Source organism: Lissotriton helveticus, chromosome 2_1 (genome assembly GCF_964261635.1).
Source record: "Lissotriton helveticus chromosome 2_1, aLisHel1.1, whole genome shotgun sequence".
Classification (NCBI taxonomy): Eukaryota; Metazoa; Chordata; class Amphibia; order Caudata; family Salamandridae; genus Lissotriton; species Lissotriton helveticus.
The window spans coordinates 1,540,648,937-1,540,793,115 of record NC_136059.1 but is presented as its reverse complement, the minus strand read 5'-3'; positions in this window follow the sequence as shown (position 1 = coordinate 1,540,793,115).

Genomic DNA, 144,179 nt, shown 5'->3' with positions numbered 1-144,179 from the left:
AGGGAGGGAATGACTGGATGGGTGATGGGTGGGAGGAGTGGAGATGTGTGGCTTGTGCGATTGTGAAGCGTTGGATTCTGAAGTTTCCTCATGCTTCTTAGTATTGGCACATGGAACGTGAAAGGCCTCAACTCCCCACAGAAACGCCAAAAGCTATGGAAATATTTGTTAGACCATCATCTGGATGTGGTGGGTCTCCAGGAGACCCATCTTGCACGCAAGGATGAGCTCCGGCTCCGACACAGGCAATTTCCCCTCATCTATCGATCTTCTGCCTCTACCAAGCACAGGGGGGTGGCTCTTCTTTTCCAGGCATCCCTCCAATTCCAGCCTTTGGGAGTGAGCTGTGATAAAGGCCGCAGGTGGCTGATGGTCAAAGGGATGTTGTATGGCCGTCTGTGTACGTTTGTGGTGGTGTATGTACCCAATGCCCAACAGAATAGCTTTCTTCAGGGTTTGTTGGACAAGGTGGGAGGCTTTGTGGAGGGCCATCTGTTTGCCATGGGGGATTTCAATATGGTATGGGACAAAATTTTAGACAGCTCCCGTGCCCAGAGGACGGACTCTGGTGTCTTTTCCTCTGCAACGAAAGACCAAGTGGGGGATCTGGGACTGGTGGATGGATGGCGCGCCGTGCACACTCAGACCAGGGACTATACATTTTTTTCCCACGTGCACCACACTTATTCACGTATAGATCATATTTTTTTAAGCCAGGCGCTCAGAGGAGATGTCCGCGATTCTAGGATCTTTCCGCTCTCTATTTCAGATCATAGCCTGTTGGTACTCATGCTACAGTGGTCAGTGAAGGGGGATGGCTTTCGGAAGTGGTACTTCCCGGCGGCGCTTGTAAGAGATGATGCCTCTTGTAAGGAACTAAGGAAGGCCATCGGGGAGTTCTTGACTCTCAACCCGGCCTCGGACACGTCAGTGTTCCACACTTGGGACGCCTGTAAGGCCTCCCTGAGGGGCACTTGCATTAGCCTCAATGCGGCCCTTAATCGATTGAGGAGGGAAGAACGGGAGAAGTTGGAGGTTGAACTCGAGGGCCTGGAACGGGCGCACAAACTAAACCCTTCCCGCGTGACACTCCGACCGCTGACGGCTGTCAGAGGGAAGTTGAAAGCCCATTACAACAATCGTGCCGAGTTCACCCTCCTGAGACTGCGACGTGTGTCGTATGCGCAAGGGAATAAGGTGGGTCGACATTTGACCCGTCAACTTCGGGAGAAAAGAGAGAAAGAATATATAGGGGGGATTCAGGACTCGGGGGGCTTCGTGCGACATAGGGATGGAGATAAGGCTGACATCTTTGGCCGGTTCTATGAGGCACTCTATAAGGGAGATTCCCTAGACCAGCATGCGCAAGCCGCATATCTGTCGGACCTTCCCTTCCCGCAGGTCTCTGATGAACGGAACGAACAGCTGACGGCCCCCTTTACCGGGGAGGAGGTGCTCGAGGCGATTAAGGCCTTGAAACCTAACAAAGCTACCGGCCCGGACGGCTATACTGCTTATTTCTACCAGTCGTTTGCATCTGAACTGGTTGACTACTTGGTCTCCCTCTTCAATGAGATGGCGACCACTGGGGAGTCCTCTGGCACCATGCCCGAGGCCCTGATCACCGTGATCCCCAAACAGGGGAAGGACCCCTCCAGATGCGCTTCATACCGCCCGATAGCCCTCTTGAATGTGGACGCTAAATTATATTCCTCTATCATCGCCCGCCGGCTACAAGATCTGATGCCGGCCATTATACATCCGGACCAGTCCGGATTCATTAAGGGGCGGCAAACTCATGACAACTTACGGAGAGTGCTGCATTTAATAGAGAAGGCTACCAGATTCCGCATTCCGGCAGTACTAGCGGGGCTGGATGCGGAGAAGGCGTTTGATCGCGTCGACTGGGGGTTTTTGTTCCGCACCCTAACCGCCTTTGGCTTTTCACGCCAATTCCTCTCGATGGTCCGTGCAAATTATAATAGCCCTACCTCGAGAGTGCTGATTAACGGTCACCGGTCTGCCTGTTTCCCTCACTCCCGGGGAACGAGGCAGGGATGCCCCCTCTCCCCTCTCCTCTTGGCCTTGAGTATCGAACCCCTGGCACTAGCGATCCGGGAAAGGGCCTTCCCTTTACAGGGGAGCAGCACAAAATATCCCTTTTTGCGGACGATGTACTGTTATCCTTGGGGGACCCGGTTCAGTCCTTGCCGCATGTCCGCGAGGAGCTCTCTCGTTTCGAAGCGGTGGGGGGATTCAGGGTCAACTTCGACAAGTCGCACATTCTGAACCTCACTCTGTCCCAGGCGGAAGTGGAGCGGGTGCGCTTACTCACGGCCCTGCCATGGGCTCCTGCCTCCTTATTATATCTGGGGGTGCATCTGACACCTACTATTGGGTCCCTATTTGCGGCTAACTTTACCCCTATGCTGGCCACTATACGGAATGAACTGGACCGGTGGAAACCGAAATTCCTCTCGTGGCTTGGCAGGATCCATGCCCTTAAAATGGTACTCCTACCCAAATTTCTTTATCTTTTCCAAGCCCCTCCCTATCCCTATCGACATGGACTTCTTCCGCCGATTACGGACATTGATGCTGAAGTTTGTCTGGCAGGGCGGACGAGCCCGGATCCCCTTCACAACGCTGCGCAAGCCGAGGAAGGAGGGGGGTGCTGGGTTCCCTGACATGCTCCTATACTACAAGGCTGCGCAACTCCGAGTGATTGTTGAATGGTCCCAGCAGCTCTCGGAGAAACACTGGCTGCATATGGACAGAAGCGTAGCGGGGAGGTCGATTTGGGACTTGATCTGGAAACCCAAAGCGGATCGACCTAAAAATGCTTACATTAGCACTCCCACTAGCACGGTTCTGAAGGTGTGTGTTAGAAACGGGACCCTGGCCGGCCAAGACTCGCGTCGAGGTCAGTCAGGGATCATCATTTCTAAGGTCAGGGCAAGGGAGTCACACACCAAGATAACCCCCGCTCACCCTCTAGGTAACGTGGCGCGAGCAGCAAGGCTAATCTCAGAGGCGATGTGTAAAGCGTTTGCGCGCGCACCCCAGCGACAACAACCAAAGGCCCACCACAAAGGAAACTCCACACAAGGTTATATCAAAAATAGCCTTTGTATTATAATAATAAGAACACATTAGATAACACACACACTTTACAATGTGCCAACAGGCACGGGCAAGATTTACAAGGGATTATGTACAGGACAGGGCCACCTGGACCACTGTCAGGGGTATGCACTTGTTAGAAATAATACTTGTAGGTATAACACTTTAGAACATAAACATACAATGACTGTAACACAGAAATAGTAACTGTAGCATACAACCAGTAACTACTGGTAAAGAGAAAATACCTCCTACGCCACCCTAGTCTCTGTAGGGAAATCACGCAGGGAGCTAGGACCTATGGAAGGAAAACCTATCACCTACTACGCCACCCTAGTCTCTGTAGGGAAATCACGCAGGGAGCTAGGACCTTATCATCAGGACCTATGGAAGGAAAACCTATCACCTCCTACGCCACCCTAGTCTCTGTAGGGAAATCACGCAGGGGGAAGGAAACCTAAAATAATCACCTAGGCAAGTAACATTTAGCAAAGGCAATCAAACATCAACATTCCTCTAAGCAGGTTACTTTTAGCAAAGGGGAATAAAAGAACAAGGCATTACCTAAGCAGGTCACTTTTAGCAAAGGTAATGACACCAACAATCCTCTAAGCAGGTCACTTTTAGCAAAGGGGATAAACACATAAAGAATTACCTAAGCAGGTCACTTTTAGCAAAGATAATAATAAACAAGAATTGCACATGTAACATTAAAACACATTCAGAGGTGCAGGTTAGAACTTTTGCGCAAGAATCATATAGCAAAGAAATCGCAATGCGCAGGGTGCATGTAGCACAACACTCAAAATGTCCCTCAGGCCAACTGGCCTCGAAAGGGGCGGAATGCCCTGAGTCTCAGTGTCAGGGAGGTCTGCGCAGGCAGCACAGAACACAAAAGCCTAAACGTAGCAACTGTCCACTAAGTGCTGGACAGTTGTAAATATGAAGTAGGCAAACGTTGGAGCCAGGTGGGCTCAAGAACACAGGTGGGGAGACACAGCGTGGGAGCCTCGGGGCTACAACCAACTAACTGCCTGTGTCCCCCTAGAGCCTCTCAGGGCTCGCTAAGCAAGTAGGGCGCCTTAGAGCTTCAGCGCTCTTAAAATCATAAAAATGCCCCCAGAGCCTCTCTGGCTCGCAATCAATGAGGGCGATGAGCCTCGCTGGGCTCGAAGAACCACTGTGCCAATGAGCCTCGCTGGGCTCTCAATGAACAAATGTGGCCAAGGAGCCTCTCAGGGCTCAAGGACAATCAGGCCGGTCGTTGGAGCCTCGCTGGGCTCAGCACACCACTTGCCCCCAGGAGCCTCTCAGGGCCCCACCAAGAAATGCAGCAGCGTTGGAGCGGCCCGCTGCCAATCGGGGCCGCTCGAAGAACAAAGGACCCTGTCCCCGCACTCACCGGTACTTCGTTGGTGCTGCGGGGGCAGACACTGCCGGCTCCTCTCGCGCTGCTCTTCTCTTTCTCCCGGGGCTCCTCTCTCCACTCGGGGAGCCTCGGGGACAGGCGATGGCCGCTTCCTGCTTTCCGGCGATCTCCGCCTCCCCCGCGATGACGCGGAAGGGGCTCGGCCGGCTGGGCCAATCCCAGCGCGGCCTGGGCCTGAAGGCGGGTGCTGCTTCCTCCGGGCTGCGGCGGTGATTCCCCGGGCAAATGCGGCGTGGGCAGCCGCTAAAATTCAATGAAACGGGGCAATGCCGGGTGGGCACCGGCCTCAAATAAAAATAGAAAGCGAGGTAGGCACTCGCTCGGCCTGGCAAAGCGCTCCAAAGCGCTAGAATCAAAATAAAAGCGCACCCAGCGCTTAGGGGGAAAATAAAGCGCTCATCAGCGCTAAAAGCAAAACGAAGCGCTCCCAGCGCTGGGGACAGGGGAGAGCGCTCCCCCAGCACAGCAAAGCTTCCAGCAAGGTCTGGAGGCAGACAGGGGGGGCAAGGCAGGGCCAGAGCCAGCACACTGGGTCTCCAGGCAGGGAGACAAGCCAAGTGGCGGTCCTCCTGGCCCCAGCAGCAGCAACAGCCCCCTCTGGCAAGGATCCACAAGTAGAACCATTTCTGTGGGGACACAGCCCCATTTTTATACAGCGAATTCCTTTGTTAGGAGGTGCAGGGTGGGGGGAAACCAGTTGCAGCTGGCTTGGGAGTACCCTTGATGGCCCAACCACCCCTTTCATTCACTGGGGAGGCTAGGGTCATTAGACAAACCACAGGGGGGCGGAGCCAGCATTGTGTGGGGAAAAACCCAGCCCATCCAGGACACAGATCTACTCCTCCCACACATCACTCATGCTGATCTCACACTCACCACCGGGCAGACCCATCCAGACTTCCTGGAGCCTGGCATGCCAGCCAGCTCCAGCCAATCACGCCCCAGTATCCTCACTGCACACATACATCAATGTCCAGAAGTAGCACTTCCCTTCTAGACACATACAAGCCGCACATACCATTGCGCAGCATTCATTCTCACGAGTTCATACATACTAAACTCGAGCCTGCACTCCCCACACATCAGGAACTACCAGGGCACACACATTCCCCATGCATTCCTATGGGAGGGCAGGCCAGCCATACTACACGCACGCACTTTCACTCTGGGACACAGGGAAAAAGTGCGCCAAGACCCAAAAATCACTACACAGGGTCACAAATAAAGGCAAAAAGATTAGGGGTGAACCTGCCCTAAGGCCCAAGTCTAACACGACCCCCTTCCAGCCAAAACGCAGGGCAGACCGATCACCACCGTGATGGGCTTCCCTGCTTGGGGCGATAAAACAAGGACGCGGGCCCACAACTGCAGGGACACCCTCCTGTTTTACGCCACGGTGAACCCCTAGGGTTCCTTCTAAAACTACTGTAGGGACTAACTGGGGTACCCCACTGATACTCTCCAGCTGCCCTCGGCCAGGACCAGGCCCTAGGCCACCCAGGTACCACTGGATCCTGTATACTCACAAAGTGGGGGGTAGTAACCCCTGGCACATAATAGCCATGCTCCACTCTTCCTGTCTGTAAGACAGGGCTAGACTGCCACTGGTTCTCCAGCCTAGGGTCTACAACCTTAGGTGGACCAGGAGTCTCAGGGAAGGCTCTCCTCCCCTTACCTCTTCTCCTAGGGTTCCTCCTCCTCCTGCGAGGGGTCCCCTCTAAACAACATTCTCCCAACCTAGGGTTTAACCCCTCAGGTGGTAACGGGGTCAGAGGTGGGCTTTCCCACCCTCTGCACCCCCTTCCAGAGTCCTGCTCCCTCCCAACCGGGGCGGTACCTCTGGAGAAAGAACTGGTTAGGACACTGTTTACAGTATTCCCACCCTTCAGGTCAGGCGAATCCTGAACCTGGACCTCCAACCTCCGGTCTAGAACCTTTGGTGGAATCACTGCCTGGCACTCCAGGACTTCTGGGGATTCACACACCATCCCCCTGAGGCTAGCAAATGACACATATGTTGTGTGACTGTCTGCCTGGCGCAGATCTCCCTCAAGTGAACTAACAGGCAAGTCTAGGTTCCCTTCCTGGTGTTCCCTAAAGGAACCATCCAGGCTCTGTGACAAGGCTTCGGGCGTCTGGGGACTCTCGGTCACACACTCACTCCCGCTCCACTGAGACAGGCAGTCAGCCCCTACACCCTCCTCACTAACCAAGGACCTAGCTGGGCTACTCTCACCCTCCTCCACCACACTGGGCTGGAAGACACCTGACCCACTATTGTTGGAATCACTCACTAGTGACTCAGAAGAACCTCTCGCACTGTCCCATCGCTCTGCTTCCGCTGCCAGCTCACATGCGCCAGACAATCCACACCCCAACAGGTGTGTGCGCAACCCTGGTGAACAACAACTGAGCAGGTGCTCTTTGACAATCAAATCAAAAAAGATGTCAAAATCATCTTCCGTGTGAACCTTTACCCAATCAAACAGTGTCCCACAACATTCGTCCTCAAAATCTTCCCAAGACTGGTGAGGCAGTTTTCTAAGATTCCTGAATCTCAACCTTAACTCCTCTTCTGGGAAAACAGGCACCATACTCGGGGAACTGAGAGTGGGACTGTCTACACTTATATTTAAAAAGCTGCCACCACTGGACTCCACCCTCTCTGGGGAATCCAGACAATTACAACTGTGCGCAGGGGAGAGTCTATCCTCTAGGGCTGCTCTCTCACGGATGATGGCCCTTCTCTCCACCTCTATCCTCTCCTGCGCTAAGAGTCTCTCGATCTCTAGCTGCGCCATAGCCTGGGCATGCTCTAACATGAGCTGTTCCATCGCTAACTGGTGCTCCCTTTCTTTCTCCCTATCTTCCCACTCTTCTGGGGACAGGACAAGGGATGGGGCGCTGGTACTGACACTGGGCCCAGCAAGGGACTCCCTACCTATGGGGTCCTCACTATCTGCTGGGGCCCAACCACTGTCATCATCCAACTCACATTCTTCATCAGAATCTTCAGGGCTCCCCACAGACTCACCACCCTCATGGCATGTGGCCTGGTCCCTTTCCTCGCTGCGCTCAAGATCCCTTTGATCCTTATACCATTGGATCAGGTGGTTCCTAAGTTGGTTCTCAGTATCTGACTCATCCACCCCTATGTCTCTCTCTCTACAGAACCTTTCCAACTCCTGCATACTGTACCAAACTAGATCACTGAGATCAAAAACAGGCTCCATTTTGGCAGACGTTCCAGAGACGAGATCACACAGGGAACCTGGGGGTCTGAGCAAACAGGAGTACACAATTAACACAATTCAGCAAGATTCCTATCTCAGAACTTGCACTCCACTGTCCAGTGTAACACAACACTCATTCACACACAACCCTCCCCTCGGACTGGTAAGGCAGTTTCTACCACCCCTGATTATCTCAACCTGACCACTAGCGACACAGGTACCAAACTCTGGGAGCAGGGCGGGGAACAAGGTACTGGACAAAATACAAATGACACCTTTCAGGAGAAGCAAAACTGAACTTCCCTAAAAACAATAATCCCAAAAATGTGGTTATCTAAAATTGCAGAGTTTTGAAGTGTGGCCTGTCGCCACTGTGGTACAACGCAAACGCAAGTCCAATCCGCACCGCTAGCCACCAATGTTAGAAACGGGACCCTGGCCGGCCAAGACTCGCGTCGAGGTCAGTCAGGGATCATCATTTCTAAGGTCAGGGCAAGGGAGTCACACACCAAGATAACCCCCGCTCACCCTCTAGGTAACGTGGCGCGAGCAGCAAGGCTAATCTCAGAGGCGATGTGTAAAGCGTTTGCGCGCGCACCCCAGCGACAACAACCAAAGGCCCACCACAAAGGAAACTCCACACAAGGTTATATCAAAAATAGCCTTTGTATTATAATAATAAGAACACATTAGATAACACACACACTTTACAATGTGCCAACAGGCACGGGCAAGATTTACAAGGGATTATGTACAGGACAGGGCCACCTGGACCACTGTCAGGGGTATGCACTTGTTAGAAATAATACTTGTAGGTATAACACTTTAGCACATAAACATACAATGACTGTAACACAGAAATAGTAACTGTAGCATACAACCAGTAACTACTGGTAAAGAGAAAATACCTCCTACGCCACCCTAGTCTCTGTAGGGAAATCACGCAGGGAGCTAGGACCTATGGAAGGAAAACCTATCACCTACTACGCCACCCTAGTCTCTGTAGGGAAATCACGCAGGGAGCTAGGACCTTATCATCAGGACCTATGGAAGGAAAACCTATCACCTCCTACGCCACCCTAGTCTCTGTAGGGAAATCACGCAGGGGGAAGGAAACCTAAAATAATCACCTAGGCAAGTAACATTTAGCAAAGGCAATCAAACATCAACATTCCTCTAAGCAGGTTACTTTTAGCAAAGGGGAATAAAAGAACAAGGCATTACCTAAGCAGGTCACTTTTAGCAAAGGTAATGACACCAACAATCCTCTAAGCAGGTCACTTTTAGCAAAGGGGATAAACACATAAAGAATTACCTAAGCAGGTCACTTTTAGCAAAGATAATAATAAACAAGAATTGCACATGTAACATTAAAACACATTCAGAGGTGCAGGTTAGAACTTTTGCGCAAGAATCATATAGCAAAGAAATCGCAATGCGCAGGGTGCATGTAGCACAACACTCAAAATGTCCCTCAGGCCAACTGGCCTCGAAAGGGGCGGAATGCCCTGAGTCTCAGTGTCAGGGAGGTCTGCGCAGGCAGCACAGAACACAAAAGCCTAAACGTAGCAACTGTCCACTAAGTGCTGGACAGTTGTAAATATGAAGTAGGCAAACGTTGGAGCCAGGTGGGCTCAAGAACACAGGTGGGGAGACACAGCGTGGGAGCCTCGGGGCTACAACCAACTAACTGCCTGTGTCCCCCTAGAGCCTCTCAGGGCTCGCTAAGCAAGTAGGGCGCCTTAGAGCTTCAGCGCTCTTAAAATCATAAAAATGCCCCCAGAGCCTCTCTGGCTCGCAATCAATGAGGGCGATGAGCCTCGCTGGGCTCGAAGAACCACTGTGCCAATGAGCCTCGCTGGGCTCTCAATGAACAAATGTGGCCAAGGAGCCTCTCAGGGCTCAAGGACAATCAGGCCGGTCGTTGGAGCCTCGCTGGGCTCAGCACACCACTTGCCCCCAGGAGCCTCTCAGGGCCCCACCAAGAAATGCAGCAGCGTTGGAGCGGCCCGCTGCCAATCGGGGCCGCTCGAAGAACAAAGGACCCTGTCCCCGCACTCACCGGTACTTCGTTGGTGCTGCGGGGGCAGACACTGCCGGCTCCTCTCGCGCTGCTCTTCTCTTTCTCCCGGGGCTCCTCTCTCCACTCGGGGAGCCTCGGGGACAGGCGATGGCCGCTTCCTGCTTTCCGGCGATCTCCGCCTCCCCCGCGATGACGCGGAAGGGGCTCGGCCGGCTGGGCCAATCCCAGCGCGGCCTGGGCCTGAAGGCGGGTGCTGCTTCCTCCGGGCTGCGGCGGTGATTCCCCGGGCAAATGCGGCGTGGGCAGCCGCTAAAATTCAATGAAACGGGGCAATGCCGGGTGGGCACCGGCCTCAAATAAAAATAGAAAGCGAGGTAGGCACTCGCTCGGCCTGGCAAAGCGCTCCAAAGCGCTAGAATCAAAATAAAAGCGCACCCAGCGCTTAGGGGGAAAATAAAGCGCTCATCAGCGCTAAAAGCAAAACGAAGCGCTCCCAGCGCTGGGGACAGGGGAGAGCGCTCCCCCAGCACAGCAAAGCTTCCAGCAAGGTCTGGAGGCAGACAGGGGGGGCAAGGCAGGGCCAGAGCCAGCACACTGGGTCTCCAGGCAGGGAGACAAGCCAAGTGGCGGTCCTCCTGGCCCCAGCAGCAGCAACAGCCCCCTCTGGCAAGGATCCACAAGTAGAACCATTTCTGTGGGGACACAGCCCCATTTTTATACAGCGAATTCCTTTGTTAGGAGGTGCAGGGTGGGGGGAAACCAGTTGCAGCTGGCTTGGGAGTACCCTTGATGGCCCAACCACCCCTTTCATTCACTGGGGAGGCTAGGGTCATTAGACAAACCACAGGGGGGCGGAGCCAGCATTGTGTGGGGAAAAACCCAGCCCATCCAGGACACAGATCTACTCCTCCCACACATCACTCATGCTGATCTCACACTCACCACCGGGCAGACCCATCCAGACTTCCTGGAGCCTGGCATGCCAGCCAGCTCCAGCCAATCACGCCCCAGTATCCTCACTGCACACATACATCAATGTCCAGAAGTAGCACTTCCCTTCTAGACACATACAAGCCGCACATACCATTGCGCAGCATTCATTCTCACGAGTTCATACATACTAAACTCGAGCCTGCACTCCCCACACATCAGGAACTACCAGGGCACACACATTCCCCATGCATTCCTATGGGAGGGCAGGCCAGCCATACTACACGCACGCACTTTCACTCTGGGACACAGGGAAAAAGTGCGCCAAGACCCAAAAATCACTACACAGGGTCACAAATAAAGGCAAAAAGATTAGGGGTGAACCTGCCCTAAGGCCCAAGTCTAACAGTGTGGAACACGGTCTCTGGCAACGACCAATGGACCACGTTTCCCTCTCCCTTTACCCCCATTCATTTCAACCCGGCCTTTCCTCCGGATTTGCAGGAGGGGCCTTTTAGGCTGTGGCGAGAGGGGGGATGTAGGGCGCTTACGCATTTATTTCACGGGAGGGATCCACTCACGTTTCATAACTGCATGCGCGACTATGGGATACCAGTCACTGAGCGCTTTCGCCATGCCCAGCTTCTCCACTGGGCTACATCAGCGGAGGTCAGTGAGGCTGCTACCCGACCGCCTTCCCCGTTCGAGTCCTTTCTGCTCCGCACTTCCACGATGCGGGGGACGATCTCCTTCTTGTATGGGCAGCTTCTGGCCACTACAGTCTCCCCGCGCCCCCGCTATATGGAACAGTGGGAGGTCCTGGTGGGTCGAGACATCTCTGACGATGAATGGAAACACCTCTGGAGGGACGTAGTGGCGCACAACCACTCGGTGAACCTCAGGGAAGCCCACTTGAAAACCATGCAAGACTGGTATCTCTACCCTGCCAAGCTTCACCGTTTATTCCCAACTTCTTCGGATAGATGCTGGAGGGGTTGTGGACTGCTGGGGGACTTCCACCACATCTGGTGGGATTGCCCAGTCATTCGCCCTTTCTGGGCTGAGATACTTTCCCACATCAAGGAGATCCTGGGATATCCGATCTCGGACTCTATAGCTTATATCCTGCTAGGCCTCCGAGATCCGTTGTTGGAGCATCAAACTAAGGCGGATAAACGCATTCTATGGCTTTGCTTAGGGGCAGCTAAGCTTACGTTAGCGGCAGCATGGAAGAAACCACATGCCCCAGCTATATCATTGTGGCATGCGCGTCTTTGGGGACTACTGAGTATGGAGAGAATGGCGGACATCTTCCTGGACAATTTTAAAAACTTTCTGTTTCGGTGGGGGCCACTGGTCCGCTTCTTGTCAAGTGGGCTCCCGTCGGCGGTGTGCCCGCCTACGCTCTGTGCACTACACCTGTTCCAAATTTAACTGGATCGCATGCCTTCGAAGTCTAGTACGATACGAGAGTGTCTGTGTTGTCACCATCGGGGGGGGTGGGGAGGGGGGGAAACTAGTTGGGTGTGGGGTTTTGTTAACTGTTGCGACGTCGCTTAGCTCTTGGGGATTCAGGGCTACTGTATTATTCTCCCACTTGCCGGCCCTCGGACTGAGTTCGGAATTGGACATGAGAACTCCCAAGCTGACGCTCGGCTTACTTCTGAACTCCCATTGCTATCCATGAGTAATTATTGCAGTTTCCCCTGTGCGGGATTTGTGGCGGGATTGTCGCCTGTATGATTTTTCTTTCTCTTTCCTTTTTCCTCCTTCCCTTCCCCCTTTCCACAAATTTTGAATAAAAAAACACGTTTTACAAAGATGCAATCCCGGTGGGCTGGGCCAAAAGGAGAGAGGCTGGTAACCAGGAGGGACTAAAACCCCTCCTGGACAATCAGAACACCCGGTTTTGCATAATTGGTGACGCAAAATGACGTGCACCAATGCAAAACACGGGCAGAGCGGAAAGCGAGCTTCTGAATTGTATCGATTCCGAGAAACCCTCGTATGACGAGAGCAGTGCATGTGCTGCTTTCGTCAGGCCGAGACCTAAAAACATGACTTCATCTAACTGTGTAGTTTACCATCAGGGAGATACCTGAATATCGCTGCAGTGCTTTGCCTGTGCCAGCGCACGTGTTCTCTTCTGCATTCTGAGAGTGAGGCAAAGAGCAAGATAGAGTGACCAAGCAGATATTGTGGTTTATGAATCGGTGGTAGCAGTATGCCCGACATAGAAAATGGCCGAGTGTGCTTTGGCCACGATATAGGGGCAGTTGACAAAATTGTAGGTGCAGAAATTATGAGTGCTAATAAATATGCAACATGTCATCCTGCCCTAGGGAGAACGCCCACAAAAGCAGCACATGTGTACAAATGTAATCCGAGGAAAATCTCCTGTACATGCAATTACAGTATAATCCTATTCAAGAAAAGAAACATATGTAACAGGTTTCTTCAGAACAGAAAACGATTGTAAAACGACTTCCACTGTTGACAAAATGTGTATAGTGTGGTACCGTACAGTTTGCCACTCATTTCCATACACATGCCAACCTTTTCACCCACATTTACTTTCTAAGAAAAGTAGCCGATGTTCACATTTTATTGAACAGGCGGCACATGGAGTGAGTGGCTCCTTCGGTGTGCGCCACGCTATGCACTGAAAAGCCCTACCTGCAGATAGCCCAGGTGGGCGGTGGCAAGGGCCAATTAATCGCCCGCACTTTCAGTTACACTGCAGTGTGGGGGAGCAAGGCCACAGAAGTTAGAATCAGAGAACAATTAACAAGATTAGCCACAAAATCATTGAAACAAAGCCCCCAGAAATTTGCAACAACCCCAGCTGCCAGTGTGAATTTTGCAAATATCTAACACGATATCACTATGCTTCACCCAGCTGTGAATAATGCTGAATTACCACGTGCATAAACGTTTACCACAGTTGCCAGTTCATCAGGCTCAGAAAGAAAAAAATGGAATGCAGCAAGTTACTGATTGTAGCGTGCTTTGTGAAATAAACCCTGGCCTGGAATGAAGGGTTTATGTGGTATGAAAACACTGGTGGGTCTCTCAAAGGGGCAAGGCAGATATAAATAAGCACTTGGCTTAAAAACACATAAGCTAAAAATATGTGCTTTTGCATTGTGATTCACCCCTCTGATATTTTGGTGCTTCTGTCATTGCATCCAGATATATAATACAGCAAGTAACATTACATATACAACAAGCCAGGGCTGTCGGCTTTGTCAATGGTATCTATTTCTGTTGGTTATATCTGAAGGTAAACATGCTCGGTGCTTTTCAAATAATTTGTTTCCTTTTAAGTCTTTTCCCTCTCAAAAGGTGGATTTGCAAAGGTTATTTTAAATAGGCCATCTTCTGTTTTTTCCTGTGTTTAAAGAAGGATATTCAGGTAAAGCTCTTTCCTTTCTCTCATAACAATTTCTTCAGCAACATTGGCATTTAACAAAATACATGTTCCAATACCTCGATTATTATTATTTTGAATTAGTAAGGCGCACAGCTATCCCAAGAGGTTTCCCGGCACGATTACACACTCAAGAATTTCTTACTGCAAAACAATTGCCATGTAAAAACGTATGGTTTACATGTAAAGTGATTTAGTGCCCTCGGACAAAGTACGCTCTATATAAACTGACAGATTAAAAAAATGAGAACAGCATAACATGGCCTTGGAGTGCCCTGGCTGGGGAATATGTCCTTTTGTGTAAAAACAGCAAGTAAGTATCATAGTTGCCTTGACTGTAAAAGTATACAAACGTATCAAAGGTAGAAACCTTCTCTAGTAGAGGACAATGAAAGTTAATGTCATTTGTGGTGAACACTGTAATGATGTACTCTACATTATATTAGAACTTGTCTTGCTGTTCTGCACAGTGTGCTGCACTGGAAAAAGAGCCACGCTTCTCAGCAGCAATGAACATTTGTTCTTCAAGCAGTGGGATCAGAGCATACATTCCAGGGAAAACAGGAGTCAGTCAAAACTGAGGTTTCTGCCCAGAGGGTGTGGGCAAATAAAGAGCCTGATAGAGAGCCGTCCCCGTACATGCTTTTTAGAACAGCTGGTGCACTGGCAAGACCCAGCCCACTTAAAGCCCTGGGCCTAAGTGATATTTAGTTGTGCCTGGGTTATTCATTTATTAAAAATAGTATCGTCAAGACGTGGCAACGCTATTAAACGACAAAAATACAGCTACAAGACCTATACATGAAAACATAATTTATTATTATTACGGGGTTCACGCTGTTAAACTTGAACATGTGCACAAAGTCAAAGGAGGAGACCAGAAATAAAGTACACGAGTAAACTGAGTGTTTCTACTGGGTGAGGACAAAACCTGCAGAGAAGAATGCAGCCCTCTGCAGCTTATACCCCATGTTTTCCTGTCTTGCTTGCAGCCCCTCTTAGACCCATCTATGATCTCATTGCCGGGTCTTATAGGCAGGTTTGCTTCCAATGAGATCTGACTGAGCGCTCCAATTTGATTTTAATAACTTGGAAGCAGTATTTTAGCCAACATAGCATTGGGCGCTATCAGAAGTATGCTCCAAGCCCCTATAATGCAATCACACTGCCATACGCTGCCATTTGTACGGGGGGGGGTTGTTCACGTTAACCTCATGAAGGCCCCTCCACCTTGCCAAAATAGAGATAGAGGACAGGTAATCCTGAAACACAACACACCAGGGTCAGTACAAGTTGCCTCCTGGCCAGGGACAGTCACTATTTAAGCAGCAGTTTTGAACACAGTAAGCTGTGTGCTATGGAATATATCCTCATCTCCGTCCTTTCCTCAAAGTAGCTGTATTCTGTTTTCTGGGGATGCAGAGTCCAGCCTTTACCCATGCCTGACGTTTGATCCTGAGCACCGCCACCCTTGAGTCCAGTGCCTGGTCTTAGACCCGGTCTTGTATTGAACACCCACATTCCAAAATATGAGTTGTCTTGGAAAGCGGCCTTTCCGTCTGTGCTCTATCACTTCTGAAGTCATGAGTAATCAAAGGAGGAAGTGAAAGTTTAATTACTTGTCATTTATGTTGAATTTAAGAAGTTGTTGCATTTGGTATCATAAGTACCTTCAAAATAAATTTTCTAAACAAATATCAATATTTTTTCAACAAATGTTATATACACAGGCACGGGAGGCTGCACTGGCCATCTATTTGATACATTTTTGTTTTCGGTACTGTAGACCGCATAAGTCTTTAGACATATTTTTGCTTTTTTTTCTTGTAAAGTTTTACCTAATTGTAAAATAAACTTTTGCAAATGTAAGCCGCTGCTGTTAACGAAAGTTCAAAATATGACACAGAAAGAGATGCATGGTTCTTACCAGCTCAGTAGCTAAGAGGGAACCCTGGAACTCTTCAAGTACTTGACGGCATTCGAATTCATGAACTCTGGCACATATTTGAAAGCCGATTACTATATCCTGCAAAGAGTGAAAGACAACTCACAGCCTCAGGGAGACATTACCAAACACAGATATTTAGGACAAGAGATTCCATATAAGAAAGAAAAGCTAAAGATGGGGTTCTTGATTGGACCTTCAGTGTTTACAACTGGCATTGGCGAATGATTCTCCACTACTAAAGCAAATATATTCAGTGCCCAGAAAGCATGATTTAAGGATACTATTATACACCTATGCTGGGGTGTTCGTACCATGGAACTGAAAAAGCATCTTTGGATAATAAGATGAGAGTTCAGTCATTATCTGTGCTCCGTCGCTAGGTTCTCTCTCTAGAGTTTCACATAAAGGCAATGCAAGGAAAGTTCAGTTCACGAGCCTTCTTTGTGATGAAGGAGTGAGATTTCTTTAGCAGGAGGGCTTATCCTTTCTTCCTCAAGTCTACTATACAGGGATTACACCAGATTCTGTTTTGCCCTTCAATCTTTGAGAACCCCTCCTTGACAACAGGTAGAAACAGACAGCTCTGTTGTCTTTTTAGTAGGTCTCTCTGAGAGAATCATTTTAAAGCTTTTACATAGCTTTAGACCTTCTTCCGCTTTATCTGCTACATTGATTAAACGTGATTAATCTTATTCAATCACTTGCATCTATCAGGAGAGATCACCTAAAGAGGCGCCTAACTATCCCTGATGGAATGCAGCAGTGGTCACCTGAACAAAGGAACTATTCGTCTACTTTCTGCTAACTTAGTCCTCATCTACTCTGTGGAGGGTTTTCAGTCTGACATGATTTTGCTATCCATGGAGTAGATATCACACTTTTGGACGAGAGGAAGTACTGAGTGAGGAAGGTTTCACAGGTCATCATTAATTTACCGTCAAGCTCCTTTAATGAAGTTACAAACCTGAACAATGTACACCCAGATGCTCCTCAGTCATTCCAGGATTCCAGATGTCCCCCCCAACCACCGCAGCCCTTCTTCCAACACCCCTTTCCCCAACTTTTTTTGAGTGGGAGCAGAGGAAGAAGAAGAGGAGGCAACACACAAGTGCACTAGAAACAGCAAGAAACCAAGCTGCAGACCAGGAGTCAGTCGGCCAAGGAACACTAATCATTAACCTCTCAAAGAGGGCTCTGACTGAAGACGAGACTGCAAAGGCCTTCTATTCGTGCCCACCTCTTTGGAAGAGCAATTCCGTCTCATAAGCAAAAGTCACCAGTTCTTCCACAAGTTCGCCTTCAGGCTTTTTTTCAGGACAGGAAAACCCCTGACAGTTAGGACTCAGGACTACGGATTCTATCTGAGTTGACACCTACTTCAGCCATGATACCCATTGAGGTCCTCACCTTTGAAAAAGCCATACTGAAGAAGACTGCACAGATAAGAGCTCCTAGGTTCTTCAACAATTTGTCCTCCAGAACAACGCAGCTGAGTTAAAGCCTTGACTGAGGATCCTTTGAAAGTGATCAAATCAGCAGACAAGGGCAGAGCGATTGTGATGGACATCACCGATTACAACCAAGAAGGCCTACACCAGATAGTGAATGGGAGATACTACTGCTCCATGAGCTCAGATCCAACTGAGACCTTGATTAAACAAATTCAATTCATGGTCATGATGGCGGAGCCACAAGATTGAATCTCTAAAAGATGAAGCAGTGTTCCTGGTGAATACCTGGCCAAGGATCCTCTACTTTTACATATTGCTCACAATACACAAGGAAAACAGCCACCCTACAGGAAGGCCAATTGTCTGCAGCATTGGATCTCTATTGGAACCTTTGAGTAAATTCTGCGACCACTACCTTATACCACTGGTCTCTAGGACCCCCTTGTTCCTCAAAGACACAAGGGACATGCTGAACCTGATTGCTGACACCAATGATCAACAGGAAATCAACCTCCTTTTGACACTAATACTTGGAGGCCTTGTACACCAAAATCCCTCAAGACGTCACCATAGAGGTAATTGAGGCCTGTCTCAGAGCACAAACTTACTTGGACAGCAGCAGCGCCGATCGACTTTATCATCGAATGTGCCACGATAGCGTAGAATAATAACTTTTTTAAATTCAAGACCTGGATATATTGTCAGATGCAAGGGACATCAATGGGCAGCACATTTGCCCCGAGCCTGGTCTGTCTATACATGGCCCATTTTGAAGAACAACACATCTTTATGCACATGAATCCCTTCAATACCAACATTTGACGACGATACATAGATAATATTCTGGTCTTCTGGAAAGGGGATAACACCACATGACAGGAATTTGGATGCTGGATCAGTACTCTTAACCCGTACCCGAGATTCACCCAGGCAGATACAACTCCAGGATTTACTAATCTCCATTAAGGAAGGGCAACTATGCACAAAGACATATAAAAATACCACTGATTGTAACAGTCTTCTCTTATTTGAGAGCCACCGTCCAAAAGCCTTATCGGAGAACTTGCTAAATGGGCTGTTTCTCAGTTTATGGAGAAATTGCAGCTTTTTGAAAGATTATGGCGCTCAAGCCAAAACACTTAGTAGGAATCTGTCCTCCTGGTACTACGCATCCAGAGTTACCAAACGAGCTGAGGAAAGTACACAAAACAATTAATGGGAATCTCTTTTGGAGACCAACACAAGTCCTCTGAAAATGTCCTTACTTGTGTCCCTATCTTCACCCCCAACTCCAATCGGATCAAACGCACCGTCATGAACCATTGGGGTATTTTATGCACTGGGTCACTTGAGATTCCACGGCCACGATTTGCTTTTAAGTGTACCCAGAACCTGAAGGACTTCTTGGAACGTACCAGGCCCCGCATTCAACAGTCTTATATTTAGAACACCTTGTGGGTCTTACCACCTGTGACAAGACACTATCCCTGCGAGTACTATGGGAAATGTCCCCTCTTATAAACATTCCACAGAGGTCAAGTTGGGTCCCCAGTTCACCTGGATACAGAAAAATCACACTAACTGCAATACACAAAACTGCATCTACCTGATCATTTGCCCGTGTGGCCTTCATTACATAGGAATGACCCCAAGCGCCATCAAACCAAGAATAATGGAGCACTGGAGCAACATCCACTGCAGACACAGCACTACAAAAATGTCCAATAACTTTTGCGACTCAAATTACTCTTACGATGACCTCCGGTGGACAATTTTGAAGCAACTAACTCATGGGGCCCTGTTAACCTTTTCAGAAAAGAGCAACAGTGGATTTTCTGCCTCTATACCAACAGCAAATGTCTGAACAATTATAACCCCTGGTGTGAGGTGTAATTCTCCAGTCAGTCCCCTGCAAAATCAGATACTCCCTTACCATGGATGCACTGATATTCTCTTCATACATGCGAACTGATCTACCATATCACCACTGGCACCATGTCACATATGAAATGCCCTGTTATAGAATGTCTCACGCCACACTAAGCAATGCTTATGATAAGTATTTTACGACTTGGCATGGGTCTCTTCTTCATTAACATGAATGTTTCTTTTGATACCAATGAGGCAGTACTCTCCAATAAGAATTTTTTTTACTGTGTGTCAGCTGTTTTAGACTGTCCCTTACTAATACCATTGATGACTTTGTGCCGTCCTGCATCTGACCGCTACACACTCCAAGATTGCTGCCACTGAGGGATGATACTTCTGATACACCAGCACGCGAGGGGCTTGCTCCTATTGGCTCCAGCATACCCCTTCTCTTCTCTCTTCTCTTCATTAGCCGTTAGCCCAATAGCGCTCTCCAATCACTCTAATCCATTGGAAATAGACCACTTGGCCACTTATGTTACTTATTACAATGAGGAGGACCATATTTCCAACATGAACACAGGCACCATTATGCCTAGATTCCACCATGAGGGATGGCTAGCAGTTATGTGCACCTTACATGCTCTCTGTCACTATATATTCTAGAGCACTTAGGTGCACCAAGCTTTTCTCTTACCGTCATTCTCCATTAAGACAATATTTAACTGTCCCATTTTACTGCTTAGACGCGCCATTTAAAAAACCATGGTTGTCTTTGGGCTGGCCAGCATTTGACCACTATACACTCTGAGACGGTCGCCACTGAGGGATGATGCTTCTGTTGCACCAGCATACGAGGGGGCTAGCTCCTATTGGCTCAAGCTCGCCCCTTCTCTCCTCATTGGCCATTTGGTCATCCCTCCTTCCCGGGGCTGTACACACCACACCTGAGAACAATCACTCCAATTACACATTCCACGTATGTCCACTTGCCTGTTCTGTTATATTGTATGCACTAGTGTGGTTTTTTTCACATCTTTCAGGTTGTGGAGACTGATCAGCTCCAACAATAGCATGTACATGTCTACCTTTGGAGACACTATGATACAGTAAGCTGGAATAGCGATACTGGTGGCGTATATGACCATACATACAAAACATTTGTTTACTGTGTGTTTTCTTTATTCTCATCATTTATTGTCTAGGTTGGAAAATCAATTTTAAATATTTTCAAACAGGTATTTTCTTCTGAGGGAATACCTACATTGCATATCACGTCTTAGGTGTAGGGAAGGGTTTTCCCCATTTATTTGGGTCCTGAAGAAGTGTTGTGGATCTTTTTCAGGCTGTTTGGGGCCAAAGATGTCAACCTGGCCACACTCACAGATTTAGGCTACTTGGGTACATCACACCACCGTAGTAGCCCCTATCAAATTATGTTTTTTAACTCCTTCCAAGGGAACCATTACATTAAAGTCACGTTCGGTATCTCTGAGACAGTTTTAGTCTCCCTTCACTTCACTGCACACATTCACTCCACACTCACATTCAAAACGCCCTCACGCAGGCACTTTGTGCGTCCCATGGGGCATTGCAGCGCTGACCCTATGAAGACCACGTGCACTATGATGTATGACATCCTCATGAATGTGTGATGTCACCAGGAAATATTCCTTAGGATTCCCCCTTCTTTGTCTGCCTTTCTTTCTTCTTTGCTTTTTGATAGGAACAATACCTAAACTGATTTTTGCATGAATATGACCTCAGATCCACTGAATGGAGAGTGGCTCTAACATGAAGAGTACCTTTTAGCTGAAGGAGATCCGTTGGGGCAATGAGTATAACGCTGACATGTGGTGGTTCCTAACGAGCCAGGTGGAGAAGAATTACCTTATGGAGTTCATCTCCATCTGATTCTACAGGGAGTGGGAGAATCATACCTTATTTTTCCGACTGGTCAATTGCAGTCCTGTGTACTCATAGTATAAAAATGAACTTTACCAATCACAGTGCTATTGGAATACACAGTTCTATCCTTCTCTGCCTTTGTGTTAAATTGACTTCCCCAGTGGTTCAATGCTGACCCTTGAGAGCACTAACCTCCTCATTCTCATGGTGGACAAAACTGGGAATCTGAAAGCTGAACTCCTCCATTAATGAGATGTGCCATTCTCTGTATGGGACGTGCTTCAGGATAGACCCCAGGAACTGCAAAGAAAACAGAGAGAAACTTTAATGCAGTAATATATACTTAAATGCAGTATCTACAGCTGACGTCTGGGTGCATTGACTTTGAGAAGATAAGAGTGAACAAACTACGGCTAACAACAACCTCAGTAATGACGAAATATTATGATGGCAGAAGAACCAGAGAACACATATAGCAACGCTTAACTAGTGTGGTGTGAAATCAGTGGTCAGAAGAAACAAGGAGACCTTTACAGTGTCTATGATTTACAAAGAAACACACGCAACAAAAGCATGCTGCCAACAAATTACTGTGAAAAGAGCAACAGTGCAGCAATCCACGCTGATGGGGACTGTGAAACAATATCACAAGCTTAGAAGCAGAATGCAAACATATAGACTCTTCGATCACCAGCGTGGGGGCCAAATGTAAATTTAGTGTTAACAAGGGTGAAGACGGAACACAAGGAAAAGAAAATTGTATCTCAGGAGTGTGAGAAGTTGGTCTGGCGTATGCTGTCCACTAGTTACAGTGGGAACCTTGCACCAGTCCAAACAACCCTTATTGATGATAGGTTAAGACAACCTTTATTGAAAGCTATCCTAGTGGTAGCTATGGAGAGCAGGCTTCAGGCTAAGTCTTGAAGGAGTGTAAAGCAGCTGGGTTTGCCAGAATGTCTAAATGAAAGGAAAACCACACAAATTATATATATATATAAAATATATGTATTTATTACTAAACGCGCTAGTAATCTCTATATGAGATTATAGGGGAAACAACAGTTACAACGCAACTTTTACAACGGACTACTTTTACAACGCTACTATTACAACGCAGGATCTTTTACAACCACTGCCTTTACAACGCATGGCATTACATAGCAGATGCTATTACAACGCATGCCATTACAACGTAAGTATAGGTAAGTATATCTTTTTTTAATCATTTATTTAATTTGGGTTTAGGGGTATAGGGGTATTTTAAGGGTTCCGGGCTAGGTTTGGGTTTTGGGGTACAGGGGTATTTTTAGGTTTCAGGGCTAGGTTTGGGTTTTGGGGTACAGGGGTATTTTTAGGTTTCCGGGCTAGGTTTGGGTTTTGGGGTACAGGGGTATTTTTAGGTTTCAGGGCTAGGTTTGGGTTTTGGGGTACAGGGGTATTTTTAGGTTTCAGGGCTAGGTTTGGGTTTTGGGGTACAGGGGTATTTTTAGGTTTCAGGGCTAGGTTTGGGTTTTGGGGTACAGGGGTATTTTTAGGTTTCAGGGCTAGGTTTGGGTTTTGGGGTACAGGGGTATTTTTAGGTTTCAGGGCTAGGTTTGGGTTTTGGGGTACAGGGGTATTTTTAGGTTTCAGGGCTAGGTATGGGTTTTGGGGTACAGGGGTATTTTTAGGTTTCAGGGCTAGGTATGGGTTTTGGGGTACAGGGGTATTTTTAGGTTTCAGGGCTAGGTTTGGGTTTTGGGGTACAGGGGTATTTTTAGGTTTCAGGGCTAGGTTTGGGTTTTGGGGTACAGGGGTATTTTTAGGTTTCAGGGCTAGGTTTGGGTTTTGGGGTACAGGGGTATTTTTAGGTTTCAGGGCTAGGTATGGGTTTTGGGGTACAGGGGTATTTTTAGGTTTCAGGGCTAGGTTTGGGTTTTGGGGTACAGGGGTATTTTTAGGTTTCAGGGCTAGGTATGGGTTTTGGGGTACAGGGGTATTTTTAGGTTTCAGGGCTAGGTTTGGGTTTTGGGGTACAGGGGTATTTTAAGGGTTCAGGGCTAGGTTTGGGTTTTGGGGTACGGGGTATTTTAAGGGTTAATTAAAAAAAAATAACTTAAAAAAAATTACTTAAATTAATAAAATTAAATAAAGAAATTAAATTATTATTACTTATATATTTAAAAATGATATACTTACCTATACTTACGTTGTAATTGCATGCGTTGTAATTGCATCTGCTATGTAATGACATGCGTTGTAAAGGTAGTCGTTGTAAATGATCCTGCGTTGTAAAATTCACGTTGTAATGGTATGCGATGTAAAAGTTCCCGTTGTAACGTCATACATCCGATTATAGAGCCAGGTACACAACATAAACATGATAGAACTTAGGTAAATAGCACAACGTACAATGGGCCCCACAGGGAGACCAAACCATATTTTAAGAAAGTGGTATAAGAACCAGAACTTGACTAGACACATGGCCTAGAGCCTGTAGAATCGCCGGGACCCCAAGGAACCACCCAAGGTAGTGACACAGGGGACCCACGGGGGACGTGTGCAGTGTGAGAACACAGCCACGAGCTCCGTTAGCTTCTATAAGGGAAAGTCACGGTTGGAATTTTAAAGTTTAAGGACACTTAGGAGAGGACTTTGAGAAAACCCCATTCGACTTAAGGAGTTCTAGGGCCAACACCCATGAGAGCATCGGAGTACTCGAGTTTCCTCACCCATGGAAGCCAGGAGCATAGGTGTCAAATGGTGTCAGGAATTTTCGTCGTTTCAATGGCGACCTGCTGCAAAGTGCTGCTGCCGTGAAGAAAGAAAGTGTCCAGTGTGATCCAAGACTGGATCGAAGATGTGAAGAACCTGAAAGCAGAGGGGACAGAGTCTGGGTCACTTGCCAGTGACCAGGGCCACGATAGACGAATGCCCACGGGTGATTCAGGTGCGAAGAGATGAAGTTTGACTCTGCAGCCACGAGGACCAGGAGGTGTCGACAATGACCAGGAGCTGGATTTGAGCTGTCCCATTAAGGATGTTGAGTGCTGCAGCATCAGTGCATGGATTGAACACAACAAGCCTCAGCAACAGCAACCCATGCAGAAGGAGAAAAGATGCTTTGGTGTGGACCAGCAAGGTCCAGGGGACTCACCAAGTGATGGAGTGTCAGGGATCGTCTAGAGCAGTGTTTCCCAAACACTGGTCCGCGGACCCCCAGGGGTCCGTGACACATTCCCAGGGGGTCCGTAGGCAACAGTTTTAAAAGCACAGAAATGTTCCTTGTATAATTAGCAGCCTGCCAGCAACAATAAAAGTGTCAAGAGAATGCCAGTGATTAATGTACCTGCTGGAGCTGAGGAGAGATTTGTTCAGTGGCAACTTTGATTGAACTAATGTAGCACAGAGGGTTAATGTGCCTACTGCAAAGAACGTGTATCATGCATCTTAAAAAGCAGTATTTTATGTGCATAGGTTCGTGGTTACTGCTTTTGTCACAGAAATTCTTTTGTTACTGTGCACTTCATAAGTGACAATCATAATCTAGCAGAGGGACCTATAAACTGTCATCAAAGAGCTTCTTGCAAACTGCATGGTACCAGTTATTAACTTATATATTTTTTCCAGTTATTCATTATCCTGATGCTGCTAAAAAGATTTATTTGGGTGGAAATGCCTTTTTAATGTTAAAGTCAGTGCTAGCCACTGTGTTATGTTCTGAATCCTGAGTTTGTGCTTTTCCAGACCGAGCACTCTTTAAACATTTTATATACACACTGATTTACATATATGATTTAATGTCTCTATATGTGTGTGATGTAAAGTGCTCTGACATCCTACAATGGTATGAGAGATTCTATAAAACAAATGAAATACATGTGACAGAGGGGCTATTACTTCAATATAAAATACTAAGTGCCAGATGTACGATCTGTGTTTATATGCGCGAACGGGTTCGCAAACCCGTTTATGCATGCAAAAACCTATTGAGCCATGTACATAGCCTATTTCGCAAGTCTGTTTGCGACTCGCTAAATAGGTTTTGCAACTTGCTATTTGGAAGGGGCATTCCCTTCCAAATAGCGAGTCTCAAAACCATGTACAAATGTTTTACGGTCGCAAAACAGTCACGATTACCACCTACTTCAAGTAGTTGGTAATGCATTTGCAAATGGGAAGAGGTCCCCAGGGGACCTCACCCCCTTTGCAAATGCATGCAAGATTATTTTTTACGGGCAGGCAGTGGTCCCAGGGACCTCTGCCTGCCCTTAGAAAATGAAACTAAAACGTTTCATTTTATTTTTTATTTTAAATGCATGGTAAACAGGCTGAATTTTTTGTTTTTTAAACTGCTTTATTTAAAAGCAGTCCGAGACATGGTGGCCTGCAGAGCCCAGCAGGCCACCATCCCTGGGAGGGCTGGCATTCCCAATGGGCTCGCAAATTGTGAGAGGCTCATTAATATTAAAGAACCTCGCAATTTGTGACCCCATTGGGAATCCCAAACAGTGTTAAACACACTGTTGTACATTTCATTTAGCGACTCGCAATTTGCCACTCGCAATGTGTTGCCAATTGCGAGGCACTAAATGAAATGGTCGTACATCTGGCACCAAAAGCCTTAGTACTTTGAGTATTTGTTTTGTGTGCACACGTGTGTATTTTTTTCGAATTACTGTTTTCATTTTGAAATTTAACTCATACACATTGTTTGGGGGTCCCCGGCTTCCAGTGGTGACTCAATGGGGGTCCTCAGGAGTCAAAAGTTTGGGAATCACTGGTCTAGAGCAACCAGGGATGCCCAAGGAAAGTTGAAGTTGCCTTCTCAGGGACCCACAGGTCAACGGACCAAGGATAGCGAAAGTACCTCGCGAGAAAACACAAAGGGTCGGCTAACGGAACACTTGTGGAGTGTAGGCCAACAATATTCGGTGGAAATGCTGCTCGGGTCTGGGCTACAAGTAACCCAAAACACAGCCTCAAGATCGCCAAGAAGCATATGCACTTGCAAATGTGCACGTGTCCAGGGGTTCCGGTTCCATTGTCCTCACGAGGGCTAAGGGTCTCAGCTTTGCTGGGAGCTTGGGTTAGCCTCTGGGAAGTCTAGGAACCAACTTCCTGTGTTGCAAATTCTTCGGAATCCAGCGGGAGCTTCGGAGATGCAAACCGGTCAGATGCGTCTTTGGTGCCTGCCACGCAGGGGAGTAACTCCTTTACTCCAAGGGAGATTCTTCAGTCATCTAGCGTCGTGTAGATCATAGAAGTTCCAGGATTCAGTATCAGAGTTTCGTCCAGGTAAATCTAAAGTCCTGTAGTCAGGGGTTCCTACTTTATACCCAAGGAAGGGGTGGGACAAACTCTGGGGACCCACCTATGGGAGGGTTTGAAATGAGGGGTGGCTACATCCATTTCCTTTGTTCAATTTTGCACCAGAGCAGGGGCTGCCAGCCCCTCAAACGGGTTTGAAATGGGCTCTGCACAAGGACACCAAATGTGCCCCCACTTTGAAGCACTCTTGGAGTGCACTCGCCCAGCCCCAATACACTAAAGCCTGTCTGGGAGGTAGTTACACCTCCCTGTGACAGGAAACCTATAGTCCAGGTCTCCCCTGCCGGTGTTTCATCCAGCAGCAGGAGGCCATAATCGTGTCTGTGGCTGCAGCATCCATTCTGTGATGCCAGGGTTAAGGAAAGCTGGTACCGGGTAGCCCAGTGCTCCACACTAGTGGTTCTACTATGGAGGAATCATACCTCCCACACCAGTTACTGGTGTGGAGGTATGATTCCAAGGTGTTTGACACCAAACAGGACACTGTCCTGTGCAGCTGTTTCAAAGTTAGCATTTACCGCGAGGTTATACTGCACTTAAGAATATATGGTCTAGGCTGCATCACTAACAACCCCAGAAGATAGATTCGGAAGGCTGCAGGGGGCTCTGCTCAAGCATGGGCACCCTCTTACACAAAGCCCAGCACCCTGCCTTCAGGATTGAAAAGGCCTGCCATAGGGGTGACTGGTAGGTTAATATGTGTAGTGATAAGGTAGATATAGGAAACCTATATATGAGCAAAGGGATGCATAAACCACCTTACACAGGCTGCTGTAGCAGACCTGTTGTGTCATTTTGGAAGGCTTCCCAGGGGTGGCATAATACATGCTGCAGCCCCTGGGAGGCCGCTGGGGTACCTATGCCCTGGGTACATGGTATGCCAAATACTAGGGGCTTATAAGCAGGGTTCCCGCTAACCTGCGCGGCTGCGGGCCCGCGCACCTTTAAGGCACCGAGCGTGCAGTGTCCTGTGCAAAGCGCGCACACATTCTCGCCGCCGCCCGCTTTTAAAATGCGAGCAGCAAAAAACGGCAATTTACCTGTTGCCTGAGGTCTTTGGGAAAGTATTCCCGTTAATCACAGCGCTCGTTATGCGCTGCAATTAACAGGAATATTTTCACATTGGCCCACAATCAGCACCCAGCAGCGCTGTATTTAGAAAAGAAATGAAGCAAGTTTGAAAGCAGGACGTGTAAAGCACACGTCGAGCTTTCAGACTTGCTGCATTTCTTTTCTAAATACAGCGCGACTGGGTGCTGATTGTGGGCCTTTGTGAAAGTATTCCCGTTAATTACAGCGCCCGTCATGCGCTGCAATTAACAGGAACATTTTCACAATTGCCCACAATCAGCACCCAGCAGCGCTGTATTTAGAAAAGAAATAAAGCAAGTTTGAAAGCACGACGTGTAAAGCACACGTGCTTTCACACTTGCTTCATTTGCACAACAAATAATTTGATCTCCACTGCACAATGTCAGTGTCTCTGGTGGGTGGTAAAATGGGCTTGTGACAGTGAGTCTTTGGTTTGGCGTTCCAAATGGTAGCAACCATTCAGGTTATTTGCAAGAGGAGCGTTGAATCTCATTCGTGGCATCTCGTCCCTGGGAGCTCCGTGTACTGTGAGTAGATGCCTCGTTTCAGTTATTCCTAGTTGTGCTACGTTATAGGTGGTCTTGTGTTGTATAGGCATATTCAATCTGCTCCGGGAGGGAAGAGAAGGGCTGTAAAAGTTATTTTTTTTCTTTTGTCTTCACTCTCCTCCAGGTTGAGTAACACGTTTACTTTTGGTCCATTGTGGCAAAGCATGCTTCCTGCACCGTTTGAGTGATTACCTATTAACTACCGGTGTCCTGGAAGAAATTAACTTTTCCTAGGTTTTACCCCCAAAAAGTGGCTAATCTTTGCTCAAAAGCATGTTCTCTCTAGTAGCAAGGTTAGCTGGTTACTAGAAGTTTATGCCCCTTTTAGGGGGAATTTTTTAGACCTGTAGGTACAGATCTGAAGAATGGAAGCAATCAAGTACTTGTAGGTCCACACAATTATTCCAGTGTGTAAACTTTATATTGGCAATTTATTTTCTTTCAGTTGTGCAGTTTTCGAATGTACCATCAATACTTTATATTAGTTTGTGTGTGTGTGTATACAGAATTGTACAAATGTACTTGAAGGAAAACAACTGTTTGCTTTTGTGGCAACTTAGCTTAGTTTCTCGTAATAAATGTGTCTTTCCCAATGCCACTTTAACAATAGGCATGTTCCCCGATGTGTCTTGTAAGGTTTGCTCTTTCGGGGGGGAGGTATTAAACATGTCTGTGCTTTACAGATCGAAGAATGGAAGCAATTAAGTGCTTGGAGGTCCAGACATTTGGGTCTGAGCGTAAAGGCTCTGAATGTAAACTGTAACTGGTAGTTGGTCCCATTTCTTTTATTATAATTGTGTAGTTGTCTACTGTTTCATACCTTTTAGAAATTGAATTGTACAAAAGTCTCTAAGAAAATGTTTGCACCTGTGGCAGCCTGGTCTAGTTTGTCGTTGTGAATTCTGCTCTTGGACACAACATGAATAAGCATATTCTGGGTCGTGGATGGTTGCTTGGACCTAACGCTGTAGCACTTGGTAAGTTCTTGATTAGTGGGGCTTATTGAGATCCGGGCCATCAGTAGTTAGTGCAGGTTGTTACACAAACTCTGCTAGGTGGCTCATCGGCCAGTGTTGAAGCAGAGGCAGATTGTGCACCCTAACGGAAATATTGGAATCAATCTAGGGGGTCCGGGTTTGCTGATGTGGGCAGCATTAGGGGGGTGGAGGGGGGGGGGGGGGTATGGGCTTGAGGGAGTAAATATTGTGCACTCTTGCAGATAGTCCTAAATCGGGAGCAAGGACTACTGGAGCTGAGTGGGAAGCTACAGTATGTATGGTGGAGCAGAATGGCACCCACTTCACTGATAGCTGCATCGGCGACTCTAAGGCTGAGGCTGCGGGAATAGAGGCTCTCAGTCCCAGTAAAAAAAAAGGTCGATTTTGAAGAAACATATGCACATCATTTTCGTGAACATCCCAGTCACTCTACAAAATAAAGATAAATAGGCTTCCACCCTCTCTACTCTAAGCATCTGGGCTAATTTTCAACTGAATGGCCAGTACCCAGCTTTCCTGTGTGCATCGCAAAAACTATTACAGATTCTGCATGGGGGTTGTCACAGGGGCTAACCCCTTTAAACAACAGGGTGGTAGAGCAACAGCAGATCTTCCCTTTCATAGCGCAGCAAGGGTGTGTTCTTGGGAACATTGATTTACAGCTTGACGGGACCTTTAGAATAATATTAACACGGCTTTTTAGTCTCTTAATTTGGGCCTTTGAAACTGAATGACTCCTCATGGGTACGTTTTGAGCCTGAATTTGTTTTGAAAATTGCAGGCATATTTGACTCACTTAGAGGGTGTGCTGGAGAGGAACATTCTCACTCACCGTGTCACCTTCTATGGCATTACTTAAAAATCTCTAATGTAGCTTCCGTGATACCTGAGTTTTACCAGATCATCACGATCATTTATCCATGTGTTATACAGCATCCCTAGCGTGCAGTATAGCAGCAGGTAACTGTCTTTATTTAACCCTTAGTTGAGTTTGTTCTTTCAGAGTGTCTTGTAGAGTTGGCATTAATTGGCTAATGAGTCCCATAGTACACAATTGTAGAGGGAGTGTATTAAATTATTATTATCTGATTGGCTCCAACTTTATTCTAGGGGTTTTTGCTATTTTTTAAATTTTTGCTGTTTTCTTTTGCACAGGCATGGCCCAGGGGCATAAGAGCACTTTCCAAGAGAACCAGATATTCCACATTATTTTTTAGGCACCAGGAGATTAAGTGATTTTGCCCAGAATCACAGGATGGTGAGCCAAAGTTGGGATTCAAACCTGTTTCCCCGGTGCTAAAGTCAGCAGCTTTAGCCCTTAGGCCACATCCCTAGCCAGGCCTTTCCAGGTCTTGCCTATAGACTGCCTTTAGCTGTTGTCAAAGACGTATTGTGGGCAAATAGCAAACTAAACCCCCTCTCCCCCCAAATTCGACCGGTACCTCAAATTCCTACAGGAGAGTGAAGCTAGTAAGGTCTGTCCTCCCTAAAAGAGGTCCTTTCATACCTCCTATCTATTAATCACTCCACCCTTTAAGCCTTTCATCCAGCGTCCATTTCATCTGTCTATTCATGCTCCCATTCGTCTGTCTTTTGATCTAATCATCCATCCTTCCTTTACCATTGCATCCATCCATTCATCCATCCATTCATCCACCCACCCACCCATCCATCCATCCAGCCATCCATCATTTCAACCACCTTATCAACCACCCATCCTTTCACCCTTCTATCCAGGTTTCCATCCATCTATCCAAACATTCATCCTTCAATCAATTCTTACATGCACCCACCCTTGCAAATATAACTTTATTCTTCCATCTCTCAAACCTTTCACCTTTGTATCCATCCTTTTATTGACCTCTCCTTGTTGCAGTTTCTCCTTCTTTTCATATTTCCTATATTTCATTCTTCCTTTCTGCCTTCCCTTTCTCTTTCCCTCCATTTTACTCATTCTTTCTCCATCTGTTATGGTTTCTACCCCACATTTAGAAAAGAAATGCAGCAAGTTTTTATATAGTGCAAACTCAATCCAAAAGTTTTGAAGCATTTTACATGATTATTATTATATATTTTTTGTATGCATGGGGAGATTAATTGATTTGCCCAGAATCACAGGATGTTAGGCTGACCCGAGACTAAAAACCCATCTCCTAAATCAACAGCTCGAGTATTAAGCCACAACCCCAACCACAAGAGCGGAAGCATTTTCAATATTATGTACAACTTGATGCATGTAACAATCATTGATGAAGCCAATAGTCTTGGCATCTTGTAGGTGTAATGTTACTTGTATTATATATCTGGATGCAATGAGAGAAGCAGCAAAATATCAGTAGGGTGGCACACTATGCGATGCACATATTTTTATGTTAATTGCTTTTAAGCCACACCCTTAATTGCATCGGTTACGCCCCTTTGAAAGATCCCCCAGTATTTTCATCCCACTCAAAGCCCTGGTCTACACGCGCGGTCAGGTTCTAGGCGCACATAGCCTTGGCTGCAGCGCACAGAGACCTTCCTCTGCCGCACACAGAGGAAAATAATTAGAGGGAACATTGCTTATAAGTGTACCCCAGAATCCAATCCGGAGTGTATCTAAAGTACATGGAATCAATTTATAAGAGAAAGCAGACAGGCTGGGGACCTGAAAAGCAGGTTCCCAGACACACTAAGTCAAAAACCATCAAAACACCAGGAAATAAGTGGGGGCAACCATGTAGTCAGATTCCACCTTCCTACAAGGAGCACAATATTAGCACAGTGGAGTGTGATTACCTGGTCAAAAATACAGTTAATGGGAATTAAAAAGGTACCAAGTAGTAATGGGATAAGCAAGGGATGAATAGAGAAAGCTATAATATGGCCATTAAAAGTTGGAACTGGAACAGTGACAGAGTGATAATTATGATGAAGATAGGGAGCACTGAACATGTGCCAAGTCGACTGCATAATATGAACATACTGATAATTCGAAAAGCAGTAGGCAGAGCAGGACGAAATATTGTGACAATCCATGCAAAAAAAGAACTTTGTGCTAGTGTGACTATCCTGGGGACAAAAAAGACAGAGTACCCGATTACCAGTATGGGGCTACATTTTTAGCCCTGTGCAACAACAATCAAATTGATGAGTAATGAATTAATCACTGCAGAGCCTGTAATTTACCTGAGTAAAACATGGGGGTAAACTCTGAAACATGAAGGACTAGGTGCAGTAATTAGGTAATTTTCAATTTTCTGAGTATCAACTTGTGCCAAAGAGGTTATTACTGCTGCTAGTAAATATTGAATGCTAGGAAAACGTTGTGTACCCAGTACGCCCCCCCCCTCTGTGCCCAATCATAATCAAGGTCATAGAAAGGATCATAATCGAGATAAACAATATGAATATGGTGAAAATATTGCAACCAAGTAGCAGAACAGAACTATGAAGGGGTGAATTTAATATCTGCATATGTTCACTCTGAATGAGTGGTTGTGGAAAACAATGAGTCAAGAGTCATGTGTGACATTCATTAGCAAATAATCCTTACTGAAACAAGGATGCATTTCCACTGTGCCAAGTCAAAAGTTCTTTCCGTTGAAGCTGAAATAGCAGTTGGAAAAAAAGATATATATGTAAGTAAAGGTAAACGTCAAGACTCATTCTGTATTGAAGCCACCTGGGGTCTTTTTTCAAGCTCAATAATTTCGAAGAAGTGGTGATACTGCATTGTTAAAATAAGTCACAATTGAAATAAAAGACCTGTTGCGGATCTGAGAAGTGTAATAATCATGATGGCCTTGGATATATTGAAGAAGTATTTTTTCTATGTTCATTGAATGCTTGAGCAAATGTGCACTTTAAAACACGGATTCAAGATACTGCTTCTTTGTGTGATCAAGCTAGCGTCTGACAGCTGAAGCACTTCATTGCAGAAGCTTTGTAACTAACTGATTTTCAGCAAACCAATGCTGTCAACGGCCTATCTTTAACATGAGGAAGGAACCCAGAACTTGCATGAAGCTTCTGTCGATGCAGTTTGAAGTATGGCAGCAGCCAGCTACAAAAAATGACTGTGTGTATTTCTTTCTTTTTTTTTTGCTTACTTATACAGGCTTTTAGTCAGACCTCCTCATCCGCGGATCTATTGTGTCATATCAAAAACATTCTATTCTGTCCTCCACAGCATTCACAATGGGCAATCAGCCCTAGGCTAACTTCACTGTGAGTGATGACATTCTACTTTTACACAAGGAGTACATTCACACACAAAGTATTTTTCTTTAGTTCCAGGGACTACTATAGGAATGTGGGCTTTTCAAGACCAAAACAATGTTTTATGATTGAGACAATACGTTTTTTATCTTGGTGAGTACCTGGCGTCTCCTCCCACAAAAAAAGGTTTACAAAAACCGTTAAAAAATACAAGCGTGGACAAAGCCTAAAAGCTAGCAGCGAACACCAGAATTATTGGCTTTGTCAATGCTTGTTTAAATGCCATTAATGCTTGTTTAAATTGTGTGCTCACTGGCTGAGGCTTTGGGGTCTTACCTTCTAAATATCCTATCAGCGGGGGATCTTCATTTTGACGAGTCCAACTAGAAATGGGTAGTTTGCAGGAATCAGGTGCTCGAGAAGAGCCAAGACCGAGGTTCCCCTTTCGACATCCCAGTGGGGATAAGAAGAAATGACCTGAAAATCCACAACAAAGTATTCAGAAAGTGATCATTTCATCAGGTCTTACTCTCTGGCCTTTAAAGTATCTGTAAATGCTACCTTGTTTTCTATACAATCCACATTTTGGCTGTTTATTTGCAATGTAAGTAGTATGTTGTACTGATAACCAATTGCCTGGAAATAAAACCATCAAATTCATATGGATAAAAGCTGAGTTGAATTCAAGATCTTCATGGGCAAATTGTATAGAAATGCCAACAAAGAACTTGGGAAAATTGATCTGGTGGAATATGGTGGGGGTGGAATGTGATACTCACTAATAGTCTGATGAACAGGCTGCGCATTGGAAGACCTTTAGCTGTTCAGATGCAAAAGAAAGAAGCTGTGTCACACTCAGTTCATATAATACTGAGTAACACTTGCTATAGGAAGATATATGGCTTATATACACACTTATGACACATAGTTGTACCTGCAAAGAAGAGGGTGGGGTCATGGGTTACATTTTATTAATGTTCTAGAGGTCATGAGGATACTTTGAGATCACTGCAGATACTGGCAAAGGTCCCCTACCACTAAGGTTGCTGCTAGAGTTGTAAGGTGCCTCGATGTCCTGTGTTGCAATGCTCCCCCTCCCACCCCCAGCGGTTGCTGTCAAGCAATGACAGCTGCAGGAGGAGCTACCTAAGCTGTCATGCCCAGATCCCCCCTGCAGCTGTCATTGCGGGGTAAAAGTCTTCAGTGAGCTAAGAGAGGATGCCGCAGGAGCCGTGGACGTGCTTTACATCCTGAATGGACCATGTCATTCTGTGACAGCGGATACCCATAAGAAAATAGGACTCCAGAACATGTTCTTGCATATCCATTTTCTAATAATGTTAATGACCTCCGAGGAAGGCAATATAGGGGCACATATTGCCTGTTCTCTTCTGATCACGACCCACTAACACAGGTGACAAAGAAATAGACTATGATACCATCTGCCCAGGGTACTTGCACTTTAGCAACACAGCCAATGGAAAACTGAGTGAGGAGAGTTAATTGGAACCCTGGCAACGCAGTCTGCAATTACAGATACTCACCCACAGATGCAAATCTTCCTCCTAACCGTGGAGTGAGTCAAAATAATTATTTTCATTTACCCTCATTGAGCAGGCATCCTTGTGTACCAGGTCCATAAGTCAAGTGAGGGCCAATTACTAACATTTTAGTCTAGATCTGAAGTCCAAAATGTTGAACCAGAAACATTGCAGAGAAAAATATAATAACTAAAAGTAACTCCATGGAGGAATAAAATACACCCGTGTTACTGTCAACAACATTAAACATGTATAAATAGGGACCATACCCAGAAGGGTCTGATCAGCATACCAGACAGAAGTAATTCCATGGAGAGCAAAAACACTCCAAGGTATGAAGAGGAGCATTAGCGGCCTGAGTAGCCTCACGGAGTCGGGAAACCTGGGACAGTTGGCAGGGGTTGAGAGTATTAACCAGACGAAGAGATGAAACCAACGGGAAAGTAACTTTATGGATGGCAAACTCCAAGAAGTATGTAGAGAGCTGCAACATTGGCACAGATACATATATCTCTAAAAGGAGAACAAAAACTGTTATTTGAAAGAAGAACACCCACATGCTATAATAAATAAACCAAAACCCCTGAGCGAATGGACTGGTTTTTTCACCTCATGCCATATCATGGCTATGTAAGAGGTGATCTGGGGAGCTGAGGAAGAAGCATTAACCACCTTCAGTGATCGATCCCACAGTATCAATGAGTAGATGCATAAGACTCACCACATTTCTGAAAGCTGATGCTTACTCTTTTATCCACCACAAGTAGCATCTGGCACAGAGCTGGCACAGATGAAGTATAGTCCTCTTCCAGCATGTAGCTCAAATTTCTCTTTCCAAAATTCCTCCAAGAAAGACCGGCAAATGCGTTATTTGTATCATTAGCAATTAATAAGGTTTAATTTCCACAGATATACAGTCATTCCCTGTGAGACGGGTTTTGGCACCTAAGGTCATTTGTCATTTTGTAAGTCCACCTCTCCTGGAGATGGGGCTCGATTTGATTCTTCCCCTTCCTTATACCATATTCCTTGCTCATGGTGTCCAAGGCAGACACCAATCCCGTCTAATGCTACAATCTGTGGCTCTGTATCCAAGGAGAATGAACACATGATTTGCATAACATGTGTGCAACATTTACTCTCCCAAAAAACTTCAAGTGAGCTGAACTTTGCAAATGATCTCATTATCTGCTGTTATCTTCATAGAATTATCTTTATCAATGTGCCAGAGTATGCAAAGCCATTGCTGGGAATGCAAGACCCTGTTGATGTGAAATATTGGTGCCTGATGTATCATGGGGCACATAGTAAATATTATACGTAAATTGAGTGGCAATGTTTTGCAATATCACTCAAGTACCATTCGGTCTCATTTCAAACTGGCTATTTAGAAGAAGATGCAAAATCTCCTGCCTCATTAAAATGAATGAGGTAGGATTTGATTAGCAATCTTCCCCGAATGCTGCAAACACTGGGAATGAGGACTGCATGGGACAGCAGACCTCCAACCCAGCAGCAGAGGAAACAACCTTTACATCGCGTCTTGAACCACGCTGTGCTTCAGTTCAGTTCAGTTCTTTTATTTGTTTCGAAGGTAAAAAACCATCATAAAAATACATAATAGTACATGATCACATAAAACATACTGAACAACATAACGATTTTTAAAAAAAAAACAGAGCGGGAAGTTAAAAAGGGATTTTTGTGAATAATAAAAACAGAGTGCAAATATGACACAAGGCTCCATATGACTTTTAGTTTCCTTTCTGTCCCACCAACTTTATCAACCTCTTGTGTTTCTTAGTTTAAAGGCAATTTTCAGAAAACTCATGGTAGCAAACAGGGTACGCATTTCAGTGGCTCTTTGCAAAAACAATAAAGCAGATTTAGCATGGATAATGTTTGAGTCTTTTAAAACATCCACTAAAAATCTTTGACGCGGTGTTTTATAAAAGGAACATAATAATACAAAATGAAGGGTGTCCTGCGGAGACCTATTGTCGCAGCCGCTGTGCTTAAAAATGTGGTCCAAACCACAAATGCATGTTTACAACGCATAAAAGTCATTACAACAAGTGCTTTAAGGAAAGCTTTGTTGGCCTAATGTTGGACTTTAAATGCAACACTTTCCCTTCTTTTGCGCAGGCTGGAGTTGGAATTGTGAATTGAAACTATTCTGAAATCCAGTACTTCATTGTAACAACTTGTGTGGTAAACGAATGCATTTTAAACAGGCATTCGTGGTTCAGACCACATTGTTTATGCAGGCGTGAGACATGCCTGAATGGTTCCCACATACAACCCTGCAGTAGAAGGAGCTTTACTAAAACATGCTTTTATGTGAGGTGGAGGATAATTAAGATCACCTGGGAAATCAGGACTCTTTGGACATGCTGCAATTTATATTTTCTACACTCCTAGTTAAATGTCCCACCTTGTTTCACATCATTCTCACTTACTTCATCAGTATTACTATGGCGTAATGCAATTTTATTGAGGAGCCGAGAGATTTGGATGCGGATGGTCTCTTCCTCAACATCAGATTCATGATCCATGTGACTAGTGCACTGTGAAAATGTGGAAAGCAAGAGAAGTAAAGTAACATGTATTTTCACATCATATTCACTATGTTTTCCCACCTCATGGAGGGACAAGAGATGTGAGAGTCAAAACACTTCCTAATCCAAGTTGTAAACACAAAGAGAATCTCTTGGCTTAAATTCAAATGTGAAAGCAAAAACAATCACCTCAAACATGTAAATAAAAATGTATAAATGAGGTTATGCTCTCATGCTCCGCTCTGTAGAGAATACATTATTCAGTAATTTGGCAGGGAAGGGCATAGCATTCATATACTGTAAAAATATTGGTGGACTCACTTATAATATGTAAGCGTCTGATACATAGGACACTACACCTGAGATATTGCACCTCTGGCACCCCAAGGTAGTCTCTCATCCTTACCACACGGATTGGGCTGCTCATGCACCCTGCCCCCACTGCTTGATGGGGAAGTATGTGCTATATTATGGGACTTTTTACTCTCAAAAAGGACAAAGGAATTCCAGGAACTACATTTTTGGGAGACAGTGTTGATATGAAATACTGATTTGAAGTACATTTGTGCTGCTGTTTGCAGGATTTGGTAGTTTTCCCTGTCAGGCATTGGAACGGTAAAGATGGGTATGTAACAGGATAATGCACTGTCAGTGAAAAACACATCATTTCAGTGCAGTAGCGGAATGCCCTTGTGCCTTGCCCAATCACCCTAGAAGCTCTGGTAAAGTCTAATGGCCAGTTGCCTCTCATAGGCTGGATTGTGTGGTAGGCCTCTGCAGTGCCTGTGAGCACTGCTGTGGATCCAGTGCCATTCCCACAGTGTCTGAGCATTTTATTTCAGGTGCAAATGTAAGCAGATAGATGGAGCAAGGGAGACCTTTAAAGCAAGAGAGGGAGACAGACACACTGGAGTGGTAGTGGGGGAACATTAGGCTCAAATGGAGAACATGGAATGTCAAGGCGGGCCTATGGGAACTAAAAAGAGGGACACAAGGTCTATATTCCACCACCCGGTGCAAATATGGAACACTGCAGATCTATATTATATGGCATAGGAGCTACATTTGGTCACAAAGGGGCCAAAAGGTCCCCTTATTTCTTTTGGACTGACTACGATTGCTATTCCCTAACACATTCACTTAAACAAATATGTACATCTGCCACTTACTTGCTCTTTGGTGAGGAGATTGTACTTTTTGAGCACATATTCAATCACAGATCTTCCATTCATATCAAATTCAAATTTCAAATCTTTATTTCGATCATAAAAGATCATAAAAGATATACACAAAATACAATAATCATTAAAATACCAATAAAAAACCAGATAAGAACAGTAAATGAATGTACTAATACAATACAAGTCTAAAATGGATGAGCACAAATGCAAGGGAGGAAAAAGAGGTGTTCACAATGTTGTGGTGCCCTTGATTATTCGAGTGCGTGCCAGCCACATTGCAGTCAGGAATTTTGCCATAGCAAACACTGTTGGCGGAGATAAATCCGACTTTAATACTCTATAGGCCGGAGCATATGTTCTAAAGCCCAAGTTTTTTAGATGAGGGACCAACCAATGTCTCCTAATTCTGGCATAGGCTCCACAGAACAGGACCACATGTAAGTCATTCTCCAATTTATAAGCACATGCCGGACATGCCCCTGTTTCCGATCCACCTACCCAGGCCTTTGTGAAGGACCTTAGAGGGAGAGACCCATACCTCCATTGCAGGAAGAGCTTCCTTGAAAGCACCGGAGTCATGCCATCCAGGACACATTCATGGCTATACGAGTCTTTGATTTTAATGAAGAGATCTGTTAAGGACCCATCCCGAGTGGTATCCAGTGTTTTTTGAAGCATGTAATTATAAAACAGACTGGACAGTGCTTTTCTGGGCATCCTCGTGCATGCGCTTTCGGGATCCGACCATAGGTCAGGCACTCCAAGAGTCTCACACATTCTCCTTATATACTTTAGCCAAGGAATTTTGGTGGCATTAGGTAGCTTGAGAAATTCCTGCAACTCCGATCTGTAGATAATGAGATCCTGGCTGCTCCCGGCTATCTCATTGTCGCCATCATACGTGAGAGATACAGGCGACATCATTAAAAAAGTAGAAAATTTGCCATTCAATGAGGGCAGAGATCTACTTGTGACCCTAGACATAGAGTCATTGTATAGCAATATACCTCAGAAAGAAGCCATTGAAGCTACCTCATGGTTTATTGACTTACATCAGATCCCTTGCTGCAAAACATTCATTAAAGAATGTCTAACTATGGTTTTAAAAGAAAATTTCTTTGAATTCGGCAGTGATCTATTCTTGCAAATCAAGGGCGTAAGCATGGGTGCTTCAATGGCGCCCTCGATAGCTAATATCTACATGATTTTTTTTGAAAGCAAATTCATCTACAATGAAATGGCACCGTTCTTCGAGTCTGTTTCCCATTGGTACCGATACATAGACGACATCTTCTTTGTGTGGACCGATGGGGAACAGACTCTGAAGGAATTCCTCCTCTGGTTGAACCTCACTGATAATAACCTGCATTTTACCGCACATATAGATGAGTCAAAAGTTGAATTTTTGGACATCTATATACAAAACAATGAGGGCTCCCTTGAGGTGGACCTGTACTCTAAGCCTACTGCCCGGAACACACTCCTACACTTTAGCAGTTACCATCCGCGGTGTCAGAAAGATAGTATACCGTTCTCTCAATTCTTGAGAGTCAGACGGAACTGCACAAACATCAAAGATTTTGATGCCCAAGCAGTAAAAATGAAAGAAAAATGCATCCAGAGAGGCTATCCGCACCGTTTAGTAAGAACAGCCTACAAAAGAGCTCGTTTCTATGATCGAGACACTTTGTTGAATTCCCAAAAACAAAAAACTGATCCCAAATTAGTGTGCATAACAAAACACTCAACGATGGATTCGACAATAAGACAGATAATCAACTCCAATTGGCATCTGTTAAATTCCTCAGATGACCAAGAAAAAATACAGAAACCTATGTACGCACATAGACGCAACAGGAATCTAAAGGATCAGATAGTTCATTCTCGACACAAATTCAAGACACAGAATACCACATTTATCCAGAAATCGATTACTGGAACAAACGCAGTGAGAGGTACCTCACGGTGTGGGTCTTGCCACTCATGTGATAGCATTATAACTGGCGACAGTATGCAATTCAATAAGACAACCATTCGGGCTAAGGAGCTATGGAACTGCAACACGAAAAACGTGGTATATTTGATCATATGCCCCTGCAATTTGGGCTATGTCGGGGAGACATCGCGCATGATCAAAACAAGACTTACCGAACACAGGTCAGCAGTTAAAACAAAACGATTGACAGCCCCACTTGTGAATCACTTTTTGGAGTATAAACATAAACCGGAGGACATAAGATGGCGCATCTTAGAGAAAATTCATATGCAAGAAAACCAAGGTGGCAATGAAATACGAAAGAAACGTGAGGTCTTTTGGATCTTCACCCTTGGGACGTTTGACCAGGGCCTGAATCAAGATCTACCCTGGGAGAACGCAATAATATAAATACATAGTTAATCATTATTAAGCGCATTCCCCATGACCTGATTCTGAATATTTGAATATCTGAATATTTAATTATTGGTCGCATAATTGGGTTATATGCGTTTAAATTTTAGACCCGCCCCCCCCTTTTCTTGGGGATTAGCCTACACTGTGAATCAGGCAATATCCTTTTAAATCCTAAGCCCGCCTCCTCCTTTAGAAGTATATATAGAGTAGTGGAAGAAGGACTTCTCGTGATCTTCCATTTGTTCACTTGAAGCCCTGACGGAAGGAGACGCGCCGAATCTTGCAATCCTGAATACGGTAAGAGCCAACCAAACTCTGCGCTATACCTGACTCGCTGCAGACTACCCTGTCGTATTTGGACTGGAAGCCGCTTCAGTGAGGCTCCAGCATGGGAACTAAATAACCAGTAACCGTAAATTAGTCACTAAGGACAGTATATTCTTTTTTTATATCTCCCCCAGATTTTTGGGCCAATACTGCACCGTAACGGGCACTCTGCATAACGCAATTGACATCTCCGCGGGGATACCGTACGGCAATAGGACCCTGGAAAGCGAACAGACATAAAAACGCCTCCGTCTCCGGTCCTTGAATCGGATTGAATCCGACAGGTAAACAAAACACTAAGGGACTAGGGCGAAAGGATTCTAATAAACCGAACTGACCATCGACCAAACCTAAGGGATAAACAACAAATGATTGTCACTCTTTCTCTCTTTTTTCAGAATGTTTCTGGGAGAATAAAATAACTAGTAGTTCTAAGTTTGACTAAAATTAACCGTAAGACGCTGGGAACGGCGAAGTTGAACCACGCCCCTGAAGACCGCAGCTCCTGACAGATACCGAGTCTTCAACACGCACTGTCTGGTTTAGAACAACTGTATCTAACAGATAAGGTAAATTATGAAAAAGTAGAGACCAATAACAGTGAACACTACCTAAGATGATTAAATAGCAATAGTAACAGAACAGATAGATTTGAGTCTATTCATATTGTATTTGCACAGGAATTTTCCCGCTAATAACGATTAAGTGGACTGTTCCTTTGCCTACGGCTACAGAAATCGACGCGTGGCCTTATTTAATGCTGAAGATTAACGAGGAGTATACGGAGGTGGGAGTGGGAAGTTTGCAGTGAACACTGCTTTCTCAGGTAAAACCTCCAATGAGTAAAAAATAGAGGTCAAAGTTGGTAATTCGTTTTGCCCTCAATAATAAATGTGCAGTAAGAACCTAAAATACCAATATGGTTTGTCTTTTTATTAAACAGATATCACATACCGCCCACATCTAGTATAAAGAAGGTGCCTCACTCCCAACCCCTGTCTTCCGAATAGCTGCAACAAAACATGGTGAATATATACTGCGGTTTGTTTGGTTACTTGATAATGTAATATAATAAAGATTAGGATGATAATTCTCTCAATGACTTTTAAACTTGTCTAAGAAAAATAAGCCCCTAATTGTTAGATAACCTATGTAGATAAGAATTTAAAAGACCCCCGCCACACCACAAACCCGTCTTCCCTTTGTTTCACCTACCATCTTGAGATAATGGTCACATATCTGGTTCCGCTAGAACTTAGATATAGAGGAATGTTATTATTAGTAAAATGAGTGCGCTCTGTGGTTTCTACGATTCTGTATTATCACGTATATGCAAACACAAGCCTGGCTAAGAAAATGAATCTATTTTTGACTTTTTTAGAGCGAATGCATAATATCTTTATTTGTCAATGGACTGTTATGAAATGTTTTAATTTGTTGGTCACCCTCGGTTATTCAAAATAATAGTTGCTGACTGTAACCTAGAAAGTGTTGGCCAGATATTTATCTAAAAATTTGTTTTATTCTGTTTAGAAAAAAAGTGGCTGTATATTCTAAAGTCCTGATGAAGACAAAAGATTTGTCGAAACGCGTTGACACAGCCCAAGTCTAACAAAAATTTGGAGAAATAACTCTGAAACTGACTTTTAATTGTTTTCTTTTCTGTTTTGGTTTTATCAATATATCATGGAATTGCCATTCATAATTAATGTATCAAATTCGTAATTATATACACCATATATATTCAGTGATATTTACTAACCCTTCTTTTTATAATGTTTTAAAAGAAATTGAAATTAAAAATATATTTTTGATATCATAACAGTCTGTTGTACTAATTGTTTTTTTGTGTATTTATCATAATGTGTTCACACAAATGTGTTGCGATTTAGCCAGTTCCTTGTAGCCAAAGTCTGCCTGGGTGTGTGCTTTTTCAAAAAATTGCTCCAGAGACGGCGCCAGTAGATCAGAGGTTTGAGGCCCAGTTCTTCCGTAATAGGTCTCAAACCCGGGTCTAGTCTCAATGGGAGAAGTGGAGTACTTGGGGGGAGAGCCACCAACTGTCTGATGAATTTATTTTCTATGCTTTGAATGGTGTGTGTCGAAGTGTGGCCCCACAGCTCAGCTCCGTAGGTAATTCCCCCCCGAGCCTGGGCTTTATAAATCTGAATGGCAGGTGCCAACGGGCGGAGTGGGGATTTACTAGCAATTCTCATGATACCTCCCGCCCTCTGCGATAGTTTCATACTAGCTTTTGTTATGTGGGTCGACCATGTTAAATTTTGATTTAGAGTTATCCCAAGATATTCTATTGTGTGTACCCTTTCCAAGCATGCTGAGCCCAGGCAGGGGTTTGGGCGATTACTGGCCTTTGGGTTAAGAATCATAAATGTAGTCTTTACAGAATTGATTTCAAGTCCCCTTTCTGTGCAAAAACCTAGAAATCCATCCAGCACTCGCTGTAGCCCCATTGATGATTTGGACAGCAGCAGGGTGTCATCCGCAAACATGATAGCCGGCACCCTGCTGCCGTTCAATTTTGGTGCATCGATGTTACTAATCCTCCTCAGGTGTTCTATCACCCCGTTCACAAAGAGGCAAAACAGGGTCGGGGCTAGCACACAACCCTGCCTCACCCCTCTGCGAACGGGGAACCTGTCAGTCAGCTTACCACCTTTCCCGCACCTGACTCGTGCATAGTTATCTTTGTGGAGTCTGGTTAGGATTTCAAGGATGTCTCCCGGGACGCCCAACTCGGCCATTACCTCCCACAGTTTTGCCCTTGGAACCAGATCGAAAGCGGCACGTAGGTCCACAAAGACCGCATACAAAGTGCCGCCCTCGATCAGTGCTGTCTTCCAATAGATGATATTTAGTCGAAATAGTTGATCGACTGTGGAAACTCCTCTTCTACATCCTGCTTGGAGTGGACTCAGGGTATCTGTCTCATCCAACCAGGTCTGTAGCCTATTGAGTATTAACCTGCCAAATAACTTCTGTGATACATCAATGAGGCTTATTGGGCGATAGTTGGCCGGAAGCAGGGGAGATCCCTTTTTGAATATCGGGACCACCTCCGCCCCCAGCCAAGTATCAGGTAATTCCATCCCCTCAAGGACTGCATTGAATATCAACAGAAGGTAGGGGGCCCAGATACCTGGTTCCTGTTTAAATAAATCTCCTGGGACCCCGTCCAGCCCCGGGGCCTTACCGGAGGATAACCCTGCAATCGCCGCCCTTACCTCTTTTTCAGTAAAGGGCTCCGGAGCCTGGTTACTTTGTGGGATTTGGAGTGGGGATTCCAAGGATGCAGCCTCCGGGGCGTAAAGGGACTGACAGTGGTTTTGCCATACACTCGGGGCAATATTTGGTTCAATTGCCGACGGAAGGTTTTCGGAAGCGTGGTTGACCACACGCCAACATTTGCGGGAATCCCTGGTTGCTAGTGACTCAGAGAGCTTCTCCCAGTATTGGAGATCCCATTCCACCTTGGCATTTGCCACGAGTGTCTTATACGCCTGCCTTCTGGCGCGAATCTCCTCCCGAGTTCCCCCGCTTTAATTGTAAGCACAAGGTCACGTTTGGAATTGCGGCATGTAGTATTGAACCAGGTATCTTTATGTATTCCCCCGGTCCTAGAAGTTCCACTGCTAAACAGATCCACCTCTAGGGTTTTAATTAAGTGTTCATGTATACTCCAGAGCTGGTCTCTGTCTCCCGGGGTACTCGATGGCCCCCGCGAGGCAAATGCCCCTTCCAAAATCGGTGTAATCCTAGCATAGAGGATCGCTAACTTGTCGTCCCTGGCGGACAACTTCTCCCATCTTATTCTCCTTCTATTGTTTTCTAGGAGATGTCCTGGCATGGCCCTCTGATCGTCCTGTACCCTGTCCTCGGTACGTGGGATGACATATTCCAATTCCAGGGCGTTGTGGTCGCTGTCTTCTCTGTCTATCACTCTAAAGTCTATAACCCGTTTCCAGGCAGATAGCTGTACAAGGAGATAGTCTAGTCTTGATTCTCTCCCTGTTTTATTATATGTGCATTTGCTCGGGATGTCAGATTTGACGCGGCCATTGCAAGCCCTGAGGCCATGGGTAAGGGTAAGTGTATTTATCTGCACGGCTAGTGGTGTCCATGCTCTCGGTGGGGGGGCCTCTGACGGAGGAACCTGCCAACTTGAATCCTCCTCTAGGGAGGGTCCATCAAGTATGCCCGGTAATGGCTCGAAGTGTGAATTAAAATCCCCCCCCACCACATAGGGCGTACCCCCAGGAACAGCATCCAGGAAAGACGACAGTTCTTCTATGGCCTTTGAAACATTAGATATAGGGACTGGTCTAGAATAAATATTTATTATAAGTAGTTTGTGCGATCTGGGCCATTCCAAAAGGACGGCCAGTATGTCTTCTGAGTCCACAGCTTGACGTGTGCCTAGACAACCCAAGTGGGATGCCACCCATATTTGCGAGTCCTCCCGATGGGCGACCCCTGCCTCCCCATTTTGCTGGTATTGCAAATACCTCAAAGCCCCGAAAGGTGTGCTCCTCCCTTGCCCAGGTCTCTTGAAACAGGCATACACTTTTGGAATCAGTTAGGGCAGCCCACGATTGGGAGTCTATTTTGTTAGCCAATCCGGTTACATTCCATGACAACAAATTTAGAGTGTGATACTCTTTTAATTGGGTGTCATGCTGGGTGGTCTCGGGTGTACCTGGATTTATCAGTGAGTTATTATGGTGTTTTGGGGATACCCCCTGTGTGGGCCCTTGGCCAGTATGGTCATCAGGTGGTTCGGGTGCCGTTACTACTCTATATTGGGGATCTCCTAGCTTTGTACGGGCGACATGCACTTTCCCTTGGTTAGTGTTACGTAATATAGCGGGCAACTTGTCCCCACCGCCCTCTGTAATATTTGGAGTAGCTTGCCCATGGGAATGTGCCCTGCCTTTGGACTCGGACTGTCAATCCACCATTTCAAGGCAATCATATCGATTGAAAGTTGGGAAATAAGGGGGCTGGTAATATCTAGGGGGCCAGGGTGCTTCTCGCTCTTGTCCACCCCTTCCCACCCCCCTCCTGATGGCCGTTTCCCAGCCCTCAGCCTCGCCATGTATCATAGCGTGCCCCGGTGCCATTCGTCTCTGGTGGTATGGGTCCCTCCTCCCTCCTTGATTGTACTCCCAATTCCCCAATGATTCCTGGGGGCGGCCCCATCTCTGGTCGTTGGCTATATGCGTGTTTGATGGATAAAAAAATGAGAGAGGGAGCGGCTGGATGTTATTCCCCTCGTCACCCGGAATCCAACCACAGATATAGGAAACTGTTCCTGGTTCTTTAAAACTGACCAGTATGCAGTCGCCACTGATTGTTTTGGGCCTCTTCCCCACCCAAGAGACTCTTCTCGCCATAAGAATGTCGCTAGTCATGCCTCTAGGGAGCGGCCTGTGTATAGATAGCCAGTTTATAACCTTGTTTTTTAACGATGCCCCTGTTTCAATGGCTGCTGGTTTTAGTTCAGGTACCCCAGCCAGAATTACAGTGTATGTACCTGCCTCTGGTGGTAAATTGACTGTTACAGTTTTTTGTGGTTTCTGTAATGTGGTGTTTGGGTGTTGGGAGTTGATTTGTAAAGGGTTAGGAAGTGGAGTGGCTGTTGGCTGTGAGTATACTACATCAGTGGGTATTGCTAATGACTGTGGGCGTGAAGGGGGATTACTTGTTTTTGCACTAGCCGCCTGCTGGGTAATAGGTTTTTGGTTGGGATTGGGGTTCAAGAGTTTGGCGGTTTCTATCCCCTTTTTCTTGATCGGGGTCTGAGGCTCGAGACCCTTTTTAGGGGTCGATTCCGATCCGGTAAAATCCCCGTCCGTACGAATCGTATCCGGAGCCGTTTCCGTACGACTCGTACGGACGCCGTACGACCGGACGATTCCGATCCCGATCGGCCAACCCGGACGCGATTCGTACGGTACACGTCGATTCGTACGGAAAAGCGCATGATCACCTACACACCGTACGGCGCGTACCCCCCATGATCGCAGGGGTACGCGCCGTACCCCTGCGATCATGGGGGGTACGTGCCGTACACCCAGCGTACATGGGGTACGTGCCATACACCCACCGTACATGGGGTACGGTGCGTACCCCATGTACGCTGGGTGTACGGCACGTACCCCCCATGATCGCAGGGGTACGCGCCGTACCCCTTCGATCATGGGGGGTACGTGCTGTACCCGGGGGGGGCGTTCCGTACCTGTTTCGCCGCGAACTCTGCGTTTACGACTGTTTTCAGCTCCCGTAGGAAAAGGGTCGTACGGTGCGTACCCGACACGAATCGTACTTGCTGGGTCGTAAAAACCAGCCACGAACCGCAGTGATGTCGTGTACAGCGGTTTCCGAGTGAGACTCGTACGGAGATTTGAGTCGTACGGAGTCCTGTACGACTTGTACGGAGTTCGGCTCCTGGTACAGATCGTACTTCGTCGTACGTACGGGACGTTTACGGGTACGATTCGTACGGGGAAAAAACGCTCCGTACGACGATTCGGAGCGCATTTTACCGGATCGGAATCGACCCCCTAGTCTTTGGATCCACGCTTGCTATGGAACCGTTCTTCTCAGCTTTCCAACTATCCACAAACTGGGTAGTGGATTTCTCAATGTTGTTCAGCCTTGCTTCTATCCTAATCAGGCGAGCTTCTATGGGGCTAAGCAGGGACCTCAACAGTGTACCTATATCTGCGAGTGTGATATCCTCTCCAACTGACTCCAGGGTGTCATCCATTATGTGGGGTGGAGGTTCAGTGGGAACATTAACAGATGGAGCGGGCTCTGTTCTATCTTGTACAGGGGTCCCCACTCTAGTGTTGTCAGGGCTACCCTTATCTTGTATGGTACCTAGTCTCGGTGTTTTGGCCTTCCTCTCTTTGTTACATTGTCCCTCCATCTTCCTTTTTCGTATAGCCCCTTCCCTTGCTCCCCTGGCTCTACTTGGTGAGTCTACTGTGTCAAGGGTATGCAGTACCAACGGGGCTTCCTCCCTAAGTAAGTTTGGGGGTTGTGCTATTTGAGTCAGTGGGAGGTTCAGTAGGCTCATATCTTCCAGGTCACTTAAGGTTTCCTCTGAGAGGTCCAGATTGGCAGGTAACTGATCACCCCCACACGCCCCATCCGGTGAATCGTTTGCATCCAACCTTCTCTCAGGAGTCTTAGCTAACGCTAATATACCCATAGATGATCTCCTGACCCACTCGATTTCCTGGGAGATACGTCTCTCTAGGACTGTGATATCTTCGATCAAGAGAGATCCCGCCTTGGCAAAGTAACTGTCAATTTTACCTTGGGCGGGTCCAGCCGCGACGGGTCCTGCCGCCGCCAGAGTAGTTTTGCTCCTGGTCTTCATGTTGCTCATTATAGAGCGGCTGTTATACGGCTTGGCTCAGTCCTGGGGCCAATACGTGAGCGAAGAGAACGGGCTTAAGGAGGGGGGGCCCGGTCCGGTCTCTTCCGTCCTCGAACGGCCTCAAACGGCCCGCTCTTTGCCCGGTCTTCGCTCCGCTCTTTGCCCCGCGCACGCCCCGCTATTCGTGTCAAAGGCCCCGCTGTTATCAGTAGTAAGTAGGCGTGGCACCCAGGGGGAGGGAGGCGTGGTCAGCGGGAAGAGCCCCAGGTGCGGCTCCAGGAACGCTGCAGGCTCCTGGGACTCGCAGTCCCACTCTAGAACAACACGCCCGATGTCAGATAAAGCCCCAGCTAGTCCATGCGGTAAAGATTTTCTGGTCCTGTGTTGAGTTGCAGCAATCCTCTATGTCCTCTTCCAAACGACTGCGAGCGGCCCCCGCGGAGCGGGGGCCGCGAGTTGTGATTTAACACCCAGGGGGCGGGAGGCGTGGTCAGCGGGAAGAGCCCCAGGTGCGGCTCCAGGAACGCCGCAGGCTCCTGGGACTCGCAGTCCCACTCTAGAACAACACGCCCGATGTCAGATAAAGCCCCAGCTAGTCCATGCAGTAAAGATTTTCTGGTCCCGTGTTGAGTTTCAGCAATCCTCTGTGTCCTCTTCCAAACGACTGCGAGCGGCTCCCACGGAGCGGGGGCCGCGAGTCGTGATTTAACACCCAGGGGGCGGGAGGCGTGGTCAGCGGGAAGAGCCCCAGGTGCGGCTCCAGGAACGCCGCAGGCTCCTGGGACTCGCAGTCCCACTCTAGAACAACACGCCCGATGTCAGATAAAGCCCCAGCTAGTCCATGCGGTAAAGATTTTCTGGTCCCGTGTTGAGTTGCAGCAATCCTCTGTGTCCTGTTCCAAACGACTGCGTGTGGCACTAATTAAACTGGGAAGCTTTGCGTTGCCTTGGAAATCAGCCGGAAGTAACGCGGAGATCCTAATGAAGAGCCAGCAACGAGCCACAAAGCAGCACACGAGGTGAAAGCAGGGATGGCCAAGGAAGGCAGCAGTGACGGCGTGAATATTGCAGAACTCCCTCGAAGTACATAATAACCTTTGGATGTTAAACTGGATATTAAACTTAAAGTAGCAAGAATAACCTATAATAAACAAAACATGGTAAGTATGTTTAGTGAGAAACCCTTTTGGCGTATAAATAGGATCAAATCCCGCATTCTGGTGAGGGAGCAGCAAGGGAGTGTGAGGAAACCATAAAATCTCTCCTTCCCTTTTGTTCACAGAGGATAGATATATACATTTTGTTATGTGTGGAAAGCTAGTACCTGGATGCAACCTTTTAAAAAATATTGGAAAAGGGTTATTAAGACACTCTGAGAATGAAACTGGAGTCAATTTAATTAAACAGTTCTAACAGAGTGTCTGACCGAAGTGCGATTGAGGGAATATCCAAACATTCCAGGTACAGTACACCTTCTATCGGTGCCTGGGACTTGGTAAAAGATTGCAAAACATTGAAAAATATGTCCAGGTAGGTTACAATCAACAAAGAACCTCTCAGGACCTGGTATTGATTCCAAAAAATGAGATTGAAAAATAGGCTGTGGATTCCCCTACTGTGGGAATGAAAACAACCTAGAATAGTCTGTGGGAAGAATTATGGCCTCTGTCTAACTCCACCCACAGGATTTAGCAAACCTACACCATCCTCACTCTACCTTCAGTTAACAGATGGGTTAAAGTACTTAGAGTCCATTATAACACACCTTGATGTTTGATTGGTCCATATCACTTTCAAGAAGTCATTTTGGCTCAAGACGGTAAATAGTCACAGTCTCCTGTATCCACACATAGCAGGGTTAAAATTTCCATCCTTATTATCGCTCTGAATGCTGCATATTTGCACAAGCTGACCCCAATGGCTTCAACCGCCAAATAATATATTCATGTTTGATTTCTGTGAATCTAACGATCCTAGTAGAGTCCTGTCTCTCATGTTTCTGGTTTAGTCTGCCAAATATCTAAAGTCAACTGGGTTTATATCATGAGGTTAAAAATGACAAACCCAATAAACCCCCCAAAGAGAATACACTAGAGACCCAGTTATGGAAATACAGGTTTTTGCTGATTATCAAGAGAAAATTACTTTTTTGATTTTCCTTCATTCCTGTGTCCTGTGCTTTCTTACATTCTGACCATGATGATGCTGTTATTGAAGTTACCTGCTTTCTCAATGTCATTGAAGTTGGGCACATTGTGTACGTATATGGCGTTAAGAAAGTTACATATATTCCAATCTCTACAGACAATACATCTTTTATATCACAATTAGACTTTTCAAATGTGCACACTGAATATTATCCTGCACTATCGATCCATGTTTGGTGAGATTTCGCTGAGACATAGCCCAAATATCATTCTTGGAAGAGACCTCTGACCCATCAACAAAATATCTTACCCCCCGGTTGTTAAAGGTTTCAGCAGATATTATTATTCTAAACTTCAAACCCCCTGATTTGATCATCAACACTCTCCGCTTCAGTGAAGGGTATTACAGACCAACTCAATGTGAAATACAGACCAAACATGTGGACAGCACACAAGAATTGTTTCTTAACACACACTTATTCAACAATTAGGCAACAACACCTGGGACAGGACAACTAGGATATGTCCACTTGGACAGGGAAACAATGGAACTCAGGATGCACTGAACAGACACACATGAATTGAGGTTGCACGACCCAACACCTCCAGGAAGATTTGCCTTGGAGAAAATCAACAGACTGTAGTATGCATACCACTGTTATGGGTCCGTGTAAGTAGAGAATACTGCACTATCCAAAAAGTGCAAAACTTTAATTAGATTGAGTTGTTAGTTATGAACCTGCTTTAACACAGATTGCTTCATACATAATAGCTTGATGGTACCTTGCGATTGTCATCCTCAATGACTGTTGTTTCCCACTGAGATACTTTGTATATCCTCATGTATATACTTACCAGGTGATGCAGGGCTGCAAAAACATTTGGCACAGTTTCATTCAGGCCTCCTCAACTCTTAGAAACAGCTGCCTGCATGCATAACTCAAGGGTCTGTAAGGAGATAAGAAAACTGGGATGAGGCCAAAGGGCAATTTGAGGAAATGGTGATGGTCACTGGTGAGTTACAAACTTTAAAATATAAATTCTGCATGAATGCCAGAGTGAGTTTCTGTGTGAATGAGCTCTCATGTGCTGCATACAGTAGTGTTCTCTGTTGGCATCAGATGTTGGATTGTGGTCTATCAAGGAACCACAACCGAACATATGCAGCATTTAACTGGGGCATGCCCTAACACGTAGCTTAGAATCATTACTTGTCATTGTAGGCCCTGTTTTCCTAGCCGCTCTTGCTGATGGCCCTTGTCTCGGTTGTCCTAATTCTCTTGGTAGTTCGAGTTCTCTTGGTTGTCTGCTGCTCCTGCTTCTTATGGCACTGTTGTCTAGATCCACTAAGCCATCTTAGTCCCTTTCTCCCCGTTCTTGGTCTTACTGTTCCTAGTCCTCATGCTGGTCTTGGTCTTGATGTCACTAATCAGTTTTGTTGCTCTTCCTTTCCTTTTTTCAAATCCTCATTCTGCCTTTGCTACTCCTGTACCTAGTCCACCTGATGTTTCTTCTCGTGAATCTCTTGATGGTTGTGTCCTGATCCCTCTGGTCATGGTCCACAAATTCTCTTGGTGAACCTGGTAATTCTAGTACTCCTGGTCTTCTTGGTTGCCCTTGTCCCTCTACTACTCCTGGTCATTCTCCTCTTACTGGTCTCCCACCTGTAGGCTTTCATCTTCATGCTCCTGGTTTACCAAGTCTTCCTTTTCCTAGTTCCTCTAATCTTTGTGTCGATTTCCATGCTCTTTTTTTTTCTAGATCTCTTCCTCCTGAACATCCTCTTACTCTTCTTTCCCCTCTGCCACCTCATAGATTTCCTCAAACTCATCCTCCTGGTCTTCATCTACATATTCTTGGTCTTAGTGTTCTGGGTATTGTTCATTGTTCATAAGTGGCCCTCATCCTCCTGAGACCCTCCTTCTGTTGGTAAATATTATCTTCACCATGGTGCTTCTTGCTGTGCCAGTCCTTGTTGTTCTTCCTTTTGGTCTGAGTCCTACTGGTCATCATGATCTTCCTTGTCCTTCTGCTTGTGGTCCAGCTAGTCCCGGTAATCCTCATCCTGGTACTCTGAATCTTCTGGTGCTATTCCTCCTAGCAGTCCTGGTGTTGGCCCTCAATATGGTCATGGTGGTGACTGTTGTTCTGGACCTTCTGACCTCCTATTTCTCTTCTTGGTCCTCTTCCGCTTTCTGGTTTTCCTCCTCCTGGTTTTCCTCTTTTTTCTCCTATCTTTTCCTTTACCTCCTGGTCTTGATCCTCTTGGTTTTCCTAGTTATTGGGCATGGTATTGGTCCCCTGTTGGTTCTAGTGTTCCAAAAACCTTCTGGTGGTCTTGACGTTTCAAAACTTCCTGGGAGCGAACTTGACCCGGTATCGGGTATCAGAGCACTTTACATAGCATCAGTTGCATTACATGAGGACACATTCCTTTTTTAAGGCATGGAGAGATTACGTGATTTGCCTAGAGTCACAGGATGTTCAGCGTCATTGCCAAAACTCGAACCCGGTTCCCCAGATTCAAGGTCAATTGCCCTAGCCATTAGGCCAACTCCTCTCCCCATTTGACCCCCTACTAATCATCCTCATGGTCATCTTCCTTCTCCTCATCCTGTGTGCGGTATTCATAGTGGTCTAGGTTCCCCTTGTGGATATGGTCATCTTTTTTCTTCTTCTTCGGTTGGTCTTCGTCCTCCTGATAGTCCTCCTTTTCTACTTACTCATCCTTCTCCCCCTTTTTTGCCTTCTGGTTCTGGTTCTTCTGGGCTTCCACATTCTACTTCTCATCCTGATTTTACTGAGCTTCCTCTTTCTCTTGGTCTCACTGATCCTCATGTCCTGGTGGTCCCAGTCATCCTGGTCTTTGGCTGTGTGATCCTCCAAGTCTTTCTCATGGTCCTCCTGCTATTGTTTTCTCATCATTCTCCAGGACATCCAGTTCCTTGTGTTCTTAATCCTGCTGGTGGGCCTGGTCCTCCTCCTCCATTAATTCCTCCTCATCTGTGTGACCTCCTCTTCATTCCCCTGGTTCTCCCTCTTCATCCCAGAGGACCTTTAGGTATCTGCCTGCTTCTCAAAGTGCTCCAACCCCACAATATAATCTCATACAAAGTCAACCAGATAAACCTCCAGCTAGAGGGCACACTGAGATGTAGCACGGGTAGATGGGACCTATTGAAAGGAAATCAGCCCCTTGTTTCCTGTTAGATAGTACAATACAGTATGAATTGGGGTGCTCCTCTAAGCCCTGGATCCCGATGCCACTGCACCTGTTTCACTTTTAACATTTGTGGACCAAGGTTCCTCAATGTCCCCTTGCAGCCCTGCTGCCTGAACCAAGGGAGTACAGAGGTGCCTAAATGTGGGAGCATTTGCTTATGAGAATCTAAGGCAAATTGGAGGCAGGAGCTGCAGGACATAAGATGTGTGCCTAAAAACAGGAACACGTTTAGCTTCACCTATACTAATGAGGAGAATGCTCACCTACAGGGAAGGCTCAGAAGAATCATCAGAAAAATGGCCTAAAATTAAGTGCATGGTCAGTATGTCTTACACCAAACCTTTGTGATTTGTTTTTGGTTTGTAGCTGGCTTTCAAATGTTTATTCCAAGTGGAGTCTGTCAAAAGAAGGCCTGGTAAGGGAATTTGAACATTCTGTCCTTTGTTGAACTGTAAGTGATCAGACCAACAGAAACTGACCCGCTTAGAGCCTCAGCACTAATCTTTTATTCTAAAGCCTCTCCAAACAATATTTCTGTGGAAATGAAAATTGGAAGTTTTGAGAAGTAATGATCCCAATAATGTTTTCACCAAGCTCTATGTCTCTCTTGCTTTTTCATTAAATACAGTATGAACCCGAGTAACTGTGGACTATTTCCTTTGCTAATGTTATTTTAAAATGTCACATAGCAACCAAAAGTAGAATTCAATACTGCCAACAAATTATTGATTACCAACATGATACATTTCCAGGGCCCCTCTTAAAATTACTTTGTTTTAGCTGTATGTTCGGTCACCAGGAGTGTAATGCAAAGTCATTGTGCTCTTTAGTGAAGGTCATTTAAAAATGTACTTGTCGTATCCAACTTGTATTTCAAAGGGTGTAAGCAGCCCCTCAGACTACAAAGTCCCTCTGTATGTTCTAAGCGGTCACTGAGGCTTCAGTATGCCTCATAACTGCTCAGGACCTATCTCTGGGCTCTAGTGACTGAAGATTTGCTGTTCTGTTGTGATTACCACACAAATATGGGGCGTCAGTATGCTTGATTTCACTTAATTAACCAAATTTGACCTACCCAGTATCACAACAAGTGGAAAAATTGCAGCAAGGTTGATGTTTATTTAACTTCTAGCTCAATTGATTGGTTCCCATTTTTCCTTTATTTATCCCCATTTCATATGTAACAAATAAGAATTCAAGTTTTGCTTCTCAAGCTGTCTTCACAAATTGTGTACAAATCAGAATTTAGCTGGTTTGGTATTTCGAATGAATGCTTGGACTATATTCACCGTAATCCCTTCATCTCTCCACACAATACACCAGTTCAAAGCCGAAGAAATTATCAGGAGTGAATGTGTCAAATAGTGGGGAATTACAGTCTGAATTGATGTGGTATTTCTATTTCTCACAGTTACCTTAGGGGCAAACTTGGATTCATTCATTTTTCCTGTTACTCAAAATTACTGATACACAGAACATTGGTAGTGTCAGGTGTGGAGTACCAATATGTTGGCCCAAAGTGTACCTGATGGCGGCCTGAACCATTGCACAACTCCACCTGTGGTGTAACTGACTCACCAATGGAATTCATTAGTTCAGTATTTGGTCCTCATTTCTCAGTAATTTATTATTTCATTGAAGCTAATCTCTCACTATGGGATAGGGTGTTCATTATGAGCGGATCACTTGGGATTGGTTGCAGTGTCAGGCATGGACAGCAAATGGAGGTCACACTTACCTTGAGCAAACGAAACGCCATATCAGCAGGCAGCTGGGGTTGAAGGCTTTCAACCTCTTTAACCAACCATGGAAGCTCATTATCTAGTTGCTCCTCTGGCAGGACGGAGGCCAAATGTCCCATAGTGGTGATAACCTGCCCCCAGACCTGTGAAGAGAAATTACACCTGGTTTTCAGTTCCACACCCTTGACATTAACTACTAAGAAAACATGAGCCACATCTGGAAGTAGGTGGTTCTTTGGAGAGGCAGCTGCACTTCACACCCGTTCTCCAGGAAGTGTTTTTGCCATGCAGAGGCAGAGGCTTTGTTTTACTGGTAGTATAAAAAAAAATAGACAAGACTGATTCTGGAAAATAGAAATCTTATCCATGAATTTGTTTTCACAAATACTTCAAATAAATAATAATCCCAAGTTGTTACATTTATCCTGATTAATGAATTTAATATCAGAGTAATTCCCTCCAATTCCTTTGTTAAAATTGCATAGACCCTTGGGTTCGCCGCCATACCCTTCTTATTCTGCATCCTTAAAAAACCTCTTGTCTTATTTGGATGAGAGTTCTACACCCACTCTGTCCACTTTTGTATTGTATATGTTTCCCCTGCCCCCCCACCACGTCTCTCAGCAGTTTTCAACAATTTCTACTCCCCTACTAAAGTCATCTCTTCCCAGAAGCCCCTCACTACCACTCCTGCCATTAATCCTCACTACCACTTTAAATCTGTACCATCATTTTATTCCAATACCCATTATTCTCATTGCCTCCTCTTCATGTTAAGATTGTGGTGGACATAAAAAAGAGACTCCTGCAACTCCGATTCTATTAAATTACCCTAGAATCTCACTCGGTCACTTTCTTTTTCAAAAATAATTATTACACTTACTGTTCCTTAATACTTAAGTATTATAGCATGTTTAGCTTTGATTTTGTTTTACATATCTGACCTGATATGCATTGGATACTTGGTATGATACAATACAGGGTTTTACAAATTTTAGTCATCTACAAGAATAGATATCACAAGTCTGGATCAAAAGAAGGAATTACATTTTGTTTGTATTTAATCGAATGAAGTGCATATGCAAAGGCAGAGGGAGGGGCAGTCTTGTGTATGAATCAGTCGTCTCACTAAACGGTACAGCTCTAATCCATCATCCTCTGCGCTCTGTCCTTTCCCCACTTTTCCAACTCACCTCCTGGAGACTGGGGATGGCTTTAAGAAGAAACATCTTACAGGCTGAGTAGGCTTCAAAGAGAAGTGTGACTAGAGGAGCGTCTACAGTGGCAGCAAACTGGCCTGCTAACATCTCAATGACTGCAGAAAAATAAAAATAAATCACAGTTAAAGTTCAAAGGCTTAGGTGTTGCATTTATGTGCATATTTACCACCTTGCCTGATAGGACATACTGAACAAAAACAGTGCAATGTGTCTGCTGACAGCAATTGATTTTTTGCAGGTATTAGACTCAATTCACAGAGGTTTTCCTTGACTCTCATGGGTCATGTAATGTCATCCATTTCAGTCCTGCATCCTATTGCACTTTTATTGCATTCTAGACTCTAGACATTACATGGTAATAATTTCACATTATTGCAACTCACTGTATTGAACTCAAAAGAATGAAAGGACAAATATGTATCACCAGGGTGTTTTCTACTTAAAATTTGCAACAAAGTAATTCTATTTTGCACGGTTTTGTTGTTTGTGAAATAAGATTGGAGAAATTAGATTTTGCACAAGTTAATATTGTATGAAGATATTGGCCCTCTGGGCAAAATAACAAAAAAATGAATATAAAAATATAACATATGATGCATCAAAGCATTCTGTATTACTAAATATGTGAATAATTTTATGTGCTTAACAAAGAAGTGCTGGTTCGGGTATCACCAGAGTAAAAGGTGGTGTAATGATTCACTATTTTGCTCCTCAGGAAGGAAGAAACTGAACCAATTTAATCTCACACATCTGAATAAACACTGATTCACTCAATTTTCTATTTTAAATATAATAAAAAGTGTGGAATCACATCTTCCCCTTTTCTGTCCTATTATTGTAAATGTTTAGTTGGGGACAAATCTTGCTTCCTGCATTCCCTATTTTTCAAGTGGCAAAAATGGTTAAAATATATTAACACCATAATTTGCACCAGTCAAAACCTTTACTTAATATGGTGCTTAGTTTGCAATTGTGTGAGCTGTAGGTTACAACAAGAGGTCTCTGCCAATGAAACTAACAAATACCTCTTGATAATTGTGAACGGTTTCTACAGATTTTAATGCTCCTCTTCCTATGGAGATAATTTCACAACTTAAGACCTGATTCTGGTTTTTGTCAGATGGGTATCAACGTCACAAACCTGATGGAGAAACGGTCCATCTAATAACAGGTACAATAAGATATAAAGGATTTGTAATAAGTCAGCAGGAACAGACGTCAAGTTTGTAATAGAGCAATTCTTCCACCAAACTCTAAATCAGGCCCTTAGATTTTTGTTACTAAAAAGAATAGGTTGTTTCCTGGAGGCGTGCTCTTCAGACAAGACTGATGTGGTCCCCTCATGACATGGTAAACTTGACACAGAAGCTCAGCATGCAAGTTCAATTGGTAGATGTACTAGAATGTAGTGTTGTTACACTTCATGCAGACCAATGTTGCAGTTGAATTCTGATTTGGGCCACAAATGAGAGTTCAATGAAGATAAGTTATTTATTTATTTATTTATGGGATTTTTAATGCGCAGCTAATACCCTAGGGTGTCTAGGCGCAGTAAGATACTCTAGGATACAGTGATCAGCACACAAACTTATTGATTGAAGAGCCAAGTCTTCAAGGCCTTACGGAAGCAAATAAGAGTTGGGCGGTTTTGATATGTGAGGGGAGTGAATTCCACAATCTGGGAGTTGCTACCAGGAATCGTCTGTCACCCCAGGTGGTAGTTCTTGTTCGGGGAACAGATAGTAGACAACTAGCTGCTGATCTTAAGTTCCTTATAGGGGTATACACCTGAAATGCCTCCTTTAGATACTTCGGGCCAGTATGATGAATGGCCTTATAGGCAATGCATACGGCTTTAAATTTGATCCTGCTCTCCACTCTTAGCCAATGAAGATGGCGTATAGCTGCCGAGATGGACTGGCGCCTAGGAATGTTGAGAAGGATTCTAGCTGCCATATTTTGAACAGATTGGAGCTTGTTCAGAATGTATTTATGAGTGTTGAAAAAGAGGGCATTTCCGTAATCAAGCTTGGAAAACACTAAGGTGGTGATTAGTGTTTTTCCAGCTGATGCTGGTAAGTACGGTAGCAGTTTCTTTATCTTTTTCAACATAAAGAAGGCAGCTGAAACAACCTTGTTTACATGATGTTTAAAAGATAGGTGTTTATCAAAGATCACTCCAAGATTCCTGACCTTTGCGACTGGGACCGGGGGAGGACCCATCTGGGTGGGCCACCACGTCGGGGACCATTCTGGAGAGATGTTACCAAAGGTCATAACCTCCTTTTTCTCCGCATTCAGTTTTAGGCAATTACTGTGCATCCATGCTTGTACCTCCAGTATCCCCTCCTGAAACTTAGCTGCCACCATTGGGCCGTTCTTATGCACCGCCAGCACAAGTTGGGTGTCATCAGCGTAGGTAGTTAAACGCATCCCATGAGATTTTATGACCCTTGCCAAGTCTGCGACATAAATGTTGAAGAGCGCAGGACTTAACGAGGATCCTTGGGGGACCCCGCATGGCAGTTCAGAAGTCGGTGAATAATAATTGCCCAATTTAACTGCCTGTTTGCGGTTAGCTAGAAAAGAAGCTATAAGATCTTTGGCCAGGTGGTTAATCCCCAGGGCTGCAACACGGTCGACCAAGATGGCATGGTCGACCGTGTCGAAGGCCGCCGAGAGATCCAACAGAATAAGCACTGCTGCTCCTCCCGAATCCAAGATGTCTCTAATTTCATCGGAGGCCTTTATCAGCGCTGTCTCAGTTCCGTGTCCCCTCCGGAATCCGAACTGCGTATCATCCAAGAGTTCGTGTTGTTCAATGAACTCTGAGAGCTGCTGGTTCATGATGGCCTCTACGATTTTTGCGGGAAAGGGAAGGCATGCAATGGGTCTGTAGTTGGCCGTAATAGTGGGGTCTAAGGAAAGCTTTTTGAGCAAAGGTTTAACGATGGCCTTCTTCCAGATCTCTGGGTAGACACCTGTTTTGAAGATGGCATTACAAATAGTGGTGAGCGGCTGCGAAATGGTATTGTGAAGTTGATTCATTATATCAGGAGGGCATGGATCGAGCGGAGAACCCGATTTGATCTTGGCAGCTAGCATGCTGACCTGGTCTTCTGTCACTAGCTGGAAGCCAGAAAAAGGAGGATGGGTCACAACCAAGCGAGTGGATGGATCAGTCCTGACTACCGCCGGTTGCTGTGGAAAAATGGAATAAATGTCCATTACCTTAGTGGTGAAGAAAGTGGCCAGCGAATTACAGAGTTCCTGAGATTGCTCAATTACAGGTCCAGTTGGTGGGATAGAAAGAGAATTCACCACCTGGAATAACATCCTCGCTGAGTTCTGGGCCTGTTCGATTTGACCAGTGAAAAAAATATTTTTTGGAGTGGTGATGGCTTTCTTATATATCGCTAGAGCATCTTTATAAGTTTGCTTAGCGGAGGGACTGTAGTGCTTTCTCCAGCGTCTTTCTAAGCTTCTACAGTACTACCGTTGGAGGCGCAATTCCTCTGTATCAGTTGTTGAAAACTTTGGGATGAATATGGACTGTTATTCTCTGCACCGATCAGACATAAGAAATTGCATCTCTTTGCATGAAGGGTGTTCTCAGGTAATGTTACAAAAGGGAACTTAATAAAGGTGTCCTTTCCCCACACTCCCCCAACCATCATGCAGAACCCCACCCTTCCACCAGCGCAGGTACACACCAAGGCTAAACCAATATTTCTGGTTGACTGTAGAAGCAGTCTTCATTACAGGGTAGAACATTCTGAGAATCAGACCTAGGTGTGGTTCCATTTCTGGTCCTGCAAGAGAAAATAAAAAAAACAATATTAATTAAAAGAAAGACAAATGCTAACTTAAAATGACGAGTGTGCTGCAAACCTCATGTGTTTGTTATGATACGTATTGGTGCATGGCTTTCTAAGTTTTCCACTCAGCAGCAAATGAAACTTCAAACCTCTGAGGAAAAAGGGAACCAGATTTCACCAGATTTGATATAGAAAAATGGGCAACTTTTTTTGTTGACAAAATGACTGCAACTCCTTTTTAACATGGTTCACACAAGTAAGACCTAATCACAATTTTTGCATCTGTGTGCAGTCGATGCATTTCTGCATCTACAATAAAGTTTATATTAACTTTTCAGGAGGAAGCAAGTAGGGCATTTAGCCAAAAAAATGCTCCAGGCAATGTAACTTTTTACAGCTCATGTAAGGCATTCAGCCTCCATCAGTAAGCAAAAAAGAAAGTTTCACATTGTCTTTTCACTGGATTCCCTGGATTCACTTGCACCTTTTTATAATGGTGATGAAGGAGTGCGGAATTATAGAAGGATTGCTACATTTTTACAGAAATCCAAAATCCTTGTACGAAGAAAGACTTCATAGTTAAGTAGTTCGTTGGTGTAGAGCTGTTTTAGTTTTTAACTGTTTTTTAGCAAGAGACATAATGAAACAACACCTGTAAGGAACATCTGGTGCTGGCATGTGGTGCTAAAATGTGACTCTGCAATGTGAATTGATTACGAAAGACAACAAATCTAAAACAATATGTATCGTTTTAACATAATAACCAAAATAGCAGCAATACATCTTTATCCTACAAAAAACTGCTGTCGGTGTACCTATATTTAAGATGCAACCATTCACTTCAAAGGCCTCTTGCTGGAGTTCCATATTTGAAGCCTCCTGCTGGAATTAGCACTGGGATGTTTGTTTCTTTAATGAGCACTGTCCGGAAAGCAATCTTCTTAGAGTTGATTTGCTTACCCATTATGACATGGGGTCGCAACAGATAGTGTTGCTGTTTTATTTTCTTCCTCACAAATTAAGTGTTTCAACTATATGGGTTGAAATGACAAAGTCATGGGCTTCTATTCTCAATGCCAACATTTGTTTGAAATATATGTAGAAAAGAACTTAAATATGCCCTGTGAGGCTTTTTTCCACTTTCAATTTGCATTGAACATGCAATGCTAGTGATTGACCCACTTTCAAACACCACTGTAAAATGTATAAATCCAACATACTGTCATGGGCTTATACAAAATGTGAAACACTTTATTAAGGGACCAGAAAGAAGAAGCCAACATCTGTTAGGGCATGCTTCAAAGCCAACTATCTGTGTATTTGAGTGGTGTGATGACATGAGCCAAAATAGTCAGATAAAACTATCTGCAGCCAGACCTAAAAGCAATATAGAATGGGTAGATTGCCACAGATCACAGTGTTCCATAACAGCATAGCATTTTTGAAATTACCTTATTGAATTGTTATTTGATGGATGGCCCAAAACACAATCTCCTCTGGAATAGATGGCACCATAGATTTACAATCCTAGAAGATTTTGACTGTGGTATCCACTTGGTAAGAGCAATTTGACACATTATAGCCATCCTTTCAATTTCAGCAGAATTCTCCTAAATATGTAGAAATAGGAAATATTGGTAATTTATATGATTTATGACAAGCAAGACGAGACAAACAAATCCAAAACAAGAATTAAGTACAAAGTATCAGGTATGCAGACAATATTGTGAAACAGGAAATGCCTAAACACATCATTTTGGGCCTGATTACGAGTTTGACAGATGGGATACTCCGTGATGGATATGCCGTCCGACATGTTACAAGTTCTATAGGATATAATGGAATTGTAATACAGCGGACAGGATATCCCTCACGTTTGTAACAGAATATTGCTGACTACCAAACACTTAATCAGGCCTTAAAACTCAATCAACAATAAGATAGAACCAGAGCAGATACGAGAAATGTATTCACTCCTTAAAATAGATGAAGTAGAACCAGGAGTTTCCAAAACAGACTGAGCACCAGCAGCAAGAACGTTTACAGGATAAAAACGGGTCATATATAAAATTATAAATATAGTGGTGCACCCAATACATGAATAAAAAGTCCATCACAATATCAGAAATTCTTGTCTCTGCTTTATTTCACATCCAATATACTTTTATTTTTATCAGTGTCTGTCTTTCTGCACGGCAGAGGTATTTAAAAGCGACTGATACCCTTTAGGGTGTGCACCAAATATATTTCATGGCACAAGCTGGGATGTGTGCGCTATTTTACCTAGCCGCTTTCAGTATTTGTATGGGCATATACAATAAGAAATAATGAATTGCATTTGGCTGTTCTCAAGACCTTTATTGTCTTAGTGTTTTCTACATATAAAATAGCTGTACTTTAGGGTGTGATTTTATTAAATATTTAACCTCTTTTCAACACAACAGAAAGATTGCAGAAGCTTTTTGATCGAAACAAATAGTACTGGCTTTAAAAATATTGAATGATTTTTTTACAAATATTTTACCTATTTTAGGACTAACACAAATGTATTTCAAACACTCTAAAAAGGATGGACGGTTTTAGATATAAATGCAGCGACAGGGAAAATCATGATAAAACACCATGACAATAAATCAGAAGTACCTATAATAGTATAATACATAAACTGCATCCTAATGACAATGTGGGGAATTACTAAATATGTCTACAATTGTTTAATCGCATTGTATAGCTTGCAAAAAAACGCAACCTCTCTTGTGAAGTTCTGAACTCTCAGAGGCCAGAGATAGTACAACAGTGAAACATATGTGGCACTTCCAACCTGCTGTTCTGTTTTGCACTGCCAGCATACATGGCTGCATGTGGAGGTTGGTACAGTCCTTAACTCCATATTCCTTCAGGGGGATGCCTGTGCCTCTGAGACTCTAAGTGGCCCCTACAAACATGTTTCTTAGTAGCTGTGCTAGCTTTGCACCACTTCCCTTAAACATGTTCTGAGATCCAGTTTGCCTTTGCCAGTGCTTAGTAATTTGACAGAAACAACTGGACAAAAGTGTTCACTAATTTGTATGGGACTGAGCCTCCTAACAAATGGCTCTAAAATAGGCAATTTATAAAAAAATACAAATCAAGATCTACAAGAGAGCTTAACTTTTGAATCTATAAGTTTGTTACATATGGATTGAATCTATTTTCTGTTCTCAGCCCTTGCCTACATGAACATGTGGGAGGTAAAGAAGAATCAGATTATCGGTGGCTCTACATTGCTACCTTTGTGAGATATTTAAGAAGTTCTTTAAAAGTGAAAATATGGAATTTGGGGTCCGATTTTGTGTTTGACAGATGAAGCAGTGTCCGCCAGGATGTCAGTGGACCTTGCGTTCACCATCCCAACATTACTTGATTAGATTTAGCGATGACCTCCACAGCTGTCATTTCTGTACTTTGAAAGGAACGATTGTCACCACGGCTTCCTTCAAGGTACAACATGGTTGGTTGATGGCCATCCTCGATGTGACAGCCATTTATCAAATATTAAATTTTTTGTTTTTCAGAAACTCCTGAAGCAGCAGTTTCTAAAAAATTGAAAACTCATGACCTTCACGCTCTGGGAGTTTTTACCTAAGATGTGTGGGTTATTATTTTTTTTTTGTCCCTCACCACCAAGTTTTCCTTGCAGTGATGGACAAAAATAAATCATACAGTTTGCTCTAAATAGAGGGGACATTGTGATGCCTTTATTTCAGACCATCAGAGTAGGCTTTCATCGACTGAGCTACCAAGAAAACTACTGACAAAAAGGTTGGAGTCTGCCCATCTGTAAATGAGGCAGGTTGACAAAAGCTTGGTGGGCAGGGTGCTCTGACACATTTACAATAGTGTAACCTGTACCACAAACTCAAAATGAAGGGCTTAATATTTGTTATAGTTTTATTAAAGGCCTTGCAAAATATATAAAAAGGGGAAACAATCATATTTCTGAGTTTAAATCCACTGGTTTCTCACCTAGATATAATTTGAGTATCATATTGTTACATAGAAATATTTACTTTGATGTATGTTCATTTATGTTTTATTTGATCTATGTATTTACAGTTTTTTTTTGCATTAGTTGTGAAACAAACCTCTCTTTCTTTTACTGTCACTGTGCAGAAAAAAATAGTGTGACTAAAATGTGATATTTTTTTATATTGTTTCTGTTTGATCAGATTCTATTTTTCCAATGTATAGGGTTTGTTAGATGTATTCATGATTCAAAACCTCTGACTACAATGTGCAAAAAATTAATTAAATAGTTTAAAAGAATCACAACCAAGTATACCACTATTTTACAAAAGAATCAGAAATAAAGCAGAGCTGTTTTATTAGTTGTATTTTGTGTGGGTATGTGTGTGGGATGTTGTATTTGAGAAATGGTGTAGAGAGTTTGTGAGACGTATGATTTGGAGGGTGGTGAGAGTGCCTGTGGTCGTGCAGGAGTTGTTGGTCAGTATGTGGGGTATAGATAATAATATGAGTTAAATGATGTGAGTTTGAAATGTTGGAAGCATTGGTTGATGAGGAAAAAATAGTGTAAGATTCATAGGATGTCTGGTGTAGGTGTTAGTGTAAGGCATAGAAGGAGAAGGAATGTAGGTGAAGCACTGTAGGCTATTTAAAAGTTTACAATGGCATTTTGTATTGGTGGATTAAAAACAGGGTTCTCCAACTGGTCGATCGCAAGTTACTATTAGCTCGCAGGCTGCTACTGAGTAGCTCACATATGATAATTGCCTGTCAACAGACTTGAGGACATGCAGGTGCCATACAGATAACAAAGCTATTTAAAACACTGTGCCCATTTCTATGATTTACTCAAAAGCTGAGAGCGCTGGATGATGCAGACTACCCTTTTCTGAAAAAGAATTTCTTCTTTTTCTACTTTCTTTCTAGCCTCTCTTTCCTTGTCTTTTTTTTTCCTTGCTTTCATGTTTCTTGTTCCTGCCTCAATATGTTTTCTTCCCTCTTTCTTGCTTTCTCTTAATTTCTCCTTCTTTCTCACTTTCTTACTATTTCTTTACCATATTTCTTACTTTCCCTGTTTTGTTGTGCATTCTTTTTCAGTTCTCTTTCTTTTTGGCAAACGTTTCTTATTGCTATTTTTCTTTCTTTTTTCCATTTCTACCTATGGTTATTCCTTTTCTTCCATTTCCCCATTCTTTGTTTCTTTCACACTTTTTCTTTCTTCTCCTATTTCAATCTATTCATTGTTTCCCTATTTTTCTCTGCTTATTTCTTTTCCAGGCTAAATATTTCGTCTTCGCCTTTCTTTCTCTCCTTGTTTCTCTCAGTAATTCTTTTCTTTGTTCTTTTATTCGTTCTTTTTTCTCCCATTTCTGTTTTTCTCTTTTCTCTGTTTATTTTTCTATCTTCCACTCTTACTTGCTTTTGCTCCTTCTTTTTGGTTGTCCTAACTCTGTCTTTTTCAATGTCTTTCTTTCTCTTCTTTTCTCTCTTATTGTTTCCTTCTCTCCCTCCTTTCGTTCAGTCTTATCTGTTTTCTATGACCTCATCTTTCCTCCTCTGTTATTCTTTTCCTGTCTTTCTCCTTTTTGTTGTATTTACTTCTTGTTCTTTTTTCTTTCTTTCCCTCTTTTCTTTTATTCGTCCACTACTGACCTTTTCTTCATCTACAACTGACCTTATCTCTTTCTTTCTGTTTTCTTCTAATTTCTTTTGCTTTCTTTCTCTCATTTTTTTCCTTTAATTCCTTTCCATCGTTTTCTCGTTGTCTTTTTTCTCCTGCCTTCTTTCTTTTCGCTTTCTCTATTGTGCTCTTCATTCTTTCTACTTCTACTCCCTCCTTTGTCACACCTTCTTTCTTCCCTTTTTTTCAATCATTTCTTTCAAGGTTGGTTTCTTCATCTTTCATTTATATTCTTCCTTAATTTCCTGTTGTGTGCTCTTTTCTCTGATTATTTTGTCCTCATTGGTTGTCTCCTTTATTTTGTTCTTTTTCCTTTCCTATATTTCTCTGCCTCTTTCTTTTTTATTTTCCTTTCTTTCTTTTTTGTTTCATTTCTTTTCCCTCATTCTATCATTCTTTTCTTTTGTTTTTTCCACTTCTCTGTTATGTCATGATATGCTAAAGAATTTGTAAACCACATGGCTGCACCAGCAACAGGGCGTCCCAGCATTAATTCTAGGTCATATCGTGGAAGGAGAGAAGAAGCTGAGAAATAGACCGGAAATTCCGAAGTCTTTACGGCCTTTATGAAAGCCTAATGATTGTTGATACTCCTGATGGTCACTGGGAGCGTGTTTGAGAGGGCTGGAACCTTTTCTAGGTACGAGCGCCCTCCTGCTCTTGCTCTTCTGACTCGGGGAACAGACACCAAGTTTAGATCTTTAGAACGCTGCGCACAAAGTGGACGTACAGTAATAATATATTGGATAGAATAGGGTATGCAGGGAAGTAAGGATTCTGTGTACAATGCACAGTGTCTTGAAGTGGATTCTCTTATCCACTGGGAGGCAGTGCAATTTGTGAATAAATGTAGCAAATGAGCAGAATTCAGGGAGTGCGAATGGAGTTCGCAATGCGGCATTATGAGCCCTCTGAAGTTGTTTGATCCCTGTTTTATTAGCGTCCAGATAGAGAGAGTTGCAGTAGTCCAGTCTAGAGAGTAAAGTAGACTGGATAATGATCTGGCATGTCTGTGAGTCAAAGAAGCCAAGCAAAGGCTTAAGTCCTCCTAAAAGTCCAAAACAGACACCTGCTACTGATTTCGTCTTGGCTTCTAAGGACAATTCGCTATCTACCCAGACACTCAGATTGTTTTGCAGCCTCCTTGGGCAAAGGGGAGAATCCTAGCGAGGTGGCCCTCCAATGATCACCCCATATGTGGGTATCTCTTCCTAAAGGAAGAATCTCTGATTTGTTAGCATTTAGCTTCAGACAGTTGGCCAACATCCAATCAGCAACGACCACCATATCATCATGATATTTGATCAGACTCTAATTAGAGTTGTTTGAGAAGGAAATCACGAGCTGAGTAACATCACCATAGGATACTAATGAGAGCCCCCTGTCTTTTGCCACCACCGCAAGAGGCTGTTCATAAATGTTAAATAGCCTGGGGCTCAGAGCTGATCCCTGGGGTACTCCATGACATACGGTGTGCACCTGAAAGTAATAAGGGGAAGAAACAACCTGGAATGATCTCTCTGAGAGAAATGATGTAAGCCAGGTTAGGGCCGAACCTCCAAAACCTATCTTTTGTAAGTGCCGCAAAAGGATCTCAAGTAATACTGTGACAAACGGGGCACTTAGATAGAGAGCGATCACAGTAGAATTGTTGCGGAGTCCCGCAGATGTTCAGTAACTGCCAACAGGGCAGATTCGGCACTGTGATGGGATCTAAAACCATTGGGAGTACAAGATTTCGATGGACTCCACAAATTTGGTTAAAATAGAATTGATGTAGGATTTAATAGTTTTAGCCAGGAAAGAAAGAAGGGAGATGGGATGAAAGTTTTCTGGTTTAGATACATCCAGAGTAGTTCTTCTCTTTTTTCACTCACATCATTGCCTGCCTGTCTTTCTCTCTCTCTCTATTTCACACTTTTGGTGTTTCAAGAGCAAAGGGACACAACTTACCCACAGGGACCCCAAATGTAAACCTTTGCGATACAACTCCGATTCTATTAACACTTTATGGTCCTGGTATCTGGAATGAGTTACTCTAGGGTATCTAGGTGCAGTGTTTACGTTGTTTGGCCTCTTTGTGCATTTATCACTCCTATATTAGACAGTAGCTCAGAAAAGGGTGAAGACACCTGAATTAACGAATGTTGATGGCAGTGTACACTGCATGTGGTGGTGAAGGAAGTATATACTAGCTAGTCGTACCTGATGTAGTTTGTGTTGCAGGTGTGTAGAACAGCAAACATTGGGTTGTATGTTTCATGTATGTTGTAAGTAGTGAAGGTGCGGTATGTAAGTGCAGTGTTAGTGCAGGTTAGAGTTTACTTTGTGGTGTCAAATGTCCCTAAAATGTATCAGAGTGGCGTGCTTACACTAATTTGCATTGCATCATGGCGTTCAGTACACTCATTTTATAGAGTCAGACCATTCTCCATGCTTCCTTCCTAGGGACACTCTTTACTATCAATATACTAATTCATCCCTGTCAACTCTAAAATACCACTACATCAAACTAACGGGCCTGGAATGATTAAAAAAAACAATAACGTGCAAACTCTAGGCAACAAAAAAATTGACTGTTGTCTTGAGAGTACTAACAGTAGAGAGACTCGCAACTAAAACCCTTAAAAGGGAATAATAAAATATTGCACCCACAATAGCAATGGTGGCTCCTCCGCTAAGGCGGATGAGCATCACCCCACTGTTTGATTTGCAAGCTGAATACAAAAAATAAAATGCTAATAACATTTAATATTATCATTATTTTTCTGTATTCAGCTTGCAGCTGAAGCCAGAGGTTGGGGCTGGGCTCCGCGTGTCACAGGGGGAGGAGTCATGGCAGCACCTAAAGTGGGCATTATGGTTTGGCCAGCCATCTCAGGCCAGCCAAAGCATCATGTGCACACTGCATGTTCTCCACGCAAGCTGTATTACAGCCTGCGTGGAGAACATGCACAGATTGCCAGCCCCTGTCTGAGCGCCAAACCACGGCGATCCAACCAATCACAACGCTGCTATAAGGCAGCCTTGTGACTGGTCAGGGGAATCTGGGAGGCTATGTGCTTCCAGTGGAAGGAGAAGGGAGGAAGAAGAGGCGGCAGCCGGCAGTCGGTGGTATAAGTAAGTGTTTTTTAATTATTTTTATTATTTCCCACCACCTCCCTCTGTTCCCCTGCCCCACCACCACTATTCTGCAGCAGTCACTACTGAATAATAGTATCAGTTACGGTAGTTAAAAAGTCCAGCACTTTGTATTATACTCCTACTTAAAGGCTTTTTAATGGAAATAAATGAGAACCCGGTGTGTAAATGAAAAAACTGTTTAATAAAAAGCCATATTTTACAGTTAATTATTGTTCTGATTTTATTATCCGTGTAATAGTTTTAATTAACCATTCACTTTACAAATCAAACTTACTTACTTAAAATGAGTTAAAAAGGCCATTGTTTAAAATAATTTGTGTGGATACAGTGTCACGTTAAGTTTTTATTTTTTTATTGAAAATGAAATACTACGACTGCATTTCATACAGTGTGAAACAAGTTATATTTCTTGCTGCACGCACTTCTGGACTAGCACCTGATATATTATGATATATTATATAGGTCCTCTTTACAAAATCTAATGATGCAGTAGCAGCTGGTGTCAATGCAGTATTTTACATAGAGTTATTCTGCTCTGCCTTCAAAGAACGGGCCCATGTGCAAGATCAACATATGGCCATACATACTGGATTTTAATATGGTGCCTGTCGCGCACTACTGATTTACCTGCTATCACCACTTACTTTTTTGAATCTGACATCCTCTGCCACATTGAAGGTCTGGTACTAGAATATCTTTGTCAGTATATTGTCTGGCATAAATATTCTGTACTGAACATTGTTGATCAAAGTTATCACCACCTTTAGGACAGGATATTGATGTCAAATGATATTCTATATGTGATATTCTGATATATAGTCCTATTAATTATTACATTCCCACCAACTGTAAAACTAAGTCAGTGCTCTCTTTTCAAGAGCTGTTATATTTCCTGCAGCTCCCACAATATTACCAATCCTGTGGTACATCCTACAAAATCCCTTCTATTGCCATTGGGTAATTAATTTGACTTTTTCATATCAGGAATATCTTGCTATTTGTTAGTGCCCCATTGGGTCTCCCATGCACTACTTCAGCTGGGCTCTCTACTCACATCCATTTTGGCATGAAGATAATCATCCTGTGTAAATTATTTCACAACCTCTGGGAGAGCCATCTGTATAAGCCTGTTAACAATCCAATGGCACATCTGCTCATTTCCATACTGACTGCAGATCACGACGGAACTATTTGGGATACCAAAAGTCTGACTGGATGATCCGTAGTAATTCTGCTTTACCACGCCAGTAAAGACGCAGGGCTTTGCTGTACCTGCCCTGAAGCTCCTGAGGTTTCCCAAGATTGAGTGAATAATTACCATCTGTCGGTGAGAACCTGTTGCTTACCGAGTACTTCAGGATGCTGTCCAGAGTGTCAGCAGTCACCAACATGTTGCTCTGTGTCAAATCCCTTTGAGTGATGGTAGTGTACATACAACGTACAATAGCTAGTTCCTGCAGGGGTGTTAACTGGGAAAAAGCACATTTTATGCATCTGAACAACAGGGTTAATCAGGGACTTATTCACAAACTGTAACATACTATAACATGCTTTTCACAAAACCTATATCTGAAGACTTCTGCCTCCAACTCTCACATCTTTTCTACGAGGAGATAAATGCCCGCATGCATACCTACCATTTTTTTCTACCTGTTGGAAGGATAGGGGTGATTGGCTGGGAAATGGGGAACATTTATTACAAAATGGGAGGGATTTAGGAAAAGGTAAGGAGGGGTAAAGGAAGGATTAATAAGGTTTTTAGGGAGAGACAAACACCCACCCACAAAAAGGTAATCTTGTTGCTATTCACAAACTGTACTTACTTTATTACTTGAGCCATAAAGGTCATAAAACAGTTACAAATATATTTTCAGCCCAGATCTGGAGTAAGTGCAGAATCACACATGGCAAACCACTGAAATTGCAACACCATTCCATAGCAAATAATGGAGATAAGGATGTAAAATAAAACCCAATAGAAATTAATGTTAAAATACATGAAACTATTTTGAATGTAAAAAAATATATATATATATAAATATAAAATATATATATGTATATATATATGTGTGTGTATATATATATATATTATATATATACATATATATATATATATATATATATATATATATATATATAATGGAGCATATTTCATCTGCAGTCAGGCATTGTTTTATTTTTTGTGCTTCAGACAGGCTGCATTTAAATTGCCACGCACATTTTGGTGCAAGTTAAAACATGGCACATGAAAAACATGAAAGTGAGGCCTAGTCAGTCTGAAATGCTTGTGCTGAATTAACATGTGTTTTTTACAGTCTAGAGAAAAGTGGCCTTTTTAGCTTTGAAGATTAATAGAATGTGTTTCTCTCTTCCCAGCTCATCCTTGCAATTCACTATTTCTGTCTTAAAAGACTTTGACTTGTTGCATATTTTGATAAATATTTTCAGTTAATAACACCTCTTTTTATAATGTGTGCGAATTAATAATGCACCAAACACTACACAGGGGACCAAATGCTTTTTTGCATGAAAAGCTATCTAAAACACTAAAGCATGTTGCTGTGTGTGTTGTATTAACTGGGTGCACTATATTAATTGTGTGTGCTTTTAAAATTTACACTACAGCATGAAAATGCTATGTTGCACATTTCACATTTATTTTGCATGTTGTCATAAATAATAGAAAAGCTGCTTGAAACTAATAGCTTGGCTAGGTAAACATTTATAAGGGGTATTAGTATGGAGTTGGGAAACATAATGGGCTGATTTACATGAAATTAATATTATCTTTGTGTTTGTTTTATTTTTGGGGCCTACAATTAAATGGCTGCCTGTGAATCCAGCAAGGCTATGACATGCAATTTTACTGAAAAGGGAGCATGCGCAGACTGTACCAGCTTTCCTAAAGGAGTCAAGGACACTTTGAACTTTGTACATTCTTGTGATTGTGCCAATGTACCAGTGTTAGTTAAAAGTGTCCATCTGACTGCGCTGTGGAAGGAAGAGAATTAGAATGAAACATTTTTCCTAGTAAATGTTGCAAATGTTTATAAATGTAGTTATTCATGTATGCTTCTTTTGTTAAAACTGGTAAAGTCAGGATTTTAGAATGAGTCGGGGTAGTGTGACCTCATGCCATCATGACTGACCAATCACGTACAGGTTTTCCTGAAAGATGCTACATCTTTGTGTAGTCTGCCAATAATTAGGGTATAAAATAATGTCCTCACTGGATGGGCGCTGGCTTTTCTCAGCTCAGCTGGCTTCTATGGGTTAGGTACGAGAAACGTCCCGGGAGATTGGTGAAGGGGAGGTGCGTCCGAGGAGATTCAGGGGGAGGTTTCTTGCTTCCACGTCATATTTTGGCACTGCAGGCCACATTCCTTTGAGGTCTGGTGAAGGGCGGGCTGTCTCCCTCCTGTTTGCTCTTTAGACACAGAGAGATGCTCAGAGCAGCAACAGATAGGAAGGCTCTTTAGATTTAGATGCTAAACTTTAAGTTTATGTTTTGACTAATTAATTAGGTCTGAAAAGATTTATTTGTCTTATGCATTTATTTCTCTTAATGGGAGATTTTTGCCAACTATTTAATTATTGATTAGCTTTGCAAGACTATTTTTCTTAGAAACTCTTTAAGAATTGTGACTGAAATTTTGCGCCACATTTTCTTCCCTACATGTTATGCTTATATGCACACTGTAATGTGTTCTGTATTACTGATATTTTTCCTGTTCTCCAAATTCTGTAACCTGATTGATATTTACTAATGAATAAAGGGTCAGAGAAAAACTTAACTTTTGACAAGAAAATAAAACCCTTTAAAATACTCAACAACTCTCTTTATTGGCTTGAATAATAATTGCAGTCTTTACTGTTTATGAATATTTAAAATCTCCTGAAGGTAATACATGGTGTGAAGGGCCCAACACCTTTTGAGCGGTAAATTAGAGGTAGCATGAGGGTTTTGCATTGAGACTACCAGAAGAAATTACCGCTCCATCAGTTTTTGGTAATCAGAGGATGGTCATTATTGATTAGTTTTGTGATTAGTGATTATTGATTTCACCATCAACTACTCAACTAATGGATCATTGACCTTAGGAGGGAAGTAAAATAATTGCCCAAGTTAGATAAATGTCCAAGTCCTGATTCCTGACTCCAATGCTCAGAACCTGAAGACTGGCAAAGCAGTACTGGCAGGTGATGCAAGAAGTGGTGTGATAATCAATAGGGTTGTGAAATGTTGTTAATATGCTAGCATGTATTTTTGAAGTGTTGAAAATAGTAAGGATTTTTACTGTTGGTGACATTTTGCTCATTTTGAATTGATGGTGTTATTGATTATATTGGTAATTTCATAGGACATAATTTTTTGGTTATTGATTACATGTTTTAACTCTACATGTTAAGTTAGTGTCTTGTTCTATGTTGTCTGGAACACGCAGGTATGCACACCTGTGGAATCCCGGGAAGGAATAGCGGGTGGTAAATGGAAGCCACACTGCACTGAGGTTACTCGTCTGTTGGAATAACACTGAGAAGCTAGGTAGGGCTGGCAGTGTTAAATTAGGGACTATTTTCTGTGTGAATGATTGATAGCAAAGAGTTCGCTGGTGAAACTTTGGTCTGATATCACCTAGAAAGGGTCACACTAAAGGAGTAGCAGGTTCTTCTGAGCTTGATTGACAGCAAAAGGGTTCGCTGGTGAAACTTTGGCCTAACATATATCCTGAAGGATAAGTCCAAAGGAGTAGCAGGTTCTTCTGAGCTTGAGTGAAAGGTAAGTAGAAGGGATTTACCTGTAGTGTTTGAAGAGTAAACGGAAGGTCTTACTTTGTGAAGGGTAAGCGGAATGTGTTACTCGCAGTGAATATAAATCTATCCTTTATTTAGCACAACAGACAGAGTAGCGAATGTATTTATGTTGTTGCTAACAGAGTTATTGATTAAGAGAAAATATTGCAGTAAGATTTTGTGGAGGGTCTGTGGTAGGAGTAAAACTGACTAAAATTGAGACTGACAGCTTTGGAGAAAAGAAATGGCATTGAACTATTGCAAAAATGAAAATGTTGAAGGTTTAAAGAAGCTGTTAGGAGGTAAAGTGAAAAATTCATTTTTTATTGGTGATGCTCCTGAAGGAACACCTGGCATTTTATGTCTACCAATTTGGGACAAAATACATGTATGTGGGTTCACCAATGGTGCAAGATTACTGAAAAATAAGGTGCTTTGAGGTTTCTAAAAGATGGTACTTTTGAATTGCAAATTATTGACATATTAAGGGAAGTGTTATGTGAAATAAAGACACCATCTAAAGCTGCACAATTTGAGGCCTTAAGCATGTGGGAAAAAGCAGCAAGAGAGAGAGCAAGTGAGGATAAAAAGGTAAAGCACCAGATGCAGGAGAAGAGAATTAATGCTGACAAAGAGCTTCAACTAAATAATGATTCAGGGGATGAAGTAATGGATGCATTGTTAACTGAGTGTCCACCACTTTATGTGGTTCCCATTAAAAATACTGAAACTAGTGTACTAGTAAATACTACAGGGGTTACTGCTTCTGTTGAACAGAGAGAAATACAGACTGAGAAAACTGTGCAGACATTGTATATTGACCCATTACCTGTTGATTTAGTACTGACAGTGATACCTCCAGGTGTTACTGCTTCAAATTTGACTGATTCAGTTCAAAAATTGCAAACTGCAGATGCACAGATAATGCCTAGAAAAATTATGACTGTCCCAATTAATATGGGTCCTACTGAAAAGGTGCAAAGAGCTGCAGAAGGAGTGATTATGGCAGAGTTTATTTCAGAAACTCAGAATTCAAAGATAAATGAACAGAAATTACCCCAAGCACTAAAAGGTGAGGGTAAAATGGTATTTACAACATCTGCAGCCCAGGAAAAAATGAATGTAATTGAAAATGGGATTTTTCAAAACTGCTTAGAGGAAGCAGCAGTGATTAAAAAGATACAGAACATGGGGGAACATATTAATACAGACCATGAAAAAGAGAGACAGCTTAGTATTTTAAATGGAACATTTGAACATGAAGAAATTAACAACCCCTGCTGTTTAAATAATGAAAATGTGAACCAGTGTCAGGAAAAATAATTAATTTCCCTGAGTATGGAAACAGCTGTATATGCATTAACTACACATAATGGACTGACAGATTTGGCTCAAAAATATGAAACTGATGGTTCAGGAATTTTTCCATTTCAGAAATGTTTTAGGGTACACATGGAAGATGAAGCAAATGAGAAATTGTGTTCTTCAGGAATGCAATTGCATATTGCAGAAATAAAATATGGTTTTAAATGCAATGAGCTTGAGAAATTAGGAGACAAGTGGGCAAGAAAACATGAGAAGAAAAAGAAACCACCAGACCTAGCAAGGAAAATGGATAAGGAAAAGAAGCCACCAGATATAATTGAGAAAAATAATAAGCAGAATGAGGGAGAAGCTTTTGCTTACTCATTGAGAGAAATTGTGGGAGAAGTGTATGTTCCTATGCCACAGAATAAAAGTGAACTTGCAGCATTTCTGAACACATTCCCACAATTGAAAGACATAATTATGCTGTGGTACCCACAAGTTGATGGATTTGATGAAATTTTAAAAGAGTTGTGCATTAATTTGGAAATGTTCTTTTACATTGCCGTGCAAACAGAATTGTGGTTTGAATCTAAAGTTGTTGTTCAAGGGCCAGGCGAGGAGACAATGAAAAGGGTTTGCATGAATGCACCATCATTTTCTGTTGTTATGGAGGAAAATATAGCACTGATTTATTTCCTAAAGGGCAGAGTGCTAGCAAAGGATGTTGATTGGGTACAGATTAAAAGAACAAAGGATGGAAGTAAAGGTGTTTTGGTTTGTGAAAATGCAGGTATGGATGTTGTACTGCTGGAAAATGTGTCCTTTTGCCATCTTTATAACAGATTTGAGCATTGGAAGAAGAAAAATAAATGTAAACATGATGCACAAAAACATGGAGTAATGCAGATGCAAAATATGCCAGTTAAGCAAATTCAAATGTCAGTTCAGAAACAGGTACCAATGGCAGGAATTTTCCAGGCACAGATGGTCCCACAAAATATGGATAATGCTAGAATTAATTTAATTAGGTTGTCCAGAGCAAATGTGAATTATTTCCAGAGACAAAAACAGAACCCAGTCCAACAGGTTGCTGTGTTTGCAAATGAGAGCTTTAACACTCACTATTCTGAATTTACCAATTCCATTGTGAAGGCAGTGGGAAGTCCAGATTTAGTTGCAGGAGTTTTAAACAAAGAAATTACAAACCCAGTTTTTGAAGAATTTGCCCCAAAAATAGGCCCATTTGAGGAAAATTGCAAAACTGTTGTCTGTAACTCAGGCCTAGCAAGAAAACAATTATTTTACAAATCAAGCAGCTCAGATTACTGTACACCAGATAATGTTATTTTTCAGATTCCTGATGAGGATGTACATTTTAAAATGGGCCAACAAGAGACAGCTGTAGCATTATTTTCAGAAGACAGTTGAAAAATTACCTTTTGCTTTGGAAAAAATAATAAACACAGAAATAAGAGAGTTCACAGAGAAGGATGCCAGATTAATAAAATGTACAGAACATGTCTTATTAAAATTAGAACCAAATGACATGTATTCAGGAATATCATCAGTTGCAGAAATTTTACCAATACAAGGATTTTTGGTGGAATTGATTAGAAGTTTGTGTAACTTTCTGATCATAGGTTCACAGAAAATAAATGAAAAGAACAGAATAGTGCAGCAGATTAAAAGCATATTTTTTCCATGTTGTCCTGTGGTACCGAATCCAGCCAATATATTTTTTCACATTCCATGTGGTGAAGAATGGCTTACTTTTATTGATTTTTGCAAAGTTCATGTCACAGTGCCATTGCATGAGAATAGTCAGGAGTACTGTCAAGAAGAAGATGAATGTCTGGGACACAAAATTGGAAAGGGAGGTAGAAAGGTGTCACCAGAGAGGGTGGAAATAATTCACAAGATAAATCCACCTCAAATTCAGAAAGAAGTCAGGACATTTTTGAGAATGGTTAGCTACTGTAGAGAGTGGTTACTAAACCTTTCCCTAGTGGCTAAGCCTTTACTGAGGCTGACACACTCAGGTGTGTCTGATCCGCTTCCATTGGACAACAACTGCACAAAAGCATTCCTAGAGTTGAAAGAGAAAAAGTGTCGCGCCCCAGCACTAGGAATGAAAGTTTATTTGAAAGAAAATACACTAATTTGCAGTGAGAGGGAGGGCTGCGCTCTCTCATTGCCTATTGAAAAAGATGAATGTTTTCAAAGTTCTGTGATGTATTTCCCAATGACCTTTGACCCTAATTTCACAGAAATGTCAGCAAATGAATTGGATTATGATGAAACTGAATATGAGTGTCTAAATATCATGAAAATATGCATAAAGCCAAATTCAAACTTTAAGGATGAATGTCCGGGTCAGCCCAACAGTGTCCATTTTGTAGATGTCCCATGTTTGAAAGGTGACACATTAAAAGCAGCACATGCTGTGCTCCTTATACATGATGTTGTCAAAGCTTTATGGCTTTCAATAGTTACCTCAGCCCAAAATTCGAAATTGATTGCCCTTACCATAACATGCAGTATATCTGCTCAATTGGGAGTCACTGTAGTCATGGGAGAGAGAAATGCTAATTCAGTTGCACAAATTTGTGTTCTATCAGCATATACATTCAATGGAATCTTCACAGTTGAATTAAAAGAGGCTCAAGAAAATGTTTTTGAAGCAGCACAACAGGGTTGTATCAGAACTGTTTTTGAGAGAAATGACAACTGCATAGTGGCAGATGTGTTATTGCAAAGACTGATGCCCAGGTATAGATTGCCAGTTTCTCTGAAATCAGATCATAATGTGGGCTTAAAGATAATGAGTGCAGAACAACAGATTGGACAAGGAATGGATTGTAGCTATCTGCCTGAAGTGTCAAGCATAATAAGGCAACACAATGGCAGCACAGAGTTACCTTTTGCAAAAGACTGTGTTTCAGCAACACTAAAGTGGCTTGAAAATGCAAATGCACTTGTGGAAAACACTGATGAGAACACTAGCCATTGCTGTGTAGGTCGGGTTGATGTACAGTGTGCAGTTTCTCACCAGATTGCAGCTGCTACACAAGATCTGCATAATGGATGGTGCAACGGCTTTGATCTGAGAGATGCTGTGGTGAAACATCTGAATCCGATCAAAGTGAAAATAAGAGTGAAAGGCCTTGGTTGAAAAAGTGCAAAGGATTGATGGTGCTCTGTCAGAGTTTCACAGCACCTAAGTAGTCCAATTTGCATGGAAAGTATGAGCCATACTGATGCCAAGCTGATGACAATGCAAAGAAATGCTGAAACTGTCCTGTTGAATTCTTTTTTATTATTTTAGTTACTTATTTTAAAGAAGACTAACTGTTCCAAGAAGCTACTCACAGATCTCTGCACTAAAACATTTGAGCTTGGCTATATATGATCTGATTACAGACCAGACTTGTGTTTGCCTTAGACATAGAAGTAAAATTGTTATATGCTCAGCTTTTGCAATTTAAATAAAAAAAAAAGATATTGTCACTTGTGAAATGAAATATGTGTGATGAATTATAAATCATTTTATTTTGATTTGAATCATCAGAAGGGTGGATTGATGGAGCAGATTTCATCTGCAGTCAGGCATTGTTTTATTTTTTGTGCTTCAGACAGGCTGCATTTAAATTGCCACGCACATTTTGGTGCAAGTTAAAACATGGCACATGAAAAACATGAAAGTGAGGCCTAGTCAGTCTGAAATGCTTGTGCTGAATTAACATGTGTTTTTTACAGTCTAGAGAAAAGTGGCCTTTTTAGCTTTGAAGATTAATAGAATGTGTTTCTCTCTTCCCAGCTCATCCTTGCAATTCACTATTTCTGTCTTAAAAGACTTTGACTTGTTGCATATTTTGATAAATATTTTCAGTTAATAACACCTCTTTTTATAATGTGTGTGAATTAATAATGCACCAAACACTACACAGGGGACTAAATGCTTTTTTGCATGAAAAGCTATCTAAAACACTAAAGCATGTTGCTGTGTGTGTTGTATTAACTGGGTGCACTATATTAATTGTGTGTGCTTGTAAAATTTACACTACAGCATGAAAATGCTATGTTGCACATTTCACATTTATTTTGCATGTTGTCATAAATAATAGAAAAGCTGCTTGAAACTAATAGCTTGGCTAGGTAAACATTTATAAGGGGTATTAGTATGGAGTTGGGGAACATAATGGGCTGATTTACATGAAATTAATATTATTTTTGTGTTTGTTTTATTTTTGGGGCCTACAATTAAATGGCTGCCTGTGAATCCAGCAAGGCTATGACATGCAATTTTACTGAAAAGGGAGCATGCGCAGACTGTACCAGCTTTCCTAAAGGAGTCAAGGACACTTTGAACTTTGTACATTCTTGTGATTGTGCCAATGTACCAGTGTTAGTTAAAAGTGTCCATCTGACTGTGCTGTGGAAGGAAGAGAATTAGAATGAAACATTTTTCCTAGTAAATGTTGCAAATGTTTATAAATGTAGTTATTCATGTATGCTTCTTTTATTAAAACTGGTAAAGTCAGGATTTTAGAATGAGTCAGGGTAGTGTGACCTCATGCCATCATGACTGACCAATCACGTACAGGTTTTCCTGAAAGATGCTACATCTTTGTGTAGTCTGCCAATAATTAGGGTATAAAATAATGTCCTCTCTGGATGGGGGCTGGCTTTTCTCAGCTCAGCTGGCTTCTATGGGTTAGGTACGAGAAACGTCCCGGGAGATTGCTGAAGGGGAGGTGCGTCCGAGGAGATTCAGGGGGAGGTTTCTTGCTTCCACGTCATATTTTGGTACTGCAGGCCACATTCCTTTGAGGTCTGGTGAAGGGCGGGCTGTCTCCCTCCTGTTTGCTCTTTAGACACAGAGAGATGCTCAGAGCAGCAACAGATAGGAAGGCTCTTTAGATTTAGATGCTAAACTTTAAGTTTATGTTTTGACTAATTAATTAGGTCTGAAAAGATTTATTTGTCTTATGCATTTATTTCTCTCAATGGGAGATTTTTGCCAACTATTTAATTATTGATTAGCTTTGCAAGACTATTTTTCTTAGAAACTCTTTAAGAATTGTGACTGAAATTTTGCACCACATTTTCTTCCCTACATGTTATGCTTATATGCACACTGTAATGTGTTCTGTATTACTGATATTTTTCCTGTTCTCCAAATTCTGTAACCTGATTGATATTTACTAGTGAATAAAGGGTCAGAGAAAAACTTAACTTTTGACTAGAAAATAAAACCCTTTAAAATACTCAACAACTCTCTTTATTGGCTTGAATAATAATTGCAGTCTTTACTGTTTAAGATTATTTAAAATCTCCTGAAGGTAATACATGGTGTGAAGAGCCCAACACCTTTTGAGCGGTAAATTAGAGGTAGCATGAGGGTTTTGCATTGAGAAACTACCAGAAGAAATTACCGCTCCATCATATATATATATATATATATATATATATATATATATATATATATATATATATATATATATATATATATGTATATCGTAAGAAATGGCGTTGCCACTCCTACAGGGGGTAGCACGGAACCGAGCGGGCAGGCCAAACTTTAAAGAACAGGTGTAAAGCACTCATGCAGTACCCACAGACGACACACCAGGCACACCACAAAAGAGACACGACACCGCTTCTGTTTGGAAAAAGTAGTAGTTTAGTATATCTCCAACCTGCAAGGCAAAAATGCAAAAACAGTGGTAATCTCAACAGGGCGCCAACTGGCGCCAGAGCCAAGTGTATCAGGGGGGATTATTTACAGGGGGGACAATGGGAAAGAGGTTCAGTCCGTATTCCATGGCTGAAATGGAAAGAATGTGATCAAATTGTCATGAAACCTGGGGTCAATATGGCGCGGCCAACTCAGGCTCTAATCCTCAGTAGTAGGCTGTAATTGCAAAATACAACATTAGTATAAGTACACACCGTGCACTATAACTCCAACCCGACCCCTGTAGGGGAAAAACTTCATGGCACCACAGCACATGATCACAGTCAGGAGCACCTGTAATAAAGCAGCAAGGCTTGCTCTTTAACATGGGATGTAACCAGGGGCCTGGAATGACACGTCAGGCCAGCATAGGGGCAGGACACCTGTAATAAAAGGGCACAACAAGGTTCCCTCTTTAGCATGGAGTATCACCCTGGGCCTGGAATGAAACTACTTATGCCAGCATAACCAACTTCCTTCAGCAGGAATCAGCGGTGCATTACATGAGGATATAACATTTCCTTCAATGTAAAACGTTTCCTCAAATGTAAAACTTTTCATTAGCCGCAGCTATAAGCTGGAATCAGTCTTCCCTGTACCAGGAGTAAAACATTTCAATATATATATAGGACAACCATTCCCTGACACACCGGAAGAACATTTCGTTGAGCATGAAAGCATGAGGGCCTCAACATTAGGTATGGGCCTTAAACATGAGGCGGGACACCTGTAATAAAAACATCAAGGCTTCCTCATTAGCATGGAGCCTAACAATGGGCCTGGAATAACATGTCAGGCAGGAACTCCTTTCACCTAAGCACCTTAGGAGAATCAACAAGATATGATGCATAACACGGGGCCCGGTCTAGCATAACATCAACCCTCCGGGGGAAAACATCCATATACCTTAGCATCTGCAACATTAGCCATCAGCAACATTACCTTAGGCCGGGGAGATAACCATCTCATCAGGTAAGTAGGCACCTTGTATTCAATAAAACCTTAGGCATACACACTAGGCATCAAAGGTAACATGGGAACCCCAGGCCGGACACCTACACTCATGGGCAGGGATGATCAAACATTAGTGGTAACCTGGTGCATGTCACCACTGCGACCATTAGGACAACCCTTAGCGTAGCGGCAGTAGGCATGACTTATGGGCGTCTCCTCAGCAGCATAACGCATGGGGATGCCCACCATGAACAGGGGCATTAACACTAGGCTTGGCCCTAGCTCATGGGGCTTTAATAATTCCTTGGGGGACCCAGGGGCAAAGCATTGACATCCAACCTACAACAATTCGCACTTCAGGCTGTCACCCAGTTCAGGGTATGATTACCATCCCAGCAGGGCCAACTGGGGGCCCCTAACACATTGTGCTCTATCACGAGGTCTCTAATATTTCAAGTCATGGGGAGGGGCGGGCACCGATCCTGTGCCCCGTTGCCCACTCCACCCTCCACACAGTCTAGCGTAGCCCCCACTCACCGGGCTCTGGCTTCTCTGTACAGGCAGGCGGGCTCTCCTCACAAGATGGGAGCCCCGCTGGAGTGCAGACGTCCTTTGGCCGGCTTCCCTTCTCCGGAGGCTCCTCCACGTGATGGCAGGGCTCCCTCTCCACACGGAGCCCTGCAGGCGACGCGCTGCTCTTGTGGGGGCCCTGACCGGCGGGGTAGTCTTGCGCCCGGCTTCACTTCTTCCCCCGGGCCCCTCCTCCCTCACGGGGGCCCAGGACTCCAAGGCAGGCTCCGCGAGGCTTGCAGGCTTCTCCGGGCGGCACTCGCTCTTCTGGTTTCACCCGGACCCCTCCTATCTCACGGCGACCCGGGGCTCCAAGATTGGCTGCAGGGCTCGCCTACCAATGGGAGCCCTGTGGTCTTCGGCTGGGCAGCGAATCCGCGCGCTGCAAGGGCGGGGGTGCGGCCAATAATGCGGCCGGGCGCCCCCGTCACGTGGGTAGGTCGAGGCTGGCTTCTCCGGCCTGGCGCGGCCCTTTCCTCACTCCGGCAGCCCTCTCCTCCCTCCGGGGATTGCCGCAACGTTACCCCCTAGCAGCGGGGGTCTCCTGATACCGCGCCGGGCCGCGGTTGTGATTTCCGGCGGCGGGAAGGGGTAGGCTCCCTTTTCTTTAATTATTTATTTTACGGGGCAGCTCCAGCCAGCATTAAGGGGCCAAAAGCGCGCCACACCGGGGGGTAGGCTCCCTCGATGCTATCTCCTCGGCAAAAGGACGCATACACGTGGGGTAGGCAGCCACAGCACTATTCACGGCACTCAATGTCAGCGCTTCTTAGGGCAATAGTCTTTGGACTCACAGCGCTCAGGGGGCAGTGCAGCAGTTTATGCCAGACAGCAGTCCACAGCACTTCACAGTAGGCTCCTCACAGCCCAGCGCTTCCAAAGGGCCACAGCTTCACTGGGGGGGGGGCAGACAGTCCCACAACAGTTCCTCAGGGGCACACTTCTCACCTCCTGGCCGCTTCCTTCGCGCAGCGCTGGCGTGGTTCAAGGTCCCACCCAGTGACAGGGATCTAGGGGGGGCCCTCCTTCGTCAGGGGCCCGGGGGACAGCAGAGTGGTATGTTTGAGGGGTGCAGGGCCCAGCTCACAGGCCCATGTGGCGGTAACACCTCGCAGCAGGTCCCTCACGTTCCTGTCCCAGCTCTGTGTGACTGCATGGTGGCACATCCCCCTTACTTATACCCTCCTCCCAGGCAGTGCCAGAACCTTCTAGAATGTTGGCAAATCTGGCCTAAACTGGCTCAAGGGGAGGGGTTGAGCACCCTGGGTGCCAGGCTTCCCTCCAAAAACTAGGGGTGGCTGGGTAGTAATATCTAGACCGCTGACCTACGGCAGTCAAGTGGCAAAACCCATGGCCATGGCATCCATTTTAAAAACACAGCATTTCACCAGGGTACATTTTACAATGGGGGAAATTTACAAGTACTCACACCATTGCATGACATTACATATTAACAAGGTGTCTCACACCACACATGGCCTATACAGGTTTATTACCATGGGGGAGACATTTCAAATTAGGGGGGCACAAGCAAAACATTTCGGGGGAAAGGCCAAGTCCAACAATATATATATATATATCAAGGCTTCACAAGCCGAACACATAGACGTTTTGTCTGGCACTTGCTAAGTTTCATTAAATTTCATTTCGTTTCACAGAGTGCCGTCCCTGAGTGATTCTTTTGGAGCAGCCCTCTTTCCCCCTTTGCTATTTTCAGATCCCCCGATCGGGATGTATGATGGTGTTCACATATAAAAATACACTCTTTTAAGATGTCCCTTTCACTGTTAAGCAAGGACTGAAAAAGGCTAACGCCGAAACACGTCTACTTGCTAATTTAAGAACAAACTGTGATCCCTTGAGTGCTCCGTGTTGTCCCGTTGAACCTAAGTTGTAATAAAGCATGTCAGCAGATTTCAAGCAATAGCAGTGACTCAAGCTAATCTTTGGAGAATGGTTGTACATGTATATACGCTTGAAAATGGTGAAGTGCCAAAAGCAGTAAAGTTATTACAAAGTCTAAGAGTAAATGTACATGTGTGTGTGTGTGTGTGTGTGTGTGTGTGTGTGTCCTTTTGCACTGGTAATCATTGACCTTTTTCTGGTGCTTCATGTTTCTCAACTATCCATACCCAGAGGAGGAACAAGCCATGAATGCTTGCTCTCTCAGAAATCTCTCCTTTATATGACACTCAACATGACCGGTCCCGGGATGCTTGTTTCGGGTGCAAGGAAGACCTGGCTTGGCAGTTCGGGCTGGACTGTTACTATGAGGCACAGGGTCAAGACTAGTTTGCATATGGCTGGGTCTGAACTGGGGTTGCAAAGTGAGCTAAAGAACTATGATGGATTAAACCCAAATCTGTGACTGGGGGTGAGCGTCTGAGGGGTTTCAGCGCTCTGTCCGTCATCTCCTTGTGTTTGCAGAAATATGATATAACACTGCAATACCGCACAATAACTTATTTATACTGTACATTACAGCAACACACTGTATTACAACCAAATACAACTTAACCTATTACAGCTGTACTTCACACCACACAGTCCTTCACAGTACAGTAAAGCACAAATTGTCACACTATAACACTACACAATATAACACAATGTTAGACAACCACATATGTAGCTAAAGCTCACTGCCTCTCATTGCCTTGAGTGTCATGTAAAGCAATGGAGACTCACAGATACCTTTTTTCGATGTTCCAGGATTTTACAACACGATAAAATGGTCTCCTCTGGTTTGACAGAAGCAGACGTATCCAAAAAACCCATAGGGATTGCTATGTCCAAGCGCCGGACCGATTCCATCAGTCGAATGACAACCCCAAGAAACAGACACATGTATGAATAATGTCTAGGCAGATGTTGCTCTTTAGTCATTTAGAAAAAGTATCACAAGACATTTGTAACTTGCAGCGCAATCTGCATGAATTTTTAAAGGTAGGACAGATATCTAAGATTCATTTGTGATTGCGCAAATTATGTTGTGTTTTATTTTTTTACGGCTTTATTACATATGGAATTTAAGTGATGTGCATTCTATATATATATGTGCTTATGAACTACTGGTAAAACAAGCATTCGCACAGGCAATAGATCTCGACCCCTAAATTGGGCTGCCACCTTTCGAAGAGAAAAATACGGTAATATGTTGATGTTTTAAGAGTCTGCAGAGGCCCAAAATAGGACTTTAAACACAATTGTATGTATACATTTGCAAAATGACTCTTCTCTCTTTGTTTACTTTAATCATTTGTCATGGATCATTAACTCACGCCTAGAACACATTTAAATGGGTTTTCTATTTATATTTGCTCTTTGAAGTATACACAGATAAGGCCTAACAATTCCTGCATTAGGTGATTTAGCTTATTTTTGTTACGACTGAGACATTAAAATGACGGTGGTGCTGCTAGGAAAGAAGCTAGGTGGCACCCTACCCCTGAACCATATTGGTTTTGCCAACTGCTTTTTAGATGACTTCTGTGGATGTACACACATTCACAGTTGTCAGCTTTGAATGGATTTTCTTATGCTTTAAGAAAATCCATTCAAAGATGATCCCTGCACATGAAAACCCATCCATGTCAGCCATCTTAGAATTGATTTTCTTAAAGCTGATAAGAATTAATTGAGAAATGTCTCTCATGTATACTTGTGCACGTGGAAGCACAAGCAGCCATCTTGGAATGTTTAAAAAACACTTTATGATTACCGGCTCCCAATACAACAGTGAGCTGAGTTAAGAGCCCGAAGTCTCTGGAGGGTCAAGGAAATGTAGAGGGGGCAGTTTTAACAAAGAGCGGGTGGTGGCAGAAGACGTGGCAGCAGGAGAAAAGAAGAGAAAATAATACTTCATATGCACTGCAGTGCAAGATCTGATGCCTGTAGTGGAAGGATTCATGCCATACAATGAACACTGAGTTAGTAGAAAAGGCTCAAATGAGCGACAAGCACAAGAATAGGGCTGAAAACCACCAAAATAGTAGCAGAGAAGTGAGAGAGACAAGAAAACCATCCAATCATGTGCAAAGAACTGACAAAAAACACAAAGACTACTATCTGTTTTGTATTGCTCAATAGGTCTTCAACAATAGACATCTAAGACTAAAAAGGCCTAAATACACCCCCAAAATGAGAGAGTCAGACATACTCCTTTTTCTAGCTTATTGGGACAGGTAGAACAACTGATTGAATTTTTTGAGTGATGTACAAGTCAGTGGCTGGCATATGGCATGGTATCATATAGATTCTTGGAGAATAGATCACAAAGATTTTTAGTTAATCAAAAACTATCATCACCGTCCCCTATTACGATTGGTGTAACGCAAGGATCAACTCTTTCCCCAACTTTTTTTAACTCTTATATGGAACCGCTGGCTGTTAGTCTACGACAGCCAACATCTTGTTTCATATATATGCTGACGACAGACAGATCTACATTAAAGTCTCATTACTGAAGGAGATCAAGTCAATGAATGAAGCGCTAACAATGACAATTCAATGGCTAACAAGTAATCAACTTGAACAAAACAAGCTAAAAACTGAATTCTTATTAATTTCCCCCCCGCAAAATCTCTTTTAAAATAAAGGAATGGACCACACTGATTCACCGCGCTTAACTACACCCAGACCTTAGTGGACTCAGCCAAATCACTAGGATTCATGTTGGACAAGAACCTGAATATGCAAAGCCACATCAACTTGATGGCTAAAAATGCCTGGTACCACCGGAGTTGTCTTAGAAAACTGAAACCATTCCTAGAAACGTCAGACCTCAAAATGGCGGTTCAGGCGTTGGCCATCGCGAGGATCGAATACGGTTGTTCAACTTTATCTAGCCTGCCCAAGACCTCAACAGCGCCCCTAAAAGCTTGTCTCGATGCAGCCACAAGACTCATAACTGGACCTAGAAACTTTGATCACATCTCTCCACACTTAAAAGCTCTGAACTGGCTACCATACGAAGCCAGAGTACAACTCAAACTGGCCTGTATCACACATAAGGCGCTAGACTCAAAATCACTGGCATGCTTTGCCCAGAAAGTGATGATATCCGGAGGAGGCAGGTACCACGAAACATTAAAAGAAGCCATTCTGTTCAAAATTAAAGAAGGAAGCTAGGATCTTCCTAATGGGGAAATTCCTACCATAACTCTTTACAAAGAATCAACTAATACATCTGTCAATCGAATCACCTTCCGTTCGCTACAGATTTATAAATCAGAAGGACTTTTGATGGTAAAAGATAAATTGTAATTTTACGTATTCGTTCAGTCTCAGATATTATTGTAAGTCCTGAGAACTTTTACTGTCCACTGTTTTTATACTGTTTTATGTTATCTGTATGCATAAGTTTATGTTGTTTGCTATTGGTCACATTCTAGACCACTATATCTCTGTTAATCGCTCTGACACACTAACGGGTCATGTTCGTGCTATATAAAACACAAAATAAATAAATAAATATAGATGCCATGGAGCCTTTAGTCTTGCATGTGGTGGCTGGCAATTGACCCTTTCTTCAATCTGTTTGGAAGGTTTTGCACAGTGCTCATTTTGTCTTGGTAAGTTAACATGAAGTGTAAGGGGTAAATTTAGGATAGGGTTGCAAGATGAAAGTGGTCTGATAATTCATCCTAAAGAAAAGTTAAGTTAAATTTTCAGAACTTAAGATAACCAGTGTAAGATGTAATAGATGCTGTTAATAAGAACAGTGAGATAAAGCAGCATTAGACAATGTGCAGGTAGGTGTGGCTCCCTGAGGATCATGTATACCCAGGTTGACAAAAGACCAATATTTCATTAAGAAGGACGCAACAAGTAGGTCAGGTGGGGGACAGTAGGTCATGTCTGAGAACTGAACATTAGGCTACAGGACAAAATGTAGCCGCTTAACATAATAGAGGACCAGCACCAAAATAATGAGGAAATGCGTTAAAGGTGAAACATAAGTGAGGGAAGGGGAGATAATGTTATAGCAAAATAATGGTGGAATGATCTGTTCACTTCAACATATATTTTGATGAAAAACTTGTGAACACTCCAATGATCGACTTAAAAGCCACCCATCATAAATTTCATATATCAACGTTTTCTAAACTTAAGACGTAAATATTGGGGTACAAAGCTGAATAATTGGTATTTTACATTGCAACTCTAGGTTGTCTCATATTTAATTAAATGCATTACCTACTGCTGAATTTATCTGCTTTTTAACATATTTCAGGCATTTGCATAGTGCCCATTTTGCCTTTGGCTAGTCTTATGGGGTTTTCCACAGTTTGGTGGCTTTCTACATGGTGCTGGTGGTAATGAAGCAGACCTGTGTCATTTACCAAAATTAAGATATGTTATTGCTTTTGTGTGCTTGTCATGCTTTGGGTTAGCTGGATAGATAAGGCTGTAAGTATTCCCCAACTGTTCATGCATTTTCTGCATTGTTAAACATACATGTAGATGTGTTTTAATCCTATGTATGCCTTGTGTGTGTGTAGTATTTTTTAACATTGGTGCTTTTGGGTACTGCAATAGCCTACTATACAGTGTATCTGTGTTCAATGCATGTTAGGAGTATTAATGTTTTCTGTTGAATGTCTATTTTGATAGCCATCTATACTGCATACCTGCACTACTTTGCATGTTGAATATGTTTGTAGTATTCTATTTAATGTGTTCTGGAACTTGGTTTGTTTCATAATCGGTAGCGCTGCTGTGTGGCACATGCTAGACAGCTAAATTACATATTTTGTATGAGTTGAGTTTGTAAAATATGTTCTGTCTTCTATGTTGTATTGGAATTGTGTAAGGCGTTTCCTAAGTGCATTTGTGACCGCATGATAGCTGACCATAGATTCATCTTCTTGAGTGTGTGTTCTATATATGTGATATGTTCTGTCTTGAGTATTTGATTTTATTTTGGAGCATTCTTTGGGAGAAATACAGATGGTAAATGCTCAACTTTGGATAATTCCCTTACCTTACTTCAGTTTACAGCTGATTGGTTGAACTATACCTTCCACCTGAGGAAGCCTACGAAGAGAAATGCAATGAGAATTGCCCCTCCATGGTGTTGGCATCTAAAATCCCATAAATGCGATAATGTATTCCTTTACATTTTCAGTGGTGGCTTTTGAACCAAACTAAAAAAATTTTATTTAGTTGTTGACAACTGCAACAAAACTTCCATGAATATGCAGATGTACTGAAAGTACCCATGAGGATATAATGCTAGAGCTGTTTGTTGGAACGAAAAGTCCTCTGCATTGTAAAGGAACTGTACCCCTGACCGGAGTGCCCAACTGTACTGTTGCCTAGATCCCTAATGCTGGTTGTTATCAGCAATCGCATATCATGCGTTTGGTCCATGACATAGACCTGTCTCACACATTGCATACTTGTTGGGCCGGGATGGGTGCCCACAGCACTACATTCATAGTGCTGTTGTGTGGTTCCTATAAACCTATATAGGATCTACGCGTTTAGACAACATAGAATGTTGGATTGGTGGCCAGACTAATTCCTGACACCCCCACTGGATATGTTCCCCTGTATACCAGATAGCTCACAGTGCCACTGTAAACTCCTCTTACCAAGGAGAGAATAGTTCTTGGCAACCATCGAACATGACAACTCTGTCCCATCGGGATCGTGGCAACAGTACAGTACTTTTCGCTCAGTCACTCGTGCTCACTTTGTCTCAGAGAGATACACAGAATAAACGGTGGGAACGTTTTCAATAAGCATTTATTGAACCAGCGTCATTCTAGTGTAAAATATGTGCCCTGAAACAACCATTTGACAGAAACAGATATATATGATTATAAGCACCGACAGAGTAAAAGAATGGTAGATTTCTACCATAGTGCTAAAACAATGAATACAGGCAGGTATAAAAATACATCACAGTAATAATGCGTATTCCTACGATGCAACCGTAACTAGATGTACCTAAGTGTACCTAGCATGCATGTAGGTGTAAAGCCAAGACTCCCACTTTGATAAAATCAACCCCATTACATGAAGTGGGAGACTGTGGGACCCCTTCTTGGTCTCGAGATGGACACCCCGTGAGGATGTTAGACCGCTGCTAGCTGGAGTGTCTGCGTGCAGGAATCTCAGAGTCTTATGTCAGTGTGTCAGTATGGAAGTCCTTTTTCTGCTCTCCCTGCCTCAGCAAAGATATGGTGTTCATATACACGAAGTGGTACCCTCAGGGGATCTACCTTGCTGTGTCATGTCAGACTTAGGATGATGGAAGGAATGACCCTTACACATAGTTATTATGCAGGAGATGGTAGTCCTGCTGAGTTTCCAAGAATCTTTATGAATAATGAATGAGGCTAGGTTTCAGGGAAAACCCTACATCCTGCTAGAAGTACCGTAACTAGGTAAAAGGTCAGTCCCAAGAACTGTTATGTAGTGTAATGGCAGGGGAAATATAGGTAAGAGGTTAGGTTGCTACCTGAGTATATATTGGGGGGTCCTGTGTGGAACATTAAAGTGCCAGAAGACCACTGCCTTCACAAGACATTAAGCAGCATGAGGGCTGTGGTGGCAGCATACTGTGTAGTGATTCTAAGAGTGAACAGGTCCTTTTTACCCTGTGTCACTGGAGTTAGGACTACAGGCTTACTCACCATTTTAAAAGTCTCACTGCTGTGTGCCTAGCTCACCCTTGTCCTTCATGCCTAAAGTGTTGCACAAGTGTGGTGACTATGCACTGGTTGTATGTGTGCCTGGGAACAGTACAGTACAGGGATAGAGCAGTGCTGTGCAGTACATGCATGGGGAGTGCAGTACTGGCTGTATGTATGCCTGTGAGGAATACAGGATAAGAGAGATGTGGTGCTGTTCAATTTGAGCACAGTGGAAGCATGTGCTGGGTATATAGATGCTTGCGAAAAGTACAATGCATGAAAAGTTAAGTGTTGTGCAATACATGCCTGATGAACATGTGTACTGGCAGTGTGTGTGTTTTCAAGTAGCGCATCATGGCACAACACAGAAACGCTACAGTAATGAACAGTGCTTAGAGTGAATGAGTGTGCTGAATGCATGTGTGCCTGTGAGGGCACTATGCATGAAAGTAACAGTACTGTGTAGAGTGTGTACTGTGTCCATACACTGAGTGCAAATGTGTCTGCAATGGTACATTATATAGAAGACTCTGGGTTCCATTTTGGGAAGCTCTGGCCTGCCTAATGAAGACATTAGGAGTAGAGGAATCCCCTCAGAGAGTTTTGTGTATGGCTGCATTCCTGTGAGCTGGGTGGGACCCACTGGAGAAGGGAGAGAGAGAGAGACCCCTAGTACACTTCAATGGGTGCTCTTTCATTCAGTAATAGACCACAAAGGCAAGGGCCAGGACACATTTCAGGAAGGCGATGGGTCTAATACGGGAATGTACCAAAAAGACTAGAGCTGGGAGCCTGGGATTAACCTTTTGATGCAAATGTTGCTGTGGTTGGCATCGAGGTGTGAACTCTAGTCACTCCTATGGCCTCTGTTGTGTGACTATCAGCTTCAGAGTCACTCCTGCTGTAATAGACAGCCTTTCAAGAGAAAACAGAGAGAGAAAAGTGTACACTTCTAAAAGAAGCAGAACTCCAACTTAAAACTTAAAAGAATCAGACCCTAAATGACATTTGGCGTCTGGAAAAGGACTATAAGAAAGGGTGTTTGAGACCGCAAATGTGTCTTCTGCCAAGGAGCCAGTCTGGCTGCATGAGGAGAAGCTTTGCAAGACTTCTGCCTGTGACCTGGACTGGGGGCCAAGGCCTGCTAGTTTTCCTGCTGGGTAAGAGTAGGCCATCACCGAATGAAACTAAGGCCAGCTGCTCCGGAGCCTGGAGCATCATCACCTGCCTGTTTGCCACGATCAGTGTGCCCTGTGAGGAAGAGGAGAGCGTTGAAGGGAGAGAGGTCCAGTAGGGAGCTCTTACAAAAACACCCAGTGTGAGCGTTGAGGAGACAGCTGTGCACTGGATGGGTCCTTGTCTGTGTGCAGGATCAAATCAGCAACCCCCGGATGCCAGGAGAGGGCCACCATGGGCTCAGCAGTGAATCGAGAGTTGTGTCAAGAGCGCTAAACCCAGCCTGTACCACTTGGTTGCAATGATTCTGTATGCCAGGAGGGGCCACTATGTAAGTAATTGTTGCCAACAAAGTGCCAAGACCTGTGCGGGCCTTAGCGGTGACATCATATGCAAGGTGGGGCTGTCATGGTATATGTTCCTGCGAAGTACAGACTGATGTCTTGCAAGCTGGTACTGCAGCAATCCTGTGTGCCAGGAGGGATTACCAGTACCCAGTACTACAAATATTTGGGCTGTCTCCTGAGTATACTGAAGCTGCGATGTGCGGGTCGGAAAGAAGCACTAAGACCAGCCCTTCGACCTGACCCGTGGACTCCAAAGTAGGTTGAGAGGACTTCACCCCGTCCCTGGTACCAGGTCAGGCACAAGGATCAACCCTCTCCCCTTGTGTAGGAAAAGCTAAATTTACCATGCCAGTGGAAGCTAGGAGCACCTCTGATTGCTGTTGAAGCCGGCTGTGCTCCTGAGAATAGAACCTGCAGCTGCTCGGTGCTGCCACGCATCCAGTGTACAGATCAACTTGACTGAGCAGGAGTGGAGCATTGGAAGCACCCGAAGTCAAGGCACCCTCTGTAGTGCTGAATGTTTCTTTGCTGCTGGAGCAGGTAAGTATTAATAGAGGCCTTTCAGGTCCAGGGCCACTCGCTGATGAGGTGCTGTGGCACCATAGACACTTTTGACTGCTTCCAAACAGTGGCCATCCGTGAATGGGGGACACCTCAAACCACATTACAAGAAAGAGTGTGATACCGGGATTTGCCAGTTAAACACTAGATCCCCGACATCAAGGGGATTGTGTTATTGCTTACGAATGCTGAAATACTTTTTTGAAAAGAAAATCAAATACTTCACTGGTCATTGATTTATTGACATTACTGAGTGCACTTTGAGTCGTGTTAATCAACCTGTATCTACACTTCCCCCACGAGGGAGCCTTTAACTGCTTATCCGCAGCTATCACTGAGAGTCAAGTGCAGCAGGGGTACTAGGTCCAGTTGCTCAGGACCCATAGTAGGTCGGGCCATGTGAGCTCAGGAGAAGAAGAGCTCAACCACAACAGTTGGGTCCAATAGTCCCTTCATGCACGTGGCCCTCTTAAAGCGGTTTTGGCAATGTTACTCTTAATTTCTAGAGTCAGACTCCTCAATTGTTATGTTATGCAAAAGCCCTCCAGCATACAAGACAACAGACCCCATGAACTCTCTAACCTATTTAAAAGGGCCTTGATTGGAGTCCATCATATTGGACACTATTGGTATTTGTTAATCACAAAGAGCCTATGGTCAAAAATTAAGGTTAGATTGAGGGCATGGGTATAACTAGATTCAATGTGACTTTCGATTACAGAGTCCTATATGTCTGCACAACCTGAAGATAGTGGATCCCAGATGGTCCTCCTTTCATGCCCAAGTTGCTGGTGCTTGAAACAATAACATAACATAACATAACATAACATGACATACCATAACAACATAACAAAACGTAACATAACATGACATAACACAACATAACACAACATAACATAACATGACATATCAAATTATAGCATAACACAACAATACATATTTGTGATTGCATACATATTTGTGATTGTTGCATTAATATATATAAATTTAGAAGGTTCTCCTAATTTGCCCCTGCAGCGAAGCATCACATTTTTTAAGAAAGGCTTACAAGTGGAGGGCCTGTTCTCATGCATCCCATTGGAATGTATTGTCTCTTGGTCACTGTTTTGGGCAGGCACTTTTGAATCTACTTACTGCAACCCTGAAACTGCTATAAGTTGTGCAGTGTTGCTCATGGCCAGGTCTACAATTGGTAATTTTACTTTGGAATTCTAGGGCCACGGACCTCCTATCCAAATACCAGGAGTGCTGTGCTCATTTTGCCACACTGAAGAAAAGTGTAATTTGAGAGTGTGGATTGCTGAGGTGATCAGACTTCTCCATTTCCCAGCATACATTGTCCCTTTAGACTCTGTAGACTAGGTACTTCCAAAGGACCCCTGTTGTGTAAAGTAGCTCTGCGGCCATCACCAACATTTGGCAGCATGCATTCAAAGGCCACACTACCTGTGATCATTTTCAGTGTCATCTTAAAGATGTTGTGGGTCCTGGGCAAAACATAATATAAAGGCCCCTGTACAGTACAAATTAGAATTGTGTTACCCATTTCCTGGTAATTCAAGCCCACATGATGCCAAACAGTACTAAATTATATGTTAACAGGGTCACATAACTAGTTGAAACATGTCTTGACCAGGATGCCAAAGGTCCTTAAAATGACACAGGGTAAAATGAGTCAGTTGTAGCAGTAGGCAAAGAGTGTAGATACAGAATTAGAATAGCCAGAGATCAAACAGAGAAAAAGTTCACTTTTCCATGGGGTCTCTTAGGAGGCAGGGGGGGCATCTTGCCCATCCATCCTGTGGCCTCCACGCCCACCACCCACATGCCATAGTGCTCTAATAATTTATAAGTGCTGCATTTGGTTGTCTTTTGAGCATTCTGCTGGGGTGGTGCCAGGATTAGAAATCCAATAAGTACCTCCCACCTCAATGACTGATGGCCCAATATGCCCAGAACTGAAATACTGAATGGTTGATGCTGCCACCACATCCACCATACATTCTAATATTGAGTGACTGCTGTTTCCATACCCCCAGGCACTTCAATACTGAGTGGTTGATTCCCCCTGCAGTTCATGTACTATAATATTACACAATAGCTTCAAGGACAGCTTGTACTGTGCTGAAATTGTACTTGTTTCAGAACTACATTCAAAATAAACAATCAAAGAAGGCACACAAAAGGAGAGCACCCAGAGTACATTTATGTCTAGTACAATGAGGTAATGAGGGGTTTTGTTTTTGACCACTTACCTCCCTCAGGCACTGCATATGGTCTACAGCAGCGGATTACTGACCTCAGGCGGGCTCGCATTTGCAACTACAGGAGAAGCAGAAACAAATCATGTGCTCATTCTCTCTAAAACGAGATTTCACCATTAAGTCATGTTGTTATACAATGTCACGCCCTGTGCAGCCACCTTCTTGTTGAAATGTAGAAGCTAACTACTCAAGGGAACACCTACATATTCAACTGCCATGATCTCCATGTTACTGGCCTCACCACATTCTATGAGCCTCCTCGGTGTACTGCCCTATATCTCAGCCATGCCTTGAAGGGGAAGTAAATTGTTTAACTCAGTGTAACTCTTTCACTTCACATTGAAGGCCTGTTGTGGGGTGAGAACTAAACATGATGTATATGCAACTTTGGTAAAAAGATCAATCTCCCACACTTTTTTGGAGACACTGAATCAATTGCGAACAAATCTGAGAACATGCCAATTGACAAACTCTTTTCATCAAGGGGTAAACTTTAAAGTGAGCACTATAATTTACTCACTACTTATTCTCCCAATCCTTTAAACTCACGCTGTGAGTTGGGAAGGAACCATGGGCCCGATGTAGGTCGGTCGGTAACGGCCGAAAATCGGTATTTTCGGCCATTACCGATCGGAATAGAGACAACGGGATGTAGGAGGCCGAAATCCGGCGAAATCGGCGATTTTACCGATTCGGAAATTCACCGAGTCGGTAGAATCCCGATTCGGAAAAAAGTAGGAATCGGAAAAATCTCCGATTCGGTAGAATATCTAATCGGAGAATTTTCCGATTCCTACTTTTTTCCGATTCGGGATTCTACCGACTCGGGGAATTTCCGAATCGGTAAAATCGCCGATTCGGTATTAATACCGAATCGGTGATAATCCGATTCGATGCGAAAAGCTGAAGAATGAGATGTAGGTAAGCACTGAAATACCGAATTTGCTTCAAATTCGGTATTTCTGAGTCGGAAATTACCATGGATTGGAATCAGGTGGTAACCAGGTGCAACCTATAAAAAAGGACCCAAAATGCAGTTCTACTTGCAACATGGCAGCTTTCTATGTCATAGCAAGACGGCTACGGCTACAGCAGGAAGGAGAGAGGGAATGGCTGAGACAGGAGCAGGTGTATAGACAGCGTATCACCCTGTGCATGCTGACAGATCCAGAGATCCTACAGAGGTACAGGCTGGAGGCAGAGACCATCAGAGACCTCATTAGGGACCTCCAACCCCTGTTGCAGCACCCCACCCCAAGGGCACACGCAATCCCTGTGCAGGTGCAGGTGCTATGCTGCCTACACCTGCTGGCGTCTGGCAGCTATCAAAGTGTAGTTGCTGTGGCAGGAGGGGTGACCCAGAGCAGCCTGTCAAGGTTCTTCCACAAGTTCCTTGATGCCATGATTCAGAGGATGGACCACTACATTTCCTTCCCTTCCACCCATGCAGAACTGGCACAGACAAAAGCTGAATTCTATCATATGGCAAGATTCCCCCACGTCATTGGCTGCATAGATGGCACACACATTCCGATTTGCCCCCCTGCTGACACGGAATACGTATACCGCAATCGGAAGTCACGGCACACCATAAATGTGCAGGTGATATGCAATGCTAAGTGTGTCATCACTGACCTGGTTGCAAAGATTCCGGGGAGTACCCACGACTCCTATATCTTCCAGAGTAGCGGAATTTATGCACGGCTGATGGCAGGGGATTTTGGTGAAGGATACCTCCTAGGTAAGACACAGTGTCAGACCCCCATAACCAAAATTGCAGTGTGAAGTACATGTATGCATGTGACTAATGTTACCCCTTTTCCTTGTAGGCGACAGTGCATATGCCCTACGCTCGTTCATTCTCACCCCCTACCTCAACCCCTCAACACCCAGCCAAAGGAGGTACAACCGTGCCCACAAAAGCACGAGGAATGTAGTGGAAAGGACCTTTGGCATCTGGAAGAGCAGGTTCAGATGTCTGCACAAGAGCGGAGGTGCAAGGCAATATACCCCCATCACCTGCTGCAAGATTATTGCTGTCTGTGCAATGTTGCACAACCTTGCAGTCAGGAAAGGCACTGAGGTTGAGTTATCCGACTACGAGGACCCTGATGATGACAATGCTGTGCCACTACCACAATCTGCTGGACTCCCTGCACCAACTGACGGCAGATACAGGCGTCAGGAGATAACAGACAACTATTTCTGAGTGAGTACAGATGCACAAACAGGTCAATGTATGTTTTAAGAAATGAAATTTAATAATGTTGCATCAACGTTACTGCACTGATGTGCAACAAAAGAAAAGGTAAAGAAGAAGTGGTGAACTGTCCATTGTCCGGGTTGCCTCACCCTCACTGCCAGTCTTATTTTTTGCTGCGCTTAGCAGCCCCACTAGGATGAGCCTCACCCCCTTCTGTATGCCCAGCAGCCTCAGCTGAGCGCCTGCTGCTCCGGCGCGGCTCTGACACTGTGCTGGCCGGGCTGCTGCGGCTGCTGCTGTCCCCAGCCTCGCCCAGGACGGGATTGACAACAGTGTTGGAGATCAGTAGTGTCTCCATGGCGGTGGTAATACGGCCCATGCCCCTAGTGACCTCTGACATGTTCTGTGTGAGGCTGGCCTCCATGTTTGCCCCACGTTGGCATAGCTGGGCGGTCGCAGCTGCAAGGCGGTTGAGTGACCTGTTCTGTATACGTGCATCCCTGCGACGACATTGCTCATGGTCATCCATCCTGTTGCAGAGCTGGGTGATGGCAGTGGTCATTCGGCCAATAGATGTTGCAATCTCCTTGTTGCTGTCTACAAAAGTCTTGAAGCCCTGTGCCATTTCCCCCATCTGCAGGTTGTGCTGGCGCAACTGGCGATGGCAGGCCAGGATGGATTTTGCCTGCATTCGCTGAATCTTCACCATACTGCTCTCCAGCCCTGCAAAGACGCTGCCTCCCTGTGCATGTATTGGACTGCTGGTTGCACGTGGCCTCCGTGGAATCCTGCTGCCCTGCTGTGTGTGCTGGGGTGACGCTGGTGTCACTGGGTCTTGTGCAGGAGCCTCACCCACCGCTCCCTCCATGATGATTAATGGAGCTACAATTCTCCTCCTGGCAGGGGATGTTGCAGGTGCAGGGTGGCTGTGTGGTGGTGTGATCTCCGGGGAGAATTCCAATGTGGGCGACTGAGACAGTGACAGTCGGGGGGAGTGTGGATGTGTGAGGGAATGTCCAGAGTCCTCCTCATTGCCCAAGGCACTGGTGTTGTCCTCCTCCTGTGCTGCTACACTGGTTCTTGCCACCGCCACCGCACTGGCTGTTGGTGCTGGAGCTGGTGCTGGAGCAGGTGCTGCTCCCCCGCCTGATGGTGCCCCTAGGTATAAAGAAGCATTTGTCAACTGAGTGCTAATGTGTTCCAGTCACTACTATTAAAGCATTGCACATCTCATTACAAAAACGTTGGTGCAGTATTACAGTTATTTTTCTTAAGCTTCTGCAGTGGCATTATTGGGTACTTTTGCTGACTACATTTAGCAAGATGCATTGCTCATGTCTGTTGCTAGCAGTACTGGCCTGGGGTTTGGCTGTGCATTGGGTCTATAGGGGAGGTGTCTGGTATGGTGTGCCAAGTTGCGCATGCTTCTTACCTGTAGCTGTAGCTCGGGATGAGCTATCCAGGTCCCCAATTCCCACGACACTCGCCCTCTCAATAGTGGTCGCCACTAGTTCCTCCAGCTGAGTGAGGGGTGGCGCCCGGTTTGTGCCTCCTCCAGTAAGTCCAGCCTGCTTGTGCAGGTCAGCCAGTTTTCGCTTTGTCACGCCACGGATATCGTAAAACCTCTTCTTGAGGTCGTCTAGGCTCCTGTGGGTGACACCAACAGCGTTGACTTTTTCCCCGATGTCTATCCAGAGCTTCCTCTTGGTGCTCTCCGGAACAGTGAGGGACAGCTTTCCATAAAGCTGCCTGTGCACCCTCACCACCTCCTCCACCAAGGTTTGCAGCTCCATGGTGCTAAATTTTGTCTTCCTCTTGCGCTCTGCCTTCTGGCTCTCAGTGCTGGTTGCCATGTCTCACAGGGATCCTGCTAACACTGCTGCTCACTGTGTTTGCTCAGCTCAGGCAGCTTTCCAGAAAGTTCTGATGAGTTGCACCTGCCTGGGTTGCCTCTCCCTGTGGGGGAGGGTGCTTCCAGCTCATTGGCTGATGTCTTCAGTGTCAGTTAACCTGCTCGACGAATCGGCATTCTCCGATTCGGTATTTTCCGATTCGGAATATACCGAATTTGTTCGGTAAATACCGAATCGGTATGTATTATGCATTCCTATTGGCCTTTCGGCCCATGGGGCGTATTTCTATTTCCGATTCGGCGTTTACCGAATCGGTAGGATCCGCATTTTTATTTACCGAATCGGACGTGTCCGATCCGGCCTATACCGATTCGGTACTTGGCGAATCGGTACGTATCGACTCACGATACCGATTGCTACCGATTCGGTATTTTTCCGATTAATTTTTTCTACATATCATTTTCCGATTTTGAAATACCGATTCGGTACGGATCGGTATTTTAAAATCGGTAAATGCATTTTACCTACATCGGGGCCCATATGTCTAGCTCCAATAATTTCTCAGTTACCAAACAAAAACAAAGTTCAAAGGTTACTCCAAAAACTGTTACCGCTCCCTGTGTTTTTAGTGACACTACATTGTATACCTCTCATATTTTAAAACATATGCATGTCTCATGCTTTTCCCTCGCTCACTTGCTGCTTCCTTTATCCCTTTCTGTTGTATTTGCTGCTATTGTCTTGGTCTCCTAAGCTGTAAACTTTCACACTAATTAAAAAACTCAAAACCTGGTGATGACAACTAAGCATGATACCCTATTTACACTTACAGGCATGAAATAAAAACTCACATTGATGGACATCTTGAATTGAGTAAAATTCAAAATTCAGCTGTTTTTGATGGTGCTCACACAACTGGACGGTAGGCAAACAGCTAGGAATTAAGAAAAAAAGTTAGTGTGTGAAGTCAAGAACTTCAGTTATCACACATTCCATGAGTTGTGAGAGCCTGAGATCAATGACATATCCTCCCAATTAGGAAACAGTATACAATAAGTGGCCAATTTACAAAACAATGCTGGAGCGTGGTTTGATGCCAAATTTGGAAACGAAGTGCTCGGACATTTTTTAAATGTAGGGATCAGCCGTATTTACAAAAATACAGTGCAACCCTGCATTTTCTCTAGCGTTGGCGCTAAAAAAGCTGCCTAGCCCAGCACAGGCACCCTTGTGCCATGTTGCAAGGGTGAAACAAGATTCCCGGGCACACGTTATTGAGTAAGTATGCATTTACGCAAAGTCTTTTTTACCACAATTACTCTCATAGATTGTCCATTCAAGATTAATAGGAATTTTTAAATTCATTTAATATTTACCATTGGCAGACACAACCAGTCAACACTTGTTTTGTCACAATGGGAGGTGTCCCGTGACTTCTTCAGTGCTGTTTAACAGAACAGAACAAACTCCATGAAAACACCATCCTAGTAATACAATTACTGACTGTGCCCTAGGGAGGTGGTCACTGAATCTCTGGCAGCCCACCGGGAAAGCGTCAGCGAGGTCCCGCTATCTACACACACTTTAGTTCAACATAAACGGGTAACTTCTGCAAACAAATGCATACTTGATCTCCCACCCCAATCAGCGCCCTTAGTAGCTGTGCTTTTGGGGGTTCCTCCACTTACATCTGGAAGTAGGGAAGTAGGGAAACCTCATTAGATCTGATACACAAGACCACTCATTGGTGTAATAGCAATGTGACAAATGGCTTGAATATTACTCCAGACATCATAATGGCCAGAAGGTTTGGTTGGATTGACCATGGGACTAGGAAAAATATTGAGGGGGATTGAATAATTGTCAACTTCAAGCACCCCATGCAAACCAAAGCATTAGTAGATTGTCAACACAAAAATGGTATCAAATCTAAAATTAAAATAGTCCCATTGCAAACTTTTTATCCTCCCAAATATTCCTTAGTAAACTATGACTGGCAGATGCCTGGTTGGCAGAGGCAATTTAGGTTGATTACACCCCCCCCCCCAAGTAAGCAGCTTAAACACTGCATTACCACTAACAAATCAGTTACTACCACTAGCTAACCCGCAGGGACTTGATGTAAATATTTGACTGGCTATGGTAGCTGGGACAACACAGGTCAAGAATTTACAACCAAAAGCTTACATTGAACCAGTAACAGTTGCCCCCACACCCCAAAGTTTGTTGGATAATCCTCCTAACTCTACCTCTAGCCCAGTTATTTCCAATGATGCCTCTATGAAGGTATTGTCTTGGAATATAGCTGGACTTAGGGCAACGAAGGGTGATGGTTCTTGGGTACACTTCCTTGCCAAACACCATATTATTGCTCTACAAGAGACCTGGGAACCTAATGATTGTTTTTATCTTGATGGCTTCATCTTGTTTTGCAAACACGAAATCCCGTATAATATGGGTAGAGCCAAGGGAGGCCTCCTTTTAATGTTCAGTCTCAAACTTTGTTATAGGGCCAAACTGATTGATTCCCCATCACCCCACGCATTAGCAGTGGAACTGTCAGGACAGAACCTTACCACCTTGTTAGAGGTGAATTTTTATAATTTATTTTCCAGGACAAAGGGAGACCGAACACCTCTTGGCCTTAGAAGACTTAGTAAAAATATATGGGGAAGGCAGCCACTTTTATTATGACATGCTAATTGTGGGGGATTTTAACACTCGAAAATGATGCTTTAACTGTCCCTCAATGTTGGAGGAGGAAGACGATTTACAGGGGTCAAACCACTTTGAGCACACACCGTCAGGAACTTTCTTAGAAGGCCTGCTCTCTGTGTTTAATCTGAATTGTTTAGAACAACCCGATAAGTATGCCCTGGGTCCCACCTACATAGGTATTGGTAGCTCAAGTAAAACTGATCATATTTTTTTATCTGCCTTATTAACTTCGGCTTTACGGACTTTTAACGTTGTCTGTAATTGTTTTAGTGACCATAACCCTTTAATATTGGTTCTCCTCCTCTCTTCTGTCTTAAAAGGGGGGCTGTGAACCACATTACTAATACAAATATCAGTATCAAAGACCAGGCGCGAAGGTTGAGGGGGGAAAGATCACTCCAGAGAGCTTCCTGGAGAACCTGTATACCACCTGTGCCTTGGAGCTCCAAGTATGTATGGACCCAGCACTACAGGATAGAGTTACCTTAGGGCCTTTGATATCATTATTAAACAAGCCGGCTCTAATTTAGTGACTAAAACTAAAGCGAAATCCCCAAGACTAAAAAGGTGGTTTGATGGTACTTGCTCCGCCACCCTTAAGAAGTTAATGAAGGCTGTTAAGCAAAAACCGAGGGACCCAATAGTAACTAGGAGCTGCAGGAAGGCGTATACATTAGCAGTCTATGAGAGGAAAAAAACAACTAATAGAGCATGCCTGGGAGGAGCTTGGTCAAGCTAGCGTCCTGTCTGATAGCTCTCGATTATGGTCTATAGTCAACAGTCTCCTTTTTTCAGATGTATCAAACTCCAACAATGATTGCATAGTACCTGCAGAGAAATGGGTCCACCACTTTGGCAATATTTATAGTAACACCAATCTAGCAGAAACTGTGGGACACACAGTTCCCGGACTAGTTATCTATCCTCTCCATCTCAGAACGGATGAGGTATATAAAGCCATTAGTTCAACATCGGGGGAAAGGCCCTGGCCCTGATGGGATACCAGCTGACCTGTATAAGGCAGACCCAAAGTCTGGGTCAAGATTTTTACACATGTTTTTAATGCCTGCTGTGGTTACCCATCATGGGTAAAGGCAGTCATTGTTGCCATTTTTAAAGAGGGCCCCATGACAACCTGGCATGTTATAGGCCAATTTCGCTTTTAGATTCTGCCTCTAAAATTATGGGTATGGTAGTTCTGGATCGCCGCACCGCCTGGCTTGATCATGCTATTGTTATTTCCGATTTCCAATATGGATTCAGGCAGAGGAAAGGGACACTAGATCAATGCCTGAATCTCCATTTGTTGATCGTGAAGTACACCGTTGCCAAGGGAGGTGTAATTCATCTGGCCTTCATGGATCTAACCTCAGCTTTTGACCTCGTCAATAGGTCTAAGCTGTGGTTGATCCTTCGTGACATAGGGCTAGATGCAGAACTGATCTCCTTCCTGCATACTGCACATGCTAACACCACGGCCGAGGTACGGTTTAATGAAGACGGCAGCCTGATGCATTCTTGGCCAGTAGGAAGTGGGGTCCGGCAGGGATGCATTTTCGCTCCTTTGCTATTTACTCGACATTAATAAATTGGGAGACACTTTAATATCATGCTGCAAGGACATACCTAGGGCCGGCACCAAAATGATCCCCGCATTGCTGTACGCAGACGACGAGGTCTTATTGTCGAGAACTGCAAGGGTCTTGCAAAACTTCTAAATTGTTTTATAGATTTTATGAATTCACTAGATTTAATCATGAACTTTAAGAAATCCCCTGCAATGTCCATAGGTCCTCGAAAGGTGGCCAAGGCCAAATGTTATTGTAATGGGGACAAACTAACTAAGGTACCCACGTTCCCATACTTAGGGGTACTCTTTGATGACCAAGGTACATGGTGTGTGCAATGAACACTTAAAAAGAACGTCCTAGCTAGAGCAACAGGGGCTACTCTGGACTTTGCAAAAAGACTAGGGTCAAAACCCCTCCCTGCACTTTTGAAAGTCTATAACGCAAAATGTATTCCCATAGCTACGTATGGATGTGATATTTGGGGCTACAAGGACGTGAAGGGCATATAAGTGGTGGAGAATGATTTTTTGCACAAACTCCTCGGGGTCCCTGTAGCTACTCCTGTTTACTGTTTGCATGAAGAATTGGGGATGGGGTATATTTCGGACCAGATCACAGTTGCCCCACTGTTACGATGGCTCAGAATTTGGGCGCATCCTTCCCCAAATTTAAACCAACTCATAATTTTGGATTGCACTGCGCTTGAGAGAGCCCTACACATCCCTTGGCTGAAATACATAAAGGAAGAGACAAAATGTCTTAGCTGTGCAGAATTGTTTTTGCCCAGAGGCCCCTGGGCAAGACCGCGATCATAGATTTTAAACTGCAGTTTTTGGATAGGCAGAAAAGCCCCAGGGAGGAGGCTGAGTTAATTAAACCTTCAGTGAGGAGGTATGTTACATTGAGCCTAGGTCCGCAACTACAACCATATTTATCTTATGTCAACAAACCATACCATCATTTTGTTTTGACAAGATTTCGCTTAAATATGGTTCCCTGGCTGCTGGCGTTCCCGAGGGATATTTAAAACCTGAATCATTAAAACATTGCCCTTGCGATAACTTTTCGGAACAAGATACATTGCACCTAAAGTTCTTCTGTGCTTACTATGATTCTTTGTGCAGGCAGCACATTCTTCCTTTACTTAGAGATTGTCAATTTGCCCAATTGAGGCCAGCGCTACTCTATCTAAAAATGCTAGCCTCACCTATGGTTTGCTTTGGGATCGCAAGCTTTTTAGTAGGGCCATTAGATATAGGGCCAGACTATCGCTGTAATAGCAAACCTGTGTTACTTGCTGGTTCAAATATGTCTTCTTTTTAACCAATACCATGCATTTTTTTTTTCCACAACAAATTTTTATTGATTGATTTGAGCAGAAGAAAAGACGTGGCTCCCCACAATCAGGAGATCACCACCAAGTATCTTGGTACAGTTTTCATCGTAAGAACAATGTCCAATCAAGAATAGGAGTAAAACAAAGAAGAGTAACCCCCTCCCCCACCCCTACTCCCACCAACTCCCATTACCCAACTACCCTACTACCCACCCCTTATCCCTCCCTAACCCCATGTACGTGTGTATAGAAAACCTCCAGTGCTCGGTCGTAGTGTGATAGGCATGACGCAGTTCACAGGCCCGTACGGCGCCCACCACCTATATATCTTCCTCTCGTTCCACAGGGGGATCTAATGTCAACTCCCTATAGTCTGCCCACCGCTTCCAGATCTTGAAGTGTTTACGGGGGCATCCTCTCGCTTCAAACACCGGTCGTTCTAGCCCCATATAGTAGTCTAGTCCGGCTTTCCATGCACACAGGGGGGGAATTGCTCTCCCTTCCTCGCTCGGGCCAGGTCTCTTTTGGCAACTACAAGCCCCAGCAACAATAAATGGCGTTTATATATGTTCCCACCAACCCCCCCAAGTATGTGAGCAACCCTAATCGATGAGTGCGTGGAAGGTCCCATCCCAGAACTTCAGACAGGCAGCTCCATACACCCCTCCAGAAACCAATCAGTCTAGGACACAACCACACCGTATGCAGCAGCGTACCCGTTGCAGCCCCACACCGCAGACATTCCAGCGAACCAATCAGTCCCGCCTTCCACAGCCGCTCTCGGGTGTAATAGGCCCTATGGAGATATTTGAATTGAATTAATCTAAGCCGCATTGCAATTGCGGTCCCCCGCGGGGATTCCAGGGCTTCCCTCCAGTCATCTTCGTCGAGGGGGCCAACATCCGCCTCCCAAGCCGCCCTCAGGGGAAGCAGGGTGGAGGAGCAATGAGTGACCATCGTTTGGTAAATACGGGAGACTTTCTTATCTCCGAGGTCTCCCATGAATACTCTCGCTTCAACAGGGCTAAATTCAGGGAGCGATTCCAGGTTAGCAATACTGGGCGTAAGTGCATGACGAAATTGTAAATAGCGAAAGAATTGGGTCTGGGGCATGTGGAACTCAGTGCTAAGTTCTTGGAACGATTTAAGAGTGGCCCCCGACATTACATGTCCCAACGTCGAGATCCCAATTGCATCCCAGCTGTCGAACCCCGGCAGCGTGGATAGTTCGGGGAGTTGTCCATTGTTCCACAGCGGTGTTTCCGCTGTTAGCCTACCCCACCAGCCCATGCGACGCAACGCCTGTCGCCACACAGCAAAGACAATTTTCGTGACGCATGGCAATGTCCGCCGCAGCCGGGCTGAGTAGAGAATCGTGTGCAGTGTACTGCCCCCCATCAGTGAGCGCTCCAGGGCATACGCTGGGTCCCCTCTGTCGCCATACCACCATTCATTAAGTATTAGCAGTTGGGAGGCCTGATAATAGGACAGTAGATCTGGGGTGGCCAAGCCACCACAATACGTGGATAAGAAGCATGTCCGCAGCGCCACCCTGGCCGCTCCCCCAGCCCATAGGAAACGGCCTAAGGCAGAGTTGACCTGCCGAAACCACTGTGGAGTGATGGGGTGAGCATAGTTCTGCAATTGGTACAAGAGGCGCGGAAGCGCCACCATTTTGAAAATCGCAGACCTACCGAAGATAGTCAGAGGCATCCGAGACCATGTTTTAACATCTGCCTGAACCCTCTCCCACACAGGCACTATGTTGCGTTCCCAGGCAGTGTTCACTGATTCCGATAGGAACACCCCCAGATATTTCAATCCTCCGGTCACCACCTTGCAAGCCTGACGCCCAGGGATCTGTCACTGCTCCGCCCCCCAGTACCCACAGGGTGGATTTGCCTAAATTTAGACAAAGGCCCGAGACCTCCCCAAAGATTCGCATAATTTCTAAGACTCGGGGCCCCGAGCGACGCAAGTCAGTAAGGAAGAAGAGGACGTCGTCCGCATATAATGCAATTCTATCTACAAGGTTCTCGGTCCACATGAAGCCCCACATCTGTGCGTCTATGCGCACCCAAGAGGCCAGAGGCTCCATGGCCAAGGCGAATAAGTATGGGGACAGTGGGCACCTCTGCCGGGTCCGCCATCCAATGTAAAACGTTTCCGATATCGCCCCGGCGACCCGCACCGAAGCCGTGATATCCGTGTACAGCAGTTTGATATATGACAGAAACACCGGGCCCAGATTGAGACGAGGCAGCAGCGCAAAGAGGTACGTCCAGCTAACTGAATCAAAGGCTTTATTAATATCTGCTAGTAACAAAGCCGCCTGTTCCCCGGTGGCCCCCATGGCATCCACCGCCGCCTGCGCACGCCGGATGTTGTGTCGTGTTGCCCTATGAGGCATAAAGTCGGCCTGATCAGAGTGGACCAGGTCCGTTACATATGGGAGTAGGCGGTTCGCCAGAGCCTTAGCGAGTATTTTAGCCTCTATATTGAGCAAAGAGATGGGGCGATATGAGTCATGCCTGTCAGGGGGTCTACCCGGTTTTTGGAAAACCACAATTTCAGCATGGCGCCAGTCAGAAGGTAGCCTGCCCCGCGCTCGTGCCGTTTCAAGTGCACATCGATAATGGGACCCTAGTTGGAGTTGGAATTTCTTAAAGAATTCGCACGGGTAGCCGTTCGGCCCAGGTGCCTTCCCTACGTTAAGTTGTCCCAGTGCCTCTCCCAGTTCTTCAGCTGTAAGGGGAGCATCAAGTGCCTTCCTGGTCTCATCCGAGACCGCCTTAGGTGGCAAGTCATCTATGAATGTAGCTACTTCGTCTACTGATAGGCAGTCTCGCGGGGCATATCGTGCCTTGAAATAGTTGGCAAAACTCGTCGCCAGCTCGGCCGGGTCCATAATCGCCACTCCGTCCTCAGCGGTGAGGCCCGGCAGCGTGATCGGTTAAAGACTGCGTTGACATAGCCTATGGAGCATTGTACAGGACTTATCTCCCCACTGGTATATTCTGCTCCGTGTGGCCAGCCACGCCTGTTTAGCCTCATCCATCAATATAGATGCATAGGACTGCTGTGCCTGGAGAAGCAACCGTATCGCAACTTCATCCCCCCCCCCCGGCTTTGCCGTTCCAAGGTTTCCACCAGCGTGGCTGCTTCGGTGATTGTCTCCCGATGTCTTCAACGGGCCGCAGCACACCACGCGATGTCTACCCCCCGTATAGTGGGCTTCATTGCCTCCCAAACCACCACCGCGTCAATATCCTCCACTAGGTTTTCCAGCCAGTAATGGGCAATCGCCTCCCGCAGGTGTTGGACATAGCTGGGCCGCTGAAGATGCCACGAGGACATCCTCCACCGGAACGGTTGTCGTTTCTTAAGGAGTTCTACCCTGACCGACACTGGGGAATGGTCAGACAGTCCCCTCGGTAATATCTCGGCTTCACGCACCCTGCTCAGGCAGACACTAGGCACAAACACATAATCCAGTCTTGAGAAGGAGCCATGTACTGCAGATACATATGTGTACTCGCGCACTGTGGGGTGCATATGTCGCCACACATCCACCCAACCCATTCCCTCAACCACATCATGCAACCGGGTAGGGGGGGGGTGGGAGCCCGCAAGCATCCCCTGTCGCCTCTGACGATCTATACACACATCCATTACCTCATTCCAAACACCCCCAAACACAGCCAAGGATTCCGGGATATCGTCCCACACTGTAAACAGCTTCTCGGACGAGGCCCACTGCAGAGGGGTGGGCATAGACACTTCCAAACACCACCGGCTCAGTGCCCACCATTCCTTTGACAAAAATATAGCGACCCTGTGGGTCTGCCCACTGCTTCTCATGGACGTAGGCCACCCTGCGATGTATCAAGATGGCAACACCTCTGGACCCCCTAGTAAAACCGGCGTGAAAGACCTGTTGATAGCCAAATCTCTGTAAGCTAAGTACCTTTGATCCCATCATGTGTGTTTCTTGCAGCAAGAGCACGTCTGCAGTCTCTCTCTTCCCCCAACGCAAGACCGCTCCTCGTTTAATCTTATCAAGCATCCCCCTGACATTCCAGGTGATCACCCGTAGGGACTCCCTGGGGAGTCTATAAGACGTTTCAGCCATAGTCAAGTGGGACCCACCAGGTAGGCCCTCTGCGCCAATCCCACGCATCTCGCACCTTCCTCAGTACCTCTGTAAACAACACGTGCAGTCCCCCCCACCCACCCCAAAGCCCCCCAACAACAACATCAACCCCCGCCCGACCCCCAGCCCAAGCCATCCTCAACTCAACACCCCCCTCCTCCCCCCCTGCCCTCCACACCCTCCACCCCTATACCTCATAGAACTCTGAAGTACCTGTCACGGCATGGGCAGCCCCGGGCCCAGAACAGAGGGCCCAAGACCAACCATACCAATGGATCCCAACACCCCTTAGGAACAGTAAAGTCCACCCCCCCCCAGTCCACTCCCACTGCGTGTGGTGGTTGATGGCCCCTATCAAGTTGCCCCTGAACTGCTATCCGCAATACTACACATGTCCAAAACACCCCGTAGGACAAGTAACGTAGGCAGTGTCAGTGCTCCCAAACAATGAATCCTGACCGTGGGACCCCCGGCAGTCTGAGTCTACAGCATCTGCAGAGAAATGCAGTCCTCCCCAGGGTCTCAAGAATCGTCCTCAGAGTGATCAGACGCTACAGCTCTACTATCCTGAGTCGCGCTGGCGGAAGCGGATCTCTTCCGCGATCGGGACCTCCGATGTCGTCCGCTCCGGGCCGGCTGGCCCCTCTGCTCCTGCGACGAACCTCCGGAGTCGCCTGGGTTCAGTCCCGTCTGAGGATGCGGCCTGATCTGCACAGATTCGTCAGTCCATTTGAAGACGTCTTCAGGGGAATCGAATAAGTGTGTCCGGGACTGATAAACTACCCGCAGGCGGGCCGGGTACAGTTGAGAATATTGAATTTTCAGACCCCACAACTTGGCCTTGGCAGCTATGAAGGAGTGGTGTTGCTGCTGCACCAGTTTGGTGTAGTCGGGAAAGATCATAATCTTCCGGTTTTCGTATGTAATGGAGTCCCTGATTCTTGCTTCCCGCAGGATAACGTCCCTGTCATGATAATTCAAGAGTTTGGCAATCACAGGTCTGGGACGCTCACCTTCCGGCGGCCTCTGTGTTAAGGCCCGATGTGCACGTTCAATTACAAAGCAGTTGGAGAGGACCCCCGAGGGGAGCCAGCTCTCCAGCCATTGGGTTAGGAACAGTTCCATATTGTCTTTCTCACACCTTTCCGGAAAACCGACGAAGCGAAGGTTGTTTCTTCGTGCGCGTCCTTCAGCATCCTCCACCCGGAGCGCGAGGTTCTTTTGAGCGTGTTCCATCGCCGCCATTTTACGTTTTAGGGTCCCAACATCGTCTTCTACCACCGAAATCCTAGATTCCGTCTCCGTAATCTGCGCCACCGCATTTCGTAGGTCTTGGCGCAACAGAGTCACATCCGCGCCTACTGCCCCAATCTTTGCGTCCAGCATGTCCCTGGACTGGGTGATCGCCGCCATGAGCGCCGCGTTGTCCGGCCCCGCTCCACTGCCACCACCGGATGCTCCGGACCCTCCACTGGGCCCCGTAAATTTGACGATGGTCCCTTGTTTGGACGGACCACCACCTCCCCTGGTCATGGCTGTGCTCAGTCTCGGGGCCACTATATGTTGAGTATTCGCACAGGCGCAGGCACCACACACATCCAAGAACGTCCAACGCAGACCAGCGCAGCGAACCTTCTACCTTCGGGTTTAAGTGTCCGAGGCACCTCGGCTATCGGTATTGGGTCGGCTACCAGCCAAACCAGACCCAGCGTCGCGAATCAGTCCCAAGCCAGTCCTCGGTCCGCACTCACCGCGCCGGTCGCCTCGTAGCTCCGTGGTCCCACGGCCCACCTGCGCCTGACCACTCTGCGCTAGGCCGCCGGGCGCTGCGGTCTCACTCGTCCCCCCTAACGTCCTCCACAGCCCATCAGTCGACCACACCAAACAATGGACCCAGGGGGGTCTCAGACGGCCCGCAGGCTACCCCGGGGCAGGCCCAACACACCAAGTCTCGCAATGGCCCACAAGTCCGCCTCCAGGGGCAGCACCTCAGTGTCACTCACGGTCCGTCGTGGTTATGTACCAGGGTCGCAGTCGCCTAGGCTCCACCACTGATCCGCCTCAGCCAAGGCCAGGGCCGGCCCCGGGATCACGAAACCCGAGGCCCCGGCTGCTCGATAACTATGTAGGCCTCTGTGTCCCCCAGGGGGCTGCTGCGCTCCAATCACCTCCCCTGTGACCAACAAGGCAGTCTGGCGCTCATTCACGGCGCCTCTGACTCTCCGCGACCCAAGGTCCGGCCGCTCGTCGCGCCGTCAACCAGCCAGCCAGCTCTGCTCCTCAGCTGCTTCAAAATCAAGGTCCCGGTCTCACCGTGAGGGCCCAGGCCGCACGCCTCCGCCAGCAACTCCGCCGCACCGGACAGTCTAGGGGTGCTGCTTGTAACACCGGAGGGTTCCCGGCACCGCCAGACACACTTGCCCTGTTGATTTACTGCGGCATGGGCTCAGGGGCCAGGATAAATGATCGGATTATGTCCGGGCCGGCGGGAGCTCTACGAAGCTGCAACCGCCATCTTCGCCCGCTAAGCCACCCAATACCATGCATTTTTAAATGTGATATTAACTATGAACTTGGTTTACTATTCTAGCACAGTGCACTTTATATGATATCATTTTTTAAAGGTTTTTAATATGAATAACTGTGACTGTAATGCGGGATGACTCTGTTGTAATGTATTTTGGTGGAATGTGTATTTTTATAACATTGTACACTTTTATGACTCTTGGCTGTCGAATAAAGTATTTTTGACTGACTGACTGAAAGGGGGGTCACCTGGGTTTTTGGCCCCGGACTCAGCGGCCATCTAGGGAAACCTACCAAACCCATACATTACTGAAAACTAAAAACCAGGGGAAGTCCAATGAGGCGTGACTTGTGTTGATCCCCCAATGTTTCCCTACCCAGAATCCCCTGCAAACCTCAAATTTAGCTAAAAAAACACATTGCCCATATATTTTTGTGTGCAATCATCATGCCGGCACAAATGTCCTACCCTACAGCGTTCTCCTTAGTGTCCTGAGTAAAATGATACCTCACTATGTGGGTGTCCAATGCAGAATTGCAGAGACTGAGGGGAATGCTGTGGGGTAGGACATTTTTGCTGGAACGGTGATTCCACCTAAAAATATGTGGAAAATGTGTTTTTTCACCTAAATGTGAGGTTTGCAGGGCATTCTGCGTAGGAAAACATTGGGGAATCCACACAAGCCATAACTCGCTGGATTCGCCCAGGTGTCTAGTTTTCATAAATGTGTGGGTTTGCTAGCTTCCCAAAATGGCCGCCTAGCTCGGGGCCAAAAACCCAGACGACTCCCTTGCAAAACCAGGTTGTTTTGTGATAGGTAATTTTGATGTCTCCTCAATACGTTTTGGACCCTTGCCTGTCGCGGGTACTTGACCCACCCATGCGAGTGAGGTGTCATTTTTATCGGGAGACCTGGGGGAACGCTGGGTGGGTGAAAATTTGTGGATCCAAGTATATTCCAGAAATTTCCCACATTGAAATTTGAGAAAAAAAGTTATTTTTTTCAGCTAAATTTGAGGTTTGCTGGGCATTCTGGGTAGGAAAACGTTGGGGGATCCACGCAAGCCATATCTCGCAGGACTCCCCTGGGTGTCTACTTTTCAGAAATGTGTGGGTTTGGTAGTTTCCCAAGATGGCCACCGAGCCCGGGGTCAAAAACCCAGGTGACCCAGCTTGCAAAACCAGGATGTTTTGTGATAGGTTATTTTGATGTCTCCTCAATACGTTTTGGGCCCTTGCCCCACCCACGCGAGTGATGTATAATTTTTATTGGGAGACGTGGAGGAATGCTGGGTGGTAGGAAATTTGTTGATCCTCGTAGATTCCACAACTTTCCCACACAGAAATTTGGGAAAAAAGTGATTTTTTTCCAGCTAAATGTGAGGTTTGCAGGGCATTCTGGGTAGGAAATCGTTGAGGAAGCCGCGCAAGCCATACCTCGCTGGACTCCCATGGGTGTCTAGTTTTCAGAAATGTGTGGGTTTGGTAGTTTCTCAAGATGACCGCTGAGCCCGGGGCAAAAAAAAAAAAGGTGTCCCCGATTGCAAAACCAGGTTGTTTTGTGATAGGTACTTTTGATGTCTCCTCAATATGTTTTGGGCCCTTGCCTGTCAGGAGTACTTGACCCACCCACGCAAGTGAGGTATAATTTTTATCGAGAGACCTGGGGGAACGCTGGGTAGTAGGAAATTTGTGGATCCACATCGATTCCAGAACTTTCCCACACAGAAAAAAAATAAAAAAGTGATTCTGTCAGCTAAGTTTGAGGTTTGCAAGGCATTCTGGGTAGGAAAGCGTTGGGGGATCCACACAAGCTATACCTCGCTGGACTCCTCCAGGTGTCTTGTTTTCAGAAATGTGTGGGTGTGGTAGGTTTCCCTAGATGGCCGCAGAGCCCGGGCCCAAAAACCCAGGTGACCCCCATTGCAAAACCAGGTTGTTTTGAGATAGGTCATTTTGATGTCTCCTCCATATGTTTTTGGCCCTTGCCTGTCGTGGGTACTTGACACACCCACACATGTGTGGTACCATTTTTATCGAGAGACCTGGAGAAATGCTGTGTAGAAGGAAATTTGTGGATCCACGCAGATTCTTGAACTTTCCCACACATAAAATTGAGAAAAAGGTGATTTTTTCAGCTAAATTTGAGGTTTGCAAGGAATTCTGGGTAGGGAACTGTTGGGGGACCCACGCAAGCCATACCATGCTGTACTCTCCCGGGTGTCTAGTTTTAAAAAATGTGTAGGTTTGGTAGGTTTCCCTAGATGGCCGCCGAGCCCGGGGCCAAAAACTCATGGGACCCCCCCTTGCAACACCAGCTTGTTTTGTGATAGGTTATTTTGATGTAGCCTCAATAGATTTTGAGCCCTTGCCTGTCTCCGGTACTTGACCCATCCACACAAGTGAGGTACCATTTTTCTTGGAAGACTTTGGGGAATGCGGGGTGGGTGGAATTTTGTGGCTCAGTGCAGATTCCAGGATTTTCCACCACAGAAATATGAGGAAAATGTGTTTTTTTTCACAAATTTTGAATTGCAAGGGATTTCGTGTAACAGAACCTGGTGAGAGCCAAAAACCCAGGTGACCCCTTTGCAAAACCAGGTTGTTTTGTGATAGGTCATTTTGAGTTTGCAAGGGATTTTGGGTAACAGAACCTGGTGAGAGCCAGACAAGTCACCCCATCACGGATTACCCTGGGTGTCTAGTTTTAAAAAATGTATAGGTTTGCTAGGTTTCCCTAGGTGCCGGCAGAGCTAGGGTTAAAAATCTACAGCCAGGCACTTTGCAAAATGGTGTCAGCTTTCACTGTGAAATGTGGTGTGTCCACAATGCGTTTTAGGCCGTTTCCTGTCACAGGCACTAGGCCTACCCACACAAGTGAGGTACCATTTTTCTTGGAGGACTTTGGGGAATGCGAGGTGAGTGGAATGTTGTGTATCCACACATATTTCAGAACTTTCCACCACAGAAATGTGAGGGAAATGTTTTTTTTTGTTTTATTCAAATTTTGAGGTTTGTAAGGTATTTTGGGTAACAGAACCTGTTGAGTGCCAGTCTAATCACACGCTCCTGGATACCCCTGGGTGTCTAGTTTTCAAAAATGTATAGGTTTGCTAGATTTCCCTAGGTGCCGGCAGAGCTAGGGTTCAAAATCTACAGCTAGGCACTTTGCCAAAAAAGAGTCCGTTTTCATTGTGAAAATGTGGCGTGTCCACGTTGCGTTTTAACCTGTTTGCTGTCGCCGGCACTAGGCCTACCCACACAAGTGAGGTATAATTTTTCTTGGAAGCCTTTGGGGAACACGGGGTGGGTAGAATTTTGTGAATCGATGCAGATTCCAGAACTTTCCACCACAGAAATTTGAGGAAAATGTGTTTTTTTTTTACAAATATTTAGGTATGCAAGAGATTCTGGGTTACAGAACCTAGTAAGAGCCACACAAGTCACCCCATCCTGGATTCTCCTCAGTGTCTGTTTTTCAAAAATATATAGCTTTGCTATGTTTCCCTAGGTGCCGGCTGCTCTAGGACCCAAAACCCACAGGTAGGCACATTCTGAAAAAAAGTCAGTGCCTCGTGGGCTTTCTGCCGCCTTGGGGAGGGGGAAATCAGGGGCTATTGCCTCGATATGCCCCTGAGGGGGGCAAAAAGTCAGTGGCTATTCTTTTGGGGGGTTGGGGGTCTTGGTAAGCCCATTATGGTCAGCCCCCACTGCTGCGTTTGAAAAAGCTATCATATTCGTTGGCGCATAGTGGGCTTTATGCCCTCCTGGGGGCAGATCAGGGGCTACTGCCCCATCTGCCTCCTGGGAGGAGTAGAAAGACTGTAGCATCTTTTTGGGATGGATGGGGGCATTGGCATGTCCGTTCTTGGCAGACCCACCCCGAACTTTGGAGGAAAAGAATTGCTGGTTCCTAGTGGGCTTTTTGCCCCCGTGGGGTGCAGATAAGGTGCTATTGCCCCATCTCCCTCCCAGGAGGGTGCAGAAAGACTGTAGCATTTTTTATTTGGGTGGGGGCATTGAGATGCCCATTCTGGGCAGCCCCCACCCCTACATATATATATACAAAAATAAATCCCTGGTGCTTAGTGGGCTTTCTGCCCCCCTGGTGGCAAATCAGGGGCTATTGCCCCATCTGCCTCCTGGGGGGCAGAAAGTCTTTTGTTTTCTTTGGGTGGTAGGGTGGGGGCATTTGCATGCCCATTCTGGGCCGCCTCCACACCGGGCAAGGAAAAAAAAGAATCCCTGCCATCTAAAGTGCTTTTTGTCCCCTGGGGGGCAGAATGGGGGCTACTGTCACCATCTTCCCCCCTGGGGGCAGAAAGATTGGAATTTTGTGAGGGGGAGGGTTGGGGACACATCTTGGGCAACCCCAACCCCTATATTCATTGGGGCAGATTGGGGGCTACTGTCCTAATATGCCCACCAGGGGGGCATAAAGACTGTACCTTTGTGGCGGGGGTGGGCAGCCCCAACCCAATTATAATTTTTACCAGGGATAAAAAAAAAAAATCCAAGGTACCTAATGGGGTTTCTGCCCCGCTATTCCTTTGCAGCATGGAGGTGGGGGCATTGGCATGCCCATATTGGGCAGCCCCCACCCTTAATGATATATTTTCTTTAATCCCTAGTATCTATGAGGCTTTCTGTCCCCCTCAGGGATGATTTTCTGGCCGGGGGCGGGGGCATATGCAGGCCCATATTGGGCAGCCCCACCCCTAATTAAAATTAAAATATAAACAAAAAACCCTGGTATCTACTGGGCTTTCCACCCCCCCCCCCCTTGTGGGGGGCAGATTGGGGGCTACTGCCCCACCTGCCCTCCGGGGGGGGCAGAAAGACAAAATGTGCCCAAATTCATATGGGGGAGCAAAGGCCCTTGCCCAAGGGTCTGATCCCCCCTCCCTGGTGCCTAGTGGGTGGGATCCCTGCTTGTGGATTGCCCTCCTGGATCAATCTCCAAGCGGGGATCCACTAGGGAGGTGCCAAAAGAGGCAAGAGTGGTGCAGAAAGAAGCAAGTGAAGTACAGAAAGAGGCAACAGAGGTGGGGAAAGAAGCAAGAGAAGTACAGAAAGAAGCAAGTGAGGTGCAGAAAGAAGCAAGAGCAGTGCAGAATGAACCAAGAGAGGTGCTAAAAGAGGCAAGAGGAGTGCAGAAAGAGGTAGGAGAGATACATAAAAAGGCAAGAGAGGTACAGAAAGAGGTAGGAGGGTTGCAGAAAGAGGCAAGAGAATTGGTGAAAGAAGCAAAAGAGGTGTAGAAAGAAGCAAGAGAAGTGCAGAAAGAAGCAAGAGAATTGATGGAAGAAGCAACAGAGGTGTAGAAAGAAGCAAGAGAAGTGCAGAAAGAGGTAAGTGGGGTACAGAAAGAAGCAACAGCAGTGCAGAAAGAACCAACAGAGGTGCAAAAAGAGGCAGGAAAAAGGGAAGAGAGGTGCACAAAGGAGCCGGAGAGGTACAGAAAGAGCCAGGAGGGGTGCAGAAAGAAGGAAGAGAAGTGCAGAAAGAAGCAACAGAGGTGCTGAAAGAGGCGCGAAAGGTGCAGAAAGAGCAAGAGATGGTTAAAAAGAGGCAAGTGAGGTGCAGATGGAGACAAGAGAACTGCAAAAAGAGGCAAGAGAGTTGCAGAAATGGGCAAAGGGGTGCAGAAAGAGGGAACCGGTGTGCAGACAGAGGCAAGAGAGGTGCAGAAAGAGGGAAGAGGGGTACAGAAAGAAGCAAGAGGGGTACAGAAAGAAGCAAGAGAGATGCAGAAAGAAACAAAAGAAGTACAGAAAGAAGGAACAGGGGTGTAGAAAGAGGAGGCTAGAAGAGTTCAGAAAGAGGGAAGAGGGGTGCAGAAACAGGCAAGAGAAGTGCAGAAAGAAGCAACCGAGATGCAGAAAGGGGGAGGAGGGCTGGAGAAAGAAGCAAGAGGGATGCAAAAAGAAGCAAGAGAGGTGCCGAAAGAAACAAAAGAAGTGCAGAAAGAAGCAACAGAGGTACAGAAAGAGGCAAGAGGAGTGCAGAAAGAAAGCAGAGAGGTGCAGAAAGAGGCATGAGGTGTGCAGAAAGAAGCAACAGAGGTGTAGGAAGAGGGATTGAAAAGAGGCAAGAGGGGTGCAGAAAGAAGCAAGAGAGGTGCATAAAGCAACAAAAGAAGTGCAGAAAGAAAGAACAGAGGTGCAGAAATTGGCAAGAGGAGTGCAGAAAGAGAAGAGGGGTGCAGAAAGAGGCACAAGGGGTGCAGAAAGAAGCAAGAAAGGTACGGAAAGACACAAGATAACTGCAGAAAGGAGCAACAGATGCAGAAAGAGGGAAGAGGGGTGGAGAAAGAGACAAGAGAAGTACAGAAAGAAGCAACAGACATGCAGAAAGGGAAAGAGGGGAGCAGAAAGAAGCAAGAGAGGTACATAAAGAAACAAAAGGAGTGCAGAAAGAAGGCACAGAGGTGCAGAAAGAGGCACAAGGAGTGCAGAAAGAAGGAAGAGGGGTGCAGAAAGAGGCAAGAGAGGTGCAGAAAGGGACAAGAGGGGTGCACAAGAAGCAAGTGAGGTGCACAAAGAAGCAACAGAGGTGCAGAAAGAGGCAACAGAGTAGCATAAAGTAGAAGAGATATGCAGAAAGAGGCAAGAGAAGTGCAGAAAAAGAAAGAGGTGCAGAAAGAAGCAACATGAATGAAGAAATAGGCAAGAGAGGTGCAGAAAGAAGCAAGAGTGGCTTGGCCACCATTAGTACGAATTTAACACCCACATTTAGCAATAAGTAACAGGTGACCATTCTAGGTTTACAAAGGACCTTCCACCACACTGTAACATTTGTCGCTGCATTTTTGGTAACGTTTGATCCGTTTGAGCTAGAAACAAGGCTTTTTTGTTCGAATCTGCAGATTAGGCAGCAGATGATGAATTATTTATTTTTTTTAAACAAATTTTACTGATTTAATGCACTCATCATACAAACTCGCTTCATATATATCTCTATCCACAGGATGTACAGTGAAGCAGCGTCGTTAACAGTCCCAACCAACAAAGCCCTATCCGCCGAATACCACCTTCCCCACTACCCCCACCTCCCCCCCTTGTCAGTGTGCCTCCATCGCCCCTTCTACGGCATGACATAAACCTTCCAGATGCAGCAGGTGACCTCCCCTAAACATTTCCAGTCCCGATTCCACAGCCAGGTGTGAGTCCAGGTGCTATTCAGAGCAGTGTACGTTACCCGCTCCGCACAAGATCATATGTGACACATGTAATCCACCATCACTCATTGCTGGTCATGCTGCCTAGCGCTCCTCCTCCACATCCACTGCCCCCACGCTCTCCACCCCCGTGGTCCCCACCTGATTCGCCAGCGCGCCTTCCGCACCATCCTCATCAGCTTCCGAAAGTGACTGTAGGTCCGTCACTAGTGCACTCCACGCTCTGGCCGCATCTAGCGCTTTATCGTTAGCGGCGCGCCTAGCCAATTGTAATCTAAGAGACCCTTCACTTGAAGCCCATTGCAGAAAGCACCCCCGCCACCTCAGGAAGTTAGGCCCCCCTCTGGATTTCCAATGTAGTGTTAGTTCCCTCTTTGCCAGAATTAACCCCAGGTCGAAAAATTTGCTGGTAACCTTCGTGGTTGGAGTATGCGGAAACCAGAGTAAAAGGCAAGTCCCCGCGTCCGTGTCGATCTGGCATCCCGTAACCGCATTCAGGCAGGACAGAACTTCCGTCCAGTAAGTGCCAAGCCCTGTGCACGACCAGAACATGTGCTCAAAGTCAGCACCCTCTGCAGCGCAGCGGGGACATACCGAGTGCGCGCCACCGAAGACCCGTTGGATTTTGGCCGGCGTCCAGTACGCCCTATGTAGAGTGAAGTACTGAACCAGTTGGAACCTGACATTGCGCGTGCCCTTCCAGGCCCTACGTACAAGCTGAGGCCAGGTCGTCTCCGGTATCTGCCGACGGAGGTCAGCCTCCCAGCGCTCCCGCAGTCTATCCAGGGGGGGAGGGTCAGCTAGCGCCAGTCTCCGGTATAGGCAGGGGATGGCCTTATAAGTGCCAGCCGCCATCACGACGTACTGGCAGCCCAGCGACATGGGAGGTTCCACCAGCCCCATCCTCCAGCGCTTCTGAATCCCAGTCACCAGAGCTGCATGGAGCAAGAAGGCACCCCTCGGGAGATAGAAGGCCTCTTGCAGGTCACAAAACGCCAGCAGGGCACCATCCCTATACAAATCCCCTATCATGTGGACCCCGCAGTCCTCCCAGGTGGCTAGTGCCGACCAGTCCCCACCATGCGGGAGGGCCGTACACATACCCAAGGGGATCTCCAGCGCATATGGAACGTGACATCCCGCCCGCCTGTGGCCACGAAGCCAGCACCGGCAAAGGGTGCGCTCCTCAAGAGTCAGCTGCTCCAACCGAAGCCCCTGTTGGAGCACGATGAAGGACAGGACATGGCGCTGCATAATCCGACCCTGCGGGCCGTCCGGACCTCTAAACTCCCGCGCTACAGCTTGCGTTAGCCACTGTAGTTGCGCTGCCAGATAATACCATTCAAAATCCGGCACCGCCAGGCCACCTTCGTCCCGGGACCTAAGCAAGGTATTCAAAGCTACACGTCTCCTGCCAGAGCCCCAGATAAACCCTATCACCATTGACCTCAATGTTCGAAAAAAGGAGAGCGGAATCCACACCGGCAGTGTGCGGAAAAAATAAAGCAGGCGCGGAAGAACCACCATCTTTAGCAGCGCTATTCATCCTGCCACAGACAGCGGAAGAGTGTGCCAAAACCCCATACTGCCTCTGATGGCCCTCAGGGCCCTGCCCACGTTCCCCTCAAATAGGAGCGAATGGGTATGATAAACGTGGACTCCGAGGTATGGCAGGCAATCTGGTTCCCAGCGCAGTCCATCAAGCACCTCAGGCTGGGCACAGCGGGAGATCAAGGGGAATAGGCAAGTCTTAGATCAGTTAACACGGAGCCCCGACAAGTTCCCGAACTCTTGGAGCAAGGCCCGTGCACCCGTCACCGACGCCTCCACATCAGCCAAGCACAGCAAGATGTCGTCGGCGTACAAGGAAATATAATGTGAAACACCTCGCAGTGAAACCCCTTCATAGTACCGACCTTGTCGGGCCCATGGAGCTAGGGGCTCAATCGCCAAGGCGAAGAGGAGTGGGGATAAGGAGCAACCCTGTCGGGTGCCTCTTTCCACCGAGCATGCCGCAGATATCGAGCGGCCCGATCAGCAGATGATGAATTATGTGGCTAATGTGGAAAATGTATAATTGTGCCAACGTTGGTGCAGCCAAATAGTCGCATAATTCCAGTGTCCCTGCTCATACCTCTGACTAGGTCCAGAAGTGCTCCTCAGTGATTCCTTCTTTTTTTGTCTCGGGATGATGTCCATTTTAGTCCTGAGGTCCTCAGGGCACAAGAAGACCTCATTAACCCACCAGCAGTGCACCAAGAGGCTAGTTTGCAGAGAGGTGTAAAAAGGGGCATGGATTCATACCACCTCTCAAGCATTCCACTGTGTGGGGCTTACTGGAGGTACCTGGTGGGCTAGTTGGCATCCAGGGATCCTGAAGGTTCAAGGGGACTTAATCCCTTAGCTTAGAATACACCAGGAGGTGTGTTTGCACAGTGGTGAAGGGAGGGAACTGGGCCTCCCGTGAGACACTGGCTTTTTTTAAATAAAATTTTTGGAACAGGGGCTGTGTGACCCCCTTTCCCTTTATTTTTGGGCCCTGGCGACCCCGTCCACCAAAGCCTGAGCATTTATTCAATTTTTTTTTTTAAACAGGAAGGGAGCCGCTGGGCCCCCCTCCCATGGCCGATTTCGGCCCCGGGGACCCCATCCCCTGTGGCATTGCCACATATTTATTTTTGTTAAAAAAATTATTTGTAAGGAGGGGCGCCGCGTGGCCCCCGCTCCTGAGGCCAGTTTTGGCCCTGGGGACCCCACCCCTTGGGGCCCGGCCTTATTTATTATAATTTTATTTTAAATACAAAAGAGAGGGCCCCCCTTCCATGGACCACTTTTAAACCCAGGGACCCCATCCTCTGGGGCATGGCTTCTTTGATGGGGACCGTATGGGGAGTTACAATGCCCCCATGGTCCCTGCCGGCTCTCAGCCTCCTGCAGGAGCTGGCATTGCTTTTGGACAAGGGGAGCTGCTGACATGCAGTTTCCCTTGTCAAAAAGGATTCTTGGAAGCATGAGCAGGTTTCCTGCTTTGGCATGGTGGGAGCCGTGCTCCTGCCCTGCCATAGGAAACGGCAATATCCTGGGGTGGGAAACACGGGACATTGCAGGAGCTGGCCCTGGGGGGTGTTGATCCCCAGGACCATCGAGGGCTCCAGGAGGGGGGCCATGTGGCCACCCCCTCCCATCATTTGCACAGCCCCGGGAAGGTGGTGGTCCCCAGGGCCCGCAACAGTCCCCCATATATAAATTAAGTATGCCCCGGGGAGGTGGTGGTCCCTGGGGCCATGTGGGGGTGCTTGAAACCCCCCACACCTTTTTTTAAAAATTAGTACCCCGGGGAGGTGGCGGTTCCTGGGGCTGCAGGGGCTGCATGCGCCCGCATTTAATTAATAAAGCTCCGGGGAGGTGGCAGCCCCTGGGGTGCATGGGGGAGGCATAATTCCCCCCTATGCCTTTTTACTATAATAAAGCACCGAGAGTTGGCTGTCCCTGGGCCTGCGGGGGGCTGCATGCCCCGCATATAATCAGCATGGCTCACAACAGACCCCTATATGTAAATGAAGTTTGCCCCGGGGAGGTGGTAGTCCCTGGGGCTGTGTCGGAGTGCTCGAACCCCCCCACACATTTTTTTTTTAAATCAGAGCCACGGGGAGGTGGCGGTTCCCAGGGCTGCAAGGGCTGTGTGCTCCCCACATTTAATTAATAAAGACCCAGGGAGGTGGCAGCCCCTGGGGCTGCTTGGGGGAGGCATAATCCCCCCTATGCCTTTTCACTATAATAGAGCCCGGGGAGGTGGCCGTCCCTGGGGCTGCGGGGCCCCGTGGGCCATCGCACTATATTTTGTGATTGCCCCCGGGACCTGGCCCAAGCAGGGGCTTAATTAAACAAAGCATAGGAGCCCTTTCTTTGTTTTTTTTAATTTTCGGCCTGATTCGTGAAAATTTCACTAAGTGCTGTTTATTCAGTAGTAGTGGATTTGCTGAGGTGCTAAGGCAGAATTTAGCCAGATAGTCAGAATAGATGATCTCAAATATCAATTTCTCAAAGAGTCGCAAGTCACAAAGGTTCTTGCAGCACAGTCAGCAGGGTTGATGGCACAGTGGGAGGAAGCACTGATTTCTCCGATGATAACAGGTCACAGAATGAGGTGGTGGAGTACTCATCAATCGTAATTGTAGTTCACAAGTTTGCTGTGGGCTGATCTGTCAGAGGACTAGGGACCCGTTGTTCAGAGTATTAACATCAATGGCTGTATAACTTCATGACATTTTATTTGAAAATTCAGTTTGACTATTTATATATTTATCTGTATTCATCCTGCATTATGAGTCATGCTATTTTTTCAAGGATGATGTCCTTTGTTCAACCAATTTTGGTGTCTGTGTTGTGCATTTTCCATCATTTAGTCATGCTGCTTGTAGCAAAAACCCCCATAAGAATATAAATGCCAAAAGTCACATACATTTGGAGGGGATATTTTTCCACTTCTATTCTAGTTAAATTTCACCGCATGTGAAGTAATAAGTCAAAGGACATACCTGACTCACATGTAGCTCAGACTCACAATAGCCCTGCAGAGGAAAATCTCAGTTTCTCTCAAGCTAACACAGCTTTAACCTTCTCTCTCCACGTATCCAGGGAAAGAAACCACTGCAGCTGAAATCCAGAAGCCTCAGCCTCACTGTTCTAGGCTCCAGTAATGGAGCCATTGTGACATCATTAGCAATTCCAGGCTGGTTATGTTTCTATCTCTGCAGCCTGGCAATGCTTAATGGTGTCACTCACACAGATACCTAGTGTTTGTGGGATGTTCAGTTATGTAGCAGAAAGTTTTTACCCCAAAGAAGGGATTCCTCACGTTTTGAATTGAAATGAAAAGTGCATAATATCTATGAACGTTTTTGCCTTGCTCACCAGACCCAAACATTTTACTGCTGACCTGAAACTGAAATCTCTAGGCTGTTCTGTGACTTGCTCACCAGCCATCAATATTTTATGTTTGACTATCACAGAGAGTCATTAGCATGAATACAAGATTCTAAACTCCTGATATTGCTATGACATGGGAAACCTGGGTGTTGGACTTGTTTTTTTTTCCCTAAAATGTTTTGCTTTCCCCCTTAGCCTTTTATCATGTGTGAGAAAATGCCTGCTGCGCAATGGCATGCGCAGATTTATTTGTTCTATTTTGTGAAGAAATGTCACTTTTAAAATGGACACCATTTCTGTCTGCTTGTGCCGCCTGCCTGAGGTGGGTTGGCGGTCTAGTGTTTGAAGTGACAAAGTCCCCCACAGTGACAGTGAGGCTGGAACTGCCAGGGACCGTCTAGAAGCTTCCAGCCCTTCCTGGTAGGTGGGAGGAGGGGTGTATATGTAGAGCAGTAGAGATGCCATGCGCTCAGACTGAAGGTGGACTGGATTGAGAGGGGACACTCTGCCAGGAGGTACCGCCGCAAGGGCCTGTGTGCTGGCCCCTGAGCCCATCTGTACCCCTCTGCTGTCCACAGGGCCAGTGAGAGCCTTTGCTGGAGTGAGGACTGCTATGTCAGGAGGAGTGCCACTTTATGGGAGATGACTGCTTCTAGGAGCTGCTGTCCTGTACTGGTGAGTGCCCACTGTCTGCTGATCTTGCCCAGCCTGGCCTGCCTGCTCTGATGGCCTAGCGCCTCGTGAGCACTATACTTTGACTCCCTGTATTCCCAGGAGGTGAGGAGTGTGGGCACTACTTTCTTGTGTGGGGCTCTGGATCCTCGCCAGCTCCCTAGTGCTTGGGAGGCACTATTTTCTTGGTTGCCAGAGGAGGAGTGACGCCTGCAGCGCTATGCTGTCAAAGCACTATCTTCTGGTTGCCTGCACTCCAAGGAGGTGAGGAGCGTGAGGGCTACTCCATCGGCTGGGACCCTGGGACTGTGATCCATCTATGCCTCGTGAGCGCTGCCTCCAGCCCTGCCCAGGAGAAGAAGGTACGTGGGTCCTGCAGCACTGTGCTGTCAAAGCGCTATATTTCAATTTCCCTGCGTGTGTGCTGCAATGTGGTGCTGACAGAGCGCCTAATTCGCATTGACTGTGCTCTGCTTGCTGCCAAGGCACTACAACTGTGCCCAGGAGAAGAGGAGCGGATGTCTGCAGCGCCGGGATTCGAAAGCGCTACAAGGGTATCCCGGCGTGTGGAATTCCCCCCTGCCTTCTTAGTTGACAGTGGACAGCTGCAAGGTATTGGGGGGCATTGTACTCCTCAGGAGAAGATAGAGAGGAGTGAGAGACACTCCTGCCCTGCCCCAGTGCTTTGCGCACTTTGCTTTTGCTGTTTTTGCAGCCAGCCCTGACTTTGCAGGACATAGAGCATTTGAGCCCCGGAGAGAGGCCAGTTTGCCTGGGGCCAGTTTCAGAGTGTTGTGCCCCTGATTGGGGTGAACTGTGTCTATGCTGGCGAGGCCTATTGCCCCATATGAATCCTTGCATAATATTGTTACATAATGCATTTTTACCTAGGATGATACCTAATGCTTTTCCCTCCGGTTTACCGTGCTGATTTTGGGCCATTGGTAATTTGAGAGCCCCCGAGTAGGGGTTCCCCAGGCGCAGTAGCACCAGAAGTGAATATGCAATTTTGGGGCAGATATTCCAGGTGTATTTAAATAAAGTGTAATGTTAATGTTGCTTATGCCTAATGCATGTGGTTATATCGCTAATGGTTTCTTTCCCCCCTAATGCTTACAGGATGTTTGGGGGTTACTAGGGATGCACCATTATGCTAATGTTCTGTCCTAATGTGCGCAATGATGAAATCCCTCATGTGTAAGCCCCATTCTAATAAGATTAGACCCCATGTACCGCAGGAGGTGCCTTATGCATCTGCTAACGCCTACGGTGATGTTGCCTGGCGTTTTTACCCTAATGAGAACGCTTCATGCCTACTATGTTTGTGCCCACAGGTTGATGCCTAATGCTTTTCCCGCCTAATAGGTTATTCATTTTGTTGTTTGCCTAATGCATTAATACTGCCAATGCTTTTACCCTAATGCTACCTTGTGGGGGTCCTGCGTAAAGTGCCTAATCTAAGGTGATTTAATGCTCCCATGGTTTATGCCCCGGCTGAGTAAGGTGTGCCTAAAGATATGCAGAATATGCTCACCCGTTTATGCCTAATGTATTCATGTTTTCAGGTCCACTGTGACGGTATGCCTAAGGTGTTGATTCAGGCTTCATGCCTTACGACTGTGTGTTTTATGCCTAGTGCTAATGGTTTCTTTTCCCCTAAGGCTGCAATGCTGGTGTTCTGCATACTATGCCTAATCTGAGGTTCCCATTCCAGGCTACGGCAATAATGATTTATGCCTGAAGTTATGCATAATGCGTTTTCATGATTAATGCCGTTATGCTACTATTTTTCCCTAATGCCTACGTGGCTCGTTTCATGTTTAGGCCTACCATGACAAATGCCTAAAGTGATTTATGCCAAGTGCATGTCTACTCACCAGTAGGTACGGCTGATGAGATGTTATTGCTTATGGACTTTCAGTTATCCTTGGACTTGTGATGGTTCTGGCAGCGGTCCGATTGGCGCTGCCGTGTATATAGTCCCCCTGTGAATTATTCCCCGGTGCCGGCTGGCACAGTTTATCTGGACCTGTGATTCCCTTCTGATGTGTTTATTTTACAATACACATACTGTTTTTCACCTAACCTGGTGTGGAGTCTTTTTTTGTAGTGTGCCTTGTGTGTCGACTGTGTGTGCTGCACAGATGCTTTACACATTTCTTCGGGAGTTTGGCCTGCCCGCGCTGCACCACGCTACCCATTTCTAACATTGGGAGACAAAAGTTGTTTCACACTATTGCAAACTGATATATCCATTCCAGGTTATCCTGACAGGTGTCTCAGAGAACCTGTCAGCCTTGTATGGAGAGCAGAGAGCACAGCTTCGAGTGTGGAGGGGAAGGAAAGCTGTAGAGAGAGGTGTGGTAGAGTGGTCGGAGGCCAGGTATTTTTTTTATATTTAGGCAGTAGAAAGATTTGAAGAGAGGTGTGGTGTCAGGCAAAATACCAAGCTTATCATGGAGTAAGGCAATGTTTTTTGTATCAGGGTACTGAGATACATAATCGACAACTCAAGCTTCCTTCTTATTGTCTAGTTGATGCTACCAGGGATCCCTGGGTGCGAAACTTGGCAGTTGTGTTAAATGCTTGCTAGTAATAATGTTACATTGATCCATGAGAAATTTCAATAGATCTAATTCAATAATCGGCTTTAGCATTTAGTTGTGGATTACGCAATTTATTTGACCATAAATATTATTCAGTCAATAGGAATAATACAACCTGTAAAGGATGATGGTCCTTTGTGGTTCAGCTTAAACTTGGAGAACAGTGTCCTTTACAGCTAAATGATTTTGGGGGGAAAATACAATTGATGATAGCACACTTGACAATAACTTTCTGTTGCAAGGTGCACATGAATTTCCTATGGTATTGTCTTGCAAAGGAGTGTTCTGTTAAAATGTCTTATCAAAGCATTATTAGTGGGAATCAGTTAGAAAAGGTCTGAATAGAGATCCTTAAAAACCCTGCACCACTGGGCCCCATGCCACAAAGGATAGATGCATTCTGAGGTCATCTATGTGACATATCATCCAGTTGCACGTGGACCAAAAACCTGATAATCCTCCCCTGGGACTCAGGACTTGCAGTTTTCAGGCAAGAAGAGAACACTCTGATGCCAGCCTGAGGTCCAGGACCTGGATGGGCTCCTCTTGGGGATCAGCGCTCACTCCAGCAAAGGCCAGCCCCAGGGCTCACCCAGTTCCATTAGGTGCTGATCAGCTGGACAGGTGCAGGGAGGCCTCTGGAAGCTTGTTTCTTCCCTGTATCTCAATCAGGAGGTCAGTCAACTGACTCTTGGAATCAGTTTTGCAGAGCCTTAGTTTAAGACGAGCAGGTCCCATTTTCCTTCTTCAGATAGCAGGGCAGTCCTTTTCCTGAATCTTCTACAGGTCCAGCAGTGTTTTGATGAGAGGTTTTGAAAGTGGCACTTTTATCCTCAGTGCCAGCCTCCGGGCGAGGGATGTCTCCTTTGTCTAAACTTCCCTCTTTCCTGTGTTTGGCTCCAAACTGTCTAGGGCAACAAAGGGTAGAAATGTCTAGTTAAGAGCTGCATTTGTCATTGGCACTGCAGTCAACCCTTAGACGTCAGGAAGGGGCAGGCCCCAAGGCTATGCTTTGAAGCTCAGGAAGACTGAGCACAACTTTCTAAGAATTCCTGGTCAGAAGGCCCTGTTGCTCCCATATCTAGAAGTAATACACAAAACACCACAGGAGAGGCCTTCACACTCATGTGATCCTGGACCTTGGCAGTAAGGCAAATTTGGTTTCTGCAGAAAAATGCACTCTTTCTAAAATTGGCTTTGTCAGAAAACAACCTAAAGTCCGGCTTTACCATTAAAGAGTATTTCAAATTACAATTTATTTGAGTGGGACAGTATTTCTTTCTCAGGTCCAAAATTTAAATTATGGTGTAATAAGTTAACCCAGTGTTAGTCTATGGGAGAGCTAGCTTTACAACATTGAAAACTGCCTCTAGGATGTTTTCTTTGTCCAGGCATGTAAAACTGAAATAAACATGTCCTCCTTTTTAAATACAATGCACACTGCCCTAGGAGCCTTTCGGGTCGGACTTAGGGGTGACTTATAAGTATTAAGCAGGGAGGTTTAGGCTTGGCAAAAGGTTTGTTTTCCCTGGGGGTAGACACCAGTTTAAAAATGCACTACAGATTTCAGTGGGAGGCCTGGAATATGTTTTTGCAGCTCTTCTTCAGTGGGGAGGGGGGTCACAAAAAGTGCTGCAGCCCACTAGTAGTATATAATATCCAAGCCCTGGGTACATTTAGTCCCATAAACTTGGGTCCTACATGTAAAGTAAATGTAACCAATCAGGCGTAGGCCAATTGTATCCTGTTTTGATGGGAGAGCAAAATCACTTTACAACTGATTAGCAGGAGCAAAGTGCGCAGAGTCCTAAAAGCTAACAAAAACGGGTTCAGCAAATGAAGGAAAAATCTGAGGTGACCTTGCATGCAGGGCCAAGTTGAACACCACCTCATTCTGTTCCTGGTCATAACATCTAGAACGAATATTACCGTCTCTCTGAATATTAATATTTTGGCAGGTTGTAAGGCTGACCAACAGATATGAAAGCATCACCATTGACATTGATTAGCTGCAAAAATACCTCACAAGCATCTACTAATTTTCTCTTTGATAGGTATACAAGCCCAGCCCTAATTTAGGGCTGGGCTTGTATACCTATCAAAGAGAAAATAATATAAACATTTATTAGATATCTCTAGATGGTAAATAGTGTTTGAACAGGACACAAGTAATCCTTCTTCCATTTCACCCCAGCCTGTAGGTTTTCCTCTTGTTCTGTACCACTACCCAGGTTCATAACATGTGTGTACAACTTGGGAGCCATCAAGCACCTGACTCACATGAACAGACAGAATGAGGAGCAGAGTTTATTAACAACAATTCCAGCCCCAACTGAACAGCAAAAAAGTAAACTTATCAGAAAACCTAAATATGTGCAATAGCAAAGCAAAAACAGAGATGCCTATAGAATTTTGTGGACAATAAATCACAAAAAATATGTTTTAATAAAAAAAAAAAACTCTAAACCACTAAGGGAATGTTTGACGATAAAAGAATTTCCAAAATTAGGTAAGGCATACCATTTACAGCCTTCACCCCCTAACACTTAAAACACTTCACGCTCAATTAACACACCTTTAGATGTTTTGAAAATACAAAAGAAAACATAATCAATCACAAAAGAAAATTAAACATGGAAATATAAATCATAATCTTTTTACGAAGTGAGACATCATCTAAACTGGCACATGGTGCACAAATATCTTTGGGTATACTTAATTGAAAGCTGAGAAAGAAGAAGATCGGAGAGACGTACATATTTGTCATAGAAACTATTATAGATATCAATAAAACTATGTACTCAAGGGGGTTGTGTGTGAGTGTTTGTACCTTGATATTCACATTGTTTACTGCGAAATAGGTCCAGTTATTTTGCAACACTTCTAATTGAATTACCAGTAAAGTCATGTGTGTCACATTGAGATGAATTGAGTGCAATGTTACTTGTGAATTATAAACCTGCATATTTTTCTAACAGATGGGCAATAAGTTCACGAAACACTCATTAACGTACTTCATATCTAAAACATTTCCATCTGTATTATTGAAGAAATGTAAAAACAGGGTTTCTTTAATCCTGTAACCCACACCCTGAATCCTCTACCTGATAAACTTAAAAAGATCCCCTAAATACTTAAGCCATACTTCCGTCCCGATACCTTATTCTTCAATTTTTTAAACTCTATTCCCTTAACCGACTAACTCTACACCCAGAATTGTCAATACCTATATCGTACATCAAATATCAAACTGTATCGTCTGTAACTGTCATCACTCTAAATCCTAACACTTTAACTTTCATTTTCTGAAAATACAAGGCCTTCAGAGGTAGAACAGTGTCTAAATTCTATTTTAGTTAAATACGAACATAATGATTTAGAGTCAAAATGTAACAGAAGTCCCATCCATCATAATCCAAGTGTATTGTAGTCTTAGGCACATGTAATATGGCGGGAGAAGTATCTGTGAATGCAAAATTGGAGGAGCACTCCGATCTTTTAGCTTCAACTCTATTCTTCTTTTTGAGTTTTTTAGTTTTTGATCTAAGCGTGCTATGGAGGTGGCACGTTTGTCCTGACCGTGCCTAATTATGAACTTTATCTTAAGTGTGAGAAACACTTAACCTCTATGCACTGTTGCTGAGGTGGTCTAAAACCATCAGGTTTTTCTTTTTGTTCAGTACTCTATTTGTCATACTATTTTATCATACTATTTTACACAAATTGTTTTTCATAAAATTCATGAACTTGATTTATAAGAACACAAATAAACCAACAAAAATCACTTCAAACATTATTGTATTCAGTCACAATAAGTTGATTTCTCTATGCATTGTACATTTTGTTTAACATATTTCAAAATTATTACAACAATCCATTATTGACGACTTGTCTTTCGTGTCCAATGCATTTCAAGCTCATAAGAGCTCTTCGTCAGGGGCCTGTTAAGTTGAATATAATTGTCAGTTAGCAAACTGCGTATTGTTTTATGGACGTCAGAGTTTACACAAGGTACAAGGCTTGAACAATTAAAATTAAAACATGCAACATGGGTGCTCAAAAAACCATCTTCCCTCACCCTGGTGTGTAAAAAGTATAGAAACAAACTCACTGGTCTTGAGAAAAGAAGGTGCATCAACCTACAACACGAAAATCGGCATTACTAATATGCTCTCCAAAACGTTCATACCACCTGAGAGCTGATCTCCAAAACTCTTACCTTATTCTAAAACGTGTAAGATAACCGATCTATATCCAAGCGACTGCTGTCGGACTTTCAACTTCTCCTATCGATACAATAACACAAGCAAAAACTGTCTCGATTCCGAGCTACTTCCGAGAACTATACTCAAATGTGGGCTGAATCTGCCTCACAGCTCACCTCTGAATTGACTTTTCTGCCGTATAATCCCACGCGTGTGTTCACAGGAACTTTCACTCAGTGGTACACTCGCTAATGGTCTGCCCGCTCCTCTATGCCTCAACGCAACGCTTTCACAGCGGAAACTCTGATAGTGATTTGAACACCAACAGGCCTTCAGCTCAAACTCAAATTGTCGAACGTTCTGAATCAGCAAATCAAGTTCTAAGTGATTCATCAAGAGTAGGCACAAGCCAGTCTTTTTTAGCCCAGGCAGGGGACTCAAGTCAACCACCAGGGAAACCACAAAAAAAACTTGGCACAAAACAAGGAGAGGAGGCCGAAGGAGCTCACACAAGGAGCATGAGACAAACTTAGTGTTGAATATTTCCAAAACACAACTAAGCGATGATGAAGTAAGAGTATTGAATAAAGGCCTGGGGTTTGTTCCCACATATGACACCAACCAACTGGAGTGTGAGATCGTTTTTTACAGATTCATGCGAACACTTAAACTTAAACATTTCTTTACAAATGTGGTATCAGCACAAACAGACAAAGAGGAACCAGAATTCTTGGAATTCAGACCTAAATCTAAATTTCAGGCACCAACATCACATAAAATCCTTGACGCCTTTGAAAATGCAGTGATGAATGATTTGGATAGTCTAAAAATAAGGAAATCCAAAAGAAAGAAATTACCAGTTTACGATAGAAGCATCATCAAAGGATTGCAAGAGAACCACAGCATTTTGCTCCAAAAGGCTGACAAGGGTGGTTCCATCGTCGTTATGGACAAGAGTATGTATAACCAAAAAGTAGAGGAACATGTGTCAGACACATCTACCTACTTTGAATTGGATAAAGATCCTCTTGAAGAATTACAAACAGTGTTACAAAGAATTTTGACACAAGCACATGACTTAGGCTACATCTCGACTACTACGAAACGATGTTTAACTGTTCAATATCCCAGGAGACCACTTCTTTATATGCTCCCCAAGGTGCATAAAAATCTACACAATCCTCCAATGCGTCCCATGGTGACCGGATGTGGCACCATTTTTGAACCATTGGGTCAATACATAGATAAATTCCTTCAACCATTTGTGCAGAAATGGCCCTCGTATATAAAAGATACCAATGATTTTCTGTTGAAACTCAAAGAAATTAAGCTGACGAGTCAAACTCTTCTGTGTACAATCGACGTTAAATTGTTGTACACTTCTATTCCCCACCAATCTGGTTTGGAGGCCGTGGAATGGGCCTTGTTACAGCAACCTAATGTCAAAGCGGAGAAAGTTTTCATTTTGGAACTTTTACACTTTTGTTTATACCACAGTTATTTTCAATGGTCTTCAAAGTTTTTCCTCCAACAAAACGGGACATCCATGGGATTTGCCGGGGCCCCGGCGTATGCCAATACCTTTATGGCAAAGTTTGAGGCTGACTTTATTTACAACAACACCACATGGAACAATCACGCGTTTTTTTACCGGAGATTTATAGACGACATCTTTGTGTTGTGGTCTGGAACAAGGGAACATCTTGAAGCAGAAATTGGAAGATTAAACCTTTGCACAGAGCATATTGAATTTACACACACGATCAGCGATAAAGAACTGTCATTCCTAGATGTGATGGTCAAAATTCAAGATGTAGAAATGAACACAACAGTCTTCAGAAAGACCACAGATGTGAACAACTCTTTATTATTCCAGAGTTTTCATCCACAAAATCTCAAAAATAATTTACCGGTCTCACAATTCATGCGCATAAAAAGAATCTGTTCTAAGGGAGAGGATCTGAATATCCATCTTACTCTACAACAACAGAGATATAAGGAGAGAGGCTACCCAGATGAGATCTTGACGAATGCAAGAAAAATAATTCAAACATATAGCAGGGAAAATCTTTTCGTCCAGAAACCCAAGAAAAAACTGGAAAGACATGTGTTTGTTTCGAAATTTTCTACATCGTCATACAAATTGAAAAGCATCATAAACCGACATTGGGAGCTTTTACAAAATGAAACAGATTTTAATGGGATATTCATCCAGAAACCCTTTTTTGCCTACACTAGATCCAAAAATCTCAGAGGACTGTTAATGACCCCGTTCAGACAAACAGAGGAGAACCACAGAGGAATGAAAAAGTGCCATAATTGCGTTCATTGTTCAAACGTAATAGATGGGAAAAAGCTAAATCATCCACGTACTGGTAAAGAAATGAGTTTACATTTTGACGGAGATTGCAATTCCAAAAACTTAATTTACTACATCAAGTGTCCCTGTGGGAAAATTTGCCCAGGCAAAACGGAAAGAAAACTTAAAACTAGAATATCGGAACATAAGAGTACGATAAGAAACAAGAATCTGAAAAGTAACTTGGCCAAACACTGGAATGAAAATAATCATAACATTGCCCAGATCAGGTTTTCCATTCTGGAAATAGTGAAAACATACGAGGTGGTAGATCTCACTAGATCCCTCCTCCAAAGAGAAATCCATTGGATCAGAAATCTTGATACTCAAGAACCGAGGGGGTTAAATGAGAAAGTTGATTTATCATGCTTTTTATGATATATTTTTCACCCTGTACCTGCTAAAAGTTGCTGTTTGCATACAGTAATGAATGCTAGTATTCTTTGTAAATATGTATGAACAAAGCCACTTGTTAATCTACTCGTTTTTCACCACTTTCCACTTCATTTAATTTAATTTAATTTTCATTTTGTGCACTTTACTTTGGTGTAGCGTTTGGACGAAAACATTTTAATATGGCGCCCGAGTTCGGGAGATGAATGAGTTCGTTTCAGAGCAATTGTTTAGTCTGTTTTCAGTTTCCGCTGTGAAAGCGTTGCATTGAGGCATAGAGGAGCGGGCAGACCATTAGCGAGTGTACCGCTGAGTGAAAGTTCCTGTGAACACACGCGAGGAATTATACGGCAGAAAAGTCAATTCAGAGGTGAGCTGTGAGGCAGATTCAGCCCACATTTGAGTATAGTTCTCGGAAGTAGATCGGAATCGAGACAGTTTTTGCTTGTGTTTTTGTATCGATGGGAGAAGTATCTGTCCCATTTTGACTGAGTATATCATCCACATACTCTTAATAGGACCCTCAGTCAAGCAATCTAATACACAAATGAACTTACCAGTAGTAGTAATATTCAAGCAGACTAATAAATGTCAGTGTTGAAAGAAATTGCAGTTCTCACAAGCTAACACAGCTCCAACCTCCTCTTTCCAAGTCTCCAAGGAAAGTGACCACTGCGCCTGAGATCTAGAACTCTCATCCTCAGTGTCCTAGGCAATAGCAATGGAGCCATTATGACACTGTCAACAACCATCTGCTTGGCTTGTTATCTTTCTATTTCTGCTAACTGGCAATGTCTGATGATGTCACAGACACAGAATCTGCATGGGGTGGAAGACTAAGTTGAGAATCCTGGTCTGTGGGAAATTCCAACAAACAAAGAAAGCGGAATTATCCTTAAATAAAATGCAGAAGAGGTCATGGTTCCTTAATAAGGGACTGCCAAGAAGCTTTCCAATCCAGGTAAAGATTTGTTCCAGTTACACAGTGTCTCAGAAACCATATCTGGCAATTCTCTATGTCATGGGAACCATGCTATACCTGTCTGATTAGCCTTAACTAGGGCAAAACCAGTCCTCGGTTGCTTGTGTTTCGGTTCAGGGAGAACCTTGCCTGTTCCCATTGGAACAGAGTCAAGACTGATTTGCATATGGCTGAGTCTAAACTGAGCAAGCATGCTATGGAAAATAATTATGGATTGGGATGCGGACCGAGTAATTACCAGTGGATGAGATTAATTCAAGCATTCCATCCATCACTTTTCTATACACTCTAATAAAAAAGCAGACATTGTTTTTTTACGATTTACATCATGGAAAGGGTTTCCTAATTTCAAGATATTTTTTTGGGCAATTCTTGAGGGTAACTTGCATTAGTTTCCAATGTTTTTCAATACCTAAAAACCAGTGGCTATCAATTTGTACACTTTTTGTGTGTTGTTGTCATTTTGGGCCACTCTTTTTTGGTGCTTACAGGGACTGTTTCTTTTATCATGAATCACTTTCAATACGGACATTGCATGAGATATATTACAGAGTGGTTGTAGACACTCTGTATTTATAGTTAGGATCCCCAGAGTTAGGAACTTCATAGATATTGGAGCATTAATAAATGTATGCCTTTTTAATGACTCTCCATGAACCTTTGCAGGCCTATTGCTTTTTCTACATTGTCAGATCATGCACAGTTTCATGTTGATTGGTCAAGGGTGTGCAAAGAAATCGGAGGGTCCAAAAGCACGTTTCTTCCTGAAACATTCCTTTTCTTTTTTTTTATTACATATTTTTATTAACTTTACAATTAACCCACCCCCCCACCCACCTCCCCCCACGAGACCAGGTAGCAATTTATACATTCGAACATACATAGATACACATTACAGTTCAATCATTTTCTGGAAAAGAAAGAGATAAATACAAAGAAAATAAAAGAGAAAAAAAAAAAGAAAGGGAGGAGAGAGAAATACATAAACGAAAAATAAAAAAAAAAGAAGACCTCATAGATCTAACAAGATATTACTATATCAAGTATCTCCCATTGTTCCCCCTAATCATTCTCTTCGATCCATTCGAGAAGGGAACCCCATATCTTCATTCCTCTTCTACCCTTTATTCCTATAGATGGCAACTTCAAGGCTACATGTCGCCAGCAGTCCGGCCCTCCACTGTATATATGATGGTGGTATCGAATCAAGCCAAGCTGATGCAACACACAGCCGGAACACCCCCATCGCGACAAAAATTAACCCTTGTATCTGTCTTGGCCTATCGCTGTTTGACACCCCCAGCATGACTTCTGCTGTTGTAATGTTGACCTCATAGTGAGCTATCTCTGTAAGAAAGCCTGATATTTCGGCGATTAAATTAGTTAGCAAGACACAGGAGGCGAACATGTGGATAATATCTGCCGCTGGGAGTGCACAACGTGGGCAGGTTGTACCTTTCCCAATTCCCCATTTAGCTATTTTAGATTGTTATTGTTATGTTAGATTTATATCGCGCCAATCACCTGCAGGTCTCTAGGCGCTCGGAAATCGGTGGAATTCATACAATAACTACATATCACACAAGGAGATAGTGCAGCAGCCAGCCTACATTGCACCCAGGACCCTCCCAAACAACAATGTCTTTAGGGACTTTCTGAACCGTAGGAGATTCACCTCTCTGCGTAGCCCCTCAGGCAGCTTATTCCATAGCTGAAGGACCAACACAGAGAAGGCTCTCCCTCCCTTGGTTACCAGTTTGTACCGAGGGCAGATCAGCAACTGAGAATCAGAAGATCTAAGTGATCTTTTTGGACTATACACTTCCAGACGGTCTCTAATATAAACAGGTGCATGGCCATAAATTGCCTTATGGGCTGTGCAGAGACTTTTGAACTCTACCCTCTCTTTTATGGGGAGCCAATGTAGGCTCTGTAATAGAGGAGAAGCCTTGGTCCTTCTGGGGAGTCTAAAATCAGTCGTGCCGCGTCGTTCATCACAACTTGCAATCTGTTCATCAGAGTTTTAGGGAGGCCTAAGTAAAGGACATTCCCATAGTCTATTCTTGACATGATGGTCGCCGCTACAATTGTTCGCAACATGGCCTGAGAAAGAACGGGTACTAGCTTGCGTAACTGCCTGATGATGTTCGTGCAGCTCCCAACAACTGCAGAGATCTGGCTGCCCATTGACAAATCACAATCCAGATTAATCCCCAAGCTCTTTACATTTGCACTTGGCTTCGGAGTTGGCCCTAACTCCTGTGGCCAGTAAAGATCGCTCCAAGGTGAGGTGGCAGATGGAATTACCAGTACCTCAGTCTTGTCTGGATTGATCTTCAGCAGATTTCTCGTCATCCACCCGACCGTAAACCTCAGGATATTCTGCGCTTGAAGCTGCGCGGCCTCAGTGTTATCGACACTCAGTACAAGCTGATACTGGCCAGAGATGCAATCAGAGGTTGAAGGTAGAGATTAAACAGTAGTGGGGACAGTGCGGAGCCCTGAGGCACCCCACACTCTAAAGTCCCCACGTCTGATATCAAATCCCCCAGTTGTATCCTTTGTGTTCTTCCCGAGAGGAATGATTTCAGCCAGTTAAAAGCTACACCTTTAACCCCGAAGTTGTCTAGTCTTTCCAGGAGCAGGGCATGGCTGACAGTGTCGAACGCCGCTGACAGATCTAAAAGAATCAGGGCGCTCGGTTTCTTGATATCAGCCATGCCTCTTAATTCATCCAGCACCGAGAGCATCACCATCTCGGTGCTGTGATGTGCTCGAAACCTTGCCTGTTGCTCGTGGAGTAAAAAATGAGACTCCACGTGAAGAGATAGAAACTTCAGGACATGCTGTTCTAAAATCTTAGAAAGAAAGGGCAGCTGGGAGATTGGTCTATAGTTCTTCAAGACCGCAGGGTCCGCGCCGGGTTTCTTCAACAGGGGCCTAACTCGTGCTTCCTTAAGTTCAACAGGTAGGTACCCAGTTTCTAAAGATCTATTAAGGAGAGAAATGATACGGTCCTCCAGAATGGGACGTGCCACACGAAATACACTAGGAGGGCATGGATCTGCTGGGGAACCAGACTTAGTTCTACCCATCAATTGCTCCAAGCTCAACACATCAATCTCTGGAAACTCCATGATAGTACGGTCCGTGGAATTATGGAGACCGAGATGAAGGACAGGTCCATTCACCGAATTACTTTTTATTTCCGAGATGATGTTCTCCACTTTTTCCAGGAAATATCCCTGAAAGGTATTACAATCTATAGTGGTTTCTGAGCTTTCCGTTTTCTTGCTCAGCTCAGATAACATTTTAAAAGTCTCTTTCTGGACATTCCCAGCCTTATTTAGGCGAGACTCATAGTACTCCGCCTTTGCTTGCAGTATAAGTTTTTTGTACCTATGAAGGGAGGCTTTATACTGATCCCTAGCTATATCATGTTTTGTTTTCCTCCAGGATCTCTCCAAAGCCCGAAGCTTCCGTTTGTGCTCCCTCAAGAGCGGGGTGAACCATGGAGCTCTTTTTCCTGGTCCTTTGATGGGCTTGGTCCTTTCAGGTGCTATCAGATCGATAGCTTGACACAGGCTCCACGTTAAATCCGTGTATTCCAGGTCCAGGTTGCTACCAGATCCAGTGGGTCGGGCCACTTTCAGAAATGTCTCGGTCAGGGTTTTTAAATCAACCTTATCCCATTTACGGATTTTTCTGGCTCCCCGAGACAGATCACTTAAGTGTCCGTCAATATGGACCTCACAGTTTACTAGATAGTGATCGGTCCATATGCATGGTAAAACACCTCTGAGAGTAACGTTTGGATCAGAGGTCCATACAAGATCGAGGGTATGACCCTTAATGTGCGTGGGTACTTCCACAAGTTGTTTGAAGCTCAAAGAAGACATTGTAGTATTCAGTTGGCGTGTAGCCAGATCCTTGTGAGGATTTTCCCAATGTAAATTAAAATCTCCAGCTACCACGATTTTTTTATATCTCGTGCAGAGGTAAGACATAATGGGGGCAAAGAGATCATTGAATAACGGGGTAGAATTAGGTGGACGGTAGACCGACAAGACTACCAAGCAAGAGTTATTCAAAGTGATCTTTACCCCTAACAAATCGGATAAATCTACTGTTTCTGACAATTATCTTACAACTGACAGATTCTTTTTTAACAGAATCGAAACTCCCCCCCCCCCCCAGTGCACTTCCTGCCCGGTTATGCCATATCGCGTCATAATTAATTGGGAGAGCCGCAATAATATCTGGCATGGAGTTGTCATTCATCCAGGTCTCTGATAGAGTCAGGACATCGATATCATTATCCTGAAGCAGGGTAAAAATCTCCACATAATGTTTATGGAGTGACCTGGTATTTAGGCTGGCTAACTTTAACAAAGAGGACTTGGTACCAGGCTTGCCATTATCGAGACGTTTTATGGCATACTTGTTCAGCTTTACAAAAACTGCAGGGTCTAATGGCTGCTCACCTTTATCAAGTTGGAACAGCTCTTCCGGCGAGAACACTAGCCGATGGTCAGAGGTCCTGGCCCCGGGGCCCGTCCGTGCGCGGATGGGCGCAGACGGGCTGGACTCTGGCGTGACTACGGCGATGCTCTGGCGAGCCCGCAGCGCGTGACCGCTGCGCGTCAGCATGACCGGTTTAAGTACCGGTCTAGCGTCCTTGTGACAACTAGACCGTGCGAAGCTTCTGGGCCAAACCCCTCCCACCCAAGATGTCCGCCGCAGTGCTGCTTCGAGGGAGAAAGGACCCGCACCAAACAAGGTGTATTTCCAATTTTAAAGTGCAAGTAAGTGGGCGAATTAAAAGCAGGGTAGAAGGCAGAAATTAGCACTAACTAAAATGACAAAAGGGGGGTATTTTAAAAACTGCTTGCAATAGCTCCTCTGAGCGCACTACGCTCTGCGCTGCTCCTTGCAGTTCAGTATAGTTTAGATGGAGTATAATACATGAGAAAAAGGTCTTGTAGTATTGTGCTTGAAACCTAATGGACATAAGGCATGAGAGTGACATTTCATATGAATATGCCACACTTCGGGTAGAGAGTCCAAGTTTAGTCTGCCATGCCACTATGTGTTTGTTCATGTCATCTGGTAGCAATGCATTCAGAGCCCCATAAATCTCACCGATTTTTAGGGGCATTTCCCTATTTAGGTTTCCTATGAATGAACACGATTGAAATTTGATTCGGCCACCCCCTTTCTTCAATTAGAAATCTCTCACTTGAAGAAATTTAAAGAAGTCCCTATTAGGAATATTGAATTCTAGTTTTAACTCGTCAAATGATTTAAATCCATTATTCGAAAAAAAACAGCCAAGCTGAGTAATCCCCAGATCCTTCCATTTCTTTATACAATTATCATGAAATATCTCTGGCAGATCTGAGTTCTGATTCACGGGAGTGTAGTAAGAATAGCGACCTAGTCCTAATAGCTTTTTAACATCCCCCCAAACTTTGCTAACATTATTGATGGTCTTAAATTTGACTTTTTTAAAATACCCGTCATTAACATGTCGCCATAGACATCCAGCGGCCCCTTCTCGCAGAATAAGTTCTTGTGGTGTTAATATATTGCCGCTTCCTGGGTTACCAGTTATAAGACTCAAGCTATGCCTTAATACTGCGGCCCAATAATATAACTTGAAGTTGGGGAGAGCCCAACCTCCACGTTCTCTTGTGTTAGTGAGTCACCGCAATGCCCTACGCGGTCAATTATATCCCCAAACAAACCTAGTAAACAATGTATCTATATTTCTAAATACCTGTGGAGAAAATTCTAAGCAAATAGCCTGAAAAAAATACAAAAACTTAGGTAAAAACAACATCTTAACTACTTTAGTTCGACCACCAATAGTTAGGTGTAAATTGTTCAATCTGGTCAGTTATTTTTGGTGCGTTGTATAAGCGGATCTATATTAATACTGATGATAAGCTCTATAGTAGCACAGATGGTAACCCCTAAATATGTGGCCTTTTCAGTTACTCTAGAGTCACTCATCATAATATTGCTATTCAACACAATCTGTGTCTTGCTAGCATTCAATTTGTACCCAGAGGCTTTACCAAAGAGTAGTGCTTTGGCTTCTATCACATTTATAGCATTTATGGGGTCCCCTGTGACAATGGCGATGTCATCAGCATATCGTAGACATTTTGTTTCCATATCATGCACTCGGATAGGAGGGATTAATACATTATTTTCCAACCTCCGAATAAATGTATCTATATAGATAGCAAATAATAGGGTTGAACAAGGACACCCTTGTCTTGTCCCCCTGGTAATAATAAAATTTTCTGACAGAATCCCATTGATCAAGACACTGGCCCTAGGGTTTATATACAACTGTTGAATTGCAGTTATAAACTTCTCACCGATACCACAATTTGCCATTGCCTCCCACAGGAACTTCCAGGAGACCCTATCAAACGCCTTCTCCGCATCTAGCAAGATGAGAGCCATAGGGTCTCCTGTAGTTCCCGTGTAGTCAAAGAGGGAAATAACTCTTTGTACATGGTCAATAGTAGACCTTCCTGGCACAAACCCATGTTGCCTCCCAGAGACTATTTTATGGATCATAGGTGCCAGCCGTGCTGCTAATAGCTTGGAATAGATTTTGGAATCCCCATTTATCAAGGTAATTGGTCGATAAGATCCCAATTCCTGTGGATTTTTCTTTTTCTTTGGAAAAACTATTATTTTAGCTAATGACCATGACCTCGGTGGGTTCCCCCCTTGCCCAATGAATTGGAAAAGTTCTGAGATAATCCCCCTAATTTGTGGCGCAAACTTTACATAGAACTCTGTGGGTATACCATCCAAACCCGTCGCCTTACCATTAGGCATAGAGTTCACTGACAATAAGATTTCTTCCCACTGTATGGGGCTATCTAGTAAATCCCGATCATCTGTATCCAACTGATCTATGATAGTTAGACCCAGATATAACTCGGGTTTGCGGCCCGCATTATCAGTTTCATGATATAAGTTCTGATAGAACTTCTGAAAAGCTGTTCTAATATCTGAAGATTCTACTCTCAGGCCGACTGCGGGATCAATGATTTCTTTTATTAAAGTACTCGATGTTTCTTCCCGGGTTCTGACAGCTAATTGGTGACCTACCCGTTCGCTTCACTCGTACGTTTTCTCTTTTTGGGAATTTGCCCTGACAATTGCCTTTTCAATTAAAATTTCCGAGATGTGATTCTTTGTGATTGCCACCCTACTTACCACAGAATCTATTTCCCTGCCTTCATGTATTGCTTTAATCAAATCCTCCTCAGTGTTACATAAATTATGTTCAAGAGCTGTCATTTTTAACCTCCTTTCTTTATTAAGCTGGAAAGAAAAAAGCATAGTTTCACCCCTGATGCAGGCCTTCAGGGTATCCCACACTACGTCCACTGTTGCAGACCCCATGTTTTCGGATAGGAAAACCTGAATCCATGTTCTCATATGTTGACAATATTCTTCGTTATGCAAAAGTGCCTTTTCAAACGTCCATGTGTTTAGCAAAGGTTTATCTGCGCCACACGTAAGGCTGAGCATTATTGGATTATGATCCGAGAGGATTCTAGGTAATTTTTCTATTTGACACCCTGATTTTAATGCATTAGACATAAACATATAATCCAGCCTTACGTGCCGTGAGTGCGGGTGAGAAAAATAGGTATACCCGGGATCCCCTGGATGTTTTGCTGTCCATCCATCTACTAAACCATGTATCCCACACATATCTTTTAGTGCTTGAAAAACTATCTGTTTCCGCTCACGAAATTTAAACTCTGGACCCATAGACCAGTCGCTAGGTAAGTGAATATTTAGATCCCCACACACTATCAATGGAAGGGGCCAAGGCACAAGTCATCAGAAACAGGAATCAGCACGTCTGGATCATCACTAATATTTCCATAAATGGTGCAAAGTGTTAGTTTATTCTTCCCTTTATTATATCCACACTCCGCTATAAAATATCGTCCAGATTTGCCCGCAACTGATCTTGAAAACTGCAACCCTGCCCCTTTTGCTAAGATCGCCACCCCCTTGGTACGTGATCCTTGTGTAGTGGCGGAAATAAGCCGGTATCCGAGTGTTTGAAGTAGATGCCAGTGTGAGTGGAAGACCTTGCTGATTACCTGCTTTTCGCCGACCTAAAGCTCAGAGCCCTTCAATCCTCGGCTGCTTGTCCTCCCGCCTCCCGCTGCCCGACTCTTCTGACACCTTGAGTCAGGCAGCCGAGTGGAGCGCG